Source organism: Hibiscus syriacus, unplaced genomic scaffold (genome assembly GCF_006381635.1).
Source record: "Hibiscus syriacus cultivar Baekdansim isolate YM2019G1 unplaced genomic scaffold, ASM638163v2 tig00110678_pilon, whole genome shotgun sequence".
Classification (NCBI taxonomy): Eukaryota; Viridiplantae; Streptophyta; class Magnoliopsida; order Malvales; family Malvaceae; genus Hibiscus; species Hibiscus syriacus.
In genome coordinates, this window is record NW_024062822.1 from 2,667,065 (window position 1) to 2,811,243 (window position 144,179).

At 34.7% G+C, this 144,179-nt stretch overlaps 8 protein-coding genes and 1 pseudogene across 12 annotated transcripts; 5 read left to right on the top strand and 4 right to left on the bottom strand.

Moving 5' to 3' along the window:
- The first annotated feature begins 3,021 nt into the window (after window positions 1-3,021).
- LOC120138056 (classical arabinogalactan protein 4-like) lies at window positions 3,022-3,729 on the top strand. The gene is made up of 2 exons (XM_039153666.1): window positions 3,022-3,494; window positions 3,528-3,729. The coding sequence occupies exon 1, from the start codon at window positions 3,078-3,080 to the stop codon at window positions 3,474-3,476; it is 399 nt and encodes a 132-aa protein (XP_039009597.1). The 5' UTR covers window positions 3,022-3,077; the 3' UTR covers window positions 3,477-3,494; window positions 3,528-3,729.
- A 31,557-nt stretch (window positions 3,730-35,286) lies between these two features.
- LOC120138144 (protein MIZU-KUSSEI 1-like) lies at window positions 35,287-36,037 on the top strand. Its single transcript, XM_039153727.1, has one exon. The coding sequence runs from the start codon at window positions 35,309-35,311 to the stop codon at window positions 36,011-36,013; it is 705 nt and encodes a 234-aa protein (XP_039009658.1). The 5' UTR covers window positions 35,287-35,308; the 3' UTR covers window positions 36,014-36,037.
- Window positions 36,038-48,179: 12,142 nt separating this feature from the next.
- On the top strand, window positions 48,180-71,590 carry LOC120138103 (homeobox-leucine zipper protein ATHB-6-like). Of its 4 annotated transcripts, none has more exons than XM_039153700.1 (5): window positions 48,180-48,185; window positions 55,360-55,369; window positions 70,281-70,354; window positions 70,451-70,806; window positions 70,890-71,590. In XM_039153700.1, exons 3-5 carry the CDS (start codon window positions 70,291-70,293, stop codon window positions 71,289-71,291), a joined length of 822 nt encoding a protein of 273 aa, XP_039009631.1. In that variant the 5' UTR covers window positions 48,180-48,185; window positions 55,360-55,369; window positions 70,281-70,290; the 3' UTR covers window positions 71,292-71,590. The 4 variants fall into 4 exon arrangements, with proteins under 4 accessions (XP_039009631.1, XP_039009628.1, XP_039009629.1 ...); XM_039153697.1 differs by lacking the exons at window positions 48,180-48,185; window positions 55,360-55,369 and adding exons at window positions 59,588-59,592; window positions 66,559-66,560; XM_039153698.1 differs by lacking the exons at window positions 48,180-48,185; window positions 55,360-55,369 and adding an exon at window positions 64,901-64,913 and having other exon boundaries at window positions 70,204-70,354.
- On the bottom strand, window positions 53,939-55,283 carry LOC120138102 (E3 ubiquitin-protein ligase RING1-like). Its single transcript, XM_039153696.1, has one exon. It carries the CDS (start codon window positions 55,147-55,149, stop codon window positions 54,145-54,147), a length of 1,005 nt encoding a protein of 334 aa, XP_039009627.1. The 5' UTR covers window positions 55,150-55,283; the 3' UTR covers window positions 53,939-54,144.
- A 30,167-nt stretch (window positions 71,591-101,757) lies between the features above and the next one.
- Window positions 101,758-103,100, bottom strand: LOC120138148 (peroxidase 17-like). The gene is made up of 3 exons (XM_039153729.1): window positions 102,833-103,100; window positions 102,567-102,758; window positions 101,758-102,475 (listed from the first exon to the last, which is right to left on the bottom strand). Exons 1-3 carry the CDS (start codon window positions 103,034-103,036, stop codon window positions 101,882-101,884), a joined length of 990 nt encoding a protein of 329 aa, XP_039009660.1. The 5' UTR covers window positions 103,037-103,100; the 3' UTR covers window positions 101,758-101,881.
- Window positions 103,101-106,434: 3,334 nt separating this feature from the next.
- LOC120138051 (ras-related protein RABH1e-like) lies at window positions 106,435-108,782 on the top strand. Of its 2 annotated transcripts, none has more exons than XM_039153658.1 (6): window positions 106,435-106,680; window positions 107,129-107,199; window positions 107,668-107,756; window positions 107,854-107,965; window positions 108,126-108,216; window positions 108,604-108,782. In XM_039153658.1, the coding sequence occupies exons 1-6, from the start codon at window positions 106,564-106,566 to the stop codon at window positions 108,745-108,747; spliced, it is 624 nt and encodes a 207-aa protein (XP_039009589.1). In that variant the 5' UTR covers window positions 106,435-106,563; the 3' UTR covers window positions 108,748-108,782. The 2 variants fall into 2 exon arrangements, with proteins under 2 accessions (XP_039009589.1, XP_039009590.1); XM_039153659.1 differs by having other exon boundaries at window positions 108,619-108,782.
- Window positions 108,783-109,850: 1,068 nt separating this feature from the next.
- LOC120138081 lies at window positions 109,851-114,342 on the bottom strand. Its single transcript, XM_039153679.1, has 7 exons — window positions 114,127-114,342; window positions 113,243-113,357; window positions 112,895-112,965; window positions 111,983-112,270; window positions 111,752-111,794; window positions 110,901-111,009; window positions 109,851-110,068 (listed from the first exon to the last, which is right to left on the bottom strand). The coding sequence occupies exons 1-7, from the start codon at window positions 114,148-114,150 to the stop codon at window positions 109,990-109,992; spliced, it is 729 nt and encodes a 242-aa protein (XP_039009610.1). The 5' UTR covers window positions 114,151-114,342; the 3' UTR covers window positions 109,851-109,989.
- A 13,496-nt stretch (window positions 114,343-127,838) lies between these two features.
- LOC120138082 lies at window positions 127,839-132,178 on the bottom strand (annotated as a pseudogene).
- Window positions 132,179-134,586: 2,408 nt separating this feature from the next.
- LOC120138084 (tubulin-folding cofactor C-like) lies at window positions 134,587-135,738 on the top strand. The gene has a single exon (XM_039153681.1). It carries the CDS (start codon window positions 134,627-134,629, stop codon window positions 135,671-135,673), a length of 1,047 nt encoding a protein of 348 aa, XP_039009612.1. The 5' UTR covers window positions 134,587-134,626; the 3' UTR covers window positions 135,674-135,738.
- The last annotated feature ends 8,441 nt before the right edge of the window (window positions 135,739-144,179 follow it).

Here is a 144,179-nt window from a genome sequence, read left to right on the forward strand (position 1 = left end):
TTATCGAATACATATTCTACCGACATAATTAATCAAATTCAGTCTTTAATAAAAAAATATTTTTTTAATATTAAAATAATTCAATGAGTTCAAAAGACGATAACTTTTAACTATTGATACCATTGAATTAAATGTGTTCAAAAGAATGATAATCTTTAACCACTATGTACAATGAAAAAAATTATGCATTTAGTATATATATTATTAATTTTGGTCTATTTTAGTACTTAAACTTTCAAAAAAAATTTCAAAACCATACCTAACATTTAGTTTTTGTTTCACTTTAGTACCTCCCCTGAAAATTTTAACTACACTGCATTTTTTTATAGGTAAATTACATCATTTATCACTAAGTTATTTTCTCACATCTATTTTGATACTAAAGTTTATAAATTTTCAATTTAACTATTCAACTTTCAAATTGTTCCTATTTTAAAATCTTTAATTTATTTTATTAATGATTTTGATATGGCATTTTTATTATTTTACTAATATATAATTAAAAATAAAAAAAATAAATTTGAAAGTTAGAGTGATTAAATAAAGTGTAATTTGAAAGTTGAGTAATTAAATTAAAAAAATTAAACTTTAGTGACCAAAATAGGAGTGAGCAATATGCAAATCACCCATTAAGTTTTTAACGGTGTGGTACTAAAAAGAAATAAAAACTAAACATTAAGTATTGATTTGAAAGAAATTAAAATTTTAGATACTAAAACTGACCAAAATGATTAGTTTAGATACTAAATTACGTAGTTTACCAAAACAAATTCTGCATATAAGAAATATGAGACAAAATCACTAAACATTAATTGGGCTAGTTGTAAGCAAATGCAAACCCATTAAATAATGAAAAATCGAAGGAAAGCCCATTAAATAAGTCTCGAAACAGTACCATTCATTAGCAGTATCAATGATTCTGGATTAGAAGAATAACTTACTTGGATGAATAATTATTTTGAAAATAAAAAAAAGATGAAAAATTCAATGCTTCTCGAAGAATGTTACGTGGAGGAATAATAAAAAGACAAAAACCCTTTGACCGTTCGTTATATTATTGCTTAAACATGACTCGTTCAGTTTTACCATACAATAAAATGTCCTCGTATTTTTGGGTTAACTGAATGGTTCTTCTTGAAGGTTGTTTATTTTCTAAAAATAAAATAACTTGTTCCATTGTTGATGTGAAAAAATAATTCTCCCCGCTTTGTTCAATTATGGCCAGCTTTTTCCAGCTCCTATTCATAATCGTTGACTGAATCATAAAGCTTTTTTGTCACAATTCAAGCAGAGATCAGAAGTCAATGCACGGTTTGGCGCACAAATTGGAACATGTTAATTGTTTTCCATTTGCAACGGTCACTTTATTTTATTTTATTTTTACCTCCACCAAAACGGCCACTTCCCTTCTACATTGAGTTGGAGAACGTGTTTTACACTAAATTATTCTTGAATTAATAACCTTTTTAACTTTTAACTGTGGTAATTTTAAACATTGAACATATTATTTTTCACATTTTAAAACCCTTTTCAGGCATAGTAGTACAACTTTCGTTTACAGAAAATAAGTATCGCTTTAATCATACTAACATTATATTAGATTATAGAATTGACTTTGAACAGTTTTTTGAGTTAAAAAATAATTTAAGTAAAAATCATGGCAGTGACTTTGACGCTTGTACTGAAACCGAGGATTAAACTTTGATCAAATCGTTTGAGTTCCATAATTTGTACGGTGCATTAAAAAATTCTTTTTTTTTTTGGATAATTCTTAACTTTTAGTTACAAGCTTATATTATTAAAAATGGTATGGTATATAAATAATTGTTGATTATATGATATTGTTTTATTAAGTATCTTAATTATTAAAAATATAAATAAATTTTTTAATTATAGAGCGTTGCTTTGTTGAGTCCCTAACTATTAAAAATAATAAGTTGATCACTCGATTATTCATATATTTTAAACTAATTCTTTTTTGTTAAAAAATTAACGGTTATTTAAGCAGAACATCAACTATTGGCTGGGAGATGATACAATAGGATCCTAGAACCGTTTAAATTGTATTTTGTGTTCGTTTATATTATGACGTCGAACCAGTGATTGAAATATTATGCCATCATACTAGTGCTTGAAAGCAACGATGGTGCAACAAACATCATTAAAATATAATTTTATTTTATCCCAGTCAATATATTAATGGCTAGCTTAGACGACAGTCATATTTTTAACGAGAAATGATAAATTTGAAACATATAAATATTTAAATGACCATTTTATAACTTTTAATAATTAGATGACTCAATAAAATAATATCCTATAATTAAAAAATCAATTTATAACTTTTAATAGGTAATGATCGGAATAACCTTATGTGTACTTTACCCAGTTAAAAAACCATATGAACCTCTATAGTAAAAATTTACTTTAAACAGCCACAAGTGTAGTGACACGTGTCCATGTGACGTCTATTTTGGATCTAGAAGGGAGGGTAGTAGAGTAATATCACCGACTATTTCGGGGAAGAAGTTGAAAAGTTTACCGCGGTGGAAGAGTCTGTCATGGAAAGAAGGTTTCTTCCCAAAATATTCGTAAGAAGGTGACGTTTGACCCACTAAGCAACCGACACACCGATGCTGATTTTCGTGTATTTTCATCTTTGTTGATTTGTGGACTAAATACAAATTGAGAAATTTTCCAATCCAAAATGTACAGATTAAGTTTACTCAAATGAAAAAGCCGGGTCAAAATCGTAGTCCTTATGGCTAAGTAAGATTTTACGGCTCCCACCTCAAAACGTTGAAGAAACTTGAAAGAAAAGCAGAGGAAACTATTGAGGAACCAGCTAAGCTAAAGCCCATGATGTGCTTGCATGTATAAATATGTGTTGCTTTTTGCATAACTTTATATAAACAAAGAATATTTCTGCATTATTGGTTTGATTTTTTATTAATAATTCATATCTACTTTTGATATATATATATATATTCCCTTCGGCATTCCGAGTTCCCTAACTCCCAAAACTCTAAAGTTCTCTGCTTGTTTTCTTTTTTTAGTTTCTTTTTCCTTTTTGCAATATGAGTTCTACAATGTTTAAGGTTTTTATGATGTTGGGTCTTTTGGCCACCGTTTGCATGGCTCAGGCACCAACATCTCCGCCTACTGCTGCTCCGAGATCCTCACCACCGTCAGCGGCGACTCCAACACCCGCTCCGACACCGTCCCGAACACCTTCTCCAGCTCCTTCAGCTGTCCCGACCCCATCTCCCACCACTTCCCTTTCGCCTGCTCCAACCGCTTCTTCACCTTCTCCTTCCATCTCCTCCCCTCCTACTGCATCCACCCCAGGAGGCTCACCTGCACCGACTTCCGGGCCTTCGGCTGACCAAGGCCCTCCCCCCTCCGCCGCCTCCACCAACGGCGTCTTAATCGTTGGAACCGTCGCTGCTACTTTCTTCGCCGCCCTTTTGGCTTAAGAAAGTGAGTTCCTGCTTTTTTGGGGCTGTTCATGGGATTTTCGGCCATGCTTCTCGAGGGTCTTGTTTTCTTGCTCTCCTTGTTCATTTGTCTTAGATTTTCATTTTTCTCTTTTGGTTTTAACTTATTTGTTATGCATCGTTGTTGTTTTTAATTATGATTCTATTATTTTGGGTCTTAGATTGGACGATTGTAAAGATTAAGCTGGTGCATAGCTATGGCACTGGAATAAAACAGTTTATTATTCTTTCCTACGCCAAAAGGGTTGCAATTTCTCATGATTCTCTCTTTTACATGCTTCATATATTGAGATTTATTTCTACTTTTAATATTTGACAATGCAATATAAATTCAAAAAAAAGTGGGTAATTTTCAATAATTAAATCTAAACCAGACTATGTAATGTGATACAAATTTTTTTTAAAAAAAGAGAGATTTTGCTATGTATAATATAGCCATTGAAGATGTTGGTAATGTTGTTCAAATATCGTGTCATACAGTCCATACTATAGGCTTCGTATGATAATACAGTTAAAAGTTGAATAAAATTCTCAGTTCCCATTTTAAAAATATAGATTCCTTGATAACGACAACAAGATGCAAGTAGAGGTGATTTGAAAAAACTCAGACCTGAAATGACTTCTAATTGTAATTTTATAAATTTGTCTTGATTCGAATAAATTTCAAGTTCAAATTGAGTTATAAAATACAATTCAAATAATTGAACTTTATAGTAATTAGTTGATGAATTTTTAATATTTTTTAGAAAAAATAATTTTGCATGTGAGAATGATGAATACTAGTATAATAAAATTAGATGAAAATAATAAAATATATTGATTTTCAAACGAAAATGACCTCAATGTATTGATTTTCACACGAAAATGACCTCTCAATTACATGATATTGTTTTATTGAATCTTCTTAATTATTAAAAGTTATGAAATTTTATCTTGATTTTATGATATTATTTTGTTGAGTCCCTCAATTATTAAAAGTTTCAAAATAATCACTTAATTATTCATTATTTTCCGAATTCATTATTTTCTGATAAAAAACTAACGTCAGTCTGAGTTGGATATTAATCTATTGATTGAAATATGACAGTCGTTTGAGATTCTAAGATCAGATTTTATCATATCTTAGACAACAGATTAACATTCAACTCAGACTATAGTTAAATTTTTAATAAAAGATAACGAATTTGAAACATAATGAATAGTTGAGTGACCATTTTGTAATTTTTAATAGTTGAGGGGTCAACAAAGTAACATCATATCATGTTGTAACTTTCGATAGTCTGATGACTCAAAAAAGTAACACTATATAATTAAGGATCATTTACCCAAATTACTAAAATACATTTTCAAGTGTATAACTTATTGATATCAAAATCGAATGATTAGTATTTGGGTAAACTATAGAAATGATTACTATCGTTTGAGTTCTATAAACTTTTCCTTACTGAATTTAAAAAAACATAAGATTTAGTCATTTTCGTTTCGTTTTAATTAAGATGTGATCACCGAAGGTTAATGACAGTTAAACCTTTAACGGTTTGCTGATGTGGAACGATAAATATATAAAATTAAAATTACATCATTTCCATGCATATAACATGTTATTGTTTTGGTCACTTGCGTTATTGTTTTATTAAGTTTTTGTCACTTATGTTATCGTTTTATTAAATTTTGGTCACTTGGACGTTGAATGTCGTTAGTTTGATGACGTGACCTGTTAGTAAAATAGTTTAATTATTATTTTAACCCTTATATTTTAAACAAAATACTGATTACGAGTCATTTTGTAAATTTAAATTAGTTTATGGATAATATTTCAATTTACCAATTTTTAATATTTTCTTCCCAACCCCCAATATGGCTAATCTTCTCCCCGTTTCTTCTTCAGAAATCTCCGCTCCATTTCTCCATTTGCCTTCTTTTCAATGACTCATGATACATTTCAAGAATGAAAGATTTCCAACTTCTGATAACAAATAATAACAACACAAGTTTAGAGAAAAATGAGAGGGTTGCATTTAGAGATAAAATGAAGCTGGGTAATCCCAGTTATACAAACTAAAATTCAATTTCCAAAGATTGAGATTACAGAATGCCAAATCCATCAAGGAACAAGAAGATAAATCAAAGGATCCAAATAACCCGATAACTAGAAATTACTCTTCGTAGTGATTTTCCTTGATAAAACGCCTCAAGTGAAATATAATCAATAGATCCGAACAACCCGATAACTGGATTCGTGAATTCATCCACTGAATCCAATCCAAAATCTATGGCCTTTAACATCGAATCTTTATTTTTACTTAGGAACAAGTAATTTTTTGATTATAGATCCCTATGAATCACCATTAACACTTACGATATACGTGATCTATCGCACCATCGCCACCGTGCTGACCTTCGAGTAGCTCATTTCCGTGATGACCCGATTGAACAACTCACCGCCATAGCAGAGTTCTAGTACTAAGTGAAAGCCCGCATGATCTTTGTAAACGTCGTGGAGGTCGATCACGTTCGGATGTGACCAAACGTTCTCGACTATCTTTCGCATCACGCGGATTTCATTGATCAACAACGCGTCAGAGATAGAATCCTAATACTAATGCCACCATTGAAGAAGCTCTAATTTTCTCAGCTCGAGATAGTGGCATTGTCGTGGTGGTGAATCTTTTCAGAGTTTTAATAACAAATTTTCTACATTTTTCACGATCCTCATTACTTTTTATACCTTTTCTTACAATTGAGAATCCACTTAATATGACTTCAAGTAATTAGGAACAAGAAGGCTATTAAATGGAGCAAAGATGTCTGAAGAAAAGCTTGGGGAGAAAAATATTAAAAAAATTAGTAAATTGAAATGTTGTCCCTAAAGTAATTTGAATTTACAAAAAGACCCATAATCGATATCTTGTTAAAGTTTATGTGTTAAAATAAAAATTAAACCATTTCACTAATGGGTCACATTGTCAAACTAACTACATTTAATGTCTAAGTGACCAAAACTTAATAAAACGATATAGTAAGTGACCAAAACTTAATAAATCATTAACGTAAGTGAACAAAACTTATGTTTTTCTGAAAGGAAAGTTATCAAAAATTAATCCATGTATTATCTACATGAAAATGATATAATTTTAATTTTATATATTTGCCGTGCCACTTCATCAAACCATTAAAAGTTTAACGACCGTTAACCTTCAGTGACCACATCTTAATTAAAACGAAACGAAAGTGACCAAATCTTATGTTTTTTGAATTCAATGAGAAAAAGTTTACAAAACTCAATTGAAAGTGATCAAATCTTATGGTTTTGAATTCGATGAGAAAAAGTTTACAAAATCCAATTGAAAGTGACAATTTTTATGGTTTACCCTTAATATTTTAATGAACATATATATTTAGTGAACATGTATATCCATATGACCTCTAAGCCTTATTTGTATTTGGTTTTATCGTTTATATGAATTTTAAATTGTTTGAATTTATCTTTTTATATTTTGATCAATAAAAGAAATTTCAAAGTAGTAATCATTTTGATGGTTTAATATGATATGATATGTTATATTATCAGAGTTAAGATGTTACATAAACTATATATGGATATATTCATGAATGGAAATAAGAAGATGAATTTATAAAATTTTAGTAGGGAGTAAGTTAAGTGGTGGTGGAACTTCATGAGGCCAAGGCTCCCTTTAATCGGTGAGGTTATCTTATATTACCCGACATGCCATTAGGGTAGCAGATTGCTTGGTAAAGACAAGTCGCTCTGTGGACTTTATGCTTTTAAAGTTTACAACAAACTGTATTTATCATTTTAAAGTTTGATAATGGTAAAAAAATAGAAGTAAAATAAATTAGAAATATTTTTTAATTTTTGATTCACGTTAATCTATTAATAAATTAATTACTTATGATTATAAAAATATTTTTAAATACTTTACAACAAAATTATTAAAAAATAAAAGTAAATTTAAAAGCTATTAAATTTATATATTGAGAACGTAAAAAAATATTTTTATAAAATATACTATATATTGAGAATTTAAAAATTTATACATATTCATTGAAAATAAAAATTTTATAGAATTAAAATTATGATCGTTTTTTATTTAAACTATTTTCTTTAAATTATGAAAAATAAAGCGAACAATGTTTGGTAGAAAAATAAAGTTCAGAATAGTAATAACTATATACAAAATCATGTAAGTTTGGTAACTAGAGTGGGGTTTGTCCTAGTGGGTTGAGCATGTCTGCTCATCCTTATGGTCCTAGGTTTAATTCTATCCAAGAGCAATTTCATCCCGTTTATTTTCTATCCAATCGGGTAATGATATGTGTCACATCCTGATTGAATAAAATAATTATTTAATTAAATAAATTTAAATTAATAAAAATATCCGTCAAATATTAACGACTAGTGGTCTGATTGAACAAATTAAATAGTTAAGTGGTGTGATTAACAAAATTGAAAGATCGGTGAAAAAAGTAAAATGACTAAATAATTAAGTGATCAACTGAGTAGTTTACAGTAACTTATAAAATTCAACTTCAAACGTCCAAACAAAGCAAATGAATTGCGATAAACTCCTTTTTATTGGTTTATAGAATAGAAGTACAAAACAACGACAACGGCGAAACAAATTTTCAGTTCTCAAGCTCTATAACGGGGATTGGTGTCATGATGACGACATGTTGCGTGATGAAGCGGTTCGTTTATTCCGCAATCTATATGATATTGACTATTCGGCAGTGGGTTCTTTTCCTTTGACAGGTTGCTTCCCCACCATCCCTTCCGATAATCTCACGGCTTTGATTTGAGTACCACTCCTCCTCCTGAAGAGATCCATGCTGCTCTCCGTGAAATGTCCCTTTTGAAGGCTCCGGCCCATGATGGGCTACATGCTGAATTTTTCCAATCTCAGTGGCCGTTTGTGGGACATTCAGTCTGTAATATGGTTCAATCAGTCTTCTTGAGAGGTGGAATTGAGCCTGAAATTAATCGAACTATTATGATTACAAAACGGATTAAAGCATTACAATTTAAAACTTTGTGATACATGCCAACAAAAGTACAAAATAATAAGAAAACTACGATTCAAATTATTCTGATATGATATTCTTCAATAGTATGTTGTCATCTCCTAATTTTAACCCTCGAATCTCTTTGAACCTACGTGTGAAACAATCACATGCTAAGTCGTTGACTTAGTGAGACAATAATGAGTATAATAAAACATTTAAAAATATTTTCTTAATCAATCCATATTAAAACACTTCATACAGAAATCAAGCTACCTTCCATGAAACTACATATAAAGTTACTCATTATTCAATTTATATCACTTTATTATTTTAGCCCAACACATATTACTGAGAACTCAAGGTATCTGAATACATTGAGGTTGTGCACTAAATGCAGTCAGCACTGCTCATATAATTTGCATTGAAATGCCACGTAGAATATGCATCGAAGTGCCACATAGATTTGTCCCGAATGACCGCGTAGAATTTATCCCGAATGACCACGTAAAAATTGTCCCGAAGGACCGCATAGAACCTTCGACTCTTGGCATGCCAACTATACCTCATTCTCATACATATACTTTGGGCTTTAGCTTTAAAATTATTTTTTTATTTCATTATTCAAACTGTGTTTTATCCACATAGAGTACATTCACATACGATATTTTTACATAGAACAATTTCACTTGGCACATTTTCACATAAAACTTTTTCATATAAAACATATTCGCATATAACATTTTCACGTACCAATAAAATCAAAACAGTGCTTTGAAAATACACTTTATATAAAGTATAATAAAAATAATTCATAAAATAAATAAATAAATAAATAGTTTTCGATCGAAAACCTTCGAGGTTGGCTTATCGCAAGCCGTCCTCATATCTAATATAAAACAATAAATTGCACTCACATTTGCCTCACGTAAGTCCTAAACGTAATCATTTTCCTTTCGTTCAATCTCGTACTATGTCGATTTCTTTAGTATGGTTTCGATCCAAATCTACACATAAACATATCCAATATCAATACTGAATTTCCGTTAATGGTTAACCGATTAACACTTACATAAACGGAACGAAAAAACTCCTAATTTAAATTTCAAACTGAATAGTATCAGTACCTCTCCTACAGTACTGATACTTCTCTTCTATGGTATCGATACCATTTTGGCATTCTAGAATTCAATTTTCAATTACAATATCGATACCTTACTCCAGGTATCGATACCTCCATATCAGTATCGATACCTCCATATCAGTATCGATACTACTTCAATCAGTATCGATATTGTTAATCCGTTTTATACCAGTTTCCTTCAATTTACCCTTATAGTATCGATATTGTTCTTCTAGTACCGATACCCTTACCCAGATTTCACTTATTTCATTTCTATTTTTTCTCACAATTCACTTAAATCTCATAATTTAAGCTCCAATTAAACCTTTAAACTTACTAACATTGATCTTCACTAACTTATATCCAATAATTACCTTTTAACAACCAAATTTCTTTATGGAACACTTGAGACTAAGAATCATACCAAATCTTCAAACATGTTCTCAATCATTTCTAAGACTTCAAATGCCTTTATTTGACCTTTGACAAGTCAAATATGCCTTTAAAATCTAATTACTAACCAAATTTCATCTATTCACTTAAAAACTCATTATATTAATTCACTAATAATTCACTAATCTCTTAGTTTTATTCACCTTTAAGCTTTCCTCAAGCTTCTATATCACTCAAGACTTCAAAACCAACCCAAAAATGAAACGAATAATCAACTTGAAATATCTCACCTTAGCAATAGAGTCACGGGGAAGAAAAGAAGAAGAAACTAAAGCTTTTAGATATTTCTTCTTTTTTCTTATCCTCACATGTTAAATATCCTTTAAAAATGAATTTTAAATTCATTTTCTACAAAAAGACCATAATGCCCTTCTACTCTTCCATCTTTACTAATAAATCCTAAACACAAATTTCCAAAATTAGTCCTTGAACTTTTGAATTTATCAAATTTAACCACTAAATTTTAAATACTTACATTTTAGTCACTGACATGATGATTGGGGTATTACAAGATTGGTTGACCAAGTCTACTCACTTTTTATCGGTTAGAATAGACTTCACCTTAGAGAGGCTAACACAGCTCTATATTCGCTAGATAGTGAGGTTCCATGGAGTCCCGACTTCAACCATCTCACATAGAGACCCTAGCTTCACTTCTCAGTTTTGGGAAGCTCTTCACAGTTTCTTAGGTACCAAGCTTCATTTTAGCACCGCGTTTCACCCTCAAACAGACGATCAGTTAGAGCGTGTAATCCAAATTCTTGAGGACATGCTTATGTGTGTTGTTATGGATCTTGAAGGTAGTTGGGAAGATCACCTACCATTGGTGGAGTTCGTGTATAATAACAATTATCAATCGAGCATCCAGATGGCTCCATACGAATCCATGTATGGGCATAAATGTAGAACTCCTCTTTGTTGGACCTAGCTTAGTGAAGGGAAGATAATAGGGCCAGATCTGATCCGAGAAACTGAAGAAAAGGTCAATGTGATTCAGAAGAGACTTAAGGATGCTTTATATAGACAGAGGTCGTATGTGGATTTGAAACGCAAGAATATTGAGTTCAAAGTGGGGGATAAGGTGTTCCTTAAGGTGTCCCCGTGGAAGAATGTGCTCTATTTTGGATGCAAAGGAAAGTTAACTCCGCGTTTCATCAGTCCTTACGCGGTGCTCGAGAGTATAAGATTGATATCTTATCGTTTAGCCTTACCACCAAAGTTGGAGCGCATTCATAATGTGTTCCATGTATGTTGAGTTAATCGATTGACGGAATCGACCAAGAGGGGGGTGAATTGGCAATTAAAATTTTGTGGAAGCTTTTGCAGAAAATTGAAAGTAATTGCACAACGATTTAGAGTGGTTCGACTTTCTCAATCAAAGTCTACGTCCACTACCTTAGCTATCCACACTAAGGATTTTCCAACAAATTCACTAATTTGTTCTTTCTTTTGAGGCCAAAGAGATAACCTTACAACACCCTCAAGAATATACCCCAATTCTTGAGAACACTCTTTCCCATAGAGAAGATTACAAATTTGCAAACTTACAAGGAAATCCTCACAAGGTAGATTGTTTGCACAATTCTAGAACAAAGAAAAGAACACTCAAGAATGAATACAATTGAGTACAAATAGTGTTCTTGAAAGCAAAATGAATATTGAATGAAAAATAGGCTTGAAATGTACAAACTTGAGGTTTGATGCTTTCTCTTTGATTCTCTCTTGATTCTAGTTGCTTGTTGTTTCTTGTTCTTGATCAATGGCTTCTAAGCTTGTTTAAATACACCTTCAATCACTTATGAATGTTGGGGATGATTAGTGGAGTCAATAGAGCCGTTTAAGTGTGAAAACAATTAATTAAAGCAGTTGGGAGAGTCAGTGCTTCGATGCATACCCATGGTGCATCGGTGCATCAGTGTAAAATTCAAATATTTTGACCGTTGGACCCTTAGTGCATCGGTGCACTAAGAGTGCATCGATGCATCAAGTGCATTTGATGTTTCAAAATAGCCAGAGTGCATCGATGCATGACTGGTGCATCGATGCATCAAATGCATTCGATGTTTTAATAAAATCCTCAGTGCATCGGTGCATGGTAAGTGCATCGATGCATGAAATGCATTCGATGTTCAATTTAATTCATGGTGCATCGATGCATGGATTGGTGCATCGGTGCATCACTTTGAAAAATTGATTTTAGGCTTGATTTTGGTTCAAAATACTTTGTGAAAATTGTTTCAAAAATATATTAAGTATAAAACACAATTTTACACATTTAGTAAGGTTTGAAATTGATCTTAAAAGACTTGGAGTAATAATTTGATATTCGATTAATTGAATCGAATATACTTAAAAAATCATTTGTAAAATCTTAAAATTCATTTAAACTAATTTGTTATATCGAAACACAAAAATGTTTTCAACAATCTCCCCCTTTTTGATATAACAAAACATTTGTGTTAATTTAAGATTTTCTAAAAATTTGAAATCAGTTTTGAAAAATTACCCCCCCTTACAATAACACTTCTCCCTTTTTAAAAACATTTTTAACACTTAACATTTCTCCCCCTTTTTGTTAAATCAAAAAGACTTAAAAACTGATTTAAACAAGGTTTTGAAATAACATAGCCAATTGATTAAATATATATATATATAGCTTTAGCTGCTAAGATCACAATCAAAATAGAGATTAGCCACTAGTTTCATAATCAATATTCATAATAAAAATGTGAAATGATAAATTGGTCATATTTCAACTAAAAAATAAATGATGCATATATTAAAAAAACCAATATATATATGAAATAAAAGTTCAAATATCCATCAAACAAACATCCAACAATCAAAGAAAGACAATCCAAAATGTTTTAACAATTTAAATTCAAGTTCCAACCCAAAAACAATCAAAGCAAGATAAGTCTATTCATCCATCGAAGGATTGGGAGGAGGAGGAGGATAACGAGCTCTCATCTCAAGCGTAAGTGCATCCAAACGATAATTCATATCTTGTTGTCAAGCTCCCAAGGTAGAGAGCTGGGACTCAATGAATGTGAAGCGCGAATCCATGGACGCATACCGTAAATCAAATGTCTCCAAAAACGAACGAAAATATGGAGGCATTTGATCTTCTTGCGGAGCTATTTTCGGTGCAGGCTCGTCATCAGGTACGTGATCATCGATGTCTTGCATAAGTTGTTGAAATTCAGGATCATCGTCAGAAGCCGAAGCTGGAGGAGGAGGATAACGAGAGGAGCTAGGAGCAACTCGTGAGGAACTAGCTCCCGGAGTTTGCTTTCCGGGTCTAAAAACCCATTGACCGGTTACCTCGTCTTGTTTCCAATCCGCTTTCTTCAAGGATGTGAGATTGATTTGATTTTGGAGTGGGATAGGATTGTCAAGAGAGACGTCTAGACCAACTTTGATAAAGAGGTTACTAAGAAGACATCCATAAATCAATGTTTCAACATGTTTTGAAGGAACAATGTTTATGATGTCCACTAGTTGACTGAATATAATGTGGGGTAGATTTATTTTGATTTTATTTTTAATACAATACATCCACCATAAATCCCTAGCACGAAGTGTGGAGTACCTACCTCCGGATGGTCTAAACTACCAAGAGATCATCAAATGGAGAAAACGATCGTGATGAGATCGTAGAGTACTAACACTTGAGTTTGGAACATAGGGATATTCCATATTTTCACTCTCATTATATACACCACTATCATCTAACCCAAATCTGAAAACTATAGTCTCAGGGTCAATATTAATATATTGGCCTAAAATATAGGATCTAATGGCTATAGTTCCACATTGAGTTTCATTTTGAATACACACCACATTGGAATAGAAAATGCGGACCAATTGTTAACAGACGATAGGTTTAAGCTGAAACAATTTATCAAACTTCCAAGCTTTAAGAATCGGAAGGTATTCGAAATCAATGTCAACCATGGCTTGAAGCGAAGGAATACGCTCTTAACTGATTCTATAAGTTTGGAAAGAATTTCTGTACCTAGAGTACAATTCATTTCTACGAATCTCAGGCATGTTAAAACAATATCCTAATAGAGATGAAGGTGGAGGAGGAACGAGATTAGGAGGTTGGTTTGAACGAGAACGACTCGAAGAAGTCGTAGGGCATTTGGGATTAGACATGGTTTAAGAATCGGAAAAAGAAATATAACCTACAAATTGAAACACATGTATGCACAATAATCAATCCCAAAACTCAATTGAGTCCTCAATAATTCAAGGTTCTCTAAACTGAATCCTAATGGGCAATGTTTCGAAAAACTATTTGAAAATAATATTTGTAAATAATATGTATATTTTTTTATGAAAACAACATAATTAAATCAAAAACATCAAATTTAGAAATTAAATTTAGATTTTCGATTTTTTTTATTTCAAAAATTCACAAATTCATTGAAAATTTGTGAGTTTTTGATGAAATTAGTTGTAAAAACTAGTTTGTAATCATCAAACTATCAATGCCCGATATAATGTTCATCTTAGAACTAATTAAAACTAGTCCTAAGATAAAAAATCAATAAAAATAGGGTTTTTAAAATATTGCCTTGAAAATTTTGGATTTGAGAGGAATTGATGTTGTTTTGCACGATTTGATGATAAATGCAGGATTGGGAGTTGAAAAACTCGAAGATTCCAACAATATTTTGTTGATTTTAAGCAAAATGAGATTTTAGAGAGAGAGAGAGAGAGGCGAACGGCGTGAGTGTTTTAGAGTTAAGTTTTGAGAAGATGAAGAAAATCAGAGGTTTTATCTAAAAACCCGACTGATGCATCGATGCATGACCCCGTGCATCGATGCACATTCAAGGCGTGCATCGGTGCATCAACATGATGAATCGATACACATTCAAAGGGATGCATCGATGCACTGTTAAGTGTATCGATGCATGAAGCACATAAATGTCAAAAATCTGTTTTAAACACTTAAAATGCTAAATTAATTAGCTCTAGTGGTATTGGCAACTCATATATTGAAAATTAATCATGTTCAATCAATCAAATTAATATTTTAACGTAAAAATTAATTTTCACCATATAACATAAACTCCCCCTTCCTAATAGCAATGAATGCAATAAAAAAATTACCATTATAAGCATTTTTTTATTTATTCTTAAAAGTGCTAAAAAATTTTAAACACTAAGTGAAGATAGGTCAGTTAAACCTAATTCTCTCCTAAGTGTCCAAAATTTTTCCTTGTCTAAAGGTTTTGTAAAGATATCTGCTAATTGATGCAAAGTATCAACAAATTCTAGAACTACATCTTCCTTAGTGACATGGTCTCTAATGAAGTGATGTCTTATTTCAATGTGCTTAGTTCTAGAGTGTTTTTAGTGAGACAAATATCACTAGTATTGTCACACTTGATAGGAATGGTACCTACTTCAATTCCATAATCAAAAAATTGTTGTTTCATACATAAAACTTGTGCACAATAACTACCGGCTGAAAGGTATTCCGCTTCAGTGATAGATAATGCAACACAATTTTGTTTCTTTGAAAACCAAGAAATCAGTATATTTCCAAGGAATTGGCAAGTACCGGAGATGCTTTTCCTATCTAATTTGCATCCTCCATAATCCGCATCAGAAAAAGTATGCAAGCTAAAGCTAGAGTCTCTAGGACACCAAAGTCCTAAACTAGGAGTGTTCTTAAGGTATCTAAAGATTCTCTTAATAGCTAGTAAATGTGATTCCTTAGGGCATGATTGAAATCTAGCACATAAGCAAATACTAAACATAATGTCCGGTCTACTTGCAGTTAGATAAAGTAAATATCCAATCATTGACCTATATAATTTAACATATACACATTTACCTCCTTCATCTAAGTCAAGCTTTGTTGAAGAGCGCATTGGAGTGTCATGAGGCTTGCCATTTTGTAGTCCAAATTTCTTGAGCATATCTTTGACGTACTTAGCTTGATTGATGAAGATGTCATCTTTTCTTTGCTTGATTTAGAGTCCCAAGAAAAATGAGAGCTCCCCATCATGCTCATTTCGAATTCGCTTTGCATTAGCTTAGAAAATTCTTAGCAAAGAACATTATTAGTAGAACCAAATATTATATCATCAACATAAATTTGAACTACTAATAAATCTTTACCTTTATGCTTTAAAAACAATGTAGTGTCAACCTTCCCTTTTGAAAAACCTTTTCAATTAAAAAGTTTGACAATCTTTCATACCAAGCTCTAGGAGCTTGTTTTAAACCATAAAGTGCTTTTGTTAATTTAAGAACATGATCCGGAAATTTTGAATCTTCAAAACTTGGAGGTTGTTCCACATACACTTCTTCTTTTATAAAACCATTTAAAAATGCACTTTTAACATCCATTTGATATAATTTAAATTCATGAAAACATGCAAATGCTAATAACATTCTAATTGCTTCCATCCTAGCTACGGGAGCATATGTTTCATCATAGTCTATGCCTTCTTCTTGAGTATACCCTTGAGCAACAAGTCTAGCCTTGTTTCTCACTATATTACCACTCTCATCAAGCTTATTCCTAAATACCCATCTAGTACCTACAGTAGATTTATTACTAGGCCTTTCAACTAATGTACATACTTTACTTCTCTCAAATTGATTTAATTCTTCTTGCATAGCCATGATCCAATGTTCATAATTTAATGCTTCTTTAATATTCTTAGGCTCTATGCATGAAATAAATGCAACATAATTACAAATATTTCTAAGAGAATATCGAGTTGTTACCCCTTTGGATGGATCACCTATAATCTCACCATCCTTGACATAGTTGTACTCTCTTGGATAAGATACTTCCCTTTCTTCAATGGTTGAATTCTCGAGAGGATCATGAGTTTCCTCATCTTGCGTTTCTTCCTTTGATGATGATTCTCCAATGTCATATCTAACGTCATTTGTATTTATAATACCTATATCATCATTAACACAAGAATCCTTCCTCGGAAGGATATTATCATCGAAAACAACATGTATAGACTCTTCTACAACTAAAGTTCTTTTATTAAATACTCGATAAGCTTTAGAATTTAAGGAATAACCCAGAAAAATTCCTTCATCACTTTTAGCATCAAATTTGCCAAGGTTTTTTTTACCGTTGTTTAAAACAAAACATTTACATCCAAAAGGATGAAAATAGCTATTGTTAGGTTTTTTATTTTTGAAAATTTCATATGGAGTTTTCTTTAAAATTGGCTTAATCATTACTCGATTTACAACATAACAAGCGGTATTTGTGGCTTTCACCCAAAAATATTTTGGCAAATTATTTTCACAAAGCATGGTTCTAGCCATTTCTTCTAAAGTTCGATTTTTCCTCTCAACAAATCCATTTTGTTGAGGGGTTCTAGGTGCTGAAAAATTATGGCTAATACCATTAGAATTACAAAACTCATTAAATCCAAGATTTTCAATTTCAGTGCCATGATCACTTCTAACACTAGTGATAGAGTAAACTTTTTCGTTTTGAATTACTTTTGAAAATGTGATGAAATTTTCTAATGCTTCATCTTTAGTACTTAAGAATAGAACCCAAGTATATCTAGAATAGTCGTCTACCAAGAAAAATGCATATTGTTTTCAACCCAAGCTAGTAGTCCTAGTTGGCCCAAAAAGATCTATATGGATCGATTGTAATACTCTACTAGTTGACACATCATTAATGGATTTAAAAGAAACTCGCTTTTGTTTTCCTTTAGCACAAGCATCACATATTTTATCATTATCAAATTTTAGTTTAGGCAGCCCTCGAACCAATTCTCCTTGAACTAACCGTTGCAAAACACTCATGCTAGCATGTCCTAGTATCCTATGCCATAACCAACTATCATGCTCATCCTTAGCAACTAGGCACAAATTAGTCATATTAATAGAATCTAAATGCACCATGTATATGTTTCCTATTCTATGACCAACAAGCATAACCCGATTAGATACAATGTCAATGACTTTACAACCATTAATTTCAAATATGACATTGAATCCCTTATCGCATAATTGACTAATACTCAATAGATTATGCTTTAATCCATTCACATAAAACACATTTTTAATTTGTATGGAAGAGGTATTACCTATAGTACCAATACCTTCAATGTGACCTTTTGAATTATCACCAAAAGTCACTTCTCCTCCATTTTTGGCGTTAAGCTCTATGAACCGGCTTTTGTCTCCGGTCATGTGTCTCGAGCATCCACTATCAAGGTACCATAAATTTGGATTTGTTTCCCGTGCCTTTTAGTAATGCTTCTTTTCCTACAAACATAGATTAATTTCTAATTTTTGGTACCCAAATTCTTTTGGGTCCATATTCATTAGTTTCTAAAATCCTTGTCCCCTTTGGTATCCATTTATAAAGGGCATCCTTATCTTTAGTAGTAATGAATTCTTTAGGAACCCATATACTTCTAACAATTTTACCATTCAAGGTTTGAGGACTTCTATGATTGTAGCTTCTAAAACTTTTCTTAACAAAGTTGGATTTTGAATTCTCACCTTTTTCAAAACTTTTTGTTCCAACTGTAACACCCTTAACTCATATCCGACCCGAATACAAGTCCGAGGTGTCACATTGACTTTTCAAAACCTTGACTCTTATAGAAAATCCTGAGAATTTTTAAAACTTTCATTAAAACAAAATACTTTAATTTAAATAAGACCATAAAATACAAAATCGATCAGAGTATTCGTAATTAACACTTATTACATGCCAACACTCTATACATAACCAAGTACATACTTTGTCAATTACTTCTGATATGATCTCTTAGTAGTATTGATGTCCGTGCTACTTCTATTTCCACTTTTCCTGATTCTTGGTACCTACGTGTAAATCACTTACACGCTAAGTCATAGACTTAGTGAGGCAATAAATGAATATGCAACAATAAACTTATGAATTTTCATACTTACAATTGGATCATGACATTTCAATATGCATGTATCTATTGCACGATAACATATAATGCACATACGAAACTTACCTTCTTGTATCACTTTCACTGTAAATCGGTATTTCAATTGCATAGCCCATGTATATTATTGAGATTAGAGGTATGTGAGTGCATTGAGGTTGTGCACTAATGCTGTCATCACAACTCGTATCTATTCCCTCATGGGGCACCGAACTTTAGTTCAGTATTCGTCCCGTAGGACTCATACATCCCGAAGGACTACGTCCCGAAGGACTTCTCCTTAAGAACCACATACATAATACAATGGCTCCAATCAGTGTACCGAAGTACCACATATAGGTTCCACATAATTATATATATGTCCCGAAGGACCACGTAGAACCCTCGACTCTTGGCATGCCAATTACACCTATAGTTCTCATATCGTATACTATGGGCATTATTCTTATTTTTCATATGTTCATGTACTTATGTCATTTCTCTTGTGATCATGTAGCTCATGTCACTTCATATCATGTTCTCATATCACATGTCATATCACATATCATATCACATGAACATATATATGTCTTATGCATGTATCACAACAATTATCATGTATACATGTTCACAACTATTATATTATAAAAATCAACATAGGGATTAGACTTATCACAAGTCTTATTCCATTATAATATACATATAGTATGCACTTACCTTAGCTTTGCTTTGATTCGATTCTAATCCTTTGATTGTTCCGAAATAAGTTTACTTTTAGTATCTACATAATCACACATGGATCTATATCAGTATTATAACTAATATACTCTAATGGTTCACTCTTTAGACTAAGAGAAAAGTCAATTTCATCTTTTAATGAAGGTATGCATTGTTGCACTACTGATGTATCGGTGCATAAAAGGTATTCGATGTAGTATTATTGCTGGGATGCATCGATGCACTCCTTATGCATCGATGCACCGATTGCATTCGATGTTTCACTATTAATGGGATGCATCGATGCACTACTAATGCATCGATGCACGAATTGCATTCGATGTCTTTATTTTAAAAGAGTGCATTGATGCATTACCAATGCATTGGTGCACATTCAAACAATTTCTAGGTTTTAACCTTGATGCATCGATGCACTATGAATGTGCATCGATGCACTCTGCCTAGAACCTCTTTTTGAACCCGAAAATCCATTCATTTTGGATTAAATCCTTCATGTTTAATCCCCTCTTTCACTCTTAACTCTAGTACACATCCTTAAACCAATTTATACTCATTTATTTCATCTTAAACCTCAAAGTCTTATCCTTCATATGTAATTCCATAATTACATCAATTTTGCAACATGTTTCAAATCCAATTCTATTACTTCATATCTCTTAATTAGATTGATAACAAGTCAAATCCAACTTTCAATTCTTGTTATGAACTCTATTTCAATATTTCATTCAAGAACCTCTAATCTTTAATCTTCTCTATCTCCTTTATCTTTTGATCTTAAGATAACTTAAGCTTTCCTTAAGCTTAGTTATCATCTAATGATCAAAACCCAATCTTAAACTTAACAAATAATTAACTAGGTAGAAGACTCACCTTTGAGTTTGGAGATACGGGAGGAGAGGAATGAGAATGAGAAGTTCTGGTGAAATATCTCCCTATATGCTTATCTCTTAATAAAGAGATAAGATAATTATCTTTTAGATAAAAAGACCATTTTGCCCTTTAATTCCTTTAATAATTACTAAAACTTTTAGGATTTATCTCCAGATAAATCATTAAACTAATCCATTCTTCTATTTTAACCACTAAATTATGAAACTTTACCATTTAGTCACTAACCCATAGTTTGGGATGTTACAACTCTCCCTCCCTTAAGAAAATTCGTCCTCGAATTTTCATTGCACAAGAAGATAAGATACTGCCTACACATCCACTATTCCTTTGCCCATATTACCTCTTCAATAATTCTTTCGTGCTATCACAACTTCACTTCATTACTTTAATCATTCCTTTACCTTTTTAAATCAGCATACGATTTCTGTCTATCAGTTACAACTTTCAGATTATTCTGAATTACTTGAACTTTCTCTTCCGTATTCTTAATCAACTCAGGACCTATAACTTCTCGATCCTTAAGTTCATACCAGTTCAAGGGCGTACGACATCTTCTTCCGTAAAGAGCTTCATAGGGAGCCATTTTGATGCTTGACTGATAACTATTATTGTATACAAATTCAGCAAGTGGTAAATACCTTTCCCACGATCCTTTGTATTCAATAACACAAGCTCTTAGCATATCCTCCAGAATTTGAATAGTTCGCTCGGATTGACCATCGGTTTGAAGATGAAACGTTGTACTGAAGTTTAACCGAGTTCCCAATGCTCTATGTAATGACTTCCAAAACCGTGATGTGAATCTAGGATCCCGATCAGAAACTATGGAAATAGGTACACCATGCAACCGTATAATCTCTCTAATATACAATTAAACATACCTATCCATGGAGAAATCAGTTCGTACTGGAATAAAATGGGCTGACTTAGTCAATCTATCCACGATTACCCAGATTGAATCCTTTTTGTTCAGAGTTAAAGGCAAACCCGTCACAAAATCCATCGTTATGTTTTCCCATTTCCATTGAGGAATTGAAATCGGTTGTAACAATCATGACGGAACTTGATGTTCAGCTTTGACTTGTTGACAAGTCAAACACTTCGATACAAATTCCGAAATGTCTTTCTTCATTCCCGGCCACCAATATCGACTCTTAAGATCCATATACATTTTGTTCCCTCCTGGATGCATTGTCAATGGACTACAATGAGCTTCCATTAACAAATCATTCTTTAATTCATCATTATCCGGAATTACTAATCTTTCTTGATAATACAAGTTCTCATCAGACTTAATCTCATAATCCATACTCTCTCCATTCTTTATCTGTTGTATCCTCTTTAAACACTTTTCATCTTTAACTTGCAATTCTTTAATTCGATTTAGCCAAACGGGCTTGACTGTCAATTCTGCACAGATTGCACCATCTTCTCTTAACGATAATCTAGCATCAAGAGTTCGCAAAGAAGCAAACGTCTTTCGACTCAAGGCATCAGCTACTATATTTGCCTTTCCAGGATGGAAATCAATCACCACATCATAATCCTTGAGAAATTCCACTCATCTTCTTTGTCTTAAATTCAACTCTTTCTGAGTCATCAAGTATTTTAAGCTCTTATGATCCGTATACAAGTAGCACTTTTCACCATACAAGTAGTGACGCCAGATCTTTAAAGCAAACACTACTGCTGCCATCTCTAGGTCGTGTGTTGGATAATTTTTCTCGTGCGGTTTTAGTTGTCTCGAAGCATAGGCTACCACTTTGCCTTCTTGCATTAATACGCATCCCAAACCACTATGAGACGCATCACTATACACTATAAAGTTCTTTCTAGACTCGGGTTGAACTAACACTGGAGCTTCTGTAAGAATCTTCTTTAACTTTTCAAAACTCTCTTGACATTCTTGAGTCCAAACAAATTTTACTTCCTTTTTCAACAGTTTAGTCATGGGTAATGCTATAATCAAAAAGTTTTTAACAAACCTTCGATAATAACCAGCTAATCCCAGAAAACTTCTAACTTCCGATACATTCTTTGGAACTTTCCACTCCAGAATAGCTTTAATCTTTTGGGGATCCACTTGAACTCCTTCTGTAGAAATTACATGTCCAAGGAATGCCACTTCATTCAACCAGAATTCACATTTAGAGAATTTAGCATAAAACTTCATGTCTCGTAAAGTCTGTAAAACAATCTGTAAGTGTGAACTATGCTCTTCTTCTGACTTTGAATATATTAAAATATCATCAATAAACACCACAGCAAACTGATCTAAATACTGTTGGAAAATTCTGTTCATTAAATCCATAAAAGCAGCTGGTGCATTCGTAACTCCAAACGGCATCACTATAAACTCATAGTGACCATATCTTGTTCTAAACGTCGTTTTTGAAATGTCTTTTTCTTGAATCTTTAATTGATGATAACCCGAACGTAGATCAATTTTTGAGAACACTGAAGCTTCCTTTAATTGATCAAATAAATCGTCGATTCGGGGAAGTGGATACTTGTTCTTGATGGTCACTTTATTGAGTTGTTTGTAATCGATACAAAGACGCATTGATCCATCTTTCTTCTTAACAAATAGAACTGGACCTCCCCAAGGTGATACTCTTGGTTTAATAAACCATTTGTCCAATAACTCCTTTAATTGAATCTTTAATTCTTGCAATTCTTTTGGAGCCATTCTGTATGGTGCCATTGCAATGGGCGTTGTTCCTGGTATTATCTCATTCTAGAATTCTACCTCTCTGTCAGGAGGTAAACCTGGCAACTCTGCAGGAAATACATCGAGAAACTCTCTGACTATAGGAATCTCTTCAATCCCTTTCTCTTTGGTTCTAACATCCAGTACATTAGCAATAAACCCTTGACATCCCTATAGCAGTAACTTCTTTGCAGTCATCACTGAAATCACACTTGCTAATGGATTCCATCTTTCACTAAATACAATAACTTCTATTCCTTCATAACTTCTCAATGTCACTCTTTTCAATCTACAATCGACATCAGCGTAATAACGATATAACCAATACATCCCCAGTATCACTTCGAATTCGTCAAAAGGTAATTCCATCAGATTAGCAGGAAATTCAATTCCCTGAATCCGTATGAGACACCCTCGGCTCACCATATTTACCTGAGCACTGTGTCCTAGTGGATTCGTCACTATTACTTCATTACTAGTAGTTTCTAAAGGAATGTTCAATTCTCTTACTAACGTACTAGTAATATATGAATATGTAGATCCCGGATCAATCAATACAATAACACCTTTGTCAAACAATAGAAAGGTACCTGTTATAATATCTGGGTCATCACAATCCTCATTGGTCTTGAGGTTGTACACTCGAGCAGTGGAGTGTATCTCCTGTTGAGCAGATGACTCTGACTGACTTCTTCCTCTACCTCTACCTCTTCCCATCTGAGCTACAGAAACAGACCTCTCTGGCTGTACAGATTCACTGGCTGACATTGGACAATCTCGAACCAAATGTCCGGCGTCTCCATATCTAAAGCAGACTCCAGAAATCATTCGACATACCCCTAAATGATTCTTTCCACAATACGGGCAATGTCTGGCTTGACTCTGATTAGTTCTCCCAGCTCCAGATTCCACTGACTGAGTTTGTCTACCTCTCATTTGATTTGATCCTCTAGCGGAGGAAGCCACTGATTTTGATCTAACCTGGGGTCGAAAACCAGCATCTTTGCCCCTTTTTGATAGTGCGGAACTTGAAGAAACACTCGTTCTTTTGACTGTCTGAGATTTTAAATTTTCAAACCTCTCGTTCTGAGCTCTTTCCAGAGCCTTGGCACGGTTAACTACTTCTTGAAATGATGATAAATTCAAGACAATCAACATTTCCTTTAACCGAGGACGTAAACCCTCTACGAACCACTCACAAGCATCCTTTTCAGTAGGAACTAGCTCGGCAGCAAAGCGACTCAATTTATTGAATTCACACTCGTACTCATATACAGTGTGATTTCATTGCTTCAAATTCATGAACTCTTGCTTCATTTGACGAACAAATTGATCTCCAATGTACTTATGCTTGAATTCTTCTAAAAATAAAGACCAAGTTACTTGGGCGTTAGACATTCTCAATGTAACATTGGTCCACCAGATCCTTGCTTGTCCTCTCAATAATGAAATTATCCCATCCAACTTCTCAGAATCGGAACAATGAAGTCCCATAAGCATGACTTTCATGTCATTAAGCCAAAGGTCCGCAATAACAGGACCTTCATTGGCTTCTCCTTTAAACTCTGGAGCTCCCAATCCCTTCAACTCTTTCGCAACATTTATTTTTGGAGTTGAAGTAACAGGAGGTTGGAAACGTGTCAATACTGCGTCTAACGTTCTAAAGAATATATCTTGATCATTTACAGGCACTCCAGAGGGTGTCTGTTCTTCACTCTGCCTGGCCAGGGCAGGTGAATTACTATTTTCAGCGGGTCTATTATCTCCCACTTCATTTCTAGATCTACATTGTCCGGACATCTATAAAAATACAACCATATAGTTCTATTAGCAAAATAACATACTTACAATTCTATCAGATCAGAAGTTTTCACTATTTTGTTGGCATGTATACATTATAAGACACTCTAGAATTCGGTTTATGCCGAGAATCGACTAAAACGTAGCTCTGATACCATTAAATGTAACACCCTTAACTCATATCTGACTCGAATACAAGTCTGCGGTGTCACATTGACTTTTCAAAACCTTGACTCTTATAGAAAATCCCGGGAATTTTTAAAACTTTCATTAAAACGAAATACTTTAATTTACATAAGACCATAAAATACAAAATCGATCAGAGTATTCGTAATTAACACTTATTACATGCCAACACTCTATACATAACCAAGTACATACTTTGTCAATTACTTCTGATCTGATCTCTTAGTAGTATTGTTGTCCGTGTTACTTCTATTTCCACTTTTCCTGATTCTTGGTACCTACGTGTAAATCACTTACACGCTAAGTCATAGACTTAGTGAGGTAATAAATGAATATGCAACAATAAACTTATGAATGTTCATACTTACAATTGGATCATGACATTTCAATATGCATGTATCTATTGCATGATAACATATAATGCACATACGAAACTTACCTTCTTGTATCACTTTCACTGTAAATCGGTATTTCAATTGCATAGCCCATGTATATTATTGAGATTAGAGGTACGTGAGTGCATTGAGGTTGTGCACTAATGCTGTCATCACAGCTCGTATCTATTCCCTCATGGGGCACCGAACTTTAGTTCAGTATTCGTCCCGTAGGACTCCTACATCCCGAAAGACTACGTCCTGAAGGACTTCTCCTTAAGAACCACATACATAATATAATGGCTCCAATCAGTGTACCGAAGTACCACATATAGGTTCCACATAATTATATATATATCCCGAAGGACCACGTAGAACCCTCGACTCTTGGCATGCCAATTACACCTATAGTTCTCATATCGTATACTATGGGCATTATTCTTATTTTTCATATGTTCATGTACTTATGTCATTTCTCTTGTGATCATGTAGCTCATGTTACTTCATATCATGTTCTCATATCACATGTCATATCACATATCATATCACATGAACATATATATGTCTTATGCATGTATCACAACAATTATCATGTATACATGTTCACAACTATTATATTATAAAAATCAACATAGGGATTAGACTTATCACAAGTCTTATTCCATTATAATATACATATAGTATGCACTTACCTTAGCTTTGCTTTGATTCGATTCTAATCCTTTGATCGTTCCGGAATAAGCTTACTTTTAGTATCTACACAATCACACATGGATCTATATCAGTATTATAACTAATATACTCTAATAGTTCACTCTTTAGACTAAGAGAAAAGTCAATTTCATCTTTTAATGAAGGTATGCATCGATGCACTACTGATGCATCGGTGCATAAAAGGTATTCGATGTAGTATTATTGCTGGGATGCATTGATGCACTCCTTATGCATCGATGCACCGATTGCATTCGATGTTTCACTATTAATGGGATGCATCGATGCACTACTTATACATCGATGCACGAATTACATTCGATGTCTTTATTTTAAAAGAGTGCATCGATGCATTACCAATGCATCGGTGCACATTCAAATAATTTCTGGGTTTTAAACTTGATGCATCGATGCACTATGAATGTGCATCGATGCACTCTGCCCAGAATCTCTTTTTGAACCCGAAAATCCATTCATTTTGGATTAAATCCTTCATTTTTAATCCCCTCTTTCACTCTTAACTCTAGTACACATCCTTAAACCAATTTATACTCATTTATTTTCATCTTAAACCTCAAAGTCCTATCCTTCATATGTAATTCCATAATTACATCAATTTTGCAACATGTTTCAAATCCAATTCTATTACTTCATATCTCTTACTTAGATTGATAACAAGTCAAATCCAACTTTCAATTCTTGTTATGAACTCTATTCCAATATTTCATTCAAGAACCTCTAATCTTTAATCTTCTATATCTCCTTTATCTTTTGATCTTAATATAACTTAAGCTTTCCTTAAGCTTAGTTATCATCTAATGATCAAAACCCAATCTTAAAATTAACAAATAATTAACTAAGTAGAAGACTCACCTTTGAGTTTGGAGATACGGGAGGAGAGGAAGGAGAATGAGAAGTTCTGGAGAAATATCTCCCTATATGCTTATCTCTTAATAAAGAGATAAGATAATTATCTTTTAGATAAAAAGACCATTTTGCCCTTTAATTCCTTTAATAATTACTAAAACTTTTAGGATTTATCTCCAGATAAATCATTAAACTAATCCATTCTTCTATTTTAACCACTAAATTCTGAAACTTTACCATTTAGTCACTAACCCATAGTTTGGGATGTTACACCAACCTTATTAAAAGAAGTTTTAAGATCATCAATCTTCTTTTGATGATCATCATAAACTTTTGAAAGTAAGTTATGCATATCAATATTTTTCTTTTCAAAATCATAAATTTTGATTTACAATTCTTTGATCTTACTTTCAAGCTCATTATTGGTCTTGGATATAAGACTATTTTCATTTTTCAAATATCATTTTTGTATTTTGAAAATAGAGTCTTATAATCCGAAGCCAACCCATTATAATCCTCTAATAACTCATCATAAGATAATTCATCCAAATCGAATGAGTTAGAGGTTACCTTAGAATCTTCCCCGATAGCCATCAAGCACAAGTTTGCAACTTCTTGTTCCTCTTCATCAGAACCTTCTTCATCGCTCCATGTAGCTACATGAGCCTTGTGCTTCTTTTTGATTGACCTTTTTTCTTCAATTATGGGCAATCATATTTGACATGCCCCGACTTTTTGCATTCATAGCAAATGATCGGGTCTTTCTCCTTCGATTCAGTTTTGAAGCCTTCATGACGTTTGAATTTTCTTCCTCGGTTGGGCATCATCAACTTTCTGAATCGTTTGGCAAATAATGCCATTTCCTCGTCATCATCATCGTCATTTGAATCACTCTCATCTTTTGTGGATTTGAGAGCAACTCCAATGTTTTTCTTCTTCTCCTTCTCTATTGGTGTCTCGTCAATCTTATCGAGGTCCACTTCATCTTCAAGCATCATTTCATTAGTGAGAAGGGAACCAGTTAGTTCTTCAAGAGTTAAGGACATTAGGTCCTTCGACTCTATGATTGTCGTCTTCTTTGATTGCCATGATTTTGGAAAGAAGTATACTAACTTCCTCACAAGCTTTTCATTTGAAATGATCTCTCCATATGATTTGAGACCATTGACAATCGTTGAAAATCTATCCGTCATAGCTTTGATATCTTCATTTGGTTTCATCCTGAAATTTTCATAGTTATGCGTTAGAATACTAATTTTAGATTTCTTTACTTCATCAGTACCTTCATGAGTGACTTGAAGTTTGTCCCTTATTTCTTTGGCTGTTGTACAAGATGAAACTCTTTCGTATTCATCTGGTCCAAGAGCACAAAATATGATATGAATGGCTTTGGAGTTGAGCTGGAACATTCTTGTCTCTCCTTCACTCCACAATCTTGGATGAGTGAGAGGCTTGATGCATCATTATTCTACTGTATTCCATGCTCCCATGTCACTTGCTTGAATGAAGTACATCATCCTATTTTTTCAATAGGCATAGTTAGCCCTATTGAAGAAATGAAGCTTGTTGACGGGCATCGAATTGAGACCGGAGTTGAAGTTTGAAGTAGAGACCATTGATGACTTTGATTATCGATGTAACTCTTCCCGAATCGACTCAAGAGGCGATTAAACCTTCAAATGAGTTAGGCTCTGATACCAATTGTTGAGTTAATCGATTGACGGAATCGACCAAGAGGGGGGTGAATTGGCAATTAAAATTTTGTGGAAGCTTTTGCAGAAAATTGAAAGTAATTGCACAGCGATTTAGAGTGGTCGACTTTCTCAATCAAAGTCTACGTCCACTACCTTAGCTATCCACACTAAGGATTTTCCAACAAATTCACTAATTTGTTCTTTCTTTTGAGGCCAAAGAGATAACCTTACAACACCCTCAAGAATATACCCCAATTCTTGAGAACACTCTTTCCCATAGAGAAGATTACAAATTTGCAAACTTACAAGGAAATCCTCACAAGGTAGATTGTTTGCACAATTCTATAACAAAGAAAAGAGCACTCAAGAATGAATACAATTGAGTAAAAATAGTGTTCTTGAAAGCAAAATGAATATTGAATGAAAAATAGGCTTGAAATGCACAAACTTGAGGTTTGATGCTTTCTCTTTGATTCTCTCTTGATTCTAGTTGCTTGTTGTTTCTTGTTCTTGATCAATGGCTTCTAAGCTTGTTTAAATAGACCTTGAATCACTTCTGAATATTAGGGATGATTAGTGGAGTTAATAGAGCCATTTAAGTGTGAAAAAAATTAATTAAAGTAGTTGGGAGCGTCAGTGCATCGATGCATACCCATAGAACATCGGTGCATCAGTGTAAAATTCAAATATTTTGACCGTTAGACCCTTAGTGCATCGGTGCACTAAGAGTGCATCGATGCATCAAGTGCATTCGATGTTTCAAAATAGCCAAAGTACATCGATGCATGGCTGGTGCATCGATGCATCAAATGCATTCGATGTTTTAATAAAATCCTCAGTGCATCAGTGCATGGTAAGTGCATCGATGCATGAAATGCATTCAATGTTCAATTTAATTCATGGTGCATCGATGCATGGATTGGTGCATCGGTGCATCACTCTGAAAAATTGATTTTAGGCTTGATTTTGGTTCAAAATACTTTGTGAAAATTGTTTCAAAAATATAATAAGTATAAAACACAATTTTACATATTTAGTAAGGTTTGAAATTAATCTTAAAAGACTTGGAGTAATAATTTGATATTCGATTAATTGAATCGAATATACTTAGAAAATCATTTGTAAAATCTTAAAATTCATTTAAACTAATTTATTATATCAAAACACAAAAATGTTTTCAACAATGTATCTATTCTCTAAAGATATCGTTCCGACCCATCATATGTCCTATTTTTAAAAACAAGTTGAGTTGAGCCTTAACATGTCTTATGAGGTGGAATCGATCAGAATTTTTTCCAAGTAAGTGAAAGATCTTAGAAATAAAAAGATCCATTTGGTAAAAGTATTTTAGAAGAATCACGAGGTTGAGGAAACTACTTGGGAAACAGATGAAGATATGAAGCTCCAGTATTCGCACCTTTTCTATCCAGATAAATTTTGAGGACGAAATTTCTTTTTAAGAGGGAAGAGTTGTAAAGCCCCGAATCATTGGTTAGTAGTTCAGGTCAACTCGAAGCCTAACGTTAAGCCCAATTGGACCTTATAAAATATTTGGAACCAGTTTAGTGTTATTTGGCTTGAGTTGGGCCTAAGAATTAGTTGGTAAGAGATGAATGCCATATGAATTAGAAAATAAAGGGACTAAAAGTGCAATTTACCTAATTCTTAATTCAAAAGCTAAAAAACTTCCCTATTTTATAAGATATACATTAACAACTCCCCATTTCCCACCAAACACTTATCTTCTTTTTCAATCTTTTCTCTTTTTTTCTCCCATCTTCAAGTTGAAGGATTTAGGACTTCAAGTTTAGTTTGGGTCAAGCAAAGGTAAGATTATTAACTCTCACCCTTCAAGCTTTATTTTAAGCTCCATTTCACTAATTTTTATCCATAGAGAAAAAATGGATTTTGAGAGGTTTGTGAGAATCTATGGATTCTAGCTATGTTTTGGATATTAAGGAAATCTCTAGATGGATTAGTAATCCATTTTCTTTCACTTTTTAGTGAAGAAAGTGAGAGAGAGTTCCAAATCAAAAGGCAAAGAAAAATTGAGCATTGGTTGAGTTGAGGAGAGTTCTACCCACCAAATAAGAAAGGTAACACCTTTACAACTCTTCTATATTCTTAGTGAGTCATTAGAAGTTCAAAATAATTTAAATGGTTGATTGAGCATGATAAGCATTTTCATGGTGAAATTCTTGTTTTAGAGTTATAAATGTGTTTAAAGCCTCTAGTATGACCCTTGTTGATGAAATAAAACTTTAAGCATGTTTGGGGACCTCACTAAGGTCTTTGGGATTGAAATATAGCATTTTAGTATGTGTTTTATGATTTCTGTTGGCAAAGATCATTACTATTAGGATAGTATCGATACTTGTTCTTCGTTTTGGGCAAATTCATGAGTTTCTAGGCAAGAGTATCGATACTCTTTCAAGAGTATTGAAAATTTGGGTCATAATTTCAAAACTCCCATAAAGTTTCGAAACTGGGTAGAACAAAATATTTAAAAGTATCGATACTTATATAAAGTATCGAAACTTTTGCAAGATTATCGATACTCTTGGGCTAGTATCGATACTTTCAGTCTATTTTGGGGAAAAATGTCAGTTTTTAAGGGAATTAGACTGGAGGTACCCCAACACTTCATTATATCATCAAATAAGACTGCAAGTGAGAATATTAATGATATTAATATTACACTTAGAAACAAGATCAATTAGGAAGACATAAAAATAGCCTTGAATGATGCTCGGACGACCAGGACACCCGAGTTCCCTTAGAAATGCTAGCATTATCGAAAGTATAGATTTAGTCTGGATATATCCTTAGGTAGTGCACGAGGCACTTAAAGCTAACTAGCTTGGGCGCAAGGTCTGACACTCAATGAGTGAGCCAGTCGAGGGGGTTGACCGATGCAGAGATTCCGAGCAACCAGTCTCGATAGACTAGAGGGGTGTGTGAGCTCCGAGATACAAAACCCTCAGCCACACCATGATATCTACTATAGAGTAGAGAGTGCAATATACGAGTATACTCACTATTTCAGTTTATTAGTTAGCTTGAGCATGTCATGAACACTTTTAGTATGGCTTAGTTGTTAGTGTGGCATTGGGTTAGTTAACTCATCGTTTGTAATTTGTTTCCTTATGTAGGTTAGTCGAGGAGCAGTCCGAGGACTTTTTGACACTAGTGATCCATACCCAGATAGTGCAAAGTACATCTTGAGTTCATCTTTAGAGGGAATGTATAATTGTAAACCCCTAATTGTATATTTTTGTATGAGTCATAACTCATTTTAAACTATGGTTTATATGATTTAAATATTATTTTGGGAGCTCTTAATGTAAACTATTTATTTAAATTATAGTTGATTTATTTTAGCATGAGTGGTTACAAATCGTCATTTTTAAAAAGGGAAAATTTTGGTTAGCCACTTCGGTGGTTCTGTGTGACATTCTGATCGGTCGACTATGTATCGTACTGGTTTAGGGTGTTACAATATTCTTGGTTGAAACCTCTACTGGGGTAGACGTGTTTGAATTCTGATGGAGGAACAAACCTTGACATTAGAGTTGGGGTATCCGGTGGAGTACCCTGTGATGAAGATGGTACATCGTTCTGCGGGTTTAGCAAATTTGTTGGCCAAAGCTCGGCATTTCAAGCCGAACTCTTGGGTATCTATGAAGGTATTCGACTGGCCTAGGGTCGTGGTATTGCACGTTTGGAAATTCAAACTGATTGTATGCAGGCTGTCACAATCCTTGAGGATGAAATGGCGAGAAACAACCCCAACTCTCTTGTTCGATCCATCACGGCCCTTCGTAGACGCGACTGGGAGACGAAATTGCGCTGGATTCCTCGTATAGCAAATGATGTGGCTGACAGACTAGCTAAAATGGCACCTTTGAACTCTTCTCAATTGTTCATTCATCAGTTTCCCCCGGCTGCTTAGGTTCCTTTCTTGCGTAATGACGTAAGGGAGGTCATTTCTCCTGCAACAATGTAAACCCAAGCCTGGTTTTGGCATCTTTCATTTTAAAAAAAAAGAGAGAATAGAAGTACAAAAATAGGTATTAAATAAGAATAATAGAGAAAATTTTCAATTATAAATATTCTAGTTGTTATAAACTTTTTTATATTCCTTGTCACTAAAATATGTATCAAATAAGAATGATGGAGACTTTTTTTAATACAAATATATAATTTTTTTTATAATTTTAGTCACTAAAATTCATAATTGATGATTTAAGGGTATTTTTTTATTTTTCCTTTTATTTTCATTTTGGTTTAACATTTATAAATTCTAATAATCTTGTTGTCACATAAGTAAAGATGTTTCCTACTAAAAACAATGTCCAGAAAAAACATATTTATATAACATATTTTATTTTATGTGATATAAAAAAATACTAATTCAAAAATAGACTGATATAACTATTATTTTAAATATTAATTATTGGGTAATATTTTAAAACAAAACTTATTTATAAAAGAAGAAGCCTAAATAAGAGATACATTACCAACAACCAGTTGGTCTAGTGGAATGAGATATTATATCCCTTAAATAAGGTTAGGGGTTTGAATTCTAGCGATTATGAATGGAGTAAACTGAGTTGGAAGGACTGTCATTGTCTCTGCAGTACCCGATTCTGATTAATCAATTAATAGATAGAATACCGATGGTTATAAAAAAACACGCTGTGGTTGACTAATAACTAATCAACTTATAATTATAGTGAATCAAATGTAAATAATAAAAGGGTAACCTATACAGTTGACCACTTAAATATTTTGCCCTTTTACTTTTACCATCAATATTTTAATTTTGTTATATAGACTATTTAACTATTTAATTATTTCAATCAAGCCACTAACTGTTAAATGATGACATGGTAGTTAACAAAATTGGCATAATTATATATTTAGTCATCAATATTTATATATTATATTAATTTGATCCTAAATTAAATTAAATTTAATAAATTAATTATGTAATCATAATCTGACATAGTATCAATAAATGATCATTACGCGTATCAATATATGATCATGACACGTATCATTAGTGACATATGTAAATACATAATTGAAAGATTTTATATATTAATTTTAATTAATTTAATTAAATAATTTTCTATCCAATCAGGAGGTGGCATATGTCACCACCCGATTGGATAATAAATAAAGGATAAGAAATTACTCTCAAGGGGAATCAAACTCACGCCCAAAAGGGGAGATGTTGAGCGCTAGAACCACTACACGAAAGGTTTCAATTGATCTGGAATTACAATAAATTGTATTCATCCTTTGAAAGGTTTTTAATGGTAAAAGAAAGTAAAACTAAAAAGAAATTATAATTAAAATCTAGACAAACTGAAACGTAAAAAAGCGCATAAATAATTTAAAAAATATAATATTTTTATTACATTTTAAATTATAATCAATGAAATTTAAGATTTTTATATTTTATATCTTAGATTTAATATTTTTATATTTTTTTATAATTTCATTTTAATTATATATACACTAATTCTAAAATTATTAAATATAATTAAAATATTTTAATTAGTTATGTACTCTTTTACAATTTAATTTGTCTAGATTTTAATTTTAATTTTAATTATAATTTCATTTTAGTTTTAATTTCTTTTACCATTAGCAACCTTTCAAAGGATAAATGCAATTTGTTGTAATTCTAGATCAATTGGCACCTTTGGTGCAGTAGTTCTGGCGCTTAACATCTCCCCTTTCGGTCTTGAGTTTGATACCCCTTGAGAGTAGTTTTTTATCATTTATTTTCTGTCCAATCGGCTGGTAAGTGTCACCTCGTAATTAGATAAAAAAATATTTAATTAAAATTAATATATAAAATCTTTCTATTAATATGTGTCATTAATGATATGTGTCATGATTATATATTGACACGTGTCAGATTATGATTATATGATTAATTTATTAAATTAAATTAAATTTATGATCGAGTTAATAGAGTATATAATTATTAAGGACTAAATATATAATTATGTCAATTTCTTTAATTATCACGTTATCATTTTCATCAACGATTAACAAATAGTTATTTGATTGAAACAATTAAATAATTAAATAGTTGATTAACAAAATTAAAATTTCAATAACAAAAATAAAACGACTAAATAGTTAAGTGATCATATAATTTACCCATAATAAAAATACTAGTGATCATATAATTTACCCATAATAAAAATACTACTCCTCTCCTGTATATAATGGTATAAGCTTAAACCAAATCAGCAAGAACCCCAAGCCAGCCTGAGTATTTGACATAAGGGCAAATATATAACCATGTCCTGCCCAACGATTCTTGCCACCGCCACCCATATAACAAACGGTGTTACATCCGTCGACTGCCAGAAACAAGTACGTTCATGGCGCCTTCTACGTTCCCTTACGGAACTCCTTATTCCGACCTGCAACCGCGCCTTCGTCGAACCTGAAGAAATCAAACACAAAAGCTTTCAAACCTCTTATCCGAAGCCCGTTTACAATACTTTTTCTAGCGTAATTACAGGTACCATCTTCGGTTACCGCAGGGGAAGACTCAGCTTCTGTATCCAAGCAAATTCCAAGTCCACCAACCCAATTCTCCTTCTAGAGTTTACCGTCCCTACACTTGTTTTGGCTCAAGAAATGCAGGGCGGTATCCTCCGAATTGCGATGGACTGCACCGGTTTGGCGAGCTGTTCGAGTTCAGATTCGGTTTTGTCGATGCCATTGTGGACCATGTATTGTAATGGAAGGAAAGTCGGGTATGCAGTTAAACGCAGGCCATCAAAAGCTGATGTGGATGCTTTAAGGCTAATGAGTTCTGTCGTTGTTGGTGCCGGAAGAATGAACGGAAAACAGCTCGATAATGACGATGAACTTATGTACTTGAGGGCTAACTTTGAGAGAGTTCGCGGTTCATCTGATACAGAATCGTTCCATTTGATTGATCCCGATGACAACATGGGGCATGAGCTTAGTATTTTCTTTTTCCGATCGCGGTGAAAACTGAAACCTTGGTGTCGATTAGTTTTTGATTTGAAGTAATCAACTGTTTTTAGCTCATCGGCCCCATTTTTGGGCAATGCTCATTGCATAGCTTTATGCCAGCCTGTGTAATTGAGAAATAATGTATGTTTATGTGGGGTGTGATCTGATTAAAGAAACCAGAATTCTGTAAGTAAATTTAAAAAATACAAGAGATCATGAGGTTTTTAGATATGAATTGAAAGATTGAAACTATTTCTTCTCGTATGAGTTTTACCTTAAGATTCCATTTCAATATTTTATTTTTCGTGCAAGTGTTAATGTTAACCAGAATCTTCATGATAGATGCCATTGCCAATTATAAGAAGTTTCCTCAGTTCACATTTCCACACACTCCAATATATATATATATATATATATATATATATATATATATATATGTTTTCCATTTGTTTTTTAGATCATATTGATATTTGATCGATTAATCTAAATTAAATACTAAAGAGGTCTCTTAGGAAGATGCCCTCTCAATATAATTCACTTCATTCAAAATGTCAGAATTTGAAACCGGCCATTGCACAAGGGTGAGCTGATGTTGTCCTTTTATTTTTCTTACTACAGTTCTGTACATGCAGCAGCACAGTAGTAACATATGAAGTTTTCTTGGTTGCATCTGGAAAATGGACAGATGAACAAACCTGTTTCGAAACCCTTTATTATTCTGATTCTGGAGAAGAATATTTGATGAACTTTAATTAAATAGAAAACAGTAATATTCCAAACGAATATATGATTCTAACTTTTGCAGAGATCATCCAGTCTGTGAACATTAACAAAAGGTTGTTCAGTGTAAGAAATCCGACAACTTAAGATTGCAGTCTTTTTCATACTAAACTAAGAATATACATATTTGTTTGTATGGATATTTAGATGAACACGTTATTGAAATGTCAGTGAGGTTGAGAATTTTTGACAACTGTAATGGTGGGGACTATTATTTTTATCTCTATAATGGGAGACGATATTGAGTGAGTTGTTGATTCCTTGTGTCGTTTTTCTTGTGTAAAAAAGAAAAAAAAAATAAGCACATGGAAGAAGGATTAAAAAGCAATATAAGGTATCAGTTTGCAAGTTACGGAAGGCTTTATATGGGCTGCATCAAATACCTAAAAATTGGTTTTTGAAACTAAAGTATCTTTGCAGTCTGGGATTTAAATCCACTTGTGCAGATACTTCACTCTTAGTTTATAAGACTGATGCAGTAGTTACTTATATTGTGATATATGTAGATGACATATTAGTTACTGGGTCATCTATTGTACATGTGGATCATATTATAGGAAAGTTACATGATCAATTTTTATTAAAGAACCTTGGGTTGTTACGGTTCAAACATCTCGTGATGGTAACGTATCCGTAGTTGAGTAAACATGATGGTGAACCTCTCAACAATGCTTAAGGCTATCGAAGTGTAGTGGGGGCATTGCAATATATTTGTCACACACGACCACATATTTCGTTTACGGTTAATAAAATTATACAGTTTATGCAAAATCCTTAAGATGCTCATTGGTAAGTTATTCAACGGATTCTACGTTACTTAAAAGGAATAATTGATTTTGGCCTTTGGTTCTCATCTCAGGACTTGTCTAATTTAGCGTTGACTTCATTTACTGGCGACGATTGGGGCAGTGATATCGATGATCGTAGATCAGTATTCGGCTTTTGTGTGTTCTTGGGATGCCATCTTTTGTCTTGGTGTTTCAAGGTCGACAGAAGAAGCGAGGTAGAAGAGTTTAGCATATGTTACATCAGAACCCATGTGAGTTTCGTCAGTGCTCGCTGATTTGGGGATGCATCTTGTCGATGTGCCCAAAGTTTGGTGTGGCAATACTAGTACGATGTCTATGGCGGCAAATCCAGTTCATCATGCGAAGACTAAACATGTCGATCTCGACCTTCACTTTGTTCGTGAAAAGGTTGCGGTTCATTCCTTGCAAGTTAATCACGTTCCCGAGCACTGTCAGGTTGCAGATGTTCTTACTAAATCAGTGTCTGTTCAGGTGCTTGAAAGTTATCATGCACAATTAAATGTGTTTGATTTTCAGAAAGTCGAAAAAGAAAGCACTCTTTTTCTTAGAAATTTTGCAATGAAATTTACGAGCACTTTCTGCTTCTAAACCATTTCCTTCGTTTTAGATCTCCTCTTGATTGAATGTTCAACAACTAGCTTTTATATTATCTAATTTAAATTAATCAATTAATATACCTAAATATAAGTGATTATAAAAAAAAATTACTAAAATACTCAACTACACTACATATGGAACTAGCAATGTGATAATTTTACTGAGGTCATCCAAGTACTTAAATTCTTTTTCGATAGTCATCGCAGAATACATATTAATGAACTCATAAAGAGTTTATCCCAAGTCCTCCAAACTTTACATAGTTGTCACTTTAATTTCTCAAAATTTTAGAATAGTATTTAACAATTTCATTATCATCTCCTTTTTAGGATAAGTCTTCTCAAGAGTTTTGAAACCATTGGTCTATGTTCTGTTTCGATTTCACCTTGAATAACTCTACTAATGTGGATAAACTTGTCTTGAACTCTTTCATCCTATTTAGTATTTATCCTTTTGAACTTGTCCTATAGTTTTTCGGCATTATCAGAGAGATAATAGAGTTTTTTTTCCTGATACAAGTTAGAAATTTAAAGATTTTTAAAATGTTAATAGATATACATATATATATATATATATATATATATATATATATATATATATTAATTATTATTTGACCAAAGCAAAGTGTTCTCGAAGGGGATTACAACAGCCACTATTCTCACGTGATAAAGTATAGTTAGGGTGATAGGGGACGGTAGCGGAGTGATGAACGTTATTCATTGTTGAAGAATTAAACCAAAAGATCTAGAGAAGATAGAAAAAAAAAGGGAACAACGAAAAAAGTAGGATTTTAGGGTGCGTTTGGTTCACAGAATGTAAGATTATCAGTGGGAATAAAAGATTACCAGTGAATAGGATTACTGAGAATGTTGTATTTTGTGTTTGGTTGGTTTAGCAGGAGTGTAAGATTACCGTGTTTGGTTAAAGGAATAAAAGATTATTGGAATCTTTATATAAAATATTTATATATTTTCTTTAAAAAATTAAATTCATAATATTTATATAATTTTTTTTACTAAATTAAAAATATGAAAAAGGTTTAATGAAAGGGTAAAAAAAATTTAACCCCTGAACTTCATATAAAATTTTAATTATAGACTTTTTTTTGTAAATCTAAAATAATTTAAGGATAAATTTGTAATTTAACCTTCGTAGAATTATTATTATTCAATGACAGAAGAAGGATATTTTTGAAAAAAAATAAAAATTTAAGGGCATTTTAGTCCAAAATGTCAGTAATGTTACAATACTTAAGGGAAGGGAGGTAATGACATTCCCGGTAATATACCCCAAAAAATTTACTATTGGTAATAAAACATTACCGGGAATGATATTTCCGGCCAACCAAACATGGGATCCTCTAGAGAATTAGAGTTTGCTGAAAATCAAAGATGGGAAACAAGATTAAGACAATGAAGATTAAATAAAGTCAAGAATATAAATAAAGACAATGAATGTAATAGGATAGGATAATTTAGCCAAAGTTAGGGTTTTGACAAAATTGACCCTGACACATAATCAAACAAGAGAATGTAAGTTAAAAAAATAATAATCTATAGAATATGAATATGTAAAAAGAATTACAAAAACATAAACAATTCTAATGAAAGATTGAAATTGAAAATTTCTCCTCGTAGGTGTAGACACCTATTTTCGTCCTACCCTTTTACATATATTATTATTATATTACATTTATATTTATATTTATATGGTATAACATACACATTATATTGTGTAGTACGCATGATATTATACTATATAGTATTTATATTAAATAATATTATATTTTACAATATTAAAACTTTTTCTTTTTTGTTTTGCTAGGCCCACATGCAATCCACTACTGACACACACTACTCCACTAAACTCACATGTCACCATAAATCAAGGGGGAAGTGGGGGTTCGGTTTCCAGTAAAGAAAATGAGAAGAAATGGAGAATGGGGCGGCTAAATCTACGAGATAATGTGTTGGAATTATTTATTTTACGAGATAACGTTTTCTCAATATTAATTGTTGAAGTAGGGCGAACTGCACAGTGTTGGCCGTAGGTCGCCATGCCTTCCGGGCGACCAACCATGTGGCAGCTTCCGACGAGAGAATGATCGTGTGCATGGGACATGCACAACCCAACCCATAGGTCGCCATATACTCCCAGCGACCTCCTAGGTCGCCATGCACTCCGGACGACCAAGGAGGTCGCTATGCACGCCCGGCGGCCAAGCTTTTAACCCTCTGCACGCCCTGCATGTCATAGCTGGGAGATTCCTGCCCGACGACCAAGCTTTAACCCTTTGCTCCCTCATGCATGCGTTGCATCCATAGAGCGGGACGTGCAGAAATATCACATGGCCATGCAAGAAGACAAAGTCGCCGACGTGCATGGCGACCTCCTTGGTCGCCCAGAGTGCATGGTAACTTAGGAGGTCGCTGGGAGTGCATGGCGACCTATGGGTTGGGTTGTGCATGGGATGTCTGAAACTGTCACGACGTAGGTCGCCCGGCCTACTTCAGCAATTAATCTTGAGAGAACGTTATCTCGTGAAATAAATAATTCCAACACATTATCTCGTAGATTTAGCCGAATGGGCCATCATTTTTGGCTTTATTAATGGATGCATATCTCTGTTTCTTTTTTCCAGGGGGAGGGGGAGTCAAAGTAAACGTTTGCTGCCAATAAACAGAAGAAAAAGAGAGGAGAGAGAGAGAGGGGGAGGCAGCAGATCGAGAGGGAAGGAGGCAACAAGCTTTACCCTGACTACTCTGCAACAAGAACCAATTTTTTTTTACCTCTTTGATTTCTTCTTTCCCACCAAAATTTTCCATTTCTGGGTTCATTCTCATACCAACTCTAAACAAGGGTCCCCACGTTCCTTTTTTTTTTGTTATATTTCCACACACACATTCTAGAAAAAAACAGAAAACATACAATCATAGATCTGGAGAAAGAAATACCGAGACATATAAACTCGGAGCAAACTAGCATTCGATGGAGGATTTCTGAACCTGAAGAAGGTGTTAACCGAAAAGTGATCTTACAGATTTGGTAGAAACGATGCATGCAATTATGCAGCTCATGGAGAATCTTCAAGCACGTGGCTCATTAAGGGTTTCTTCGGGATTGAGTGTTGTTGAGGCCACGAGTTTTGTCTTACCAAAATAGGTTCGTACTGGAAGTAAATTTCAAACCATTCAGCTAAACCATCTCACTGTTGGACAGACCAGCGGCTTTACTGGAAATGCTAGTTTGCATGGCTTCATCTACGTGATTTTCTTGCATAGATATATTGCTTGTGCTCGTTGCTCGAATACTGGCTCTCTTGTTCTTATTGAACCAGTCTCGACGGTCATGGTGGAGACCTATCATTATCAACACCCAAACAGAAGAGATGAATTTACATGCTGGCCATCAAATACTGGTGTCGAACAATTCAATTATGGGAAGAGAATTGATCATATTCTATGTGTCGGGCATTGCACACATGGGGAGCATGATGTGGAGGGACATAATTTGGTAACCTACCATGTAAAGGAGTGCGATATCTTACAGAATACAAAACGTGGAAACCAGGAAATATGCCAAGGTTTTCTTTATTATTTTATTACTTATAAAATGTTAATTTTTTTATTTTATTCCTTTTCCATTTGATTATTTAATATTTCTTATCTAATATTTTTTATTTTTTAGAGAAATTTCAATCGATCAAAGATAATCATTCGAATCGAACATTTTAAATTTCAATCGATCAAAGGTAATTATTTGAATCAAACGTTTTAAATTTTAATTTTTGCAAATAAAGACAACCGTCAAATTAATTGGTACCGAAAGGGCATTTCAAGGGTGCTAATCCTTCCTTGACCGTAACCGACTCCCGAACCCGACACATTTCTGGTAAAACGCAGAACATATAAGAAATAAGGTATTCGATCAACCCATTTGCTTTAAAATAAATGATTGGTGGCGACTCTAATTCATTTAATCCAAGTCAGAGCTTAATTTCGGGCCCAACCGAAAGGCGGTTCCGACAGCATGGCGACTCCGCTGGGGACATGTAAGTGAGTCAGGCCGAAATTAATTTTCGGTTGACTTTTTGAGCGAAAATCACAAATTTAAGTTTTAATTTATTTATTCGATTCTAATTATTTACCTTTGATTATTTTTCAAATAAACAGTTGTATTGACATTTTTTTAATGATTTCAGATTTTTGAAAAGTTTCTATCTCTGGCTCTATACCCGAGCTCTGAACCCTATTTAAGTGAGGGTAAAAGCGACGCCTTCGTGAGAATTTATTCTCCGTGCGGACCTAGCAAGTAGCCTTTAGGATTCATATACCTTATGTCTTCGTGTGAATTTATTCACCGTGTGGGCATAAGAGAATATATCCTCTCAAGTTTAACTTAGTTCACATGAGCCTATAATGAGTTTAGGACTAAGGGTCTAGCATGCCCAAGAGTAGGGTTGCACATAATTCGGATTTCAATCCGATCCGGATCGGTTTTTATCCGATCCGGTTTTTCCCATAGAAAAAAAACCGGTTTATAAAATAACCGGTTCGGTTTCTAACCGGTTTGGAGGGCCGGATATCCTAACCGGTGTAACCGGTTTCGGTTTTAAAAAAACCGGTTTTTTTAAAAAACCGGTTATAAAAAAACTGATTTTAATATTCCAGATTGCTCATAGGGAACCGATTCCCCCCAAGGGGGTACCGATTCCTCACTGAATGGTTTGGCTCCGAGATTTCCAGAATGCTCGGAGGGAACCGATTCCCCCATAGGGGTACCGATTCCCCCCTATTCAACGGTCGAAATATTTGAATTTTACACTTAGGGAACCGATTCCCTATGAGAGGGTACCGATTCCCCCACGCTCTAAGCATTTTTATTAAATGTTCACACTTAAACGGCTATATTATCTTCATTAATTATCACTAACGTTCAGAAGTGATTCAAGGTGTATTTAAGCAAGCTTAGAAGTCATTGATCAAAGACAAGAAACATCAAGCAACTAGAATCAAGAGAGAATCAAAGAGAAAGCATCAAACCTCAAGTTCAATAAATTCAAATACTTAATTGAAATACTTAATTAACTCAACATAATTGAAATACTTAAATACTTCCAAGTTTGATAAATTCAAATACTTAAAAACTTCCAAGTTCGATAAATTCAAATACTTAAAAACTTCAAGTTCGATAATTGAAACAAAGTTTACGATAATTGAAATAAAGTTATAAAATAAACTACATTGCCATCTCTTCTTCATCATCTTCGCCTTCTTCGTTTGGAGGGGATATTCCAAGTTCGACTTCTTCAATGTGTAAGTTTGCTTCCAAATCGGCATCAATTGCATCTTCTAGGGTGGTGATATGTTGCTTACGAGCCGCTCCATCCAAATAATCCTTTAAACAAATGCATACTTCCACCGACTCGGGACTTAGTCTTGATCTCCGTTGCGATATAACCCTGCCACTAACAGAAAAAGCGGATTCCGAAGCTACCGTAGAAGCTTGGACGGTTAGTAAATCACGGGCCATGGCGGCTAGAATCGGAAATTGTGATTCCTTTTCTTTCCACCAAGCCAAAATATCCAAACTTTCAAACTCTTCAAATGTCATTTTTGATAGAAAATCGCATGACATATAATTTCCCAACTCGCTACTTGGGGTGGTAGTACGTGATCGTTTGGATTGGGAATTTACAAGAGTGTTAAAAAGATTCAAATTTATGTTACTTGGACGTCTACTAGATGATTCCGCATTCATTCTCATTTGATCGTGTATTACACTACTTGATCCGTATTTATTTAAATAAATTGCAAACATGTCTCGAAAACATTTGTTAAAATAATTTATTTGGTTTTGGACAAAGTTGGGTTCATCATCGGTTAGATTAAAAGCAAACGCAATTTGTTCAATTAGTGTTTCAACCCCACCAACATTTAACGTTGGGTTTAAAGCGGCGGCACAAGTAAAAATAGGGGGAATCTCCTTAAAATATTTTAAAAGTTTTTCCTTCATTGCAAAGCCAATTTCTTGAAAAACTTCGGTTTCAAATTCAAAGTCATTTAGTCGGGTAGCCAACAAAAATATTTGATTAAGAACCAACGGGCTAGTAGGGTAATAAACACCGGATAAAAAAGTTGTTGCATTTTTAAAAACCTCAAGCAAATCGGTTATTTTGGCTATAGTTTCCCAACTCGAATCCGGATAAATGTCTGGGACATGACCCCTCTCGAAAAGCCGATCGTGAAATGTTTGCAATGTTTCCCTTTGCCTTAAGGCAGTATGCATCATCATCCAAGTTGAGTTCCAACGAGTTGGACAATCCAAATTAGGACCCAAAGCTTTTTTATTAACAGACTTACAAAATCGTTTATAATCATTTAGTCTTTTGTTGTTGTTACAAAGAATCGATTTTATCATTGTTTTAAATTCTAATCTAATTGGCTCAATAACCTCCAAACCGGCTTGCACGGATAAATTAATTATGTGTGCAACGCAACGGGTATGAAAAAACGCACCGTCTAAAATCGGTGAAAGTAATATTTCAATCTTGGAATCGCGTTTGTATTATTCGATGCATTATCAAAAGATATAGAAAAAACTTTATTTTCTAATTTATAAAGACAAATTACCCGTTTTAAAAGTGTAAATAAATTAGCACCGGTATGCGGCTCACCGAATAATTCAAACGCGATTGTTCTTTTCATCATTTGCCAATTATCTTGATCTAACCAATGTGACGTAACGGCTAAAAAAGAATTTCCGGTATTATGAGGGGAACTCCAAACGTCACATGTAAGCGACACACCATAACGGTGTTCTTGGAATCCTAAAATCATTTTTTCCCTCGCCGTACGCCACATTTTTATAGCATCTCTTCTAAGGGTAGTACGACTTACTTGAGTATAACGTGGTTGCATTAGTTGTTGAATTGTTGTCGTGAAATCTTCATCATCAAAGTGGTCGAACGGCAATGCTTTTGTAATCACGAACTTTGTAAACGCTTCTCGTAATTTTTCGTTGTCGTAAACAAAAACACCACCTTGCGGTGTAAGATTCGATTGACTAGGATCCGATCTTGAGCGAAGTGCCTTGCATGATTTTGTCAAATGGTTCTTCAACGTTGTGTTTCCTTCCGATGCAAGAAACTTTAGACAAAGTTTACAACGCGCCCTCCTCGAGCCATTTGACATCTCACATAAATCGTAGTGATCCCAAATATCTTTGTTTCGAGTGTGTTCGATCACTCTCACGACTTCAAGGTTTCCCCCGACGGAAGATTCAGCAGTGTTACTCATGATGAATAAAAAATTACAAAACTAAGATTTGAGAGATGTTTAAGTGTTGTGTAATAAGATTTGAGAAAGTTGTAATCAACCAAATACATCCCCAACCTATTTATACATGTTTAGAGTGGTAAAATGGTAATTTTTTAAAGAAAAAACGGTCAAAAACGGTCACAAACGGCTATATTAACGGCTAGTTTTTTAAACCCAGACCGGGTTTTTTTTTCGGATAAAAACCGGTTTTTTAACCGATTTTTTCAAACCGGTTTTTTATCCGGTAAAAAAACCGGTCTAGGTTTTTTTCTCCAAACCGGTTAAAATAACCGGTTTAAAAAAATCCGATCCGGTTAAAAAAAAACCGGTTTTTCCCAAAACCGGTTTCGGATATTTTTTTCGGATATTCGGATATTCGGATTTTTTGTGCACCCCTACCCAAGAGGCATTAGCAAGGAGAACTCGAGTACCTTTTTTAGAACATAAACTGGAGACTATGGAGGATTAGAGCCCACCCAAAATCTTATTCCAAACCCTAGGCTGCTTTGATTTTATTGCTTTACTTTCTATTCAAAGCATGCGAACAAGACAAATATGCGGTTAGGATTTGTTTGAAATTAGCATGCGAGATAGAGATCATGTCCGGGTAGGAACAATAAGCATGTAGGGTAGATATCATGTGGGGTATGACTTTTTATTTTCATTATTATTTTTTTATTATCCTTATTTCACTAATTTTTTTGTCCTTTCATTTTCCTTTTTTTCATTATTCTATTTTATTTTTTTCATGTACATCATTCAAAAGGGGTGTTGATCCACTAAAACGTGTTTGTTAAACATAAATAATTTGCATTAATGGACAAAGAGGTTGTAATACAAGAGATGAAAATGCAAATGACAGTCTACAAGGCGACTATGTGTCACATTCAATCCAGAAGACGTGGTACCCAAAATTGAAGAATATATCGCTCTGCTGCATTATAAAGGACTCAGAATGAACCAGGTCTACATCAAGCACAATGAAAGTCTATTTTTAAAGAACTGGCTGGAAGAGGTTGCAGGGGCAAGATGAATGTTACTGATCTTGGGAGTCCCTTCAAAGACAACAATGGCAAAACGATACCTGAAATTGGAGACCATTGCTGACGAATTCAATAAACAGACAAATGAACTTCACATAGTTCCTATCAATTGAGGGCTCTAATGACGTATTCGTCGGGAACATGTTCAAAAAAAGATAAATGACAGAGATGCAGTCATTCGAGACTTCTTGGGTCAGAACAAAAATTAACTCAACATTTGTACGGTTCATCCAGAAAAGCCAGAGCGGTTCGACAGGTTATTCAACCGGTGATAGACGAAGGCAGAAGACTAGTCAACATGTCAGAAGCTGTCATGATATTTTTGTCTCTTAAAAGATAAAACACTTTTGTCCCCAATAAGGATTATTTATAATAACAAACATGTTTTTAGATCAATGCCTCGAGCATTTCATGCATCATGCATTTAGACATATTGTACATTTTGTTATTTTTCTTTACATTCGCATTATTTTTCCCTTTTTTATTACATTCACATGTCTCATAAAAATGAGAACATTTCAATCTATGACATATAAGGAGCTTTACCAACAGTTGTTTGACGCACATGTGGTGTCACCATATCTAGAGAAATCCATGAAGCCCTGTACCCCAGGTAGTATGATGACAATGCTCATTGCGAATATCATAGCAGTGTCCCATGGCGTACTATCGAGAACTACTCCACATTCAATAGAATCATACAGAAAATACATAACAAGAATTGGATCGACTTCAACAACTCGGGGGCATCCAAGTGAAGTAGATCATTTCATCATTTGAGGCATTCTATTTGAATTCGTTTTTTCATCTTTTCTCAAGTTTTTGTAAGGACTTTTAAATAAATTTATGTTACTTTAAAGATGTTAAGCAATGAATCACATTTGCAAGCTTGCAATTCTTTGAATATCATCTGAATTAAGAAACTCTGTAAATGATTCAAAGTTACAGATCTTTGACAAAGTAACATGATTTAAAACAAGGACTTTGACCTTACCCAGAATATACACTCAAACACCGTACTCTGCTCTTGCAAATAACCAATATAGCCTTCTCCTATCATAAGGCTTGGTATTTAGATGTGCATAGGTGCGGACAACATGGGGCATCTTTTGCATATGACATTACTATACTTTTTGTTTAAGACGTTCAATGATGATAATAATATTCACAGATGGAATAGTCGAGTAATCAAATCTAGTTTAGGTCAGTTGTTTGGGAAATTGAACTCTAAAGATGAAATTCCTTGACTTTTAATAACACCTAGACTATAACAGGTTCTTCTTGACAATCTTAAGAAATTAAATCGTTAAAGTTGAGCTATTCCACTAAGGCAATTGGTTATAGAGGAAACTTGAAAGCCCTGTCCTTATGAATAGATTACATTCAAACCATGACATTGCTCGAATACTTGGCAATTCGGTGTTTGCTCCACTGCTATTGTCCGGCCGAAGACTTTGTGATGAGATGAACCCTTCAGTTAACTTGATAAGAGTGATTATAATGTTAAGCTGTCCCTCTAAAGCAATTGGTTAAACGCCCCGACTTTATGAATTCAGCTAGCCAGATAACGGAAAATTAAATCAAATTTCTAAGCAAGAAATTTTCAGTAATGATGGACTAAGGGAGTTAAGGAACAGATGTTACAATCAATTTCACACGAGCACTCAAGAATTTCATTTTTAGACCGATATTTCTGCACTATCTTTGTTAGAGGAGCTTACAAAACTTTAACAAATGGAATATTTTAGAGAATTGAAATAGAGGGTCTAGTAATTGATAATGCTAGTTGCGTCATTTTGTCTGCATCCAATTAAAATGCCAAACCAAAGAAAAAACATGTTACAATGACCGCAAAATGACATTTTTTATGGCTGAAACCTTAGGTAAACCTAAAGCCAATTCATCCACTTGAATATTTGTCAAAAAGCTATAACTTATAAAGCATTAAAAGAGCTATTGATTCCTTTGATATTCTTTGAACTCATGTTTATAATTTGATTAAATTGCGAACAATATTTTAAAGAATTTTTATCATTTTCCCTCCTAAAACAAGAAAAAGGAGAAAACATTTCCAAACAGGACAATCTCAAGTATGAAAGGTATGTAAAGCCAAAGCTCGAGAAGCAAACGGGACACGATCGATTCCAAGGACCAGATTGGCAGACAAAACACGAGACTCCAATCCAAGAGATAAAATAACTCATTCATGTTGCATGCATCTTAGGCATACTTAAGGGCATCACATTTACTATTTTTCGCATATATGATTTTTTTAAAGCTTTCAGAGTCAAGTTTCGACTTCATGATGAAAGATACTCGATTCAAAAACACATTCAGAAATTGATGGTGGTAGCTCAACTTCACAGCGAAGGAGCGACTGACTGTCAAGAAACAACTTTTCAGTTTCATTCAGAGTCAATTTCAAGTTCACAGTGAAGGACTCGAGACAACACAAGCTCAACTTCACAGTGAAGGGGCGGCTGACTGTCAACAAATAACTTTTCAGTTTCATTCAGAGTCAATTTCAACTTCACGGCGAAGGATATTGAACTCGAGACAACACAAGCTCAACTTCACAGCTAAGGGGCAACTAACTGTCAACAAACAACTTTTCAGTTTCATTTAGAGTCAATTTCAACTTCACAGCGAAGGATATTGGACTCGAGATAACACAAGCTCAACTTCACAGCGAATGAGCGACTGACTGTCAACAAACAACTTTTCAGTTTCATTTAGAGTCAATTTCAACTTCACAACGAATGATATTGGACTCGAGACAACAAAAGCTCAACTTCACAGCGAAGGGGCGACTGACTATCAATAAATAACTTCTCAGTTTAATTTAGAGTCAATTTCAACTTCAAAGCGAAGGATATTGGACTCGAGGCAACACAAGCTCAACTTCACAGCGAAGGGGCGACTGACTGTCAACAAAAAACTTTTCAGTTTCATTCAGAGTCAATTTTAACTTCACAGCGAAGGATATTAGACTCGAGACAACACAAGATTAACTTTACAGCGAAGGGGCGACTGACTGTCAACAAACAACTTTTCAGTTTTATTCAGATTCAATTTCAATTTCACAGCGAATGATATTTGACTCGAGACAACACAAGCTCAACTTCACAGCGAAGGGGTGACTGACTGTCAAAAAACAACTTTTTAGTTTCATTTAGAGTCAATTTCAATTTCACAGCGAATGATATTAGACTCGAGATAACACAAGCTCAACTTCACAACGAAGGGGCGACTGACTGTCACAAACAACTTTTCAATTTCATTCAGAGTCAATTTCAACTTCACAACGAAGGATATTGGACTCGAGACAACGCGAGCTCAACTTTACAGGGGCGGATGGTTGTCAACAAACAACTTTCCAGTTTCAGAGTCAATTTCAACTTCATGACGAAGGATATTGGCCTCGAAACATCACAAATATTTGGATTTCAACTTAACAACGAAGGATATCCAATTCGAGGCTCAACTTCACAACGAAGGGGTCATCCACGGTTTCAACTTCACGACAAAGGGAATCATGCCCACCAAAGGCCTTCGAGTTCGAGTACGCTCAGCTCCAAGGCACATCATTTGCAACATAGCTTAAGTCGAGAAGGGCTATCTGCCAAAGACCCTCGAGTTCGATTACACTCAGCTTCGAGGGCACATCATTTACAGCATAACTCAAGGCTAGAAGGGTTATCTGTCACTAAAGACCTTCGATTTCGACTACACTCAGCTCCAAGGCACATCATTTGCAGCATAGCTTAAGTCGAGAAGGGTTATCTGCCAACCGATGACCTTCGAGTTCGATTACACTCAGCTCAGAGGCAAACCAATTTTACAATATAGCTCAAGGCAAGAAGGGTTATCTATCAATAAATTGTCGAGTTCGATTCCATTCAGCTCGGTGACACCTCAATCACACTATTGTCCGATTGTAATCGAAGTTTTTCAAGTTGAGAAGAAGACACGGGTTAACCGTGCCTTAGTGACAGAAAGTCACTTTCCGGCAGTATAGCTTAAGTCGAGAAAAGCTATCTGTCAGCGAAGACCTTTCGAGTTCGATTTCATTCAGCTCGAGGGCCTATCAACCACACGGTGGAGTCAATGAACTACTTTCCAGTCGAATTTTTAAACTAAGGTCTTTAAACCGAGAAGAAGACCGAAGGGCAATGAGAAGCAACATTCCGATTCAAATTCCGAACTACAGCTTCAATTCCATATCATTTCAAGATGGACTCGACTTCACGACGGAGGAGCCATCTGCAACTCGACAGGGAGTTATTCTTCAACTCCACCGAACGAAAATTTGTGTCTTTTTATCTTTTTTCTATTTTTCGTTCCACGAAAAAGGACAAAGAGAGGTAGCTGTAGACACCTATTTTCGTCTGACCCTTTTGCATATATTATTATTATATTACATTTATATTTATATGGTATAACATACACATTATATTGTGTAGTACGCATGATATTACACTATATAGTATTATATTAAATAATATTATATTTTATAATATTAAAACTTTTTCTTTTTTGTTTTGCTAGGCCCACACGCAATCCACTACTAACACACACTACTCCACTAAACTCACATGGCACCATAAATCAAGAGGGAAGTGGGGGTTCGGTTTCCAGTAAAGAAAAAGGGAAGAAATGGAGAATGGGGGCCACCATTTTTGGCTTTATTAATGGATGCATATCTTTGTTTCTTTTTTCCAGGGGAGGGGGAGTCAAAGTAAACGTTTGCTGCCAATAAACAGAAGAAAAAGAGAGGGGGGAGGCAGCAGATCGAGGGGGAAGGAGGCAACAAGCTTTACCCTGACTACTCTGCAACAAGAACCAATTTTTTTACCTCTTTGATTTCTTCTTTCCCACCAAAATTTTCCATTTCTGGGTTCATTCTCATACCAACTCTAAACAAGGGTCCCCACATTCCTTTTTTTTGTTATATTTCCACACACAAATTCTGGAAAAAAATAGAAAACATACAATCATAGATCAACAAGAGGAAAAGAGGGTTCTTTCTTTAATCTGGAGAAAAAAATACCGAGACATCTAAACTTGGATCAAACTAGCATTCGATGGAGGATTTCTGAACTTGAAGAAGGTGTTAACCCAAAAGTGATCTTACAAATTTGGTGGAAACGATGCATACAATTATGCAGCTCATGGAGAATCTTCAAGCACGTGGCTCATTAAGAATTTCTTCGGGATTGAGTGTTGTTGAGGCGACGAGTTTTGTCTCACCAAAATGGTTCGTACTGGAAGTAAATTTCGAACCATTCAGCTGAATCATCTAACTGTTGGACATACCAGCGGCTTTACTGGAAATGCTAGTTTGCATGGCTTCATCTACGTGATTTTCTTGCATAGATATCTTGCTTGTGCTCGCTGCTCGAATACTGGCTCTCTTGTTCTTATTGAACCAGTCTCGACGGTTATGGTGGAGACATGTCATTATCAACACCCAAACAGAAGAGATGCATTTACATGCTGGCCATCAAATACTGGTGTCGAACAATTCAATTATGGGAAGAGAATTGATCATATTCTATGTGTCGGGCCTTGCACACATGGGGAGCATGATGTGGAGGGACATAATTTGGTAACCTGCCATGTAAAGGAGTGCGATATCTTGACAGAATACAAAACATGGAAACCAGGAAATATGCCAAGGTTTTCTTTATTATTTTATTACTTTTAAAATGTTAAATTTTTTTATTTTATTCCTTTTCCATTTGATTATTTATTATTTCTTATCTAATATTTTTTATTTTTTTAGAGAAATTTCAATCGATCAAAGGTAATTATTTGAATCAAACGTTTTAAATTTTAATTTTTGCAAATAAAGACAACCGCCAAATTAATTGGTACCGAAAAGGCGGTTCAAGGGTACTAATCCTTCCTTGGTCGTAACTGACTCCCGAACCCGACACATTTCTGGTAAAATGCAGAACATGTAAGAAATAAGGTATCTGATCAACTCATTTGCTTTAAAATAAATTATCGATAGCGACTCTAATTCGTTTAATCCAAGTCAGAGCCCATTTCTGGTCCCAACCGAAAGACGGTTCCGACAGTAGGTATAGGGTTAATGCAAACTTGGTTTATAGAGGTGGTGAGCGATTTGATGTTGATGGTAATGATGGAGATGATGATAGTCGATGGATAGTTGTCCTATGATCCCTTCTAATCGCAATTGACTAGGTAAACTCGATAATCGCCTCTAACCACCCCTCCCAATCTCAATGAAAAGGCAAACCAGAGTGTGAAGATCTCCCTCCCGAAGAACTTGAAAGAACTTAACAGTGAATAATGTTTCAAAGGCACAAGTCAATCAACACTAGTAAAAACAAACTCTCGTTGTATTATATTTAAGAAAAGATGTGTTTACAATGGTGGGAGGAGCCTCCTTTATATAGGGTTAGGAATCCGTGTTGCTAAGTAACTAATGATTAAAATAAAAAAATAAAAAAAAATATGCTAATCTATGTGATGTTGGAAGAATTAATGTGAGCCCTTGATGTAGTGCATGATCCAATGGTGGAGATGAAAACTATGAATACTTTGAATGTATGGATTGGTCCTCAGCCGTTGGATGTGATGAATGGTCTAGATTAAGCTTCTGGAAGGTGGCGGCTTGGAGAATAAGATGGTGACTACTAGGGTTTTGTAATTACAAGAACATTACCTTTCTAACCCTAACTTAAATTATTCCCAAGATAAAAATATTGAAAATTCGTAATATTTACAAAATCTCGTATTAATCCCGTATATGAATTTTTGCATGTGTTGTCTTCATTAAAATGGATGTATCTTGAGTTCCCAATATCAGATTGATGAGATTCAAGAACCGTTGGAAAGCTAAGAGATAGACGGTCGTATCTCCAGTAGACATGTTGAACAAATAACACTGGATCCCATTCAAAAAGTCATATTTATTTTGTTGTTGTTCTTGTCTTTTCCACAACTTGGTCTTGTGGAACAATTAGAAGCGTTAATCCATATTCTTTTGATGTGAGTATTGAGGTGCATGTATCATTGGAGAATCTGTTAGGTGACCTTAATAGTTAAATACAATATTATTTTTTCTAAAAATTTTAAGTTTGAGCAGTTGCGCCTCTAAGATGTGTGTGATTGTCATTAATGATTAAGGAAGATTATTAGATACTATCATGTAATCAATCCAAATTATTTAAAAAAATAAATAAAATTATAGTTAGGGGGACAAAGGTTGGTGGCAGTCACGATTATGGTTAGAGTAAAGCTTCATTTGAGATCGTCGTTGCACCGAAACTCAAGCCATAGCACCACCGCAGAAGGTGGCATGGGCACTCTGCAAACCTCCATTTTCTGAATTATAAATATAATATTAAATAACGACTTTGATATGACAACATGCAAGGAAATCTGGGAATATGAATACAAGCAAGAAGGAAGGATTTCGTTCTTTAATAAAAGAAAAAAGAAAACAGCTGATGAAACCGTAACTCACAGCTAATGAAACTCGTGGAAATGATTTTAGGCAAGCACCCTATAAGTCTATAACTCGAACCCTACCGTCACTAAAACTAGAAACCACAAAATCTTTGATTTCACAAGGGAAGGACCGATCCCTGGATTTCACTTTGTTTGGATAACAATATTCCACCAGAAGAGAAAGATCTTTTCATTGAAACAGCCCCCTTGGATAAAGATCGCCCCATCGAAGAGCTTTTCATCAGCTTGCATATGCTTGAACTTCCACTGCTTCGTTTCACACCGATCTTTCCGTTCCAATACTTCGACTGCTCTAATTCAGCGTCAAAGCTACCACAATATTTAAGCTCTCCGGTTGCTTCACGAGCTATTTCCATGGCACAAGTTAAATCCAATGAAACCGACCTCCTCGCTTGAATTCCATCTTCAATCGGACAGGTTCTCAGTTCCTCATTAGTTCTGTCTTCTCGGATATCGTTTTCGACCAGGGCTTCGTTGCTCGAACCTGAACCGATGGAATTAGGTTCCAACGCACTGGTTTGAACAGCCATGGCATCCGAAACAACGGGGGCTCGACACAACGGGCAGTTTTGGTGCGACTTTAACCAAGTATCGATACAAGGCAGGTGGAAACCATGGGTGCACTTTGGCAAAAGCCTAAGGCTTTCATCTTCACGGAACTCATTCAAGCAAACAGAACATTCAGTCCCTTCAATCAATCCTTCATCTTTTTTATACTTAAAAACTGCAATCGAATCGATGACTGATTGTTGGAGACCGATCGTGTTGGTGTACCATATGGGGTTATCTAAATATGACATTATTTGATCTTCAGCGAGGAAAAAATCATCTCGAGAACTGAAGAAAATAACTGGTAAACTTCGTCTCCTAGATTTAAAATAGAATCTAACAAGTGCAAAGGACATACAGAGAATAAGAGCCGAACATAGCATGCCTCCCATGATTGTCATTCCAGTGGCCAACAAGCTGTCCTCCTTATGGTTCAGAGTAGGAAGTAGTACTGGCGGTGGCACTTGTGACAGAAAACAGGAAGGTGGAAGATGGTTGTCTCTAGAATATGTATTACATGGTTGTTTTGGTTTAGGTCCATCATCAAACATTGTGAGAAAAACAGAGGAAAATGATAGCCAAGGGAGAATTTGCTCTTGTTTTAATTTGTGTTTTGTGGATTATCAGTCCTCCGTCAGTGGTGTGAGCTTGAAGTGTGGGTTATTTATTTTCCACAAATTTCATGTAAACTCATGAGATTTGAGACATTTGGTTTTCCATGAAAGAAAGACTACCTTAGCGTGTATGCATCTACTGGGTAGCTTCGTTTTTGTCCATGTCCGTTGACTCTTTGTGGTCAAGCACGCGTAAATGTTAACGTAATGAAGGGTTCATGGAAAACAACAAAACCCCATCCCATCAAATTTAAATGGTGGATTGGTACCTTTGCCTGCCCTTCAATCAAAGCCTACTAAGATTTTTTTTGACACTTTCACTGTGTATAATGGAGAAGAACTGGAAAGGAAAAATGAGGGGGAAAACACCAATTCCCTTGTTTGGAAGATAATACTACTCACAATATTAGATGTAATACGAAACCATTTTTTTTATGTAGTTTTGTCAAAAAAATTCTTTACTTATTAACAACGTATATACATTCAGGGAAGAATTTAGGGGAGCAATCACATTCCTAAAAATATAAAACTACCATATATTTTAAATTTTTTAATATATTTTTCATTGAAAATTTGCTTTTGCCCCCTAAAATTTTATACATTCAAATTCACCCCCTTAAATTTTATAAGTTCAACTTTATCCCTATCTTAAAATCCTACGCCCATCTTTGTATTTACCTATATAGAGTGTACATAAATTTATATTGTCTAAAATTTAAATGTGTATATACAAAATCATATACTAAAGTCGACTTCTTCTTTTTTGAGGTTTTCCGTAAATTCTAATGATCTATTTCAAAGTTTTAAACATGGAAGAGATTCATTTGTGTTAAGATATGGTTGAGTTCTTATAACGAGTTATTGGTACTTGGTTAGACAAGTGCAAATTAGTGACCGTGCTTGGCAACTCGGCTCCTTAATTAATGGAGGTTTGATCGATATGCACGAACTCTGTAAACTGTTTTGTAAAAGTTTTTATGTTGTTAACATATATATATATGTCTACATACTTTGAAAAATATGTTTGATCCGCCTCTGGCTTCATCAATGTTCTACTTGTTTCTTTCGCTGGCTCAAGGCTATGTGACCGTCGATGAGGTAGAGAGACAGCTTTCCTGTACACACGAACGTGCTATTGATGCCATTGATACTTTATTAGATGTAAGTTCTTGCAACGACAGTAATGTATATCATCTTACTCTAGCATTTAGATTTGCAGGGTTTACATAATCCATGTTGTTAGATGCAGGAAAATCTTGCGATGATCGATGATGATCATAGAGATGGAAACGTCAATTAATTACTCAACACATATAATGATATAGTCACAAATAGACCGAGGGGCGGGTGGAGTCAGGCGATCCTAAGTATTTAAAATTATTATATATTTTACTTTTTTTCTATTTATTTCTATTGAAAATCAGTTTTGGCCCCACTATTTAAGTTAACCTCTAAAATTTTAAAAATTCAAATTCATCTTCTTATATAAAATCCTACGTCAGTCTCTAGATATATGTATAAAGTGATGTTTCATATAGATAGCATGGAGTACCGACAAATCCTATGTCCGACTCCACAGAAAAATGCAAGCTGTAACAACAATGCCAAACACCAAAAAAAGATTATAGTCCAGGCTAATATGATTATAACATAAGTTTTTATCTAAAATAATTTATATTTTTTATTTAAAACATAATAACAATTATATATATATATGTGCGTGTTTTAAAAATAAAGGAGAGATATGGGAGAGAAAAGAGAGACATATGTATATATACTTATTTCAATATTTGATGAGTACATGAACCCCCGAGACACACACATATATATAGGGGGTGATGAATGCTCTCAAATAATTATGATACATGTGAAGAGTTAAGTCTTTTGTCATTTCATCTTCTCAATTAATTGAAGAATGCTAAAAGTCACATTAACTAATAGGAGTAATAATGCATCCACATAATATATTCATAACACTCCCCCTTGGATGTCTATTATCAAATTGTGCCTCATTAAAACTTTACTGAGAAATATTCAGTGGGAAAAAACCTAGTGAAAAAAAGAGTACATAATTATAAGCTTGACACACTGCCTTATTGAAAACATTTCCTAGAAAACCCAGTTGGATAAAACCAAGGTTAAGGGAAAAATAGTACAACGTGTATTTACTCCCCCTAATGGCTACATCACTTGAGATCTCTATGGTGATGCATTCCAATATAGTGTAATAGCTTCAGAAACACAGATGTGGGAAATGCCATAGTGAATAAATCTGCCAAATTCTCACTTGAATCGATCTGATTAACCTTTATCTCTTCAAGTTTCTGAAGGTCATGAATGAAAAAGAATTTAGGTGCAATGTGCTTTGTTCTATCACCTTTGATGTATCCACTCTTGAGTTGTTCAATGCATGTTGTATTATCTTCAAACAAGATAGTTGCAACTTATTTTTCAGATGATAAACCACAATTATTATGTATGTGCTGAATCATAGATCTTAGTCGTACACATTCACAACTAGTTTCATAGATTGCTAAGATTTCTACATAGTCTCAATATGATATCCATTTTGGCGAATATCTTTAGAACTCAATAAATTTCTTTGAGAATTGGGAGAAATAACTCATCAATGATTTCAAACCTTGTTGCCCTTGGCAATATTATATTTGCTCTTCCAGAACCTTCTACAATGTATTTACTACCAGATATAGTGCTCACACTTCCTTCTTTTATTATTAAGTAAGAAAAATATCTCTTATCTTTGAGTATGGTGTGAGTAGTTGCACAATCTGCTAGACATAAATCTTCATCATTCAATGCTAATTTCCTAGATTTAATCCATTTAATATATTTTTCTAGATCTAATTCATATATATATATATATGAGAAAATCGCCTCAGTGACCAAAAAAAAGTTATAATATACGATTTTAACCAACTTTTTTTGGATTTGCCAAAATGACCAACAAAATCGCAACGCGAAATAAAAATCGCAACGCGATCCCCAGAATCGCAAATCAGTTTCCAAAATCGCAACGCGATTCTTGAAAATCGCAATGCGATAGTACAAATTCGCATTGCGATTTTCCAAAATCGCAACGCGAATATGAAAATCGCAACGCGAACACATAAATCGCAACGCGTATCCGTAAATCGCAACGTGTATCCGTATATCGCAACGCGTATCCGTAAATCGCAACGATAATACATAAAATCGCAACGCGTATCCGTAAATCGCAACGCGATATTTAAAGCGCCATTATAATCGCTACGCGTATTTTATTTTCAAATTACAAAAACCAATATTAAGACAAAATCCCGTAATCGCAACTCATAACCTAAAACCTAAAATCACAACTCAGTCCCATCTCCATCTCTCACTCTCTACGACGAAGAAATCCGTCCCCATCTCCGAAGATTTCCGTCCCCATCTCCGGCGAAATCCCTCACAACCATTCACGGTCAGAAATCCCTCACAATATTCAGAAATGGAAAATCAACCTCCGAGGGTTAGTTTTTTTAATTATTTTTATTTTGAAATGTTTGCATTATTGTAGGTTTTTCATATTGAACTGATGATAAGTTTACTGGTCATTTCAATAATAGATTAACCATTTCACTTAGATTTCATTTCGCGTTACGATTCTGTCGTTGCGATTTTCATTTCGCGTTGCTATTCTCTCGTTGCGATTTTCAAGTTAGTATTTGTCTTTGTCTTTGTTCTGTCTTTTTGTTGAAGTAATGCAATCCATTCAAGTTTCAATTTGCAGAAGAGTCGCAACGAGATAAATGAAAATCGCAACGAGAGAATGACTGTCGCAACGAGAGAAATGAAAATCGCAACGAGAGAATCGCAACGCGAAATGAAAATCGCAACGAGAGAATCGCAACGCGAAACCAAAATCGCATTGCGATTTTCATTTCGCGTTGCGATTCTCTCGTTGCGATTTTCATTTCGCGTTGCGATTCTCTAGTTGCGATTTTCATTTCGCGTTGCGATTCTCTCGTTGCGATTTTCATTTCAACCAAAAGACAAAACAGTGTTGCAAATTTTAGTTTCAAGAATAAACTACTACTTTTTATGTTTATTGTTTTTGGTATATCTTCACAGTGTAGTTTTTGGTATATCTAACTTGGTATGTTTATTGTTTTTGTAAAAAAAAATTTCGGCTCAATTGACCTTGAGAAATAAAGTCAGCCTGGCCACTACAATTGCTTCGAAGCTTTCACCTGCTCAAAGACAATTGTTTGAGGAAACCTGCTTCGGGCCATGGCTGAGAGTACAACATCCGGGTGGAGATGCTAATTTGACCCATTTGTGGCTTCAGACCATGACATCAAATCTACCCGACAGTATACAACGTGGTGAGGAAGAGATATGGTTTCATTTTCCACCAGCGTATACTTGTTTTGGGCGGAAGGAGTTCTGCTTAATCACTGGTCTACGATTCGGACACGATGATGTAGGCCGGTACACTCGTCATATCGCCCGCCCATCATGGTTATCCCGGGTTTTTCCGGATGAGTCAATGGAGAAGCCGAACCTACATGTCGACGACCTGAAGAAATTGTTTAATAAGAAAGCTGGTTTCACTCGGATGGATGACGTCGATGTTGTCCGAGTATGCCTTCTACTACTTGTGTATGCCGGCTTTTTAGGCAGAGAGGCCAGACAACCTATTCATCGGGAGCTAATAATATTGGTAGAGGACCTGAATGCATGGAATCTGTTTCCGTGGGGTTCGTATATATGGAAAGCTACCTGGACTAAGTTGTCGTCTGCCTTTGATGACCGCAAAAGTTTGCGGGGCGATGAGTCCAAATACACTTTGTCAGGCTTTGTTTGGGCCTTTAAGGTAAGAATTTCTATATAATGTTTCTAAAATTATAATTAATTATTTAACAATTACTAATTTTGTTATTATATTGTTTGTAGATTTGGATATTCGAGGCTTTCCCCAGCATGCGTACATATGCAATAAAAACGTCAAATGATATTCCCAGGGCTATTTCCTGGAAGAGGAAAACTCTGTTGGATTGGGAAGACTTAATACCATATGCGACAATAAATAATGTAAGTTAACACAAATACTTTCATATAATATATAAACAAGTTATTAATAGTAGACGTTTAACTTTGTTTGAGTTTTTATATTTTAGGAGGCCAACATTCCATTACAAAGACTGACACCCACGGAGGAAGAGCTTGCCACTGATTGGTGGCAAGCTAGTCAGAGTTTTTTTGATGGCACGGATGATGAGCAGCATCCACTTCCTCCAATTCGAGAGCCATCACCTCACCTAGAGCCATCACCCGATCGACCCGACTATACACCTCTAGAACGAGAGCCATCACCTATCCCGTCACATCATCGAGCCTCTTCTCCACCATCACCTCATGATAGGCGACCGGCAAAGATGCCACGACTCCTATCTCCCTGTTCTCCACCTCAACGGGATGAGTCAAGGGAGTTACGTGATGAGGTCAATGCCTTGCGTGAGGAGATCGGTACTCTACGCGATAACGATGGTGCATGGCGTGTGGAGGTGTCAACTTTACGTGGTGAGGTTGCCGCTCTACGTGAGATGATAGTATCGTTGCAGAATGAGGTTCATACTCTACGCAACGAGGTAAGTTTAAGATTTTCCATATTTAACTTAATGATAAATTTACTCGTAATTTCACTTAGATTAGCCATTTCACTTAGATTGCTTAGTAAATTTATTCGGTTGCTGCCAATTCTGCTAAACTGTGTATTCTTTAACACTGTGAAATAGTATTTGTCTTTGTTTTGTCTTTTGGTTGAAAGTAAATTTGTTCGGTTGCTGCCAATTCTGCTAAACTGTGTATTCTTTAACACTGTGAAATAGTATTTGTCTTTGTTTTGTCTTTTGGTTGAAAGTAAATTTGTTCGGTTGCTGCCAATTCTGCTAAACTGTGTATTCTTTAACACTGTGAAATAGTATTTGTCTTTGTTTTGTCTTTTGGTTGAAAGTAAATTTGTTCGGTTGCTGCCAATTCTGCTAAACTGTGTATTCTTTAACACTGTGAAATAGTATTTGTCTTTGTTTTGTCTTTTGGTTGAAAGTAAATTTGTTCGGTTGCTGCCAATTCTGCTAAACTGTGTATTCTTTAACACTGTGAAATAGTATTTGTCTTTGTTTTGTCTTTTGGTTGAAAGTAAATTTGTTCGGTTGCTGCCAATTCTGCTAAACTGTGTATTCTTTAACACTGTGAAATAGTATTTGTCTTTGTTTTGTCTTTTGGTTGAAAGTAAATTTGTTCGGTTGCTGCCAATTCTGCTAAACTGTGTATTCTTTAACACTGTGAAATAGTATTTGTCTTTGTTTTGTCTTTTGGTTGAAGTAATGCAATCCATTCAAGTTTCAATTTGCAGAAGAAGAAATAGTTTACTTTCGCAACACGAAACTTAAAATCGCAACGCGAAACCAAAATCGCAACGCGAAATGAAAATCGCAACGACAGAATCGCAACGCGAAACCAAAATCGCAACGACAAGATCGCAACGCGAAACCAAAATCGCATTGCGATTTTCATTTCGCGTTGCGATTCTTTCGTTGCGATTTTCATTTCGCATTGCGATTCTGTCGTTGCGATTTTCATTTCGCGTTGCGATTTGGTTTCGCGTTGCGATTTTAAGTTTCGTGTTGCGAAAGTAAACTATTTCTTCTTCTGCAAATTGAAACTTGAATGGATTGCATTACTTCAACCAATAGACAAAACAAAGACAAATACTAACTTCAGGGTATTAGTTTGAAACATATTTTTCTTTGTTATCTGATGCATTTTGTGAACTATGATAGAATAATGACTTGGGTGAATACAATGCAAGTTTGAAACATATTTGTCTTTGTTTTCACTGTTTAAATATCATGTCTGTTTATTTACTGATTTTTGTATTTAATTATTTAGCGGCCCGATAGAGTGGATGCTTTACGTCGGGTTATGCTTGCACGACGGAGTTCACGCATCAGACAGCGTGCACGTGCTATTAAGTCTCCGTACACCCCAATAGTGCGAAGACACCGCAAGAAGAAGCCCGACTCGCCTGTCATCCCTCAAGAGTCCACTCCTATCGTTGAAGAGGCCCCCCCCTATCATTCCTCGAGAGTCCCCTCCCACCGTTCAAGAGGCCACTGTCATCATTGAAGAGGTCCCTCCCACCATTCAAGAGCCCGATTCACATGGCGTCATATGTAGGCTTCTTGAGAAACCCTCTGACGTGCCGGACATGATGGATTCAAGTTGGCTCTCGTATGAGTTACGGCCAGTACCATACCGGTATCTGAAGAGGAGAGGGATCAACTACCGGACACAATTCTGGATAACACCCTTTGGGCTAAGACCGCTGTTGATTTTTATCTACATGAGCAGAGCCAGGGGTGTTTCACTGACATATGCAAGCTCACCGATGATATCTATTTGTTGCTTGATCGGTCTTGGTGGGACGTATTATTAGGGGTCGAAGACAATGGCTATTTCGATGGGGGGGTAAGTCTTATATTTTCTTATATTTCAATTTGATTAATTTTTTTTTAAATTTATGTAAGTCACTAATATATGTCTTTTTTTGTAAAACAGCATATCGATGCGTGGGTGACACGTCTTCTAATAATAAGAAAACTTAAGAAAAATAAAAATATACGATATACAATTATGCCGACGTCTTTTCACGCCGTTCACTGAAGAATGCACGAGATGAATCATTTGATTTGGGCAATGGACAAGCTAAACTTTATCCTGCATAGTGGGAGGTCGATAAGGTTAGTATTTATTTTAGATTGAGTTTAAAGGTTTTATGAAATAAGTGCGCAAATGAATGAATTATTACTTATGATTGCAGGTGTTTATCCCTGTTTTGGAACGTAAACATTGGATTCTCGTCGAGCTTCAGCTCCCATCCCTTAAGACAATAGTGTATGACAGCATGATAAATTACATATCATTGGCTGATTTAAGAGATGTTATTAAGGGATGGAGCTCTCATTTGGCTAAATTCTTGGATGCGATCAATTATTGGACTCGTTTTGGAAACAAGAAGCCAAAGAAGCTCAATATTACAGTTATTAGAGACGAGACCGCGCCACAACAAACGAGCGGAGCCAGAGGAGATTGTGGTCCTCTCGTATGCTTGGCGTTGGAGCGTTTGACGACGGGAAGCATCAAGTATCTACCTCCCACCGATAGAGATAGAGCTGCAGTAGGCTTGTGGTTTCGGCATTATATGGCTAAATCGATATATACGAGACGCTGCCTACCTGCATCCGCGTTATAAAAATGTCCATAAACAATTGGTAAGTTTATATACTTTTGGTTTGAAAATGTTTGGTTAAGTACCTAGAATTCAATAATTTGCTGTTTGTAGGTTTTAGATGTGTAGAAAGTGTTGTTTGAGCAAATGTTTGGTTTCTGCAGGTTAATCTCAGAAGTGAACTGCGTGAAAATGATGTATGGCTGCAAAAGTTGATTCAATAGTTTAATTGATTGTTTTTTGATTGTTTAATTGATTTGTAAAAGTTGATTCAATAGTAGATGATCGGAAATAAGAATTATTGCTTATTTTTGATTGTTTAATTGATTTGTAAAAGATGATTTGTAAAAGTTGATTTGTGTAATTGATGCGAATATAATTCTTATTTGTGCTTGTTTAATTGATTGAAATGTAATGGTTGATTTTGTTGATTTCAATCTGCATTATGTTGAAGGCAAAATTGACTATCGCAATGCGAAATGAAAATCGCAATGCGAAATGAAAATCGCAACGAGAGAATCGCAATGCGAAATGAAAATCGCAATGCGGAAATGAAAATCGCAACGGGAGAATCGCAATGCGATTTTAATTTCGCATTGCGATTCTCTCGTTGCGATTTTCATTTCGCATTGCGATTTTCATTTCGCATTGCGATTCTCTCGTTGCGATTTTCATTTCGCATTGCGATTTTCATTTCGCATTGCGATTTTCATTTCCGCATTGCGATTTTCATGTTGGGATTTTCATTTCGCATTGCGATTCTCTCGTTGCGATTGTAATTTCCGTGTTGCGATAGTCAAATGCATGCCTAATAGTGATAACAACTGAATAACAAGAGTTGGTTAAGTCAAAATGGTTGGCCTGAGTCATTAATTCAACTGAAAATGTTAAAAGTTCACACATAAAATCCACATAATACAACGTTTGCATTTAAAAATCACCTAAGTTAACAGTCCCAAAAGGTGAAGCCAATTGTGATTTTGATGAGGATCCATATTTTGGTAGAGGAAAAGATGATTTTGATGGAACTGGTGATCCACATGTCAACCTTGTATGACCACTTTCCTTGCACCGACTACATGTCGATCTCTTCTTCTCTTCACCCTTAGACGGTATACGATCGTGACTTTTTGGTCGGCCAGGTAGCCTTCTGTCCATGGCTGGTGGCAAAACTGTTTGTAAGTCATCTGGTATGTCCCACTCAGAAGGATGTGGAATAGGGTAGACAATCTCGGCATAAGTCTGTCGATAAACTTCTGTAGTGTAGCAATCCATAGCGTATGCGCTTGAATCATCTTGGTTTAAATGAAGAGCAACTTTTATAACATGGCCACACGGATAACCAGATGTTTGCCATTTCATACAACTACACGTCTTTGCATTTAGATCGACTAGCCCATTTAAGTTATTATCCAGTACTTGAAACAAAGTGTTTGAACATGGTTCAACTCTCCATGACGTTGACTTCACAACACGTTTCGTTATCTTTTTTTCAGTCCATGGTGTAACACGATGTTCCAATGTTCCTGTAAATTTAAATAAACAATACTTAGTAAAATATATAATATGATAAGTTACGAATTCAAAGAAATAATACCTGCATGGTTTCTTTTCTTGTAGTACCACTGTTGAATAGAGGCTCGAAAAAACTCCATTAACATAGTAATGGGTAATTTCCGGGAATGACGACTTAGAGCGTTGATTGATTCTGCACTATTAGACGTCATGAAACCATATCTTGCTCCAAGTTGATGTACTCTTGACCATCTTTCAAACCCGACATCTTCTAGTGTTTGAGCACACTGAGGCAAAACACGTCTTAAACAATTATATGCTTATTGAAATCCACTTCCCGATAAGCTTTTACAGCCTTCCAGTATGTCCATTTGTGCTTTTTTATACCAGCAGACCTTGATTTTAGATTTCTATACAAATGAACACCACAAAGTCCATGAAAAGCATCTGGGAAACACCTTCTAACAGCGTTGTCAATTGAGTTTGCCCTATCGGATATGATTGTCAGATTGCTAATAGGACCTATGCAATCCCTAAGATGCCCCATAAACCATGTCCATGAATCAGAGGTTTCAGATTTGCCAACCCCGTAAGCTATTGGCAATATCCCATTGTTAGCATCCATGGCTACTGCTAATAAGTTTACTCCAAGGTATCGACCTTTCAAATGTGCTCCGTCAACTATAATAATTGGGCGCATGCAAGTAATAAACGAACGAATCTACAAAATAATATACACAAGAAATATAATCATTTAAATGTGAAATGCATGTAACTAACAAAAATGAGTCAACAAAATTATATTGATTTACTAACCGTAGCACCAATGGCGATAAACAACAACTCAAAGCGTCCATCTCTATCTGTTTTGATATGAGTTACCGACCCAGGATTTTTCAGCTTTAAATTGTGACAATAAGCCGGCAGTTGGGCAAACGATGCTTCTGGCGACCCCCTCAACAATTCCAAGGCATAACATTTGGCTCTCCAAGCTTGAGAATATGATATACTAATCTTGAACCGAGCATTCATGTCAGTCATAATTTCATGTCCCCGATATACCCTGCCATTCAAAAACATTAACTCAGCCAGAAAACCACCCAACACCTTTTTGTTTGCCTGTCTATGGTGAGGAAAAACTTGGGTTCTTGAACATGTATGTTTATCAATAAAAGTCCTAACTTGAAACATTTCGCAATCTTTTATTCTCTTTGCAATCATTCGCCACATACAGTTTTTGTCAATCATACACCTTGTTTCGAAACGATCTTTGCTTTATTTGTTAACTTTTAGTTGATAGCCATCTTCCACACATTTCGTATACAAAGCTATCTTCAAGTCTTCCTTTGTATCAAAACAATCATCTTTCTTGATACGAATAACTTTTGTGTAACAATCAACTGCTTTCTTTACCAACTGTTCTTCCGGTATCTGAAGTAATTCTGGCATATTCCAGTTATACGCCCGTGGCATTTTCTTTTCTTCGGGGATTTTTTTCTTCTTTTTTTCTTCAGGATTATATGAATTACAGAATGGATGTTCAACATGTTCATTCACAGTCGTAACTTCCTCCTCATTATCATCAACAATACATTCTTCGGCAACGGCTGTTTCATCATCAAAATTCGGGTATTGACCAATATCAAATCATTACACGCAGGGTCTGTTTCTTCTTCTGAAACATCATCAAAATCCGTGTATTGACCAATATCAAAGTCCGGATATTGACCAAGACCAAATTTCGAATACTTACTAGTACTCACAATTTTTTCTGTTGGCTCATCATCGTCTAACTGGTCAATACGAAAACCGGAATTTGGTGCTGAAAGTTGATTGGGATTTGGATTAGAGAAAGGTTGTGGGTTTTGAGAAAAACTTAGTTGATTACTACCCGCTACTGACCCAACAATACTACTTCTAGGTTCAACAACATACAATGTAACATCATCTTGTGAAACACTAATGTAAGCAATGAATCGTTCAACATCTTCATTGTCGGTTAACAAATAAACTTTACCATTTCTCTGATAAGATAGCCTAAATCCACTTAGGGGCTCTAAATTCAATTTATTTGAAACACGTAGCATTAGAGTTTCATAAGTTAACTTTTGTAAAGACAATTTTAGTTGAAGATTCATGGGTAAAGGCATATATTGTAAAACACCATGAACATTATCCCATGACCCTCCAAAACACAAACCTATCCAAACATGATCAACATTAGATGATTTCATGGTTGTAAATTAATTTACTAAACAGACGAGCTGCGAAACTAAAACCTGTTGCCGGATTGGGAAGGATGTCGTTGGATATAGGAACGGATGTCGCCGGAGAGAGTGATAGATGGAGATGGAATGAGTTGCGATTTAGGGATTTAGTTTATGATTTCAGTGTTATATACCCAAAATTTCAGTGTTGTGATTTACAGATTCTCGTTGCGATTTACGGATTATCGTTGCGATTTACAGATTCTCGTTGCGATTTACGGATTATCGTTGCGATTTACAGATTCTCGTTGCGATTTACGGATACGCGTTGCGATATACGGATACGCATTGCGATTTACGGATATGCGTTGCGATATACGGATACACGTTGCGATTTACGGATACGCGTTGCGATTTATGTGTTCGCGTTGCGATTTTCATATTCGCGTTGCGATTTTGGAAAATCGCAATGCGAATTTGTACTATCGCATTGCGATTTTCAAGAATCGCGTTGCGATTTTGGAAACTGATTTGCGATTCTGGGGATCGCGTTGCGATTTTTATTTCGCGTTGCGATTTTGTTGGTCATTTTGGCAAATCCAAAAAAAGTTGGTTAAAATCGTATATTATAACTTTTTTTTGGTCACTGAGACGATTTTCTCTATATATATATATGGGTGATGAATGCTCTTTAATAATTATGATACATGTGAAGAGTTAAATCCTTTGACATTTTATATTCTCAATTAATTAAAGAATGCTAAAAGCCACATTAACTAATAAGAGTAATAATGACATCCACATAATATGTTCATAACAATATATATATATATATATGGATTAAATCTAGAAAAATTATATTAAATGGATTAATATAATTTTCTTAACATAGTTCATACATTTTTTTATTATGGTAAACTAATTATCTGGTCACCCACTTATTACTTAATTTATGTTTTGGTCACTCAACTATTATTTTCTCAAAATCATGGCTAACATTGCATTTGTTGCTCTATTTTGATCACTCACTATTAAAAAAATAATGATATTAATTAAATTTTTTAATTATTTTTCAATTATGATATGACATTATCTTATGATGGTACGTCAACATCACTGCTAAATTTTTAAAGACGAGTGACCAAAATATAACCAAAACGTAAATTAAGTGTGATTTAAAATAAATAATAGTTATGTAACTAAAATAGAAATTAGATAATTCATGAGTGACTGAATAAATAATTTACTTTTTTTGGGAATTGGTGGGCCATAACATCTATAGACCTTCGTTTGGATATGTCCCTGCGTAACAAATTTATATTCAATTATGAATTAAAAGGTGCAACGACAAATCTGGCCAGACACTTTGTTTTGGATTTTCTGTCAGTTTTCAAACATCATGGGAATGCAGTCGGAAAGTTTAGTTTGAAAAAGAGAACAAGTGTGAAAAATGAAAGAGAGTTCAAAAGAAGAGAGTGGGCTGAAAAGAAAAACTACATAATTTTAAGTTTTTAAGAAATTAACACTATGATGTGCTCGTCGAAGCATCCTTTTAAAAATCCCTCATCATGATATCTTAATTATCGAGGCAATGTTCATTTATTGAGATTAATAAAAAAGTTTTTGCGTAAATGATTGAGGGTGGTTATTATTGTTCTTGATAAACTGATGTCCTCTTCCAAATTTGCATCTATAGTGGGTTTTAAATTAAATAAAATCTTAAACTCAAAATTTTTAATTTTTTAAATATAGGGTAATCGATTAGGTACTAATTTTAGGGCGTTGTAGGGTGTTAACCCTTCTCTACACTTAATTGACTCCCAAACCTAATTTTTAATTTTTGCAGACAAAATTTTATATTTTTGATAAAATAAAATATTTTATTAAAATTACTCGATTTTAAGTATTTCAATCGCACTTTAAAATGATTGGTGGCGACTCCTAACATTTCATCAAAACCTTTTCAAAGAAAACCTCAATTTTCCCAAGTCGTATTAGTTTTTTTTCTACCTGGGTGAAAAATAGTGTCGACAAAGTGATTACAAGATATTGTCTGTTCATAAATTTTTTAAACTATTAACAATACACATACAGATGCAATTATTTGAACACAAGACCTTAAAGAAAAACAACACCCTCTTTAATCACTAAGACTACTCAATAAACTCTTATTGTATTTTATGCAATTCTAAAAAGATTTAATAGTTAATGTTTTGTCTTATGAAGATAAAAATTATAGGTTGTAGTTTGATTTGTTTAGTAAGGATCGTCATTATTTTAGATGATGTGATATATGTTACATCAATATTTTAGATAAAATGACATATACATCACAATATATGTAAAAATGTTATGCCAATAATATGTGTTGATCGTTAGTCAATTAATAATTTTTATTTAATAGATGTCATTTTAATAAAAAATAAAAATATTAAAAAAATAAAAATAAAAATATTTATTTAAATAAATGTTGGAGAACTAAATTTAGCATTATATAGAAAACGGTCGAAAACCAGCAATAACGAGTAAAGCTTAGAAGTTGCATTTGAACTACATTTTGGGTTCATTTGCATTTGCAAACCTTTCAATGCTCAGTGTACCTAACCGCGGTCAGATTCTAACCCCAATCTGACCCATCTTAAGTTAATTAGCATTTATTTATTTAAAGATAGAGAAACTAGTCCAGCTCCCAGTTTTGTTCTCACTTCTGTATACTCCTCCACTTCCTCACATTCTAACACCACTGCAATTTGATTTTGATCGAATAATGCTGTAAAAAAAGAAGATAAATTTCTAAGTTCTCTTGGAAGTCTGGGATTTTTTGGGAAGGGTGTTCTGTTCTTACATATATATATATATATATATATATATATATATATATATTGTTTTTCTTGGAAGCTTGTCTTGTTGGGTGTTTTCGATGTAGTTTTGGTCTTCTTGCTTTCTTTTTCAATGGAAACTGAGAGGATGGAACAGTTAGAGAATAAAAGTTATTAGGAAATGAACACAAAAACTAAAGGTTTTTAAGACACCAAGAAGAAAGAAATCTGTACTATTTTCAGAAATGTTTTGAGTTCATCAACCATGAAGAGATCACTTGGAAGCTCAGATTCATTGGGTGCTTTGATGTCCATCTGCCCAACCACAGGTGGAATAATACAGTCCCAATTTCAATTAACTTTCACTTATAATTCAATACTCTGTTTTAGTATCATAATCGGCTATTTGTTTTCTTCTGGCACAGCTGAATTGAGTCCAACAAACAACCATGTTTACAGTATAGAGTTTCAGTCGATGTTAGATGGATTAGACGAAGAAGGCCATGTTGCCGAGAAGAAGAGGCGATTAAGCGTCGATCAAGTCAAGGCCTTGGAGAAGAATTTCGCGGTCGAAAACAAGCTCGAACCCAACAGGAAAGTGAAACTAGCTCAGGAGCTCGGCTTGGAACCTAGACAAGTCGCTGTCTGGTTCCAAAACCGCCGTGCCAGGTGGAAGACCAAGCAATTGGAAAGTGATTATGGCTTTCTCAAAACCAGCTACGAAACTCTCAAGCTCAGTTTCGATACCCTCGAACACGACAATGAAGCTCTTCGCGAAGTGGTAATAAAAACAAGCTGGTCAATGTGCCAATAAAGTATCAGTCTCTTGTAATTGTGATTCTAAAAAATGTCCAATTATTGCAGATAGGTGAGCTGAAAGCCAATCTTTCAGTGAAAGGGGAGATGATTGTGCCCGAAACTGAAGAAAGAGAGCAACTTCCAGTTTCTTCTTCGGCTAATTCATCAGAGCCAGTAGAACTGATTCACAACAGTTTATCCATTGATGCCATCCTTTTGCCAGAATTGAAAGATGGGTCATCGGATAGTGACTCGAGCGCTATCTTGAACGAAAAGGACACCACCGCCAACTACCACCACGCTGTTATTTCTTCACCATCCTCGATGAACTGTTTGGAGTTACCGAAAACGACCTATCTTGTGAAGTTGGAAGAGCACAATTTCTTTAGTACAGATGAAGCTTGCAATTTCTTCTTCGATGAGCAAGGTCCGAGTCTTGAGTGGTGTTACCCGGAACAATGGAACTAGTAGGAGAAGCCAAAAATGCGACATGTATGTAACATAATGCAAGTTGAAATAATGCAAAAGACAAAGTTGGGTGTCTTAAAAGAGGGGGAGAAATGAACATTTGGAGCTGAAAAAGAGATACGACATGGCCTAAAGCAAACGGTGACACCAAAATCTTGGGGCATGTGGGAATGATTAGGTCGTAAATGAAAGTTCTTTTTATTTCTCTTTTTTGGCTTGTGCTGTAAATGAGGGGGGGAAAGTCCCGCAGTCCATTGGAGGAAAGTAAACAAAATCATCAATCATCATTTTCCTTTGCTTTTCTTTATGCAACTGCCAACAAAGATATCATTCCTAATAATTGAGTTACTACCCAGTTCCCAAATCCTATAATTCCATCAGGAGGGCACCCTCTTTACGATAAAATCTACCGCTACATTCGCTTTACTATAGAGCGAGGGAGCATCATCTGTGTTTAGACACGGTCATCCATCAACAGGCAGTGTCTATTGCACTTGCAGAAGTTCTGTAGTAACAGAAGCATTTTGTTGCACGGTATGTCCAAAATATCGTTAAATTTTAATAACAGATAATTAAAATAGAAATATAATATAGTATTGAATACTATATTTAAAAAAACAATTAATTATTCCAAATAAAAACGCATAAATAAATGAATCCCTTACAACAATAAAAGGTTAAAAGGGAAGAAAAGACGAAAGATTATCGAGGAACCAGAAAAGTAGAGGCCCATGATTGGATACTCGTAATAGACTCATCTCTTCTTGATCGCAGCTTTTTCTTACCGTCCCCATCCCTTCACTGTTTTTGTGTAAACGTCGTGGGCCACTGTTGCTGCCTAAAGGGTCAGGCAGCCAGTTTCATATATATGGTTGTACTTTAAATAAAAAAAATATTTGATTCATGGACGGAATTCAAAATTTTAATATTTTTTATTTGATTACTGAGTACATGCATATTCAAACCAAAAAAAAATGGATGATTTTGAATCAACCAAAAAAACCAAGTTTAACTGAATAGAACGTGAAAGACACCTTGACAGAATTGACAGTCTGAGACCAGTCTATGTAAGTACCTAAAATATTTTTTAATCAAAATAAGTACCTAAAATTATTTAATCAAAATAGGTGTATGAAGTATTATTTCATCAAAATAGGTATAGACGCCCGTTTTCGTACTTGCATTTTTTTTATTATTTTATTATCATTATTATATTTATATAATAAATTTATAATATTATTAATATAATTACTTTTTATTACAGATCCAGCTTACAAAGCCCATACCGAGCCCAAAATACAAACCGGCCCAAAAGAATTAAGGCCCACTAGCCAGCACATTTTAGGGTTTTCTGAAACCCTAGCTGCTTAGCCTCCAAGTGCCGCCCCGTCACCCGTTTGAGTTCCGGTCATCGTCATCACTAGAAAGTCGATCCTGCAGCCGATCCAACTACCCCATCATCATCATCATCTCGCATCAACAATATCAAATCAGAAAAAAAAATCAAACTAAAAATATCAATCAATCCAAACATAACCACCATTTTCCTCCATCTACCCTCTGCCATGGCCTGCAGAACCCATACATTTGCCTCACCAAACACTCATCTCAAGGACGCCACCATCATTATATATACAAGCATGCAGCAACAAAAAAAAGGGAGGATAAGAAAAACCATCAAAATCAGAGCAAAAAAAGAAAATGAAAAAGAACAGAACGAAAAAAGAAGAAGAAAGAGGAGAACTCACCTTTGTCGTTGGTCGCCGGAAATTTCGATCCTCGCCTGAGGTAACTTCTAGATCTAGGTTCGATTTTTTTTAAAAGGGGCCATAGATTTGGGTTAAAAGAGAGAATAAGAAAGAGTGAAGAAGAAGAGAGTGAAGCGGCGGGGTAAGGGTTCTTTAACCTATTTTGTTTTATGCGTGTGAATGAAAACATGTTTTTAGAGTATAGGTTAATTGCGCAAGAGGTCCCTCATTAATTGTAAGGTTCTGAATTATATTTTAGTCCTATGTACTTATTTATTTGTTTTATTTTTGTTTTACATTTGATATATAATTTTGAATGATTTCATTTTAGTCCTCTCTAGTATTTATGGATTATTTGTGATTTCAGTATCTATACTTCCTATTGTTTACGTTTTTATTTTAATTCTGAGCTAAATTTGCATTTATGCCTATTTAGTTGCTATAATTTGCAACTTTGGTTTTCCGTATGTACATATTTGCATTAATGTCATTTATGTATTGCCATGTATCGTTTTTTTAAAATATAATAAGTATATGCGCATACAGTAAGTTCCATTTCTTATGTTGGTAATTTGCTCTGAATATAGGTTCATGTATATATATGTATATATATATGGTAACATGTTTAGCGCATTAATAGCATATATATTTATACACATTAATGCTTTATTCATTTCACATGCATATGTGCAACTTTGTTTAACTTTCCTTCTTTCAATTTATAAAGTATTATATACGCATATTTGTACACTGTTTTCTGTTTTGGATTAAAGCATAATATGTGTATATTTTGTGAGCAGTATACTTTTATTTATTTCATTTTTGTATTTATTTTTATATTGATTTCTTTGTCCATCATGTTTATATTTACATAGCTCTTCGTAATCATTGGGGTATAGTCTAATTTTTGTTATATATAATTCCCCTTTTTGTTCCATTGATTGGATTGTTTTGTAGCAGTTTACTGTTATTTTGGGTAATAAAATCTTAATTATCCAAAAAAAAATATTTTGTTAGGCTCATCTGTAAAATTTATTTTTCGATATTATTTTGTGTGAGTAACTTATGGAGGTACACATTAACTGACAAAGAAAGTGTCTTCAAGAAATTGTTCGTACAAAATGATATTGTTTATTCGAGTAAAATTTTAATTAGGACAATAATCTTTTATATGAGGAATCTATGGAAAGCTCTCCCGAATATAAGGAAGCGCGTTTTCGAAAATTGTTGGTATAAAATAACTTATTTTTTTATCTTTTCTAAAAAAGGGATGATAACTTAAATATCATCTTAAATTTACAATTCTCAAACATAAAGACGACATATAATCAATTTGGTATCAATTTTTAGCGTTATGAGAATGCTCATTCTTCCACACACGTAATCGACACCTTAAGATTATCTTAGATGAAATTTTTATGTATTCAACATACCTAACCAAAAGTCGATAGCGACTCTAAATTTGTTTTTTAAAATTAAGTTGGAATGATCCCATTCTAGCCCCAAAAGCTTAAGGACCGTTCCGACAATATGTATTTTTCATCTAAGTACTTAAAGTATTATTTAATTAATGCTACATTTCAACATTTTTAGAACATAAATGAAAATGATTGAATAGTTTAGGTACCTATTTTGATATAAAATATTTTAGTCACTTATTTTGACCAAAAAATAACTTTATATTCTTATTTTGACTGAAAAACACTTTAGGTGCTTAAATGAAAAAGAATGTATACTCTAGATACTTATTTGTGATATTAAGTCATATTATACAAAATAAATTGGATCATATATATTTTTTAAATTATAATTTTCATTATAATTTTTAAATACTCCAAATTTATCTCCAAGTTGTGATTATTGTTCTAAATTAGATCTCAATTTCTTTTTAACATTCTAATTTCATTCATTAATTATAAGCCTTGTTTTAAATTGATTATCATACTTATAAATGTTTCAATTTAATTATAAACAATCGATATATGCTAATCACATTTTATATTAATAAAATCTTTATATCAAACTATATGATTTTTTTTATAAAAGTAGGGACCTCAGTAAAACCCCCTCCATATCAGAATTTTAGCAAAATATAACTACCGAGAGAGGAAGGGTGCCCATAAATATTATTAAAAAATAAGGCAGTCTAATTTAATCAACTAGTCAAAGCCCAAAGTACAACTGTTGACTTACTGTCGCTTTATAAGGGTGTGTTTGGTTGGGGGAATGTGAGATTCTCATGGGAATAGAATCCACATTTCCCCGTTTGGTTGGTCGAGAATGTCATTCTCGGTAATCTTACATTATCAATAGTGAATTTTTTGAGGTATATTACCGGGAATGTTATTACCTCTATTTCCTTAGGTATTGTTAGATTACCAGCGTTTTGGACTAAAATACCCTTAAATTTTTTTTCTTTAAAAAATATCATTATTCTGTCATTGAATAATAAAAATTATATGAAGGTTAAATTATAAATTTATCCTTAAACTATTTTAGATTTATAAAAAAATCTATAATTAAAATTTTATATAAAGTTTAGGGGTTAAAATAAAATTTTACCCTTTCATTAAACCTTTTTATATTTTTAATTTTGTAAAAAAAATTATATAAATTTAATTTTTTTAAAAAAATAATATATAAATATTTTCTAACTTGTTAAAAAAACAAATATATAATAAGGATAATTTGATTAAATATACATTCTAATAATCTTTTATTTCTTTAACCAAACACAATAATTTTACATTCCTGCTAAACCAACCAAACACGGTAATCTTACATTCATGCTAAACCAACCAAACACAAAATACAACATTCCCAGTAATTCTATTCTCTGATAATCTTTTATTCTCACGGGTAATCTTTTATTCACACTGATAATCTTACATTCCGTGAACCAAACATACCCTAAATCTCACATTGTGCCTCCTATGATGGGTGAGATAAAATTCAAGCCCTTTCTGCAACTCTACAAGCTAGGAGAGGATAGGACCCCTCCCAATCTGATTCGAGAACGACGCCAAGCAAACACTATCACTGTTCCTTAAGATTCCACCCGCCAAGCCATCTCTACAGACAGCTCCATCAACATTAAGCTTGAGAAAACCATTTGGCGGTGCTTGCCAAGCCAGCGAGGCCTTATGTAGAATTCTACATCTTTTCACTGTCTGTCATGGAAGGATCGTCGATTATATCGTCTCGCGAGATCTCCAGAGAAGGGTAAATAACTTTAAACCAGATTGGAAGCCTGGATTTAGATAAGAAGAACAGTTGGGCAGAATCTAATACTTTTTTTTATCAAATCTATCCCATTTCTGAAAGCTCACACAATCCATAGCACATCAAATGGGATAATGTGTCAGAAAATTAGAATATTTCTAGTTGAACCTCATGCCAAGCTTAAAGGAAAGAACTCCAGGAATCTGAAAAAATCAGATTTAATCTCCAAAATGTTATGCATTTCGTCCAAATATTCCACACCTCTTCGCAATTGAAAAGAAGATGCGAAATTGTTCCAAAAAACTTACCACACAAAGGGTATGAACTGTTCGTGATTGTCGTTAGTCTCATCTTCACTACTTCTACTCTCACTGATAAGGGATTTTGAATATCAAGCCAAGTAAAGCATTCCACTTTTGGAGTAGCCACCCTATGCCAAACCACCGTAGAACTTACTCCCATCTTTCGAACCGGACCGATACACCTAATCTTTGCTAATGGCGGATGAGCGAAATCTTGTAATAGTTTGTTTAAATTGTTCTGTTGCTCTAATTCTCAGTCAAATAATTGCCTTCTCAGTGGAATATTTCAAGACCATTCTCCTGTGTTCTAGACTCCAAAATCAATTATGGAATCTGTTTTTATTCCAAGAAAGTCAAGCCACGAATCAGACTAGAAGAAGATGGATTTGCCATTACCCACCTGTAAAGCGAAGTTATTTCTTAAGCTACTCCCAACAGTATCCTCTTTGAAGAATGATTTCATCACTCCATCCCAAAGCTAATTATAATCTTTGACGTCTCGAGAATCTCGGGAGAAGGCTATTTGTATCATAATCATATCTGCATCTAATGACTTGCTGCCACATATTCTCTTTATCATTAGCAAATTTCTAGATCCACTTGCCTAACAAAGCACGATTCTGAACATTTAAATCCATAATTTCTAATCCCCTGCACTCTTGGACGACACACGTCCATCTATTTCACCCAATGAATATTTTTCCTTTTAGAAGACCCTCCCCAAAGAAAACTTGATCATTTATTATAAACAAAATTCAATATTTTCAACATCAACAGATAATAGATAGGAAGAAAAGATAAAACTGATTTTACCAAGACTAACCGACCACCAAAAGAGAGAGCATTAGATTTCCAACTGGCCAAACGAGAGTTGAATTTATCCACCACTGGCTCCCAAAGTGTCGTGAATTTTTTTGGGACAATGAGGAAACCCCAAGTATTTGCCCATTCTGAGATTTATGTATTAGAAAAATTAATCTTGAACAGTTTATATTTTTTTAATTAAGCTGCAGTCTAGAGGCCAACTCTAAAACACGGAGCACATGATTTACATTCCAAACTTGCTCTAGAGAAGCCTCACAGAAAATCATAAGATCATCTGTAAACTGTAAATGAGTTAACACTCTTGAGTTTTCACCCCTCCCCACCATAAAGCCAGAGAACAATCTCATCGTGGTAGGCTTTGAAAGTATTAGATTCAAGCTTTCGCCCACAATGTTAAATAGCATAAGGGATAAAGAGCAATCTTGTCTTAGACCTCGTACAATCGTAAAACTATCAGTCGGGACCCCATTCACAAGCACAAAAATCGAAGTAGTAGATGTGCACTTGAAGATCCAACTGTACCATTTCTCTCCAAAATTCGTTTACCATTTCTCTCCAAAATTCGTTTTCTTCATCACTCTCAGAAGATCCACTCGTGGGCTATAAGCCCTTTTGAAATCAAATTTGAAAACAACGTCTTTCGTTCTTCTTTTGAACAAGTCGTCGATGCACTCATGGCTATAAAAGAACAATCCAAAATTTGACATCCCAGAATAAAATTAAATTGAGTCTTGCTTATAATAATATCTGTGCATAAAAGAACAATCCAAAATTTGACATCCCAAAACAAAAACAAATTGAGTCTTTCTTATAATAGTATCTGAACATTAGTGTAGACTGATCTACACTCTTAAAAGGATTTTGTAAATACCCCTCATCAAACTTATGGATTTTAAGTCTTCTAATGATTCTGGATTCAGTGTTTCCAAAATAAGGGTAATAAAGGAGTGATTAACTCCATTCTCCTATCTTTTACCATTATAAAAATTATTGAATATTTTTAAGATCGAGTCTTTGAGATACGGCCAGAATTTCTTAAAGAAAAACATGTTAAAACCATCCGGACCAATGGACAGTTTATTGGACCTACATTAATAATAGTAATAATATTAAGATTAATAAATAATAGTAATAATAATAAAAACGTTAATCACAATAAAGACTAATAATAAGTAATATTAATAAATAATAAATAATATTATACAAATAACATATAGCAAATACTATATAATAATAAGATAATAGTAATAAGTAAGTACTAATAATAACATAAAATAGACCAAAAATAAAAAAATGAATTTAAATTAACAAAATAAGTGTTGACGTGATCAATAAAAAACCTCACCATTTCAAAAGACGTACTATAAAAAATCCTCTAATCCCCTCCTTAAGCCAATGAACTTTGACCTTTGCTTATAAAACAAGGCTTCAACAACCTCTAAAATCCTAAACTCGACCTGCATCAAATCCTCATCCTATAAATTCCTACTGGCAATATGAGTTAGATTAAATAACTGAATTTGCTTAAATCGATCCCTCTTCACTGTCACTCTACTAGAGATATCAACAAAATGAGTCTTGTTTAGCTCATTCAGCTTAGGCTTCAATCTCTTCATCTTGGCAAATAGTCTCCCATTGCATTTTCCCTCACTTCTTCTTGTCAAGAGCACTGAATTATATCCTTAAACTCAAAATACAAAGTCCAACAATTAAAGAATTTAAAAGGCGTAGGTCTGTTATGTAATGCCCCGAAACCCGGGTTAATAGTTTGGGTCAACCCGAGACCTTTAAGTAAAGACAATTAGACTTCCCAAGATAGTTAGACCAAGTTATACAGGAATTGGGCTTAAGAAAGGCCCAAGAGTTAAGGGTAAGTAATTGTTTTAAGTAGAGGTAAAAAAGAGAGGGACCAAAAATGTACTTTACGCATAGTTGGTTTTAAAGATTATAAACCCCCTTATTTAGCTAGATTTCACGAGAACCTTCCACAAAAAATATCTCACATTTTTCCTGTTATATTCTCCTTTCTTCTTACTTCTCAAGAGAAAACATAAAGATATAAGTTTATTGAATCCCAAACCTAGTTTGAAGAAACCAAGGTAAGAACCTTAATCCTCACCCCTCAAGCTTTCATTCAAGCCCTTAATATTTAGTTTTGGGTAAGATTTTAGAAAATGAGATTTTGGGAGTTGAGAGAAATCAAGTGTTTTAAGCTCATTTTTTGGGTAGATTTGAGTTATATGAGTTATACTTAAGATTAATCTAAACTCTAGTTGAGTAGTAATCCATTTCCTTGTTTGGTTTAGTTAAAGAGTTTCAAAGCAAATGATGGAGGTAAGGTGAATCCTAGTTGATTCAAGAGGAGTTTAGCAACCAAGAAGGCCATGTAACACACTTACATCTTCCTCATATCAGTTGTCGATCATTCGAAATGAGCTTTAGCTATAAAGTTAAGATTTTAGCTTGAGAATTATAGTTGAAGCTTATTGAGTATAATTTAATGGTAGATTCTTTGTAATGGTGTTATAGCATGTTCAAGAGCCTTATTTATACCCCATAATATCACATAAGAATTAATAATATGTGGGAAACCTCAAGGTAGGATTTTGGGGTATTTAGAAAGGTTTTTAGAGTGTTTTAGAGAGTTTTCTCATGTGAAAAACTGAGGTTTCGAAACCCCTGGGTTGGTTTTGAAACCCCTTGTCCAGAATGACATTCTGCCATAGAGGTTTTGAAACTCCTGCACAAAATGTTAAAATTGGCCAAAAACATTTTTCGGTAGGCCCTAGACACATAGTATGACCATAAATGGCTTCGAATACACTTAAAACGCTAGAATAAGTGTTATAGAATGTGATTAAAGTTGGGATGAAATTAATGAAGTAGATGTAGGGTTATTGATACCTTGGCTAGGGTATCGATACTAACGAAAGGGTATCGATACTTTAATGCCAGTATTAATACCAATGGTACAGTCTGAGCTTAAAGCAATAAAAAGTGTAGAGGTAAGTGAATGTATCGATACTGTAAGTCTAGTATCAATACCAAGGGTTCAGTTTGGGCTTTAGTTCGAAAGAGTTTTAAGAAGAGATGAGGTTTTCCCCAAAAGTTTATAATTATTCTTAAATAAGACTACAAGTAAGAAAAATAGTATTGCTTAATTCAAACGTAGAAATGAGAATAAAGTTAGGTTAAATAAGATTTGCCTTGTTTGAATGCTCAAGAAATGACCAGGACACCCGAGTTTCTTTAAAAAAACTAGCAGTGTCGAAAGTATAGATTCAGTTCGGTTATCCTTAAGGAGTCCGTAAGGCACTTTAAGCTGACTAGTTTGGGCGCAATGATTGACACTCAAGGAGTGGGCTAGTCGAGAGTGTGGTGTCCGATGTAGAGATTCTGGGGAACACATTCTTGGTAGACTAGAGGGGTGCGTGAGCTCCAAGATGCAGAACCCTCAGCCGCACCATGATGTCTACCATAGAGTAGAGAGTGAGTATATGAGTATACTCACTAAAGCAAAGTAGAACAGAATAGATCAGTAGACCAGATGGAAGTAGACCATATAACTTGAGCATTTCAGTGATGTACAGTTAGTATGATTTAGTTGTTAGTGTAGCATTGAGCTAGTTACCTCAGCCTTCGGATATTTCCTATGGCATGTTAGTAGATCAGCCAGTTCGAGAAGATGTATAGTGACCAAGGTCCAGATTCAGTGCATAACAGAGTACGTCATTCAGTCTCTTAAAGTGCATGTATATTCATTAACCCAATTGTAATATATTAGGTTATAAAGTTAGTTATGAGTGAGTCTGTATATTTTTTAAAAGTATTTATTTATTTTGATAGCTCTCTGATATAACAAGTTTTTATTATATTATTTTATGGTTGGTTTTATTAAAACGGTTTCCTTAAAGTCAGAGAAGTAGAGGATAAAAAGTTGGTCATCCATTTCGGTGGTTTCGTGTGGCATCCGAATCGGGTGACTGTGTGTCGTACTATTCTAGGGTGTTACATTTAGTGGTAACTGAGCTGAGGTTTAGGCATTCATAGGACATGCGAGTTAGTGTTAATCATTGTCGATAAAGAGCTTATGAGTATACATGCCCTAAAGAGTTATGTCGTGCTTCTGCATCTGCAATAGTAGAGAGCTCAAGCCATAATAGAGAGGGTAAACGTGGGATTAAAGTTTTCCTAGCTAGTAATTCTAGCGATGAGAGTTCCAAGAGAAAGTATAGATGTCTTAAGCTTAGAAAGAAAGATGCGATTAAGATAGTAGAGTTTAATGAGAATTCAATAGTTTAAGGATCGTACCGGCTATTAGGGCACAAAATGATTCCTCTAGAGAAGGTTTCGTGTATGAACCATGAGGTTGAGGAAACAATTGGTTAACATAGATGAGTATTAGATCAGTGTTGCTCAGCAGAAGCCTAGAGGTCGACTTTAGTAGAAAAGTTGGCAAGTGCCATAAGGTCTCAAGAGTTGTCTAAACCCAGTGGATAGAAGAGGTTATCAGGTTGTGCTATAAGTTAACCCGATTAAGTAAGGATAGTAAATAAAAGATTTAGTGTTAACAGTGAGTTTTGGAGTTCTATAAGGATTTCTAATTAGAGAGAGAAAGCTTTAGCGAATGATCTTAAGATAGGGGTTCGAGTTTCTAGCCCTTAGAGTTAGATATTCTAGCGGTCAAGATCTGTCGTATATGCCTATTAGAGTTTCAGAGTAAGACCTTTCTCGAGGGAAATTTCGAGGATGAAATTTTTTGTAGGAGGTGAGTTGTAATGCCCCGATACTAGGGTTAATAGTTTGGGTCAACCCGAGACCTTTAAGTCAAGAAAATAAGACTTCCCAAGATAGTTGGACCAAGTTATATATGTATTGGGCTTAAGTAAGACTCAAGAGTTAAGCGTAAGTGATTGTTTTAAGCAGAGGTAAAAAAGATAAGGACAAAAAATATAGTTTACCCATAATTGGTTTTAAAGGTTATAAACCCCCTTATTGTGCTAGATTTCATAGTAACCTTCCACCAAAAATATCTCCAATCTTTCCTCCCATTCTCTTCATATTTCTTCTTCCTTATCAAGAGAAAACAAAAAGATAGAAGTTTCTTGAATCCCAAACCTAGTTTGAAGAAACCAAGGTAAAAACCTTAATCCTCACCCCCTAAAGCTTTCATTCAAGCCTTTAATCTTCATTTTTAGGTAAGATTTTAGAAAATGGGTTTTTAGGAGTAGGTTTAAGCTTGTATTTGGGTAGATTTGAGTTGTAAGAGTTGTATTTAAGCTTAATATAACCTCTAGTTGAGTAGTAATCCATTTCCTTTCTTGGTTTAGTTAAAGAGGTGAAAAAAGAGTTTCAAAGCAAATGATGAAGGTAAGGTGAATCCTAGTTGATTCAAGAGGAGTTTAGCAACGAAGAAGGCCGGATAACACACTTACAGCTTCCTCATATCAGTTGTTGATAATTAGAAATGAGTTTTAGCTAGAAAGTTAATATTTTGGCTTTAGAATTATGGTTGAAGCTTGTTGAGTATAGTTTAATGGTAGATTCTTTGTAATGGTGTTATAGAATGTTCAAGAGCCTTATTTATGCCCCTAAATATCTTATAAGACTTAATGATATGTGGGAAACCTCAAGGTAGGAGTTTAAGGTCTTTGGAAAGGTTTTTATAGTGTTTTAAAGAGTTTTCTCGGGTGAAAAACTGAATTTTACAGCATAGGTTTCAAAACCCTTGGATTGGGTTCGAAACCCCTTGTTCAGAATGACATTCTACTAGAGAGGTCTCGAAACCTCTGCCCAAAATGTCAAAATTGGCCAAAAATGTTGTCCGGGAGGCCCTAGACCCATAATATGACCATAAATGGGTTCGAATATGCGTAAAATACTAGAATAAGTGTTATAGAATGTGTTTAAAGTTGGGATGCAATGAATGAAGTAGATGTAGGGTTATTGATACCTTGGCTAGGGTATCGATACTAATAAGAGGGTATCAATACTGTAAGGCCAGTATCGATACCAATGGTACAGTTTGAGCTTAAAGCAATATAAAGTGTAAAGATAAGTGAAGGTATTGATACTGTAAAGCCAATATCAATACCAAGGGTTCAGTTTGGGCTTTAGTTCAAGAGAATTTTATGAAGAGATGAGGTTTTCCCAAAAGTTTATAATTAGTCTTAAATAAGACTACAAGTGAGAATAATAATATTGCTTAATTCAAATGTAAAAACGAGAATTAAGTTAGGTGAAATAAGATTTACCTTGTTTGAATGCTCGGGAAACGACCAGGACACCCGAGTTTCTTTAGAAAAGCTAGCAGTGTCGAAAGTATAGATTCAGTCCAGATATCCTTAGGGAGTGTGCAAGGCACTTTAAGTTGACTAGTTTGGGCGTAATGTTTGGCACTTAAGGAGTGGGCTAGTCGAGAGTATGGTGTCCGATGTAGAGATTCCGGGGGCCACATTCTTGGTAAACTAGAGGGGTATGTGAGCTCCTAGATGTAGAACCCTCAACCATATTATGATGTCTACCATAGATCAGAGAGTGAGTATATGAGCATACTCACTAAAGGAAAGCAGAACAGAACATATCAATATACCAGATTGTAGTAGACCATATAACAACATACTTGATAGGTTGAGCATTTCAGTGATATACATTTAGTATGATTTAGCTGTTAGTGTAGCACTAAGCTAGTTAGCTCAGCCTTCGGATGTTTTCGTTGGTAGGTTAGTAGATCAGTTAGTTCGAGAAGATGTAGAGTGGTCGAGTTCCATATCCAGTGCAGAACAGAGTATGTCGTCCAGTTTCTTAAAGTGCATGTATAGTAAACCTAGTTGTAATGTATTATCCAGTGCAGAACAGAGTCTGTATATTTTTGAAAAATATTTATTTATTTTGAGAGCTCTTTGATGTAACAAGTTTTTATTATATTATTTTATGGTTGGTTTTATTAAAATGTTTGTCTTAAAGTCAAATAAGTAGAAGAGAAAAAGTTGGTCAGCCACTCTGGTGGTTCCGTGTGGCATTCGGATCGGGAGACTGTGTGTCGTACTTGTCTAGGGTATTACATGTTATCTTGGTTGTCTTTATGAAGCCATACCAGCCCAGGACAGTGACCAGAAACCCTCTGTGCCTTAAACTCAACATAAGACTCATGAAACTTAAGTAGCCAATATGCATTGATTAAAATCCTGTCAAGCTTGCGAGCTAAAAATGTTTCAGCTTGTTTGTTAGACCAAGTGTAAAAAGTCCTCAAATAAGGGTGATCTATAAAGTTCAACCCAGTTAAATAGTCCAGAAACTCCATCATATCAGCAGAATCATAAGACTCAACCACCTCAAAGTTAGAACTTTTATCAACAAAAACAACAATGTTGAAGTGACATGCAATAAACCAAGGGGAACTCCCCACCAAACATTCTAAGTCCCTTAATTGCCCCCACAGATTCCTTCTAGCCACACGAGAGTTACTCTCATAAATTGCAGTGATAACAATCATATTACACCCAATATCCCCTAAAATGGACATGGTTTGATCAACCTCTTACAACACCACAAATTGTAAATGCTTTCTTCAAAATATCTACAATCTATCAATTTCAGTAGCAAAATAATTTGAAGAATAATGTTAATCTTCAGAAAACTTAGAAACATAGCCACCCATACTAGTAGTCCTAGTCTTCGTAAAGCATACTGCATCCACCTTTAACTTACCCATGCTAGACATCACCTTAGCTTGCTTGAGATGATTATTAAACCTTCTTATATTCTAGAAACAAATAATCATTATGATGAACTAGACACATCACCTCCCACAACTCTATTCATTATATCTGACAATAACACCTCAAAAGTGCTACAACGCCCAAAGAAGCAGCACAAACCTTCTTGACCCCCTCTATATCAACAACATTAATTAAGACCTCAAATCTGCTAGAAGATCTTACAATCATTTTTTTATCTTTCATGATGCATCCTGGGAAAATAAGATGTATCATGATTTAAAAGGTCGATATTGGTGGCCAGGTATAAAAAGGGCTATAACTGAGTTTGTTTTTAAATGTTTGACATATAAGCAAGTAAAAGTATAATATCAAGTGACATTTGGATTATTACAACCTATTTTCATACCTCAGTGGAAATGAGAAAGAGTTACTATGGATTTTTTAGTAAGTCTGCCATTGACACCTAATAAAAAAAGACTCAATTTGGGTAATTGTAGATAGATTGACTAAGTAAACACACTTTATTCCAGTTTGAGTTGACTATTCTATGGATAAGTATGATGAGTTGTATATAAAAGAGATTGTTCGACTGCATGAAGTACCTATCTTAATCGTATCTGATAAATATCTAAGGTTTACTTCAAGGTTTTGGAAGTCCTTGCACAAGGCCTTAGAAACTTGACTTAACTTTAGAATAACTTTTCACCCACAGACAGATGGTCAGTCCAAGAGGATTATTCAGGTTTTGGAAGATATGCTAAAGGTGTGTGTGATTGAGTTTAAAAGATCATGGGAAAGATATATGCCTTTAGCATAATTTTCTTATAATAATAGTTATCAAGCAAGTATCAATATGACTCCATATGAAGCTTTATATGGAAGAAAGTGTCGGACACCATTAAATTGGTTTAAATTGAAAGATCGAGACATAGTGGGGATATATCTGATCAAATAAGTCAAAGAGAAAGTAAAGATTATTCAAGATAATCTTAAGATAGTCATTGATTGACATAATTCTTAAGATAGCCGTTGATTGACAGAAGTCTTACTCAGACTTAAAGATAAAGGAAATTGAATACCAAGTGGTTGATAGAGTATTTCTTAAAGTATCGCCTTGGAAGAAGATTTTCCATTTTGGACGTAGAGGAAAATTAAATCTATGATTTATTGGGCCCTATGAGATCTTAAATAGGGTTGGACCGATAGCTTATTAGTTAGCATTGCCTCTAGAAATGGACAAGATTCATAATGTTTTTCATGTGTCGATGCTGCGAAAATATCGATCAGACCCTTCTCGTGTCATTACACCGGAGGAAATAGAGATTCAACCAAATATGTCATATAAGGAAGAACCATTAAAGATTTTGGCAAGTGGAGTCAAAGAATTAAGAAACAAGACAATCCCATTAGTTAAGGTTCTTTGGCGCAATCATAAGGTCGATGAAGCTACTTGGGAAAGAGATGAAGATATGAAAAAGTAGTTTCCTTGCTTGTTTGAAACAGATAAGTACTGAAAATTTGATGACGAATTTTCAAAAAGGGGAGAATTGTAATATCCCAAATTTTGGACTGGTGACTGGAATGTAACATTTGAAAGTTTGGAGACTAAAGTGGAAAGTTGTAAAAATTTAAGGATTAAAAATGTAAATTTTTAGAAGTTAAAATTTGGAGTTTTAAATAAGTAGTTCATCCCAAGACAATTAGTTTAGTGAGTTTCAGAATTTTCATATGGAGTTTGCATTAAAGTTTATTAAAAGACAAAGATCGGTATATTATTCGAATAACCAGATCGAATTGGAAGATTACAAAAATTTGAAGGAAGGTAGATTTGGGTTGGAAAAATTATATAGATATTTTTAATTAGTGAAATTTAAGTTGGATTGATGAAATTTGGTGAGAATTGAACTATAAAGTGAAATAGTGACATTTAGCGACTAAAATGATATTTTGGAAAATTGGAGGATCAAAAAGAAAAATTGAGAGATGAGAATTTTAAAGCTATTTAGTAATATTAAAATGGATATAAAAGGATGGCATGGTGGTAAAAATTAGGATTCATTAAGGGTAATTTTGACTTTTGGGCTAAAATGATTTTTTAATTCATTTTAAAAAAATTTAAATAGATGTTTTGTGAGAAATTTCAAGAAGTTCAGCTCATCTTCTCCATTTTGCCGTGATTCCATATCTAAAGGTGAGTAAATTTGTTTTTTCTTCAATTTTGGTCCAATTTATTAGGATTTTGGATTAAAGTGTGAAATGAGAAAATGGTCCCCATTAAATTCTCTACAAATTGATATAAATATCTTATTGATTCATGCATGAATGGTGAAATGGGTATTTTTGGTGGATGAAGGGAGATGATAAATTAATGAAATTAGGCTTGATTTTGATACTAGGAGTGTTAGGGGGCAAAATACATGCATAAAAATGGATTGGAAATCATTAAGACTTATAAGAAATACTCTAGAAAGCTCAAGTACATAAAAGCCATTCTTATTAAAGTGCTATTGTGAGTTTATAATTTTCAAGTTCTAGCAATGGGATGGAAGAAAATGGAGAGAGCGAGTGTGGGAATATATTACTTGGGCTTGGTTGTGATTGTTGGAAACAATATGAATTATGCGTATAATATTGTTATTTTCATATTTTTTTAGTATTTCATGTATTTAGAGGGGCCGTGATTTGTATATGCATTAGACATGGGTGTTGTATACCTGTAACCCACGAAAAGTAAAGAGTTGGTGCGCATAGGGGCGCAAGTTAATTTCAAATTACTTAAGCATTTGGATTTGTAGCCTAGTTGATATTTAATATATGAGGTAGTTTCTTATCGGTCAAAGGCTTACATATGACACCAAGAATTATAAGAAATGGGGGCAAATAGTGTAATGTGGATAAGCAGCTATTCGGTTTGGGAGAGAAGTTCACTGACCCCTGTTCTTGACATCTTGTGGCTGCCGGTTAAGTGCTAGTTTGGTTGTTTGTTTGAATGTTTCAGAATACCTTGAAAAGTTAATTTGAAAATGTTAAGGTTAGCTTTAAGTAGGTAAAAGGAAATTTGTATTGAATATGTATTGAGGGTAGTTTTTAGAATTTTTATTCGAATTCGATTTTATTATATTAGTTAATGTATTAATTTATGTTTGGGATTTTATATGTCGGGGTAATCGACATTCGTGTAGAACGCAATTGCTCACAAGTTCAAAGTGAGATAAAAGAAAATGATAAAGTTTGAGAATAAATCGATAGTATCAATAAAGCGTAGTGAGACAACAGTTGAGTGCAATTTACTTATTTTATACATGATTGGAGGACGGCTTGTGATGAGTCAACCTCAAATATTTTAAAATAAAATGATTTGAATTATGTTATGAAATTTCTATTTTTATACTGATTTATTAAATGATTCTTTTATATATATGATTTTGGGTACGGATTGCCCAAACTATATTGTCGGAATCGTCTTTCGGGTGGACCCGGAATTGGGCTTCGACTTGAATTGATTGGGTTAGAGTCGCCACCGATCACTTTAAAATGATATTTAGGTAGATCGAACACCATCTTACCTGATCTGCATTTTACCAGAAATGTGTCGGGTTCGGGAGTCGGTTATGGTCAAGGAAGGATTAGCACCCTTGAACCGCCCTTTCGGTACCAATTAATTTATCGGTTGTCTTAGTTGCAAAAAATTAAAATTGAAATTGAAATTTAAAAATTCAATTCGAATAATTACCTTTGATTAATTGAAATTACCTTTAAAATGTCAAAAAAAGTTAGATTGTAAAAATAAAAATAAAAATAAAAATATGAATAATAAAAAAATTTAATATAATAATAATAATAAATAAATAAATAAATAAGTAAAAATAAATAAAAGTGAGTAGAATTAATAAAATGATAAAAAAAATAAAAACGAAACATAAACGCCCATGTTGTTTGCCTTTCATTTTGAATTGTAAGAGCAATCTCGAGCCACGCAAATAAATAAATGACAGTAGAAATAATAAAATGAATCAAAAAATAATAAAAAACAAAACATAAATGCCCAATAGTGGGTTAAATTCCTGCTTGTCTTTAATTTTGAATTGAAAGAGAAGTCATGCGTCTTAATATAACCAACACAAATGAGTCCTACGCATTAGTGTATTGTCCCCTGTGTGAATAGTGTCCAGACCAATGAAAATAACTCCACCCTCACTCCATCTCCCTTTTGTTTGTTTTAACCCATTTCATTTCGCATAGAGAGGAAAAAAGGGAAGCTCTCTGGAGCTTCACTGTGCCGGCCGCCGTCGTCGCCGTTCGTCAGCGCCAAAGGAGAGAGAGAAAAGCACGATCCGACACACTTCTTCACACCGATGATGGATATGAATTTTTTTAATCAAAAGGGGTCCCTAGAATCGCAAATCTAGGGAAAACTACTCGGTTTTTTTTTACTCTTATAAACCTCGAAGTGGTCGGCGATCGTCGGTAAGGGTAACCCTTCTCTTTTCTTTTGATTTTTCTCCTCCGAATACTCTGTGTTTTTTAGTTTCGAATGCCCCTGTTTCGAAATACTTTCCCTCGTATTTTTTTAGTATTTTTGCATGTATATCTCCGGTGTGAATCCCCCGTCACTTGTTTGATTTGCGAGAGCTTATTTATACACAAAAAAATGTTATTTTTACTTTAATTTGAGTCCTAATCAAATTCTACTGGTTGAGTCTCATACATGCACGTCAGTTGGAGGCCGAGAAAGATGAGATTGTTGCGTGAAATTTGGACACGCGTGAGGAAGAGTCCTCGAGGGAAACGGTACCTGCTTTCTGGAACCCTATCCCTGGGTTGACTCGGGCGCTTGGAGACCGGTTCACATGTTACTGTTGGATCTGGGTCACTTGGGCCATGCTTGTAATATTTGTATTCGGGCCGTAATTTTTGTACTGAAACAAGCCTGTCACGTGTAATAAAATTAAGTTAGTGGTAATAAAGCATTTTATAATATATAATATATGTATATTATAAATAATAACGCATTAATCATGTAAATGGACGACAAATATGTGTTGACACTATATAAAAATATATAATCGGACGAAATATTAGTTCTACAGCTGCCCCTCTTTGTCCTTTTTCGTGGAACGAAAAATGGGACAAAGATAAAAAGATAAATTTTCGTTCGGAGAAATTAAAAAAATTAATTTCAATTTAGAATAACTTCCTGTCGAATTATGTCGCGGATGACTCGAGTTCGTCCTGAAATGGAAGTGAAGCCTTAGTTCGGGATGCGTCTTCTCGTTGTCAAATTGTAGTCAACTTCGGTCTTCTTCTCGGTTTAAAGACCTTGGTTTAAACATTCGATTGGAAAATAATTCTTCGACTTCACCTTATGGTTAATAGGCCCTCGAGCTGAATGAAATCGAACTCGAAAGGTCTTCATTGACAGATAGCTTTTCTCGACTTAAACTATGCTGTCGGAAAATGGTTTCTTGTCACTAAGGCACGGCTAACCCAGATTTTCTTCTTGACTTGAAAACCTCGACTGTAATCGGACAATAGTGTAATTGATGTGTCATCGAGCTGAATGAAATCGAACTCGACAATTTTGTTAACAGATAGCCCTTCTTGCCTTGAGTTATGCTGTGAATGATGTGTCCTCGAAGCTGAGTGTAATCAAACTCGAGGGTCTTTGGGTTTCAAGAGAAACATTTTCAAAGGCTTTTTTTGTGTGTTTCAAGAGAAACAATTTCGAGGGTTTTTTTGTGTTTCAAGAGAAACTGGACAAAATTTGTTTCAAAAGAAACTGTCTCAAGAAAAACTTAGTTCTAAAAAAACTGTCTCAAGGGAGACAAAATTTATTTCAAGGAAAAGATATTCAAAGATTTTATTTCAAGGGAAACTATCTCAAGAGAGACAAAATTTGTTTCAAGGGAAACTGTCTCAAGAGAGACAAGATTTTGATTCAAGGGAAACTGTCTCAAGAGAGACAAAACTTGGAAATTGTCTCAAGAGAGACAATGGTGAGCACGATTCCTTTCGTCGTGAAGTTGAAATCGTGGATGGCCCCTTCGTTGTGAAGTTAAGCCTTGGAATTGGATATCCTTCATCGTGAAGTTAAAATCCAGTATGTTGTTTCGAGGCCAATATCCTTCGCTGTGAAGTTGAAATTGACTTCGAGACTGGAAAGTTTGTTGACAGACACTCCTTCTCTGAGTTAGATATCCTCCGCCGTGAAGTTGAAATCCAATATGGAGATGGATGTTGCTTGTGTGTACGATTCCCTTCGTCGTGAAGTTGAAACCGTGCGTGGCCCCTTCGCCGTGAAGTTGAGCCAGGAATTGGATATCCTTCATCGTGAAGTTGAAATCCAAGTAAGTTGTATTGTTCCGAGTCCAATATCCTCCGCCGTGAAGTTGAAATTGGCTCTGGAACTGGGAAATTGTTTGTTGACAACCAGTCGTCCCTTCGCTGTGAAGTTGAACTTGTGTTGTCTCGAGTCCAATATCCTTCGCTGTGAAGTTGAAATTGGCTCTGAAACTAGGAAGCCCATTCGTCATGAAGTTGAGCCTCAAAATGACACGATATCCTCCGTCGTGGAGTTGAAATCGTGGATGTGTGGGTACGATATCCTCCGTCGTGGAGTTGAAATCGCGAATGGCCCCTTCGTCGTGAAGTTGAGCCTTGACTTGGATATCCTTCGTTGTGAAGTTGAAATCCAAGTATTGTATGTTGCGGGTGGACATGATTCCCTTCACTGTGAAGTTGAAACCGTGGATGACCCATTTATTGTGAAGTTTGACTTCGAGCTAAATATCTTTCGTCGTGAAGTTGAAATCTACTCTCGAGCAAATTGTGTCGCTTTGAGTACAATATCCTTCGCTGTGAAGTTAAGCAACCACCATCAATTTCTGAATGTGTTTTGAATCGAGTATCTTTTGTCTTGAAGTTGAAACTTGACTCTAAAGTTGCGAAAATTATGTATATGAAAAAAATGATGCTCTAAAATGCATGCATAATGAATTAGTTCTTGTTTTATTCATCGGACAGAATCTCATTTTTTGTCTGTTGGTTCTTTCACGTGGAGGAAAGACCTTCGGAAGATCTGATAATTCACATCAGGATATTGAATTCCCAAAGATGTCCCAATAATCGGTGTTGAATCTCAAAAAATGCCCCAACATTTGATGTTAAATCTCAAAAAAATGCTCCAGCATTTGATGTTGAATATTCAAAGATGCCCTTATTGTTCCTCATTTCTTGCTTCAGCATTGATTCTAAGCATGAGCTTTGTGTTTGAGAGCCACATGTCATTTACCAAGATCCACTCTAGAGAGATTGTCTTGTTTTGAAAAAAAAAAATTTCTTTCTCTTTTATTTTTAAAGTTCTGGAAACATCAAAAAAGAGTTTCGAAAAATGTTTAATCAAAAGTTTTGAAAATATTGCCCCTTTTACAGTTTTACAATTGAGACAAATCATAAAACTAGAGTTCATTGGATATCAAAGAATTAAATACATTGTTAATCCTTCAATAAATTATAGCTATTTGACACGTGCCAAGATCAAATCTATTTTTGGGAAATGGTTAAGTAAGGAAAGGATAAAAAAAAGTCTCAGGTTATTGTGTTTGGTTAAAGGTTTGCCATTTTTGTTTACTTGATGCTCAAAGGTTTGATGGGGTAGCTTACATGCTCCTCTATTGGAAGTGTTCTCTGATTCTCAGCTTTCATGGTCACGCTCGGATTGTGCGATGCCTTATCAAGGAATTTGTGCGATCGCCTCAGCTGCCCAATTTTTGTATTCGAGCCGCCTTTTCAGGTTTTCAACTCGAATCCTCCTTTGGTTTCAAGACGTCATTCGTAATTTACAGCTTGAACCTCCTTTGTTATTTTTCTCTATCATACATTTATTACATTGTTTTTTACAAATAAAGATTAATCCTGATATGCGTGATGAAATCTGAAGATAGTCTCTTCTGTTTAGAAATCCATGTATGATTAGAAGGGACTTTTAAGGCACGTAACGTAGGTCATGGTTCATGGTTATGAAAGAAAGGGATAAAAGGCCCAAACAAATGTTTAAGAGTGATTGAACCAATAATCAATTCATTCTGATGTCTTCAATCATATCTTGCTCAATTTGAATCTACTCGTATGTGTCTCTTTCTTGATGCTCTATGATCTTCGAGTGGAGTGATTTAGAAATGATTGTGCTTGATCAATCTCATTTGATGCTCTATGATCTTCGAGTGAAGTGGTTCAATGATTCAGAAATGATTGTACTTGATCAATCTCATAGTTTGAATCTCGATGCGTCGTTTGAATCGAGAGAATCTTTGCATATGCATTTTGTCTTCGTTTTTCTTCAATTTTCCTTTGTTTTTTCTCTTTTTATTTTCTCTTTGTTTTTCCTCTTTTTTCTCTTTTTGTTCTTGATTGAATCTTCGTACTTGGCATTTGGTTTACCTTTCGGTATCTCATCTGAATCAATATCTTCACTCATGCGAGCAGATTTTCTCTACTTTGCCCCTAGTGTGGAGGGTGATCCTTTGGTTAGGGTTGAATCAGAAGAAAAATACTATAGGCTCTAAAGGGGACACAAGGGATATATATTTTCTCCTGTTGTGAAGTGGTAAAGAAAGAAAGCCGTTCATCATTTCATACATGGAAACTTTCACAGAAGAGGCATTCCCAGGAGGATTGATTTTCAGGATTAATTTTATTCACATGAAAGCTGTGTAATTAATGTATGATAGAATTATTTCGAGTGAATTCTTCTTTCTACTTCTTGCCCCCAACATGTCTCAATGTTCAGGCTCCCTGCGAGATGCCCCAAGTTGTGTCTTAGAAGAATGCTCATGTTCAAATGAACAACTCAATGCCTTGGGTTTTAATGATATAAAAATGTCAAATTTAAGTCTAAAACGACAATAGTGTGACTTTATTGATTCAAAGAAAGGTATGGGTGTATCAAAAAGATAAAGACATTGTTAAAAAATTTCAAAGGGAGGTAATGTCAAAATTTGGTAATGACCATCAGTTATTTTGGGTGAAGAATCAAGGTATTTTATTTTGGGGTTTGAGACAGGATAAGAAAGGTCTAATCTTCCCATATGTCAAAAATCTATAATTCTTGAAGAATTAAAAAAATCCTTAATTCATTTAATATTCGAAGAATTAAAGATTAAAATTTGTTCAATTACTCCACCATAGAAAGTAACATAAATTCAATCGTTTAAAAGATTAAGCAAACATGAAAGATCAAAGACGAGTTCAAACAAAACAATCCTCTAAGTGCAAATGATATATGCAATGCCCCCTTCTTCGGCTGTCCATGCCCCTGAATCCATCAGGTTTTGGATCTCGCACTTCAGCGCCTTATAGTTCTCAGAGGAATATTTGGAGCATCCTATGTAACAACTGCAAACAACTTCAACATCGTAGGCCTTAGGATATGTGGACTTTTTTCTCAGATCATCCTGGCAGGCTTAGTCGTACAACCAGCTGATCGAGCTAGTTCGTTGTGATTTCAATTTTTTTTCTTTTGATGTTACTATCTTGCTTTCATGTGGTGTCATGTGGTTAAAACCACTTCATCGAATCTTCCATGAAGAAATTTCATGTTTATGAAAATGCTTAAAAATGAAATGTAGATGCAAAATGTAAAAATGCATGAAATGTTCGAGGCATTGATCCAAAAACATGTATGTGATTATAAATAATCTTTATTGGGACAAAATTGTTTTATCTTTTAAGAGACAATAAACATATTTAAAGGTACATCCGAACTAAATCCTCTAGACCCAGAACAGGTTGACTAGTCATTTGCCTTCGTCTTTCACCGGTTGAATAACCTGTCGAACCGCTCCGTCCTCTCTGGATGAACCGTGAAAATGTTGAGTTGTTTTTTGTACTGGTTCCCAAAAGTATCGAATGAATGCATCTCTGGCTTTCATCCTTTGCTGAATCGGAAACTCCATTGAAATCCTCCATCAAATGGATTATCCGAAGTTCATTTGCTTGTTTCTTGAATTTGTCGACAGTGACTTGCCATCCTGTTCTTGTTGTATTTGAATGGACTCTCGAGGTTAGTAATATTTTTCTCGTCTTGCCCCTGCCACCTTTGTCAACCCATTTTTGAAAAGTTAACTTTTGATGTACTTGATTGTGGGCACCACGTCTTCTTGATCGAATGTGACACATAGTTGGTTTGCAGATTGTCCTCCTTTTCTTTATGAGTATTTTCTGACCATAGTCGGACCCCTGCGTTCTTCATCTCTTGTATTACAACCCCTTTGTCCATTAATGCAAATTATTTATGGTTAACGAACATGTTTTTTTTTATGGATCAACACCTCTTTTAAATGATGCGATAAAAGAAAATAGGACAAAAATAAAAAAGTTAGTGAGGTAAATCAAAACAATAATAAAATGAAAAATCCTACCCCACATGATATCTACCCCACATGCTTTAACTCCTACCCTGACATGATATCTATCTCGAATGCTAATTTCAAACAAATCCTAACCGCATATTTGTCTAGTTCGCATGCTTTGAACAGAAAAATAAAGCAGAAAATAATCAAAACAACCTAGGGTTTGAATTGAGGTTTCGAGGTGTGCTCTAATTCCCTGTACTCTCCCGGTTTAAGTTCTAAAAAGGTACCCGAGTTCTCCTTGCTGGTGCCCCTTGGGCTTGCCAGACCATTAGTCTTAAGCCCATTACAAGCTTATGTGGATTAAGTTAAACTCGAGAGGAAACATTCCCTTATTCCCATACGGAGAATAAATTCACACGAAGACATAAGGTATATGAATCTCGAAGGCTACTTGCTAGGCCCGCACGGTGAATAAATTCACACGAAGGCGTCGCTTTTACCCCCACTTAAATAGGGTTCAGAGCTCGGGTATAGAGCCTGAGATGAAAATTTTAAAAATCTGAAATCATTGAAAAAACGTCAATACAACTATTTACTTGAAAAATAATCAAAGGTAAATAATTTGAATCAAATAAATAAATTAAAATTAAAATTACTATTTTCGCATAAAAAGACAACCGAAAATTAATTCTGGCCTGACTCACTTACCTGTCCCCAGCGGAGTCGCCAAGCTGTCGGAACCGTCTTTCGGGTGGGCCCGAAATTGGGCTTCGACTTGAATTGATTGGGTTAGAGTCTCCACCGATCACTTTAAAATGATATTTAGGTAGATCGAACACCATCTTACATGATCTGCATTTTACCAAAAATATGTCGGGTTCAGGAGTCGGTTACGGTAAAGGAAGGTTTTGACCCTTGAACCGCCCTTTCGGTACCAATTAATTTATCGGTTGTCTTAATTGCAAAAAATTAAAATTGAAATTGAAATTTAAAAATTCAATTCAAATAATTATCTTTGATCAATTGAATATGTCAAAAAAAGTTAGATTGTAAAAATAAAATAAAAATAAAAAATGAATAATAAAAAAATTTAATATAATAATAATAAAATAAATGAAAAAAATAAATAAATAAGAAAAAATAAATAAAAGTGAGTAGAATTAATAAAATGATGAAAAAATAAATAAAAACGAAACATAAACGCCCATGTTGTTTGCCTTTCATTTTGAATTGTAAGAGTAGTCTCGAGCCACACAAATAAATAAATGTCAGTAGAAATAAATAAATGAATAAAATAATAATAAAAAACAGAACATAAATGCCTAATAGTGGGTTAAATTCCTGCTTTGCCTTTAATTTTGAATTGAAAGAGCAGTTATGCGTCTTAATATAACCAACAAAGATGGGTCCCATGCATTAGTGTATTGTCCCCTACGTGAATAGTGTCCAGACCAATGACAATAACTCCACCCTCACCCCATCTCCCTTCCGTTTGTTTTAACCCATTTCATTTCGCACAGAGAGGAAAAAATAGAAGCTCTCTGGAGCTTCAACAGAAATGGAGCTCCACCGTGCCGGTTGTTGCCGCCGTTCGTCGGCGCCAAAGGAGAGAGAGAAAAGCACGATCCGACGCGCTTCTTCACACTGATGATGGATATGAACTTCTTTTAATCAAAAGGGGTCCCTAGAATCGTAGATCTAGGGAAAACTACTCGATTTCTTTTGACTCCGATGAACCTCGAAGTGGTCGATGATCATCGGTAAGAGTAACCCTTCTCTTTTCTTTTGCTTTTCTCCTCCGAATACTATGTGTTTTTTAATTTTGAATGCCCCCTGTTTCGAAATACTTTCCCTCGTATTTTTTTAGTATTTTTGCGTGTATATCTCCGGTGTGAATCCCCCGTCACTTGTTTGATTTGTGAGCTTATTTATACACACAAAAAATGTTATTTTTAGTCTAATTTGAGTCCTAATCGAACTCTACTGGTTGAGTCCGATATATGCACGTCGGTTGGAGGCCGAGAAAGGTGAGATTGTTGCGTGAAATTCGGACACGGGTGAGGAAGAGTCCTCAAGGGAAACGACACCTGCTTTCTGGAACCCTAGCCCTGGGTTGACTCGGGCGCTTGGAGACCGGTTCACATGTTACTGTTGGATTTGGGTCACTTGGGCCATGCTTGTAATATTTTTATTCGGGCCGTAATTTTTGTACTGAAACAAGCCTGTCACGTGTAATAAAATTAAGTTAGAGGTAATAAAGCATTTTATAATATATAATATATAATATATGTATATTATAAATAATAACACATTAATAATGTAAATGGACGACAAATATGTGTTGACACTATATAAAAATATATAATCGGACAAAATATTGTGTACACATATGTTATATGATATTTTATGTTTATAGCATGTGAATATTTTCGATATGAACTGCCCAATACTGGGTTTTATTTATATTCGATTATATGAATGTTTATATAGAGAACAATTTATGATTTTGAATTACGCTCGTTGTATGAGATTGAGAGTTAGTGGTAGAAATGTCATGCCATGAGGTGGAGTGATTATTGTTCACTGATTACTGATATTGTTACTATATGTGCACCGTGGGTTCACAATGTAGTGACATTGTGAAATCTGTATCGAATTACTTATGGATGTTCATTCGGTTAAAATCGAACCGAATTATCATTAATCGAATTAACTGAATTTTTTTTTCTTTAACCGTTAATCGAACCGAACTTTTTTTCGAAAATATTAATCGAACCAAATAAATTTCGGTTAATTCGATTAATTTTCGAATTAAACGAAATTTTTTGAAATTTTCTAATTTATATAAAAATTAAATATTTTTAATTCAAAAAAAAGTTTATAATTAATTTAAATAATATATAATTATAAAATAAAAATTTTAGATAAATTTTTAATTAATTAATATTGATTTAGGTTTAAAAGTTATTGGATCTTAAATTGTTAATTGGGTTTTAAATGGTTTGGGCTGAGCCCATATGTTATATATAATATATTTAATATTTTTTAATTCAATAAAATAATTTACAATTAATTTAAATAATATATAATTATAAAATAAAAATTTTATATAAATTTTTTAATTAATATTGATTTAGGTTTAAAAGTTATTGGATCTTAAATTATTAATTGAGTTTTAAATGGTTTGGGCTGAGCCCATATGTTATATATAATATATTTAATATTTAAAATTTAATTTTGGTTAATTCGGTTAATTAACCGATTTTGAACCGAATTAACCGTTAACCGAATTATAAATTTTTTTCTTAACCGTTAACCAATCGAATTAATTTGGTGGTCGACCGAATTAACCGAACTAATTCAGTTCGGCCGGTTAACCGAATTAGTTCGGTTATTTGAACACCCCTAGGATTACTGGTACAATGATGTTGTTTTTTACAGTACATGTACATTACTGTTACTAATAATAAAACTGCAAATAGCGCGTTCACTCGTTTATTAACTCGCGTATCTTATATTCTCATGATGATACAGTGGGCAATAATATGAATTGAAATAGAGTATTACAAAATTAATGTGACACAGTACTGTTGACTGTCAGACTGTTAAGTAAAATTTTTATTACGAGTTTTGAACTAACAGTTAAATTTATAACTGCTAGTATATGCAAATGATTTTATCGATCGCAATTGGATTTATACATGTTTAATTTTAATAATATTTTTTATATAATATAAATTAGCTGACCATATTCCCATATGTAATGGGATAAGGGGAGGTAGGATAGTAGGCTGCCCCCAACGCTAGGTTGAGAGCAGCTTCCGTGGGAGACCTCCGGCAGTCAGAATTATGAATTGCCCACCGTGAGACTCGATCCCACGAACCACAAGGTTGATATCTATATGTTAAAAGTTTTATTTATTTTATTATGTTACCTCACTAAGTAGAAAACTTTCACACGTAGATAAAGGGAAGTCAACAGAGAAGTAAGGAGCCAGGTCAAACATCCCATATTTTGAAATATAGTTCAGACAACAAGAATCAGTATGACATCTTTATGATATTTTGATATTTCTTAGTTGACATGTACATATTTATATTTTGATGCTCTAATTCGATATGTCTGAACTGCTTTCGATTTAAACTCTATATACGCTAGTTTATTAAATGAATATTATTAGATATAAATAGTATTTTATTAAATCATATTTTATTTTAGTTTTAAATGAATATTAAAATGACTAGTTATTGTTATTATTTTAATTATATTGGTTGATTTTTTTAAAGAAACAAAATTTTATCGATTTTCAAACAATATTTGTTTTGTATGATTGAAGTGACATCTTTGACTTGTATACGGGTACGTATATGAGTTAAGAGTGTTACAAGGGGCTCCTCTTCTGGTGGCACAACTTGGAACGAAACTTAGAGATCCTTATGCCAATATCGATGCTATAAGCTATGCCACCATAAGGAGATGCCTTTCATAAGGACATCACATGAAGAATGTCTCTTGCAAGATCATGAGTAAATTTTTCATATTTCTTCCATTAAACATGGCCTTCTTAAGAAACTTCTTACTCCATCAAAACCATTTTTCTCATGAACCTTCTTCAACACGAGTAACATGACCTTCTTGAGAAACTTCTTATTTTTAAAAGGCATCATCTTCTTATCACTTGTGGCGCTGATATGACAAATGACACACCTCCACTCAAGAACCTAGGGCTTTCCCTTGTAGATGAAAGATTCAAAAAACTTATTGTTCCATCAAAACTTGGCTTTTTCGAGAACCTTTTTCTTCCTTTAAACATGGAAGATTCGAGAAACTTCTCGTTCCATCAAAACAAGGATCAAGTTCAATAGAAAACATTATTTCGTTTGAAATTTATGTTATTTTAATTTCTATTATTATATTTTATGTTATTTTAATTATGTGACTAAAATTTATTGTGACAAGTATTTGGTCGAACATTAAGAAAGAACCTGATAGTCGAAAATATGCACTATCTGTAGGAATTCCTAGACACATGAAGAACAAATGTCATAATCGGTCACGTCCTCGTATCGATTAATTGTGCTTTTTCATTGTGTTACTTGTGTAATTAACAAAATATATTCGTTGGTTTTCAATTTCTTTTGGTTTTGAACCATTTTAAAATCAATTTTTACACCGTTTACAATGTCTCGTATGTGCCAATACTAGCCTCAATTGAAACATAAGTACTAATACCACGCCTTTAATCTTATAAATTACGAAAAAATTTAGATTAACTTCTCGAAAATACTCATTGAATATGCATATCAAACCATTTTAGCTTCTGTTTAACGCACAAAATTAAGTTTTGAAACCATTTTCAACGTGATTTTTAACCTGCTTATAATGTCTCTTATGTGTCGATATTACTTACAGTTGAAAGATAAGTTACAATACTACGCCTGTAATCTTATAAATTACGAAAATTTTCAAATTAACTACCCGAAAACCCTCTCGAATATGCCTATCAAACCATTTTAGCTTTTTCTTCATGCACAAAACCAGCTTTGAAACATTTTTCAACGCGATTTTGAACCCACTTACAATATCTAGTATGTGTCGATATTGACCTTAACTAAAAGATAAATTCCAATACTACACCTCTAATCTCATAAGTTACGAAATTTTTTAAATTAACTAGCCTAAAATACCTCTTGAACATGCCTATAAACACTTGCAATGCGTGCTGAAAATGCACATACCTCATTTTCTTTAGGACTCGAGGTTTGTTAAATACTACCCGCGATATATTCAATTTCTTGAAGATCTTACTGTATGCAGAACGTGAGGTCCTTTATCCTAATATTAAATTGTGTTCTTTAAAAAGTGTTTCCACATCGATCGAGTCTCATATTTTATAAAATAGGTCTTTATACGCGTTTGTAGGACACGAGATAGTCCTACGTGAGAAATATAAATGTATTTTTCCAAATAATTTCTGCTTGAGGTTATTTTCTAATAAATGAATTTTTGGATTTTTTAATAAAATCGCCAAATTTTCCATGGTGCTTTCAAGTTCCAGTTGTCCTTACCTTTCTATTATATCCTATACTTCTGACGCTACAGACTTCAACACCTTCTGCTTTATTGTTTTAAGTACATTAACAAATTTGTCCTCGCGATTTCGTGTAGGCTATTCAGAAAATGACATTTCATTGAGCCAAGTGTTGGCAGTCATTTTGGCCTTAAATCGTTTTCATGTTTGCATAATTCACTATTTCCTTGTCTTTAATTCTCTCAAAGATTCCAAGCATCTCAGTTATGAAAAATAATATGTGAGATCTCTTTGCTTAATGCTCTTAACCTTTTCCATACATATAGATACATATACATACAGACGTAGATATATTCTTAATTCTAAGAACTCTACCACATCAGTGCCTTCAAGATTCCATTAATACATCCACAGATCGACTATTGGCCACCCTGCAATTGGTTCTTACCTCAACAGGCTGCTCAATCTGCAAATCACCCATCTTCAACATTCCCTCAACGAAAGCCTTGAAGAATTTATCTTGGTCTTTGCTAAAGAGCCTAACATATGGTCTAGTCCGAGGAGATGTGAAAAGCGTTTGATCCGAATTCAGAAACCCTTTTCCTGCTACCAAGTCCTTGAAGTACTGGTTGTCAAACATTGTAGGGGTTGCATCCAGTGGCCCGGTTACATTCTCGTCTCCACCGATTGGGCACAGCTGGTCCAGTTTTTCTCTGAATCCTGGTTCGATGGCAGGGTCAGGTTTGCCGGACCCGGATTGGTTGTAGAGCCTGAACATGATCGAAAAGCACCTGGCTTCACCTATGGAGTGTGACCCAGAGAGGGCAATAAGGTCCTTGACCGATAGATTGAATTGGCTGAACAGTGTGATCAAAGAAGTCGCATCTGCTCTTGGACTTGGCATTATATTGTCCGAGTCTTCTTGACTGGCTGTTAAGCAATCTTTTCTTCCCAACCTAACTTCCCAATCGGGTCCTCCAGTCTGATCATTATAAAGCAGAGCCTCACTTCAAAACCATTTTTTTAACAAAGGAACTAGAATTCATTGCTTGAAAATTAGAAGGAAATAGTACCAGAGCAACTGCATCTCTAGCGGCTAAGACTACGATATCAGCACAAGAAACGATTCCAGGGCAAGCAGCTTCCAAAGCTTCCTTGGCTTCATCGACGACTTCGAAAGATCTTAGCGAGTTTATATTGGAAAGAGCTAGCTTTTCCCCAAGCATGTCCGGGGTATCATCTAGCAGCACAGAACCATCACAACCCTGAAAAAAGAATAACAAAAACCATGACCAAAGTAACAACAGAAAAAGGGCATGTTTTTTTTCCTCAAGAATACATTAACGAAGCAGTCGTGGAATTGAAGGCGCATGACAGAGGCAACGCTTCGTGGTTCCCTAATCAAGGCTTTCCTCATCACATCTCTGACTATGAATTCCGCCGGCGGACACGTTTCGGAGTAGAACCCCGGGCGGAGAGGTTGTACGGCAACGGCCATGGTGACCAGTTGGAGAAAGAATAGGCAACGAAAGAGAGGTTTCATCTTTTGGGGGGACAAACCAACGGTGGATGGCGGGATGAAAGTAGACCAAATTACTCTTTTCTCTCTCTTTCTTAAATGGTCAATAAAAGAAAGGTTTTTCCTTTGTTTAACTGAAGATATTTGGGTGAGCTGTAGAGGGATAATAAGAGATTAGACCGTTTGGATTGACATGGGGTCACGTTGTCAACAGGTTAGAGAGGGTTTGCCATGAGGGAAAAAAAGGAGGTTAAGGGAAAGTCTCACGTACGACGACTCTTTAATATAAAGAGAATTATTGAAAATTTTATTATTTTTTTAATATTTTAGTAAAAATTTATTTAAAATATTATTAATTTTATTAAAAATATTATTATTGAGTATTTTATCGGATTTATTAACATATATGATAAAGCATAACTTAAAATATAATTTTTCTATTGAAAATATTAATATTAGATATTTTATTAGAAATATTAAAAAATATTAATGTTTTAGATAAAAATAATAATTTTTTAAATAATTTTTCATCAAAAATATTAAAATAAATATTTTTAATAATATCTTTTATTATTCGTATATTAAAACAAAATTTCGCGAGGCTAAGGCAGTTGGCCATGACTCCATGTTAACTAAAACAGTCGTCCGTGTCCCCCAATGTAGAACCCACCAATTATGACATCCACCTCTATTTTATAAATAAATTTGGTAAACTACATGATCGGACACTTTTATTTAATATTTATATATTTTTCATCAAATTTAAAAAAATGTCATTTTAGTTTTCTTTTAATTTAAATATGGTAATTGAAGGATAGATGCCATTAAATCATTAACGAATTATTGATTTGATGTAATAAATAAATAACACTTCATTTCGATGTGGATTTTTCATGGACTCCATCAAAATAATACTCCATTAAAGAATCCATTCCTCTATGGCTCTACTCTTTCCTTTAACCCGTGCTGACCTTTGCTCAATAAAGCTCGTAATAAGAGTAAATTGGTGTTTTCCACCATCAATGCTAAAAGTGGCCAATCTCAGAATTGAGAAGTATAATAGTTCTGTTTATTTTCTAACAATGGATAATAGAAAAAAAAATGTAAGTTTATGTATGAAATAGAATAAAAAATAATTGAGTGATTAAAATGAAACTACTACAATAATTAGATGACTGAATACAAAACTTTCCTTTGGTTTTTTTCTTTTCTCAATTTTAAGGGCTACGTTAAATGTAAAATAATTAATAATTTCTTTGAAAAAAAAATTAAAGGTCTTATATACCATTAAACCAAAAAAGATTAACTTTCTCGAGAGGTGGAAGAATCTGAAAAGCAGGTCGGCTAGTGGAGTCTCAGACACATTTAAGTTGAAACTCTGCTTCATTTTAAAGGGAAAGTGTGTCCATCTTTGTCGGTTTGAAGATAATGTTGCTTTAATACAACGTGGGTCTTTTAAATAATTACAAGTGAAAAGATAACAAGAAAACATTGTCATTGTTTGAGCGTCGACGAAAATTGAAAGAATTATAGATATTGAAATTTAACTTTACATGAGATATCTGATTGCTTTTTATAATTATAATTTAGTATATCCATAATGTTATAATTTAAATATTTAACTATACAAATAAATTTAGAATATTAGTTACGAGATTCTTATTGCTAAAAGATTATGTTACTGGTTATCCACGACTGAAGCTGGGTATAAAGCTGTTGGTGATGTCCATCTCCACTATCAGTATTTTCTGACATCAAAGTGGAAGAATAATTTACCTTATTCCTATTAAAACTCCAACCTGTTACATATTCTTCCGGTTGTGTTGAATCTTAGCGACGAAATCAAAAATATTTTTTTTAGTGAACATACTATATATTAATTGTATAAATTTTATATATATAGTGGGTGCAACTAGAATTTTAGAGTAGACATGACTATTAAAATATGTAATTATTCGAAAAAATTAGAACTTCAATGTGTCCTTAATGAATCCGCCAGTGCTCTTGCTGCTGATAAGAACAGTAATTTTGTAGTTGTGTCATTTTGGTCATTACATTCTCTAGTCCTGATAGGGCTCTATATCTCTGTTGCATATATTCTGCAAAAATCTTTCCTGTTTATTCTTCCTGCCTTAATTATATATTTATATAGCTTCATTGCTAAGAAAATGAAGGGTTACACTTGGAGCTGCTGTTACCTTGTGAACACGGGAAAAGTTGACAAAATCGTATGATAGTGGAGAATGAGTTGAAATCCATGTGCATCCTTAGAAGAGAAGAATAAACCAGAAAGGCCAACATTAGACAGTGATTGTATCGTAATATAAACATGGGAATTTGGAAATAAAAACAAGGCAGTCTGCTTGTTAATTTCCTCCACTTGCATGAAAATTAGGGCAGATGACTTCTGTGACATTTGTTATAAGGTACTTTTCCTACGCACACTAAATTGTATAATGTGACTAAAATATATAAAATATACAGTTATTAACCTATTTTTTAAAAATTATTAGTGTGAAATCTGGCAAAATTAGGGAAATAATATAGGTGATTTTTTTTTTGGAAAATGGGGACGGTTGAGAATTATTTTGAGATCTAGACTATTTGTTATAGTGTACATAAAACTTAGTGACATGGAAGTGACAAGTTTGGAGGTGACGAATTCCATATAATGTGATTAATTTCATACGATGAGTTCTATTGTTAATACATTTTATGGAACTCGTTACTTCCATGTGACGAGTTTCACGTGCACTGCAACAAATGACCTAGATTTCAAAATAAATTTGAAAATACCCTATTTTATTAATTAATTATTTCACATGCAATATTTGCCTAATTTAACTGTGAAATCTTGTATAGATATAAAATGTTTTGAGTGTTTAAATACAACTTTTTAAACATATATTTATTTGTGATTAAAGATAAGGTATATATATATACACCGTTGCTCTTGTCAAGCTCGATTCATGTTCTTGTTCATGTTAGTGGGATTGTGTCTTCGAAATGCACATCAAGTATTTATTCTTTTTGACAAAATTTTTATTATTTTTCATTTTTTTATTTTAGTTTAATTTGTTCCCAGTTGTCTCTACGTAGATAGAAGACGTGTCTAATGAGGTACGCTTTTAAAGACGTTTTCACGTAACACATCTTTATCTTACGTGATAAAAAAATCACTTCAAAAATTATTCTAAAAATATTATTTTTAATATTAATTTTTATTTTAGAGATATTTCGATAAAAAAAAGTCTATAAAAACTGTGATGTTCATCGGGAAAAAAAGAGTAAAATTGGAAAATGATAACCGGTTCAAAGATTTTCACTTAGCCGGCCTCGTCTTATTTGGCGGTTTCTGGTGCACCCTATATAAATGGAATTAAACTCAAAGCGTTCCTTTAAATTTTCTTCTGTCACTCTGAAAATACATTTCAATCAAAATAATAATAGTAATGAGAATATTTTTAAACATAATCTGAATTTATTTCATTAGGGATTCAGATCTGAAACTCTCTTTTTTCAATCAAAAATAGAGAGGAGAAATTGGAAAAATGGCGACAGTGTCCCCACTGGCGAAATACAAACTGGTGTTCTTAGGCGATCAATCCGCAGGCAAAACCAGCATCATCACACGCTTCATGTACGATAAATTCGACACCACTTACCAGGTGAATTTTCCGTTATTTTTTTAACATTTGACGTTGATTAATGCAGATTCAATGAGCGTTTGAGTTTTGACTATTTCTCTAAGTCCTCTATTTTCTTATGTTGTTATGAATTTGATTTCTATTAAAAAATATTATGAATTTGATTTAATTTCCGTATATGACTTATTGATCTCTCTGTTCAATATTGATTTCGAATCTTAATCAACGGTCTTGACGTCGTCTTTGTTTGTTTTGTTGTTAATGGTCCTTATTTACAAAATGCTTGATTTGAAATGTACAAAAGAACTGTTCAATTTTCCATAAAATCCTAAAGCAGATCTCCTTTTTTTTCCTTTTTTAAATAATCAGTTTAGATTTCTTTCCTGTAAGATTTTGTAGTTTAATGAATACTGGAATTAAAGGGATATTTATACGTGCATCTTCTTAAATAATTGCTATATAAATGCAGGCCACCATTGGAATTGATTTTTTGTCAAAAACAATGTATCTTGAAGATCGAACGGTTCGTTTGCAGCTTTGGTAATATAGTTTCTTCCTTTATTATCTCTATATTCAACAATATAGATATCAGATACCTATTTTCATTGTTTTCTTTATTAACTCTGGATCCATTGCTGTTGAATGTTCAATAAACAAGCAATCAAGCATATTTCTAGTGAAATTAAGGTGTTGATAGCTTAAATTTTAGACTACAAAAGCTTACTTCTGTTACAAGGCAGTTTTATTTCGTTGTAAGTGATGGAGCTTTACAAAGAAACCATTTCTGCTAGTTGAATCTCCTGCAGCATTTCCTCCTCATGCGGTTGGTAACTTTTAGAAATCGAAACTGATTCATTCTGATGTGTACTTTATCCTCTTATGATAAACTATCAAAAGCGATCAATGCCAAAGTGTTGTTTTGCAATTGAGTATAGCATGACATGCAAGTTGCATCTAAATTTCTTAGTTTGGACGATTAACATACTCTTGAAGTTTTCAACTGCACAGGGATACTGCTGGACAGGAGAGGTTTAGGAGTCTTATTCCAAGTTATATCAGAGATTCTTCTGTCGCAGTAATAGTCTATGATGTAGCTAGTGAGTATGAGCTTAACCGTCCTTTTTTCTCCTTTTTGATTTCATCAGATGATAAACTATATTGGTATATATGTTAACCACAGTTTTTTCATTGCAGATAGGCAATCGTTTTTGAATACTTCTAAGTGGGTTGAGGAGGTACGTACGGAACGAGGCAGCGATGTCATTATTGTCCTTGTTGGCAACAAAACTGATCTAGTTGATAAGAGGTTAGTGATGATTTGGACAATTAACTTTCTTCTCTTTTTTTGCTACAAATTACATTTATAATTTATTTTTCTTTTCTCCTATTTTCTTTTATTTACATTTTTAATCAACCAAACATAATATTGATGTTATTTTCATTTATCCACTTTGGTGCTTGAACAGGCAGGTTTCTATAGAGGAAGGAGATAACAAAGCTAAGGAACTTGAAGTTATGTTTATAGAAACCAGTGCAAAAGCAGGATTCAATATCAAGGTAAGAATAGAAAACAACATTGATTGGTAGACTGATGGTTATATTATAAAGTCTTAAAGTAAAACTAAGTGAGAGAGAGTACTATTATTTAGGATTGTGAATGAACAAGACTTACGTTAACTTGTTCGTTTAATCTATGAACATAAAATTTTGATCCATACTTGCAAGCAATTTGTCGAACTAATTAGCACCGATTTGTCCAAATTAATGATACAACATGTCCTGTTTTAGTTAGAAGCTGATGAACAATTAATCAAAAGTATGAGCGTCCCTGTCCAAATAATTAGAGTCTCACGTAGAAACTCAGGCCGCGTTGATCACCTCGGCTACTCCAAAGCAGATGACTTTGTAGTAATCATATTTATTACTATTAATCTGAAATTGCAGCCTCTATTCCGCAAGATCGCGGCTGCCTTACCGGGGATGGAAACTCTTTCTTCAACAAAACAAGAAGACATGGTTGATGTGAACTTGAAATCCACCGCCAATTCTTCCCAAACGGAGCAGCAAGGAGGTGGTTGTCCATGTTAAAGACGAATGTGTAGTAAAAAAAAATAAAAAGCATTCATGCATTGTTTTCTTCAACCACCAAATATAAGGTAAACAAAATTTTCCATAACAAAATCCATTGTTTTGCTCTGCAAATTTACAGTCCATTTTTCTTAACTATTTCAGGGATCTAGTCTTTGATTTTTATCTTAGTGTAGATTGTTTTTGATATCTTTTAATTGTTATTTTCATTGTAGTTGGTACTTTTATTCCATGAAACGCAGTTAGAGGTGAAAAAAAAAATCCGAATATCCGATTTTGTGTAAAAAATATCCGAAACCGGATTTGGGAAAAACCGGTTTTTTTTAAATCGGATCGGATATTTTAAAACCGGATAGTATAACCGGTTTGAGAAAAAATTGGACGACCGGATTTTTTACCGGATTAAAAACTGGTTTTTTTTAAAAAAAACCGATTTTTTTCAAACCGAAACCGGTTACATCATCCGGCCCTCCAAACCGGTTATGATCCGAACCGGTTTTTTTTAAACCGATTTTTTGGCTTAGTGAAAAAACCGGATCGGTTTTTATCCGATCCGAATCGGATTTAAATCCGGCTATGTGCATCTCTAAACGCAGTAACCAGAGTTCAATTATATTTTTCCAGCATTTTATTTCGCTCAGAAAATTACATTCTAGCCTTTTAGGATAGCCAGTTTCTCTGTTATTGAGATTTGATATTTGAGATCTTTAATGCTCAAGATGATTCTTCAATTAAACTGTTTATATTACATACGAAGATGAAATGAAAATATTACTCTTAAAAATAACTTTTGTTCCTCGAGGGAAGTATCATCTACAGAAGAATAGAACATTAACAAATAAATTGTAAACATGTTTAATTATTATTCGCTAATCAAAATAAATAATTTTAAATATGCTTTTAATTTCATTCAAGGTCTATGCTCGTGAAAATACCCATTTTTTGTCGCTTAAAACATCAAGAAAATTTACTTGAGATCACGAGCATAATTCATTTAATATTCGTGAAGCAGTTCATACGCTTGTTATGGTTTCGGACACCGAATATTGACAGTGATTAAAGATGCTGCATTGCTGAATCACCACTATTCCATATTTACAAGAAAAGAAAAGGTGTATATGTATATGTATAGACACTGAAAAGCTAAACTTAAAACAGTAGTTCTTAATGACACGATAGTTCTCAAGAAATTTCAAAAAAAAGAAAATGAGTATGGGTTTGAAGGAGACGAATACGAAGGCGCTAGGCATGGTTGTACCCATCGATACTTTGCCTAACTCTCAGCGTCAGATAAATCAATATCAATGTCCCCATACTTGACCTGAACCAAAGAAGAAACAATAAGAGGAGAAAAAAAAAAGAATCACCCCTCATTTTCTTTCCATTCATTACTTGGTAGGAGGGATGGCAAAAGTGTGAGGGCGGGTGCGGATTCTCCTTCCCCATCCCCATACTCACATAATATTTTCATATCCACCACCTACTCACAACCTACGATGGGTAAAATTTTTATACATTCTCAAATCCACCTCCACCCCTACTACCCAAGTGGATACCGACATGTCCATACCTGTCAATTTGAGATAGGACAACGATCTTCAATTCTAAACATATTTATACCCTAACATTAGGTTAAATTACAAATCATGTCCTATAAAATCTTAATATTTGCATAATAGTCTCTAAAGTTATATCTAAATTCATAATGGTCTAAAATTTATATGGTGAGTAGTTAGTGGTCGAGTGAATGTAGGGCGGGTAAAGTCTCAAACCCATCACTTACCCATTACCCACGGCGGGTATGACATTTTACATCTACACCTTCCACTAAACTTATACCCATCCCCACCCCAACTGAAGCGGGTACGGTGCAAAACCAACAAAATTGTACTTGTTTGCCATCCCTACTTGATGAGTAGAAAATGAGAGGAAATAAACTAAATCTTGGAAAATAACACAATGTTTTGACTATTTTTTATTTCCAGATTAATTATTAAATTTTAGATTTCCATGACTTGCACCGATGAGTTCTATTTTTGCTAGAATTCTTAGTTATTAAATACGATATTTAGTTGAAGTAATCTTTACTACTTATTACTGAAATGTTTTATCTTAATGAAAAAAAAAATGTTGCCAGGAATTGCAGAGCTTACAAGATTGAGAAAAGGAGGACTACTTTCCTCGAGTCAAATGACGCAGCTCGCTTATATCTCCTCCACCTGTTCGTAGGTGCATCATTAACCCTATCCGTTGATGATTTGTCTGTCAAAATAAAACTCGGTTTAAGTCGTATAACAAATTTCTGCATGCTCTAAGGTATAGCCCATGGAGTTAATAAGAAGCAAACGCGTAACCAAAAGGAACTAGATAGTTCCTAGATGTAATACATAAAATACTGCATAGAACAGGTAGCAGGTTATTGTGAAATAATTACAAAAATCACATATGAAAAATCAGATTTACTGATTAGGAACAATAATCATATAGTTCAAATCTTTAATAGCTTCAAAGCCCTTTGATGATCAAGTATCAATCAAGGACCTGTTCACTGGCTAATTGCAGTTCATTCATTCTAGATTGTTAGTTCACTGAAATTATACATGTCAAATGAAGTTCTTTTGTCGACTCAAACCTTCTCGACGGTGAATGTTTAAGCCTGGAGCAGGAACCAGAAGAAGATGAACATGTTTTTCAACTTATGTACAAATCTCATTCAATTTTGTTAAAAGTGCAAGCTTAGATGTCAAACCACCACATCAAATGTATGCATAAAACATTGTAAACCTTAAGCGTTTTATAACAGCTCGGACACTAGCAGAATATTCTATTTTTCTTGTTTCTATTTACAGGAAGCTGCCAACCATAGCTTGTGAAAAAGAATGCAATCATGACTGAATCATGGAAAATATTGTTATATAGAGGTAATAGAATATGCTTACAGGCATCTCACAGTAAGTTACTTACAGTTGAGCCCGTTAAAATTCAAAGCCAAGTTAAAACGCACCTAGAGTTAAGCTTGCTTGTCTCTGAAACACCTTCTGTAAATGCTGTAATTCATTGAGATCTAACATTAGAGTCATGAGTGAAGAAGAAACAATGTACCAAAACCTAAAGGAAGGAAAATCAACAACACTCTGATGATTAAATAAACAAATTTGGTATGTCCGACACAGTACGTATGATCTACGTTTTACTGAATATGTCTGATCTATATAGACAGCTAGATCAAACTTACTGTCACTACGCCTTCACTTTTTAAATTTCCAACGGTTTCATCACTGGATTTAAGCGTGTCAAGATTCTCTTTCTCGATGTTTATATCCAGAATGCAGGATGAGTATCCACCTCCACCATTCACTTTCAAGTCAATGCAGTTCTGGTAACTCAGCGGTGCATCCAAAAACATCTGGTTTTTCGATGAAAAGGGAACTTCTAGGAGGCTCAAAACGGATAACTGTGGTGTACAATTTGGACTCGTGTTTCCTTCCTCAGGCAACAGAGAAATGCTATAGACATCTTGGCCCTGCGTGAGGAATGGAAAATATATAGGCACATAGAAAAAATTTTGAGAAAAAACGGCTCAAGTGGTTTCCAAATTCTCATTTTAAAAGATCATAAAAGTTTGAACCAACTTTTAAACAAAGATTGCTGGGATAACAAATATTGGTTAGAAATCATAGAATCTACACTAACAAAAATAACAGCCAAATGGGAAATTATGAGACAAGAAAAAAACCCATTCAAACTTAAGCACTAAATCATAGGACACAACAGGAACTTAAGTACTTAAAACCTGGTCCATCATGAGGTCATCTCAATGGACCGGCACTTGTGTACTTCTTTATCTGAATTACATTTACTAGAAAAAAAAATACCCTTCTATATTAATTATCACAAGATTAGATAGCCGACAACAGGTTTTAAGCTTGCTTGGGAGATATAAACGTGTAACTAACATTTCCGTCAAGGTGGTGGATTAAAGCAAATCTAGTACTATTAGATTACAACCTGAATTTACATCAACAGCATTGCAAGCTGCTATAAAGCAAATATATGATAAGATTAATCCAGAAAGTGAAGTTGTAAAAAATCCTCATTAGACCAAGATGATTGAAAGATTGAAAAGGAGTACAGAAAATGAACTTACGTGTGAAGTGTTTATGCTGCATTTTTCTCCTACCGGAAATGAAGTCTCCTCTATTAGAATAGGCAATACATCTGAAATTTCAAGGAACTTATTAAACATTCTATTCAAAGTATGATTAAACTTATGTTCCTCGGAATAGGATGGTTGGATAAAAGTATGCCTCCAGCATGGGTATGTTCAACTTTTAAAAGCTTTTTTCTTGTATTTAGAGGATCCTTGGAGGGCTCTATCCCGGTATCCATGTCCGATATACATCGGACATAAGTGTTTAACATCAACTGCTTCAAAAACAAAAGGAAGAACTAGAGCAATATAAAACAATAATCTATCTAAGGCGAATATCCTTACCGAGAGAACAATGCTGGTTTGTCTCATCAAATCCAGGTTTAATCAACTCAAAGCATGAAATGTCAACCGGTAACCTGGTGCTTTCATCCACCATCCCAGATAAGAATGGTTTTTCCTGTAATTAATCACGAGTTAAAACAAAGCATTGCAAAGAGAACACGGATTACAGAACAAAGAAGGATCAGTTTTCTTTTTCTCCTTGTTTTCAGGTTCCGTTACTTACTAGTCACTAAAAGCAAAATTGAGAGTGAAGTCAAACGTGAGAGAGATATTATCTAGAATTTTTTTCTAAGTCAACGCTGATTTTCTATCTACTTACAGATTCAAATGGCTGACATCTTACAGTTAAATGTAGAGGAACCCAAGTTGTAGAAATGAAGAAATTATATTAAAAGAAGTTTTCCTTGTTTGATGTGAAGAGAAGAAATCCACATAAAGAGAACCAGAAATAGGAAGTAGGCAATGCAAGAAAGTTCATCATATCCATACAAGAAAATACAAGTGAATGTCTTCCTTATTCTACATTTTTTTCAGCTACCTAACAGGATTTTTTTTTTTAGAAAAAAAACTGAAATAGCAACGGAAAGTAGACTTGATCAGAAAGACCATGAAATTTCAGTTAATCATATTCTATAAAAATGAAACGCAATTCCCTTCGATTCCAAAGACAAATTGAAGTGTAAAATACAAAGTCCTTCGTCTCCCCCCCCCCCACATTTTCTCAAGCGGCAAATCTAGTAAACACTCGTTAAAAAAAGGAACTTGCTTAACACTCAATCCAAAAATAGAAGCTTTATTTCCAAAATCAGCTCGAATTCCATCAGAGAAACAGAAAATAATAAAATGCTTCAAATTCAAAATAAATGAAACTAAACAACTTTCACCTCTTTGGTCGATTTAGCTGCCATTGCAGAAGAAGAAGAAAAGCAAAGAGCGAGAGAAAATAGTGCTGAGCAAATCTCAGAATATTTCAAAAACACCTTTGATATAACTTATAAGTTGCTCGGTATTTTCATAACTGTATTTTTCATATAAAACTTCAAAAAAAAGCGAAGAAAAATATGAACGTTAAAAGTCTACATCGGAGAAGGGAGGCATAGATGGCGCAATTTGCCAGATAAAAAGACTTGAGATTACGACTTCGAGGACGACGACGACAAATCCTCTCCCTACCTCTTTCCTTTTTCTATTTTGACGTAAATGCCCTTTTCCGTTTTCCCTATCTGGATTCTTGTATTTAAGGTATGTTTATTTCACGAAATGTAAGATTATCAGTAGGAATGTAATATTTATCGGGGAATAGAATTACTAGGAATATTATATTTTGTGTTTGGTTAGCTTAGCAGGAATGAAAGATTACCGTATTTAATTTAAGGAATAAAATATTATTAAAATGTATATTTAACCAAATTATCCTTATTATATATTCATTTTTTTAACAAGTTGAAAAATATTTATATATTTTCTTTTAAAAAAATTAAATTCATAAAATTTATATAATTTTTTTTATAAAATTGAAAATATAAAAAGGTTTAATGAAAGGGTAAAATTTTATTTTAACCCTTAAACTTTATATAAAATTTTAATTATAGATTTTTTTTGTAAATCTAAAATAGTTTAAGGATAAATTTATAATTTAACATTCGTAGAATTTTTATTATTCAATGACAGAATACATATATTTTTTAAAGAAAAAAAATTTAAAGACATTTTAGTCCAAAACGTCGGTAATCCAACAATACCTAAGGAAATATAGGTAATGACATTCTCAGTAATATACCTCAAAAAATTCACTATTGGTAATCTTATATTACCGGGAATGAGATTCTCGGGCTAACCAAACGGAGAATATAGATTTCATTCTCATGGGAACTCACATTCCCGTATCCAAACGCCCCCTTAGTAGAGTTAGATGTTAGCTATTTTTTTACAGATTAGGTAAAAGTAAAACCTTTAACTGATAAAATATCAGATAAGAAAAAAAATCTAATTTAATGCGTTATTTCAATTGTAATCTAAAGAAAATATTTTATGTATAAAAATACTTCATTATAAATAAGTTATTTTTCATTTAGGATTATATGAATATAAAAATAAAGATTTATTATTTTTTTTAGAAATAGAAGGATGGGTTTGCACGTGACGGGGCAGGGAAGTAATGAAAATGGAAAAATTGTAGAACGAGTTGCAATAAAGAGACAAGGTTTAGCTGAAAAACAAAGAAAGAATGGTTGTCTAGTCCGGTTGGTGTTGAGCGTGTGCTAAGCTCTGCACGTGAAGCTATAGAAGTCGAAGAAGACATACAGCTTCGCTATTATTTGATGCCACTTACACAAAAGCTAACCCTAAAGTGATTCACGGGTCACTCTTGCCACGTTCCACTAATTCAAAGCACCGCCTGCTACCTTTCTTCATTATTACTTCAAATAAATTTATTATATCTTGATCCTCAAATTTGGATCAAAATAGAGTAAAAGAAAATTACTAGGGATCTAATTGTTGAAAATGTATAACTAATCTGTTATAATGGTTAGATAGTTGTTAGTTTGTTGGCAGTGATAGTTATAACTTTCGGCTTGTATATAAGAGAACATTTGTACAATTTTGGATGATATGAAATTGGCGTATGCTTTAAAATTCTTTTCAACATGGCATCGAGAGTTATAGATTTTTTTTTTCCATTTAGGCCTTTTTGTCTTTCAAGTAGTCAGCCACATACTGAGGTCTCTGCTACGTATTCAAATATCTCCAATAGCAGTAATCGACGCAGATTCACTAGCATGTGTGGCCATTGTAATATTCAAGGTCGCAAAAAGAAGAATTGTTATAACCTTGTTGGTCTCCCTCCGACTTCAAATTCACCAAAAAGAAAGAGTCTCAGGCTGCAATGGTTGTCAATTCCAATGTGGTGGAAGGGTCCACTTCGAATCCAGACTCTTGAATCCAGTAGTTGTGTCCCGTTTTTACTCAAGAGCAGTATCAGCAGCTTCTGAGTTTTCTTCACAAGGCTCTTCTGGTTGGGGCAAATACCGATTCAGCAGGTATGGTTACTATATGTTTACTTGCTCCTTATAATTTTGTTTTATAGATTTTGGACTCGGGAGCTACAGATCACATGTTATTCAATTTTAAGAACTTAGTATCTCATGTTTCATGTGCTTCAGAATCCAAGATGGTTTATTTGCCCACTGGTCAGACAACCCCTATCACACACGTTGGTTCTTATTTTTTCAATTCCCATACCTGCGTTACAAATGTTCATCATGTCCCTCACTTTACTCATAACCTTCTTTCAGTTTCGAAGTTAAGATCTTAACTGCACTGTTGTTTTTTATCCTCATTATTGTGTTCTGTAGGACATCTCAAACGGAAAGTCGAGGGAGATTGGTAAAAAAATCACAAGGGATGTACTACCTTGATTCTTGTAGTTGTGATTCTAGTTTGATTTCTTCGTTTCAATGTAATCTTGTCTCATCTGTTATTAGTGCTGAGCTGTTGAACCAGCATCTTTGTTTGATGATTTTAATCATTTTGTCATGTTTGTTGCTATTGTTGATAATAATACAAAAGTCTGGCATGCTCGTCTTGGGCATGCCACCATTGCTAGCCTGAATAGTATTCACTACTTACAACCTGTTAAATTACAAATTGATTGCCTACATGAGTGTCATGTGTGTCCTTCAGCCAAGCAATCTGGGCTGCCTTTCCCTCTTAGTACTACTAGGAGTTTTATGTCTTTTCAACTGATACATATAGATCTGTATAAACCCCATAAGACATCTACGCATAGTGGACATCGATTTTTTGACAATAGTTGATGATCATACATGTATGTGTTAGGTGTATTTGATGTGACTTAAGAGTGATATTGTTCTCTTAATTTCTTTCCTTTGTTCAAAATCAATTCCCAACCACTGTTAAGATCCTTAGAAGTGATAATGGCTCCAAGTTTTTTAATTGCTCATGTTCACCTTTGTTTGCTTCCCTTGGTATCATAAATCAAAGTTCGTATTCATTCTCCATAACAAAATGAAGTGACAGAAAGAAAACATAAATACCTTCTAGAGGTTGCTTGTGCCCTTAGATTTCATTATAAAATTCCTGTTAAGTTTTCTGGGAGTGTGTCAAGATAGCATTCTATATTATTAATTGTCTTCTTTCTTCTGTCTTGAATTGAAGAAGTCCTTTTATGGCCACGTTTCATAAGTCTCCAAATTTATCTCTCATAAAAAATTTTGGTTGTCTGTGTAGAAACTTATTTTCGTCCTGGACTTCAAGGATTTTTATTACATTATATAATATATATGATAATATATATAATAATTTCAAATATATATAATATATATTTTTTTTGAAAACATATAATATATAGTTTTTTAAAATGGTTTTTTTTGAAAACATATATAATATAGCTTTTGAATATATATATATATATATATATAGCTTTTAAAATGATTTTTGAAAACGTATAAATATATATAATTTTTGAAAACATATTATAGTTTTTGAAAATATAATATACATTATATAGTTTTTAAATAAATATAGTGTACGTATTATTTATTATATTATATATTATACATTATTTTATATTTATTATATTACTTTATTATTATTTTATTTGTTTAATTATTCCAGGTTCAAAATGAGGGTAAGGTCCAAGTCCATATAGTTTAGAGTGCAGCCCAACCGAGCAAGCATACTTGACCCAACAAGCAAGTTCGATTAAGGGTAGGCCTGACCTAGCCCAATAAGCCCAATAGTGCGTTATAGTTATGTAAACCCTAAAATGTCAAAGACACCGCACGGAGGGACCAAGATATGGCTGGAAAATCGCATGATAGGGGTAACAACTCGTACGAACGGCACTCGACCTGATGTCCAGCGAAGGAATTGGACGGAAATCTCGCTCTTTTCGGAGCTACAACGACCGGATTCCATGCTATAAAAAACCTCCGACCAAGCCATCAAAACACAAGGGGAAGCACAACAAAAACCATCGAATAACGCAGCAAAAAACATCATATAACACCAAAAATACCAACAAAACAAGCATCGAAACATAGCAAAAACCGAGCAAAAAAACATCTTTCAAAAACGCAAAAAAAAAACACAAAAAGCAAAAGACCAGCTTCGATCGTGGCTTAGAAGAGGAGCTGTCACCGAAAGTTGAAGAGCATCGACGAAAATAGCTTCTAATTAACTACAATTTGACCCTTAATTTCAAATGTTTTCCAATTTAATCCTTCTTTAATATTTCTTTTAATTTAATATTTAATATTTAATATTTTTATTTTATTTTATTTTATTATTTAACATTAATTTGTTTTTCTAGAACAATTTTATTTGGTCAAAGGTAAGTAATTCAGATCGAACTTTTAAATTTTAATTTAACTTTTAATTTTCACAATAAAGACAATCAGGAAATCAAATTGGTACCGAAAGGACAGTACAGGAGTGTTAATCCTTCCCTGACTGTAATCGACTCCCGAATCCGACAAATTTTTGATAAATTATAGATCATATAACGGTAAGTTATGGTATCCGATTGATCAAATTAAAATGATTGGTGGCGACTCCAACACACTAAATTTAAGTCGGAACCCGATTTCGGGACCACTCGAAGGACGATTACGACAGTTTGGCGACTCTGCTTTTGAAGGTAAGTGAGTCAGGCCAAAATTGATTTCCGGTTGTCTTCTTACGCGAAAATTGTAAGTTTACATTATAATTTATCCTTTCGATCCTTGCTATTTACCTTTTATTATTATTATTTTCAAATAAATAGTTGCATTGATGATTTTCTAATGATTTCAGTTTTTTTCAGAAAAAATCATCTCAGGCTTTATTCTCGAGCTCCAAACCCTTTTTAAGTATGGGTGAAAGTAACTCTTCGTGGGAATTTATTCTTCGTATTGGCCTAGCAAGTAACTTTCGAGATTCATATACCTTGTGTCTTCGTGTGAATTTATTCTCTGTACAGACATAAGGGAATGTGTCCTCTCGAGTTTAACTCAATCCACATGAGCCTGTGATGGGCTTAGGACTGAGGGTCTGACAGATCCAAAGGGGTATCAGCAAGGAAAACTCGGGTACCTTTTTAAGACCAAACTGTGATGCTTCAAGGAATTAGAGCCCACACCAAAACTTCATTTCAAAACCTAGGATACTTAATTTATTTCCTGCTTTATTTCTGTTCAAAGCATGCGAATTAGAAATGTATGTGGTTAGGATTTGTTCAAGAAAATAACATGTGAGATAGAAATAATGTCCGGATAAGAATAAAAAGCATGTGGGGTATGAAATTTTAATTTTATTTTTAATTATTATTCTTATTTTACTAACTTGTTTCCTTTCTATTTTTATCATTTGCATCATTTAAAAGGGGTGTTGATCTACAAAATTGTTTGTTTAAACCTGAATAGTTGGCATTAATGGACAAAGGATTTATAATGTAAGAGGTCAAAAATGCAGAAGTACGACTATGGTCAGAAATGACTCAGAAGGAAAAAAGGGACAATCTGCAGGACATTTATGTGTCAGACCTGGCTGGCTACGCTTTCATCAGCCTCAAACAGAAGGATACTCAGGAATTATGGAATATTCGGGATAGTTGGAATACCGACAAAAAATAGAAGATTTGCCAGCTATATGATGATATTGCACACCTGCCCTACGTCAAGATAGACAAACCTTTTATGTATCATCCTCAATACCATGTTAGTGATTAAAGTATAAGATTTTAAAATTTCAATGACCAAATTAGATAAATTGAAAAGTGAATGAAATTAATTGAAAGATGTTGGTATATGATTAATTAGCAAATGAAGAAAGAGTAAAAGGATAAAATGGTCATTGAACAAGTGAATGAATAAAATATTGTTTGGGTTATCTTATAACCCACGTGGAGCATAATTGTGGGAAACAAAAGTTTCCAGACAATTCATTCATCTTCATCTTCTTCTTCTATTCTCCCAAACGTGAAGCCTCAAGCTCAAGGTGAGTTTGATTTCTTTTGGTTAATCCTTCAAATTAAAGTAGGGTTTTGATTCATGAAGCTTTAGGAAAGATGATGGAGATAAGAAATGTTATAGAAACTCAAAGATTTGTAAGTTATGAAGGATTAAAGATATGAAGTGGATTAGTGAAATTTTGAATAAGGATGTATAAATTGGTTTAGAAGTTGAATTTGACTTGTTATGGGTGTGAATAATAAGTTATAAGTGTTATAATTAAGTTTGAATTACATGGAAATTTTGATATGATTCTTAGTTTTAAGAATTTGAATGAGATATGGGAGATAATGAGATGCTGAGATGGTATAAGATAATTAAAATGGTTGAAGATGAGTTTAGTGGTATGAAAGGAGTTTTATATGAGGAAATTTAATGAAAAGTTGTGGAATTTTCGAGTGAAACCAGTTTATTATTGACATGTGCATCGATGCACTATGAATGGGCATCGATGCACTAAGATCAAATTTGAAGGTGCATCGATCCATTAAGGGGTGCATTGATGCATGGGAATTTCGAACCTAAATTGGGTATTGATGCATCCATAGTGCATCGGTACACCCCTAAAGGAAAACTGAATTTTTGGGTTCATTAAATTAGCTCAAGTTATTAGTATCGAATTATAAGGTTTAGGCTTCTCATTTGTCTTGAAAATTATATTTATGTAGATATCGAGCCTAAATGAATTCTGGAATAAGTGACAAGCAAGATAGATCGAGGAAAAGGCAAAGAGATATAGGTGAGTGCATATGCATAGCATGGTTATAATAGCCTACTAAACTCTAGACTTGTGATAAGTCTAGTTCCAATATCATTGGCACATGATTACATTCTCTAGTATGATGCATGACATGAATTCATATTATATGCATTATGTGACATGAATATGCAGAAAAAGTTATATGAGCTATGTGACAAAGGTATGGAAAATGATATGTATATATGATAAAGGTATGAAAATGATATGTCTAGGTGATATAAGCTATGTGAATTGTGAAAGCCCATGTTATGTAGATGAGAACTATAGGTATAGTTGGCATGCCAATAGTAGAGGGTCTACGCGGTCCTTCGGGACAAATTCTACGTGATCCTTCGGGACATATATGTATTCTTTGGAACATGTATGAGGTCTTTTGAGACACCTACTTGATCCTTGGTATATGTATATGATTCTTAAGGAATTTATATGTGGTCCTTAGAGATATATTATATGGCACTACGGTGCAATTCTACGTGGCACTTCGGTGCAGTTCTACGCGGTCCTTCGGGACAAATTCTATGTGGCACTATGGTGTAAATTTATACACGCTGTGGTGACAGCATTTGTGCACAACCTCACAGTACTCACATGCCTCGGGTTCTCAGTATTGTATCATGGGCTATTGAATCTATTGAACTTATTATATGAATTCATGATGGTTAATTTGATCAGATTATGGGTTAAATAGGTTGGCATGTAAACAAAGTCGGTAAATTAAGTATTTATGCTCTGGTCAAGTTTTGTAATGTTTTAAACGTATTTATGTAAATATAAATGCATAGTAATGAACGGTTAAATTTTTACGAGTTTTATGTACATTTTACGAAAGTCACTGTAGCAGTGCATCGATGCACAATTTTGCTTCGAAATTTTGGTGCATCGATGCACTGCAGCACTGTTCCTGACACTGTTCATTACTGTTCACAGTACTGTTCATTACGGTTAACGGTACTGTTTATACCGTATTTTACTATTCATAAAACATATATTTTCTTAAATTAGTTATAACAAACATAATTCAACAATATATGATCATATTTTCTTAATATAAGTTCAAATGTTTTGAAATTTTGTAAGAATATGGTTTTAAAAAGTTAATGTGACATCTCAGATTCGTATCCGGGTCAGGTACGGGTTGGGGTGTTACATTTAATTTTAGCCCTGATACAATTTTGGAATCCGGGATACAACTCCTTTACTTTCAACCAAGAAGACATGGTGCCCACAATTGAGGAGTTCACCACCCTATTGCACTGCGAAGGAATCAGAATGGATCGGGTCTTCATCAAATATATCAAGAGTCAGCCTTTCAGGAATGGGATGTGTTGACGAAAACGGGTAAAGAAAACGAAAGAACACGAGAATTTTACGAGGTTCGGCAATGTGCTTACGTCCTCGGGGCCTAGGCGGCGCTAGAATTTTATTCAATGATATTTTAGGTCTAGGTTACATCTCTATTTATAATAGAAAACCCTGGTACATAATTACAAAATCAACCCTGTACCGTACCGCGGGGGCTACGCCCCCGCACCCTCAACCCACATAATTTGTAACCCCACAACGAGACTTTCTTTGTAAGGACAGTTGATGTTCTCTGCGTTCGCTTCGCTCACTCCGCTCCATCTCCTGTCCTCTTTACTGGTATATTTATGAGCCATACCTAACAAATCTCCACCTTGGCGAATATCCTGCCCCTTGGAAACTTCAATGTGGGTTGGGTTACCTTGTTTCTTTAACAACTCGAAACATTCAACAAGTCCAAGCAATGCTTGAACTTGTCTGTCGTAACTGGCTTGGTGAACATATCAGCGGCATTCTCATCAGTATGTACCTTCTGAAACAAAACCTCTCCAGATGCAACCAACTCTCTGATCTTGTGGAACCTTACATCAATATGTTTAGTTCTAGCACGATACACCTGATTCTTAGCCAAGTGAATAGCACTTTGATTATCACAAAGCAACTGAACTCCACCTTGTTGAACACCCAACTCCTTTACTAAACCAGTAAGCCATAAAGCTTCTTTTGCAGCTTCAGCCGCTGCCATGTATTCAGCTTCAGTTGTAGATAGTGCCACGACAGATTGAACAGTAGACTTCCAGCAAATAGGCCCTCCACCAAGAGTAAACACATACCCTGTCGTAGATCTTCTATTATCCAAGTCACCTGCATAATCTGAATCCACATATCCTACAACCAAAGGATTATCCCGCTGACTCCCAAAAACAATTCCATGTCCCACAGTACCCTTTAAGTACCGAAAGATCCACTTGACTGCATCCCAATGTTGCTTACCAGGTTTAGACATGTACTTACAAACTTGACTAACAGCATGAGCTAAATCAGGACAAGTACATACCATCGCATACATCAAGCAGCCAACAACATTAGAATACGGAACCTTTGCCATATTTTCAGCTTCCTTATCTGTCTTAGGGCACTGTTCTGATGAGAGCTTAAAGTGATTCGCCAATGGAGTGCTAACTGGTTTCGCGCTGCTCATCGCAAACCTTTCTAGCATTTTCTCAACATAACCCCGTTGAGATAGCCACAGTTTCCTTGAGTCTCTGTCCCTGCAAATCTCCATTCCAAGAATTTTCTTTGCAGCACCTAAATCTTTCATATCAAATTCCTGACTCAATAAAGTTTTCAAAACGATAACATCATCCATGTTCTTCGCAGCAATCAACATATCATCAACATACAGTAATAGAAAAATAAAAGAACCATCATCTAGGCTCTTAACATAGACACAACAATCATACTCACATCGGTTGTAGCCAATCTTGATCATATAGGAGTCAAACCGTTTATACCACTGTCTCGGAGACTGTTTTAACCCGTACAAAGATTTCTTCAATCTGCAAACTAAATGCTCGTTTCCAGGTTGAGTGAAACCTTCAGGTTGCCGCATGTAGATCTGCTCCTCTAAATCACCATGCAAAAAAGCAGTTTTAACATCCATCTGCTCTAATGCAAATCCCAACTAGCCACCAATGCAAGTACTGCTCGGATTGAAGTGTGCCTGACCACAGGAGAAAAGATTTCATCATAATCAACTCCTTTCTGTTGTGAAAAACCCTTCGCTACCAAACGAGCTTTGAACTTCTCCCCCTCTTTTTCTGTTACTGCTGGTTTCTTCTTATACACCCATTTGCAACCAATCGGCTTCTTACCCTCAGGAAAGGGAACTAACTCCCATGTGCGATTGTGATTCAAAGACTCAATCTCCTCAACCATGGCTGCCATCCACTTGTCGTTTTCCTGACTAGTAACGGCATCATGAAAAGTAACTGGATCATCACTGCTAACAGTAAGTGCAAAAGATACCAAGTCTTCAAAACCCAATCTGTTCGGAGGCTTTATATTCGTCCGTCTCACCCTGTCTCTGGCGAGACTATAATCCTGCAAATCATCCGTAGTGGAACCACCAGAAGTCGGTTGAGAAGTTTCTGGTTTCTCAACTGGAAACTGCTCGAAATCTACCACTGTCGTGTCTTGCTTCTGCTGCAACATAGACTGTTCATCAAAAACGACATCTCTACTAATCACAACTTTCTTCGCAACTGGATCCCAGAACTTGAATCCTTTGACACCTTTCTTGTAACCCAGAAAAATGCACTCATTCGATTTTGCATCAAGTTTGGATCTCTCATCAGCCGGTACATATACATAAGCAGGACAACCAAAAATCCGTAAGTTATCAAAACTAACATCATGACCAGTCCATACCTCTTCTGCAACTTTCCTAGCCAGCGATGCCCTTGGCGATCTGTTGATAAGGTAACACGCCATGTTAACAGCCTCAGCCCAGAAGTGTTTGGGAAGCCCCGCATTCAACCGCAAACATCTGGCTCTTTCATTCAACGACCTGTTCATTCGTTCCGCAACACCATTCTGTTGTGGTGTCTTGCGCACTGTAAAATGCCTCTGAATCCCATGCTCCTTACAGAATTGTAGGAAATGTGAATCTGTGTACTCCGTACCATTGTCAGACCGCAAACACTTGATTTTTCGTCCTGTTTGGTTTTCTACCTCAGCTTTCCACAGCTTGAACTTCTCAAAAACTTCAGATTTCTGTTTCAAAAAATACACCCAAACTTTCCGTGAAAAATCATCAATAAAAGTAACATAGTACCTAGATCCACCCAAAGACGATGTCGTGGAAGGCCCCCATACATCAGAATGCACATAATCAAGAATCCCTTGAGTTGTGTGCTTCGCAGTCTTGAAACGGACTTTAGTCTGTTTACCAAGAACACAATACTTGCAAAAATCGAGCTTACAGCTTTTGACACCATGCAACAAGTTTCTCTTGTGTAATTCTGCCATACCACGTTCACTAAGATGAGCAAGGCGCATATGCCACAATTTTGTCGTATCATCACAGGACTCAACAGAGTGAACTCCACCTGCAACGGTACTCCCTAACAATCTGTAGATATTCCCTGCAGTCATCTTGCCTTTCATCACAGTCAATGCTCCTTTAACAATCCGAATGGTTTCCCTATCCTCGTCAGCCTTAGGGATAAAACCATTCTTGTGCAAAGTGCCCAAGGAAATCAAATTCTTCTTCAAGTCTGGGATATGTCGAACACCACTCAACGTCCGAACGGAGCCATCGTGCATCTTAATTCTGACATCACCAATACCAACAATATTGCAACATCGATCATCACCCAAATAAACCGAACCAGAATTAACCGGCCTGTATGTCGAAAACCATTCCCTATTTGGCGTGATGTGATAAGAACATCCAGAATCAAGAATCCAAGCATCCGTCAATTGTGTCGTTGAAATAGAAAGCATATCACCCTCACTGCAATCAGAAGTATCATCCTCGACCACGTTCACAGACTTGGATGAGCCATCACGCTTCTCATCAGTCTGCTTTTTCAACTTCGGACAGTCTCGTTTCATATGTCCCGCCTCCTTGCACTTGTAACAGTGAATCGTCTTCTTATCCCTGGATTTGGATCTGGAATTCCGCTTCCCGGACCCTACCTTCTCTGGCTTCCGTCCACGATCTCGATTACCCTTGACATATAAGCTATCGGCTTGAGAGCTTTCCCCTGCATTCTGCTTCCGCTGGTTGTGAGCCAACAAGGCTGCAGTAATCTCCTCAACGTTGATAGTCTCTTTCCCATATGTAAGAGTAGTCACCATGTGTTCGTAAGAGGAAGGCAACGAACACAACAGAATCATCGCTCTGTCTTCATCCTCAATTTTCACATCAAGCCGAGCCAGATCAGAAACGATTTGATTGAAGACATTCACGTGTTGCGCCAAATCGTGATCGTCCTGCATCTTCAGCCCATACAGCCGCTGCTTCAGATACAGTTTTGTCGTTAAGGATTTGGACATAAACTGACTTTCCAACTTCCTCCAAATTTCGTCTGGAGACGATAGATGCATGACGTGATACATGACCTCGTCCGCCAAGCATAATCGTATGGTTCCTGCCGCTCGCTGCTGCAATTCTTCCCAATCTTCCTCATCCATCGACGCCGGCTTTATAGGTCGCAAAGCCTTCAAGATCCCTTGCTGCGCCAATAGATCCTTCACCCTCGTTTGCCATAATCCGAAGTTACCCTGACCATCGAATTTCGCGACTTCGAATTTTGCTCCTGAGCTCTGATACCAATTGTTGACGAAAACGGGTAAAGAAAACGAAAGAACACGAGAATTTTACGAGGTTCGGCAATGTGCTTACGTCCTCGGGGCCTAGGCGGCGCTAGAATTTTATTCAATGATATTTTAGGTCTAGGTTACATCTCTATTTATAATAGAAAACCCTGGTACATAATTACAAAATCAACCCTGTACCGTACCGCGGGGGCTACGCCCCCGCACCCTCAACCCACATAATTTGTAACCCCACAACGAGACTTTCTTTGTAAGGACAGTTGATGTTCGCTTCGCTCACTCCGCTCCATCTCCTGTCCTCTTTACTGGTATATTTATGAGCCATACCTAACAGGATAACAAAGGTTGCAGGGGTAAATGAAAAGTGGGTAACTGACCGGGTTCAACATAAAGACAAAGGTGAAGGAATTATTTGGACTCACATCAAGCAGTTACTGAAAAATCACCCTGATGAATGGAAGGTGATCAATCTTTTTGCATTGGGTGTCTACGACTTAATTATCTTCCCAAAAACTTTAGGATGCATTAAGACAGTTGTGGTGTAATTGTTCGAACAATTGCCTAAGCAAGTGAACCCTACACCAGCAATCCTAGTTGAAACTTTCCGCTCACTAAACCATTGTAGAAGGACTGGTGGAGGGCGTTTTATAAGACGCACGCAACTACTTCAGATTCTTGATATGTGATTTGGTAGATTATTGTGTCTTAGCTCCAGTTCTCCCAATCGTAACACCAGCTGATATAGACGATGAAACTTTTATCCACGCTGCACCTTGAATGAACTAATCTCCATCTTAAGTCTCTTACAAACCTTGTTCGAGTACTTCATTGCTAGAATTCATCTGTAGAAGTCTAAACTAGCTGATTCATCATCAAGTGATTTGAGATAACAGCTGCATACACTTTGACATATAACTTGTTCCATTGCTATTTGCTACTGCTACTTTGTTGTAGCTATTGCATCTACTCAAACAAGAAAAGGTCAAGAAAATATTTTTAAAATTTTTAGTTTTATATTAAAATATTGCACCATTAAATATTTCGATGAGATTAACTAAATTGAGAATTGAACTAAAGAGTTGGGAAAATTCCGAAGGCATTGCTCTTCCCAACCCCCCCCCCCCCTTTTATTGTGTAAAAACTAAACACAGAAACAAAAGGGCGTCGTGCTTCCACCATCCACTGTACATGGAAACAACCTATGTATGCATTAATGTCAAAACCCACATAATCACACTGACAGCTCTTCCACCGGTATTGGAAATCGAAGAACAACGGCGGGAAAATTACTAAGCATAGGCGGTTCAAGAAAACTGATGTTTTCAGAGATTAGAATACATGTACTCATGGTAAAATCAAAACCTCTCTTTTCTCAGCTCCTGTTGTTTGCGCCAAGGCTTTCGTAGAATAGAATATAGCCGTGATCTGTATTGCTCGAGTACTGAGCTGACCCAAAAAATGTCTGAACTGCGGACTCGTCAATCATCTCCACATTTTCATCGTCAAAAAATAACCAGTGGTTATGGCTTTTCACCAGGCTAACATAGTGCCCATGGTTAGGTCCCCTTCCCACGTGGGCTACTACAGCGAATAGAGAATACTCGGAATCTGCATCTTCTACAGTATTGCTCAGTTTCAGCTCAACCGGAAACAAAACACGGTATGAGAGCTTCTTGTACAATCCAAGCTGCTCAATCTACTTGAACTGTTTCAAATGGATAACCAGGATGTGCGGCGGCTTCTTTATCTTCATTCTCTTCTGGGCCTCTTGCAAACTGCAAGTAAATTGTCATCTGTAATTATTGCTATACACATATTTATCATTAAAACAAGACTTTGCATCTATTAACTAACCATTTATGAAAATGAAACAGTTAATTGCACCGTGCAAGTTTGATGTGCAAATGATTAGGGAAAATGTATAATCATGAGTTTAGTCTTCCAAACATCTCATGTAAATCCATGACCACAATTGACATCTTTTACTAACAAAACCTCAATTTAACATATTTGGTCTTGGCAGGACAGTCTCCAAATCTCACACATTAATCAAGAGAAATATTGATTGTCGTTGTAAACTACTTTTACAAACCGAATCCTAAAACTGTGCGAGAAGAAAACGGGCATTCATAATAAGATACATCTACAAGACACTAATAAATGGAAATTACCTGCAGCACTTATCACAGAAAAACTTGTCTTCTGCATTCAATGTCTCGGTGGAACTAAAATTTTTCAAACAGCCAGTTATTGAGCTATTTTGTTCAATATTGAGGCTTAAATCCAAGAAAGCTTCGTCTCTCGCCGTCACTGTCTCACATCGCAAGCATCTTGTCTCATTGGTAAGTATTCCCTGTCTCAAATTGCCCAATCAGATAATGACATTCTTTCTAAAATACATGAATGCAAAGACGAGGAAATCCACACACATACACAGCGGCACTCAGATAGAAGGGAAATGGATGTGCTGATAGATAGCAATAAATAAACTGAATGTAGAGCATTCTTTGTCAACAAAGCATAGCATTCCTTTATAAACATTTTCAAAAAATAAACCATGAAGAAGATAAGAGGCACTGACCATTTCATACTTTGTAATTTATGAACAATAAATGAGATATCATAATTATATATAAAGTAAAAGGAAAACAGTAATGCAAGTGCAAATCTTGATTGATGATGAGATTAGCTAGGATGTCAAGAAGCATTTCCAGATGATAATGCTTATACTTAATTCACTTTCTTTGTCTAGTAGTTCTCTGATTAGATTATTTTTTCTGCACAGACACAGATGCTTTCAAGACCTAATATATTCCTACAATTTAGGTCATTTCATTAACGTTTCAAGTTTATAGTTTATAGTATCTTATTTCTTTTAGATGAAACCTGAGAAAGAAAGTTTCAATTTTCATGTAAACTAAAAGAATTGATCAGAATAAAGGAATATAATCAGCAAACTCACCTGAAAATTCTTGTGAACCCAGGTAACCAGAGGCTCTTTTTTAACACCATTTGCTTGAGGATTCTTTGTTCCATTTGCAATCTTTTCATATGGCGATGAAGTTTCTGCCTCATTTTCTGCAGCTTGAGCCTCTTTCTCTAGTATGTCAACAAGCTCATCTAGCAAAAAATTCAAGAACTCATGAGCATCCTACTCAAAAAGAGAGAGAGAGAGAGAGAGAGAGAGAGAGAGAGAGAGAAACAGAAACAAAATGGTTATTCTCTTCAGTATTAAGCATTGTTCATTAATGATGATAAAGAAAGTCAACTTTTCTGTGATATGCCAAGAAAAGGCTACAACATTAGACCAATTGGAAACCTTGAATCACATGGAAGAGATCATCAACTTAGAGGAAGTTCTTCAGCCAAATAAATATAAAGCATCCTACTACCTGGTGCATATAGCTGCGGAAAAGCTCATTTTGTTTCTTCAATCTCTGTACAAAACGCTTTGGAGCAATGACACCTGTCTTCTTCTTCTGTGAATTTATCTAAACATAAAGAACAACCAGCAGTTGGTCCCATTAGCAATCAATTATAAACCACATATGTCACACAACTACATGAGAGAGAAAGTTGAAGGAAAAATATACCATAGCAACTAATAACCTTTGTTAAAGGCTGAAGACAATCATCTTCCCCAATACAGCTAAAACTTAGGTATCTTAGGGGCCAAAGAGAAAACCTGAACAAAATGTTTTGCATGCATCTAAGCAATTGCCTAAAAGATAATACTTCCAATACTGAAGTATCAAACCAAACCATTTAAATGGAGTTAAAAAAAAAGAGAGAAAAATAAAAGCAGTTACGAGAAAGGATAGGATGTGCAGAAAATAAAATGGCATATGTTAAAATAGAATTAAAGAAATGCATGCACATCATTCCTTATCGTACAATGCACGGTCCTTGAGAAAATGTAATGAAGAACTTACGGTAATAAGCTATTTAACAGAAGTAATAATCTTTATTTCCGATCACATCTTGTTAAAAGTTTACATAAGGTCCATTTTTCATCAAATCAATAAGATGATATATTGGACTTCGTACTTCTAACTAATTGCTCATGGGCTCCTAGGATGCCTAATAATAAAAGAAAAAAATTAAATGAATCAAATGGGAGAATGATTCATGGAAACTAAGGCAAGACCAAAACTAGGCAGTGCAACTTAAGCACATTGTAACACTACTGGCTTACTATAAGACAAACTATGACTAGGAAGAAAAAGGAATATCCTCTAAAGAAATATGGTTTGCTCATCAAAGATAGAGAAGAACTCAAGAACACTACAATTCTAGGAGAGTTATTACCAGCGTAAACAGATCTGCCAAGCAAGTCAGCGGGTTATCTTCAGCATCAGCACCATTTTTATGACGTGCATGATATTCTAGCAGCTGTTCACAAATGGGACACAAAAATAAAGTGCCTGAAAAAAATAGGAAGAAATGAGATATCAGGATTATCGAAGTTAAGATGCTATTGTTGCCCAATAATTTTTAAATAATAAAAAAAACACTCCACTTTTAAATCCTTCCTAAATGACCATACATGGACTAATGATTTAAAATTAGTTAGAAAGCAAGGAATAAAATAGAGTAACAGCGTGTAAATGGAGAAAAAGAAAAGCTCACGGGTACTGAACATTCCGGTAATGTATATATAGCACTTCACCAATACAGTTGCATACATTCAAAAATGACAGTTCAAGCTAATCAGATCTAGTGCAATCTAAGGCAGCCAATCAATACCACAAACTTAAAATGCAACAGTTATCATACCATGCATAAAACTCATCTAACCAAATAAATTTCAAATATTTCACATAGCTCAACTTTACAAAACCCACCCAGCTTAAATGAACAAATAAAGAAAATAAACATTAAATATGAGGTTCAACAATGAACTGTAAGTTACCTTATTAGTAATGATGAATTAGATAATCTTTGATACTGGCACTAACAAAATACATGTATGGATATCTAGAATATAGACCTTCTAATGGCAATCTAAATTGTTACAACCATGCCACCGGCATGAAACATGGCATACAATTACCAAAAAATTCACTGCCATCCGCTCTCTTCAGGATTTTTCCCAAATTTACTTATTTTCTACGGCTATCAGAGGAGCAAGTGAGTCATTTATCAAAACCACTAGGAATGGATTCCATAGAAACGTTACAGCAACCAAAAAGTACAAACCATGAATATTTGCAACCAAAAAGAAATTGATCGAAGCTAAAAATTCAAAAGCAATCAAATTAAGAATATTATAATTAACATAAAACTATCAAATCCAATATATATATATATTTTTTTAAAAAGGTAAAACATGACAAATGGAATTAGATTCAAACTTGAATTGTTACTAAAAGAAGAGAGGTATTAAACAAAAACCTGCAAAACGCTGTTACAATAGCAAGTGTTGCCGAAGTTCTCAAGGCCAAAATATCGTTCGCCTTCAGGGAACTGATCACCAAATGCTTTCTCGAGTTTTGAACCCGCTGCGCCCATTTATAAAACTGACTTTATCTGCAACTCGAACTCTGATCTTCTCACGATTGATTCAGACTCAACGATTCATTCTCGCCTTTCACGATTGCCTCTATCTCGCCCTCTTCTCCTGTTTTGATTTGGATTAGTTTTAGGGCTTGTTTAGTTGAATTGTGCTTTCTTTTGTTTGTGGTTCCCTATTTTCAGTCTGGGACAGTGAAAATGAGCCTAAGGGAATGAGGGTCTTTGTTTCGTTTTCCTTTGAGACATCTTTTGGGATGGAAAGAAGGAAAATTCGTGTAGAACTGGTAAAATTATTAAATCAGCCTCTTAATTATATTTTAATTTTCATTAGAAATAAATAAATTGATCTATGTATATTTAAAAAGGGCATAACTCATTTATAGTTTACATATAAAACTTATGTGAGTAAAATAATTAAAAAGAACCTTTAAAAAATTAACTTGCCATCATTTGATATTATCACATTAGTGTTAAATAAAAATTAAAAATGTCACATTATCATCATCATCATTAATTTTTGGGTAAATTACGTATTTAGTATCTAAACTATTAGTTTTAGTCTATTTTAGTACATAAACTTTCATTATTTTAAACCATACCTAAAGTTTAGTATTTTTTCATTTTAGTACCCCATTCAAAATATAACGTTAATTTTTTAGAGAAAAATTGAAAGTTTAGGTACTAAAACGGATCAAAATTGATAGTTTAGATACTAAACACAATAAGTTTTTAACGGCTGGTACTAAAATAAAATAAAAACTAAACTTTAGGTATGGTTTTGAAAAAATTGAAAGTTCGGGTACTAAAGCATACCAAAACTAATAGTTTAGGTATTAAATGCATAGTTTACCCTTAATTTTTTCAATGACGAGTGATCCAAACAAAACAAAAATGTAATGTTAGTATGATTTTAAAAGACTAATAATAGTTTAGTGACCAAATTCAAAAGAAAGTAATAAGTTAGTGACCAAATAGGTAGTTTACCTTTAATTTTATATAATTTTATTTTATAAAATTATGAGTAAAGTACATAAATGGTCCTAAAAATAAGGGCATATTTTATTGAGTCTCTCAATTATTAAAAGTTGCATAATTGTCCCTAGATTACATTGTGTTATTTTGTTGAGTCCCTCAATTACATATCTTTTTTGTAAAAATTTGTCGACCTTCTAAGTTAGACATTAACCTTCTCATTAAAATATGATTTTATCATATCACAATCAATAGGTTAACGTCTAGCTCAGAAGATCGTCCAATTTTTAACGGAAAATGATCAATTTGAAACATATAATAATCAATGATCATTTTGTAACTTTTAATAGTCAGAAACTTAAAAAACAACGTCTTATAATTGAGAGATAATTTTATAACTTTTAATAATTATGGGATTTAACAAAATAATGTCTTATATTCGAAAGATTATTCATGCACTTCATCCTAAAATTATTATATATTCTAAAGGCTTATTTATAAAAAAAAAAAGAGAGCCCAAAATATAACATTTTTTACGAATAAGTGCCTAAATTATTTTTTGAATGATCCCGATGTTCGACGTTACAAACATTATTACTTTGGGTGCTCAGGCTGTCAGCATCATTAATTTCCTCCATTAATTGACAGGTGTCACAATCAAATAACTTTAAAAAATTTGTTTAAAATTAAAAAAAATTAAAATTATGTTAACAAAATCAAAAGTTTTGAAACAACCCCAAAACTTTGAAAACCTCTATTTTAACCCCTAAATCCATGTCAATCGTTTCCCTTTGTTGTCGACAAAGCTCCACCCGACCTCACCTCCTTGGTGACCAAAATCCCTATGAATCATGACTGACTGACGACCGGTCGACGATGAATCGACGTCTTATACCCCGTGAACCCTATGATGAAAATCATGATCCCACACGATTTCGACAATCAATCAACAACTACTAAGGTGTCATATGACTAAGAGGATTGTATGGACTACGTCAACGGTGGTGGTCGAGGCTAGAAAGGGCGACATGTTAAGGTTAGATTTGTGAATTTTAAGGATTTTTTAATTTAAGATAAATTAGGGCTTTTTTATATAAATATAATAATATTTTTAATATTTTTTAGGAAAAAAATTCAAAATTATTTTATTATAACATATGTCAATTAATGAAAGAAATTAACGTCAAAGATAATCCAGATATATAAAATAATAACATTTATAACGTTAGACATTAAAAATCATTTAAAAGATAATTTAAGTATCGTGAAAAATATTTTAATCTAGCATTTATTTTATATTTAAGCGTATTGTAAAAGTTTGGAATAAAATATTTAATAAAATAAAATTGAAGAAAATTTGGAATACCAAATATTTTAGTACTTAAATTCCATCGCTGCGTTGTTCTTAAATTGCACTATTGCTGCTGCCGAGACAAAAAGGAAAGAGAAATCAAGACCACAACAAAAATCAAGGTCACCATGGAAGAAGAAGGGGCAGATCCAAATATCACAAACAAAACAATAGGCATAGATGCCGGTTTACAGAAAAAGCACCAAGCTATGCTCGATCGCCTCTCTAATCGTCACCAAGCTCATTTAGACAACACGCTCGCTCGCCGATCTGACTCATCCAACTCCTCCGAGTCCACCTCTTCTTTTCTCTCTCGCTTCTCCCGTTCCAAGCAATCCATCGACTCCCTACTCGCTGATTCCCGTCTCATTGCTCAATCCGAACCATCTCGCCTCAAGTCTCATTTCGCCGATATCTCCTCCTCCATATCGGACCTCGAAAAACTCGTCGCCGAGAGCTCTTACTTCCTTCCTTCTTATGAAGTGCGCTCTTCTCTCAAAACCGTCTCCGATTTAAAGCAAAATCTCGAGGCTTTAAACTCCGAATTGACCACAAAACGGAAATTCTCTTTCAAAAACAAAGCCACGGCTAAAAAGGAGCACCCCAAAGAACCAGAACCCGTGAAACCCGACACCGTTTCGATATCCAATTTCAAAATCCCTGATTCACCAGGGTTTAGAAATAAATCAAACGAAACCCTAGTGAAGAAATTCAAGGGAACGGAAGTTGGGGAATTTACGCTATCCGATCTGGACTCTTGCGAAGTAAGATTAACCGGATGCTGCAATGCGGTTTTCATGAACAGGTTGAAGAACTGCAATGTTTATTTGGGCCCTGTAACTGGGTCCAATTTGATAGAGGATGTGGAAGGGTGTATTTTCGTATTGGCTTCGCATCAGATTAGGATTCATTTGGCGAAAAGGTGTGATTTTTATTTGAGAGTAAGGAGTAGGCCGATAATTGAGGACAGCAATGCTGTAAGATTCGCACCATATTGTTTGGATTATGAAGGGATCGAGATGGACTTGGAGAAGGCAGGGCTAAGTGAGGAGACGGGGAATTGGGAGAATGTGGATGATTTTAAGTGGCTGCGGGCTGTGCAGTCACCAAATTGGTGTATTTTGCCCGAGAATGAGAGGGTTGGCAAGGTTCATGTCGTAGACTTTGAAAGCTGAATTGAAGGTAGTTAAAGACTGTTAGCTATTTTGAATTATTAAAGTATGTTATGTTCCTGTTTGAATTTATATTTATCGCTCTTGTTTTGGAATGGAATTGGAATTGGATTTGAAAGCGGCAAAGGAATAATTTTCATCTTTTATGTTATTAATTACAGGCAAATGTTAGAACGTTACTCGATTCATGGCAGTCTTCTTGTTTCTGCTTTCTGTAGTTTATGGTTACATGTGTGAATGCTCTTGAGTTTTCGTGCTTGTATATGATCAAGAGTTCAGGACAATTCTGTATGACATTTTGGAGGTCTGAAAAATCATTTGTAGTTTGTGTTTTTGCATTGAACCCCGATTTAAAAACAATTATATGGGTTTATTGAACTTTAGCTGAATGGTCGGTTTGTTTGTCCCACTAGATTTTCATAAATTTTGAACAATCTCCCTCACTTTGTGCTATATAAATACTTTCATTTGCCAATTTGAAGATTGCAAGTAAATAATGGAGATTTGATGAGGCAATCATAAGCATTGTGATGGCTTTTGGGTGTGGTTGGACTGAGCTGAAAAATTGTTGTCACTGCATTGGTTATTTCTGGAGTTTGCTGTTGGCATTTTAAGCTTTATTTTTGGAATGGATTTCCGGTCTATTTCTTGGACATGTTTAAGGTTCCATTTGATGTATTGGGTTAAGAATCCATCACTTAGGCTTTGTCTGTTTGAGTGGGAAAATGGAAGGATGGAATGAGGGAGGGGAAAAGTAGAAATAAAGTAAATTTTGAGTGTGCTTGATAGGAAAGAAAAGTACGCCCATTTTCTATCCTCGTGCGTAAAATCATATCACTCCAGTTTAGAAGGAAAAGATCAGAGAAAATGTGAGAGAGATGCGAGTTAGTTCAAAATGTATTTTTCAAAGCTTATTTTTCTTTCCTCTCATTTTTCAACTCTACGAGGCAATGAATGGAAAGAATTTATTTTCTCATCTTTCGACTTCTCTAACCCTTAAATTTTCCATCCTTCTGATTTTCATTCCTCTACTAAGCAAAGCCTTAATATTTGCCAATGATTACTATATTAATGAACAATGCATGGTTTGGTGTTAATGGTACTAGTGGTCACCACAGGTCTAGGAAGTACTTGTAGTCACTAAGGTCTAAGAAAGATCATATCACTGCTGGAGTTTTGGTGTTAAATGTGATATGCGGAGCAGTTCTCTCGAGTTGTTCATGAAAGACAAAGGTAAAGAAAAAAAGTAGTTTATGTTCTACTCGTGAAAGGAAAAAGAAAAATCTGCAAATCTTATCATCGTCTTTATTTTCTTTCTCACATCTATGTTGCCTTGCACTTCTGCCTTTAAAATCTCAGCACTATTCCAAAGCTCAGGTAATTGTTTTCTTTGTTTTTCTATATTATCCTTCCCTTTGCCTTCGAGATTCTCAGAGCAGTTCCAGGGTTTTGCACCACAAGCACAATGTGCTACACTTTGCAAGACAGCATAGGCATGTTTTCACTTGAAGAATGATAATAACATACTACTATTGTTTATCAGGCGTTTTTCCTGAAAAATCATCGGTGATCGGTATATTTACTGATATAACACCGGTCAGACTATATTTCCCGATCTAACACCCTTAGCAGTAAAGCATCCCCCTGCACCGTGTTATATGCTGATTTGGCGTCACGTGGGGTAAGACACTCCTCCTGAAGCGCGTCTTATGCTGACATGGGATACACGTGTGTAAAGCGCAGCTCCTGGGGCACGTCTTACGCTACGTAGGGGTATAGCGCGGGGAAGGGGTCACGTCTTACCTTTAATTCTGATTTATATATAACACGGGATAGGGGTCGCGCCATGCCTTTAACTGATATAATTATATAAGGCGCGGTGTAGGTACTGCGTCTTGTAACTTTTTTCGGCTATAAATACCCTTCTCCCCGATTAAGTTTCTCACATCTCCTCATATCTCTCCTCTCAACTTATAAATTAATACAATAATTCCGTCAACAAGTCAATAATTCTGACAATTTTCTCATATTTTATTTAGAAGTTCGTTTAAATTTTTTGTTATAAGGTAATTTTGTAATAATTTTTTTATTATATTTATTGTTTATTATTATTATTTGAAAAAATATTATACTAATTGTTGTCAATTAATTTCTGTGTTTGCAAAATTAGAAAGCGAGAATATACGTCGAAATAGTTTTGCGGTACAGGTAATAATATCAAATTATATTATTTAAATTATTTACGTTTATGTGTAAAAATTTTATTCTGTTATATTTTCGTTCATATATTATTTATTTAATCAACATTGTTTCAGTTATTTTTTTGTAGATATAATATTGCCGTACTTTTAAACTCAAAGAATGACGCGACTTTCAGCTATTGTTTATTATGATGGTGAAATTCGAGAAGATGAAATCGGTGTTGTTTTCGTATCAAATGAGTATGTTAAAATATCATTGAAGAGAAACATAACTCTTGAGGAGCTGATAACGAAGATTTCGAGGAAGATTCATGTTGGAAGTAGTAGAAGAATGTCGTCGTTACAGTACATATTTTTAACATCATTGTTGCCATTAACTTATACATCGTTCGAACTTTTGAACAATGATGATGTTGAAATGATGGTTGAATCTCAAAGTAATTATTCAGACGTCGATATTGAGATGTATGCAAATTTTATTCAAGTGCGTGTCTTTCGGGGTCAATCATTAAGCTCCCACTATGGGCTGGATGAACAAGTTGACAGTCCGACGACAGTAATGTGTAATGATTTTAATGTCATAATGGGGAGACATTCATCCGCAACTCCTTACGATATGTACCGAGGTGGGTCGACGAACAATCTGTATGGCAACATCGCGTCCAGTTCAAGGGGAAGACATTCATCTGCAAATCCGTTTGACCTTAATATGAAGATACCATCGACGCAACCATCTGTGCAGTTTCCATTTGACACGATGACTTCAAGCTCTATGGGGAGGTATTCGACTGCGAGCTTTTTCGATCTGAATGTCGATATGCCTTTCAGTTCAAGGGGAAGACGTGCAAGTAGTAGGTTCTTCGACCTAAATGTGGATAGTATGGAGGAATCATCATCTCCACCAAAAGAACCGCTTCGTGAGCCTGGTGCGGATGGTGCTGAGACTGGACTATTTATTCACCCAGAATCACCGCAATTCAACTCTGATGATGATGATGATGTGGATAAAGTTCCAGCAAATGTGACACAAACTGACCCTCCTGCACACATGTATGAAGCTGATTATGGTGCAATGTATGGGCTAGAATTTGCGGATATGCCTCATCTCGGTGACTATGAATATTTCTCATCAATAAATAATGGTGAGTTATATTTAGGCATGGAATTTTAAAGCAAAGAAGAAGCGATGATGGCTATAAAAAATTACAATATCCGTAATTCAGTTCAATCGAGAGTCAACCGCTCCACGACAGAAAAATATGTATGCTACTGTGCCCGACGCGAAAACAGATGTAATTGGATGGTTCGCGTATCGAAAAGGAAGAGGAAAAACAACAGATAAGAACTAACAGTATACAACGATCCTCACACATGTTGTGCTGGAGGTGTCAACCAAGATCATCCCAACTTGGACTCTGAAGTGATATGCCAAGCCATCATGCCCATGGTAAAAGCAAACTCTCATATAGCTGTTGTTGTGTTGATTTCAGCTATACAATCGCAGTATGGGTACATTATCTCATATAAAAAAGATTGGTTGGCAAAACAAAATGTCATTGTCAAACTTCATGGCAAATGAGATGCATCTTACAACGAACTTTCAAGCTTGTTTAGGCTGGTGCGGAGGTTGAATCATGGGACAATTGTGGACTTCGAAACCTCCTATGCATACCATAATGATCGAGTTCTCCGCGATCGATGTCAATTCTACCAAGTTTTTTAGACTTACCCACAATGCGTTAATGTTGTCAAATACTGCAAGCCTTTGATCCAAATCGACGGGACTTTCTTGTATGGAAAATACAAGCAAATTTTATTATTGACAATTGTCCAAGAATGCAATCGCAACATTCTTCCAGTTGCTTTTGCTCTTGTCGAAAGAGAATATACAGATTCTTGGGCTTTTTTCCTCCGAAATTTACGTGCACGTGTTATCACGAGGGAAAACATCTGTGTCATTTCAGATCGCAGAGTTGAGATCAAAGCAGCAATGGACTCTTTGGGTCCAATGTGACAACCACCCTTTGTCCAACATAGATATTGTCTCCGATACATTGTTGCGAACTACCATGGAAGGTACAAGAAGAATGATGAGCGTCAATTAATTGTGCGCATGGGTTAGTGAAAATGATGTAGTTTGTTTTCTTTCGATCGTTTTAATTTTGTAAAGAAAGCAAGTTAGTAAGTTATACATTTTTTGATCAGGTTACGAACTACTTCCTCGAATGTTTGAATCAATGCTTCAAGATTTGCGGGCGAAGAACGAGGAAGGATACGATTACATTAGCCTCATCGATAAAGAAATATGGACGAACGCATATGATGGTAAATATCGATATGGACATATGACGACCAACTTGGCAGAGGCAATCAATTCGACCTTAAAGGGTGCACTTCACTTACCAGTAGCGGCTTTGGTAAAGACTATATTTTCGTTTGGGGGCGCTTTTTGCGAAGCTTGGGGGACAAGCTCAAACCTGGATGCAAGGCGGTCATGTCTATCACCCTAGATTAGTTGCAGATATACAGAAAAAAATTTATGCTTCAAAAGGAATGTTTGTATCAAGCTTCTCTAGAAGGCATGAAATGTTTCATGTCACAGAGTTACCGCGACCTCTTCAATGGATTGAAGTTGTGTCGTTAAGAGTAAATCTAAGGGACAAAACGTGCGACTGCGGGTTTTTTCAAGCTCTGAAGTATCCATGCTCTCATGTGATAGCAGCTTGCTCGCATAAACGGCAAGACTATAACCATTTTGTGGATCTCGTATACCTACTATCTGAAGTTTTTAAGGTATACGAATTTGAGTTTCCCCCATAGGTAATGACAAAGACCCTGATGAGGTTCAAGATTGGCTTCCGATTGTACCAAATCCGAGTTTATTGAGGGAGCGTGGTCATCCAAAATCCAATCGAATTCATTGCGATATGGATATTCGAGAAAGATCTAGACAAGACAGAAGATGTGGGCATTGTAGAAACCCAGGACACACTAGAAAAACATGTCCACTTTTGTTGCCATTAAGTAACAATTTATGAGGAAATGATGTATTTGTTTATCAAATAATAATTCTTGTACTTCAATTTGCATTTACTTCAAGTTAATGTCATTCGATAATCGCTGATGAAGATTAAAAAAACGATACAATAATACGAGATTGAACGTTTGCGTTATATGTGATTATAATAAAAGAGATAATAAGTGACAAACTTAAGAAAGTTATCGAACACAATCATTATATTTTATCAAACTGATAACAATTTGGTATTTCAAAATAATTTTAAATACAACAAACTTACAATAAGTATTAAATGGTAAATGATAATCAAATTACAATAACTGCTATTAAATGATAATAAACAAAATTAACTGAAATACATTAAAAAAAGTCCAACAAATTTAACAAAATAAAGTAAGTATTAAATGATAAATAATAAAAAATTACAATTAAAAAGTCTAATAAACTAAATACAAATATAATAAAAAACAAAATCTATCGATGCCTACGACGCGAATGTGTTTCGCAAGGCGGTGGTTGTCAGTCTCGAGGAGGATTTCTTCGTATCACTGGTTGTGACTCCCCGCTGTCATCATCATCACCATCATCGTCGTCGTCGTCGTCGTCCTGAGTAGGTACATGAGGAGCTGATGACGATGAAATACCTCCATAGAATAAGGACCTGGAGGTGTATGATGATTATCCCATCGGCCTACGAAAACTGGGAAAACTTTTAAAACCCAGACATCGCTGAGTGTGAAAACTGTACAGGAGGTGTCTGTGTTGCGGCCATGGGTGAAGAGGCTGAACCCGCCAAATATCCAGCATATGAACCCCAAGTCAGATATACAAACATAGACCCATAATAGCCTCCAAGAGGGGTCATCTGTGATGGTGGCGGCGGCGGGGTCATAAAACCAAGTGATGGTGACGGCAGCAACATCGGGTAAGAGAATGGCGGCGGTGACATCTGGTAATGGAAAGGCGGTGGCGATATCATATATGGCTGCGGTGGCTGCTGTGAAGGTCCTGCTGGTGCACTTGAGGATGAACCGGAAGCACCTGCTCTTCGTCCATGAGTCGGGGGACAATGGTGCTGTGTCGGTGAACGTCTTTGTCGACGTCGCGGAAAGGTCTGCCCTCGTACATCGTCGGGAAGCAGAAATGGTTTCCCGTTACTGTTAAACCACTCATAATAACCGTCAACAACCATTAAGAGGTCAAGTAAAATGGGCTCTCTACGGGGAAAGCGTCGATGTCGATCCTCCCACAACACGACCCACGCATGATGCCTCACCAGCTAATTTGTATATGTCTTGCCGCATCTATTTGTGCTATGCAACTCGTCTATATTGCGAGGTGCTTCCGGAATTGGTTGAAAACAACCAAATTGCCAGAGCACGCGATCAGTGGAGTGCCACTCGACGGTCGCATAACAGATCAAGGGGACCATCGCCATCCAAACATCTGATGAGCCCCTCAACTCAGATGGGATCACCGCCCTCACATCATCAGTAGAATATGACACCCATTCAAACTAAAACAAATATATATAATTTTTATTAATATAATAATCTAATTATATAACTATAATCTAAAATCGATTTTTAAACATTAAAATTCATACTTGTGTGTCAGCCTGCTGATCGATGAGCACCCTAATTTTTTCTAAATCATCAGGTAGCTCCTGAAGATTTTTCCTATCAGTAGACCACCTATTCGAAGAAAAAAAATTATTATACGTTGTATAAAATGATTAATATACGAAATCAGTTTTACAATTACCTCAATAGTAGTGGAAATACAAATGAGTTCTTGACAATAGGACATAAAAAGGGCAATCGATACCATGCCCAAGACTGCAGCAGCAGGAGACATCCACCGATAGCATTACGCCTGTAGTCAATAGCTCGACAAATCTCTTTGTACAGGAAAGCCAAAACTGCCGAGCCCCAACTGAGTGATCTGACCAGATGAAAATCACCAAGGTGTCGCAACCACATGCAGTGAACTTGGTTGCGCGATTTGTCTGGCATCAACAACCCTCCTATCAGCTGCAGTATGCATGCCTATGCATACATTTTAACTTCATCCTCAGACGCGTCCTCGCTCAAATGACGAAAATTGACATCTAACCAATTTAACGGTATCCGACCACTGTTAAAATTTTTCGGCACACGTCCTAGATTATCCCAACACAAAGCAGTCAGGAACCATGCGCGATCCCCAATACCACATCTCCGTCCACCGGAAGCCCCAGGTGTATAGAAACATCCTCAAGTGTAATCGTACACTCTCCGCACGAAAGATGGAATGTGTAGGTCTCCGGCCTCCACCGCTCTACTAAGGCAGAAATCAGGTCTGGCTCTATCTTATAGTGACCAAGATATCTACCTATGTAACCGAATCCAACCTATACTAAATACGACAAGACACGGCTAGGTATCACTAATTTAAGATTCCTAATAAAAGGATCTAATACACGATCATTCTCTTAAAATTAAATAATTACAAAAATTAATTCTTAATCTAATAATCATGCATTAAATAAATCAAAAAATTATTACTAATAATTTAAATTAAATTAAAACGTTAAAATATTACCGTATCAGCAAAGTGTCGAGATATATGATTTGCATCCAAGTGAAGTAGATCATCTGCCATTTTATATCTGCAAAAAAATTAAATAAGTAAAATATTAAATAAATTAAATACTTAAATAAATTAAATACAAAATATTAAAAATATAATAAAATATACCTTCGAAGAGATTATAAGAGTATTTGAGAGAAGTTGAGAGAATTTGGTGTGATGAAAGTGAATGAGGATGGAGGTATTTATAGGGAGGTTTGGGGGTATTGAAGTCGGGGTAATTGTGTAATTACACCTAAGGCGCGCCGCAGAGGGCGCGCCTTCCTGACGCGTGTCAGATTCATAGGGAAGGCGCAGCCCCTGCCCTGTGCCTTAGGTGCAATTACACACCTATCCCGCGCTTTATCCACGTGTATCCATGTCAGCATAAGGCGCGCTTCAGGGGGTGCACCTTACCCCACGTGGCGCCAAATGAGCATATAGCCAGGTGCAGGGACGCTCTTTACTGCTAAGTGTGTTAGATCAGGAAATATAGTATGACCGGTGTTAGATCGGTAAATATACAGGTCACATGTGATTTTTCGGGAAAACGCCTTTATCAGGGATGATATGTTATGCCAAAAATGAAAATGGTATTCCTCACCATAGTACTCTGATTCAAGTACGAGTGTCAGAAACATTAATGTCTGTATCGTAGGTATGTTTGATTTTTTTTAAA

Excerpts from the sequence above, each read along its gene's own strand:
- LOC120138148 (XM_039153729.1), bottom strand. The coding sequence starts at position 103,036 with ATGAAACCTCTCTTTCGTTGCCTATTCTTTCTCCAACTGGTCACCATG. Across the intron at positions 102,759-102,832 it reads TCCACGACTGCTTCGTTAAT|GGTTGTGATGGTTCTGTGCT; the intron begins GTATTCTTGAGG and ends TTCTTTTTTCAG. Across the intron at positions 102,476-102,566 it reads CTAGAGATGCAGTTGCTCTG|ACTGGAGGACCCGATTGGGA; the intron begins GTACTATTTCCT and ends TATAATGATCAG.
- LOC120138144 (XM_039153727.1), top strand. The coding sequence starts at position 35,309 with ATGTCCTGCCCAACGATTCTTGCCACCGCCACCCATATAACAAACGGT.
- LOC120138081 (XM_039153679.1), bottom strand. The coding sequence starts at position 114,150 with ATGGCAGCTAAATCGACCAAAGAG. Across the intron at positions 112,966-113,242 it reads AAACCAGCATTGTTCTCTCG|ATGTATTGCCTATTCTAATA; the intron begins GTAAGGATATTC and ends TTGAAATTTCAG. Across the intron at positions 111,795-111,982 it reads AAAGTGAAGGCGTAGTGACA|CATTTACAGAAGGTGTTTCA; the intron begins GTAAGTTTGATC and ends AATGAATTACAG.
- LOC120138056 (XM_039153666.1), top strand. The coding sequence starts at position 3,078 with ATGAGTTCTACAATGTTTAAGGTTTTTATGATGTTGGGTCTTTTGGCC.
- LOC120138084 (XM_039153681.1), top strand. The coding sequence starts at position 134,627 with ATGGAAGAAGAAGGGGCAGATCCAAATATCACAAACAAAACAATAGGC.
- LOC120138103 (XM_039153697.1), top strand. Across the intron at positions 70,355-70,450 it reads GTCCATCTGCCCAACCACAG|CTGAATTGAGTCCAACAAAC; the intron begins GTGGAATAATAC and ends CTTCTGGCACAG. Across the intron at positions 70,807-70,889 it reads ATGAAGCTCTTCGCGAAGTG|ATAGGTGAGCTGAAAGCCAA; the intron begins GTAATAAAAACA and ends CAATTATTGCAG.
- LOC120138051 (XM_039153658.1), top strand. The coding sequence starts at position 106,564 with ATGGCGACAGTGTCCCCACTGGCGAAATACAAACTGGTGTTCTTAGGC. Across the intron at positions 106,681-107,128 it reads AATTCGACACCACTTACCAG|GCCACCATTGGAATTGATTT; the intron begins GTGAATTTTCCG and ends ATATAAATGCAG. Across the intron at positions 107,200-107,667 it reads ACGGTTCGTTTGCAGCTTTG|GGATACTGCTGGACAGGAGA; the intron begins GTAATATAGTTT and ends TCAACTGCACAG.
- LOC120138102 (XM_039153696.1), bottom strand. The coding sequence starts at position 55,149 with ATGTTTGATGATGGACCTAAACCAAAACAACCATGTAATACATATTCT.